Source organism: Mytilus edulis, chromosome 8 (genome assembly GCF_963676685.1).
Source record: "Mytilus edulis chromosome 8, xbMytEdul2.2, whole genome shotgun sequence".
Classification (NCBI taxonomy): domain Eukaryota; kingdom Metazoa; phylum Mollusca; class Bivalvia; order Mytilida; family Mytilidae; genus Mytilus; species Mytilus edulis.
Genome location: NC_092351.1, coordinates 23,936,087 through 24,080,265, shown reverse-complemented (window position 1 = coordinate 24,080,265; position 144,179 = coordinate 23,936,087). Strand labels below are relative to the sequence as shown.

At 31.1% G+C, this 144,179-nt stretch overlaps 5 protein-coding genes and 1 long non-coding RNA gene across 14 annotated transcripts in view; 3 read left to right on the top strand and 3 right to left on the bottom strand.

Annotated features, from left to right (window-relative positions):
• LOC139485141 (UDP-N-acetylglucosamine transferase subunit ALG13-like) overlaps positions 1-14,118 on the top strand; it is a 40,418-nt gene extending 26,300 nt beyond the window's left edge. For 2 of the 4 annotated variants that reach the window (XM_071269356.1, XM_071269355.1), the window contains exons 9-16: positions 48-94; positions 4,751-4,848; positions 5,817-5,866; positions 6,809-6,840; positions 9,378-9,474; positions 10,567-10,938; positions 11,281-11,321; positions 12,361-14,118. In XM_071269356.1, the coding sequence (XP_071125457.1) occupies positions 48-94; positions 4,751-4,848; positions 5,817-5,866; positions 6,809-6,840; positions 9,378-9,474; positions 10,567-10,938; positions 11,281-11,321; positions 12,361-13,248 (1,625 nt within the window). In that variant the 3' untranslated portion in view covers positions 13,249-14,118. The remainder of the gene's footprint in view (positions 1-47; positions 95-4,750; positions 4,849-5,816; positions 5,867-6,808; positions 6,841-9,377; positions 9,475-10,566; positions 10,939-11,280; positions 11,322-12,360) is intronic. The other 2 variants (XM_071269358.1, XM_071269357.1) reach the window with 2 other exon arrangements.
• Positions 14,119-15,396: 1,278 nt separating this feature from the next.
• LOC139485140 (uncharacterized) lies at positions 15,397-17,155 on the top strand. The gene is made up of 2 exons (XR_011655260.1): positions 15,397-16,300; positions 16,347-17,155. It is a non-coding gene; the product is annotated as an uncharacterized lncRNA (long non-coding RNA).
• Positions 17,156-22,494: 5,339 nt separating this feature from the next.
• LOC139485138 (phospholipid-transporting ATPase VD-like) lies at positions 22,495-60,907 on the bottom strand. 4 transcript variants are annotated; one of them, XM_071269350.1, is made up of 23 exons: positions 59,984-60,892; positions 56,658-56,865; positions 51,029-51,111; positions 49,278-49,390; positions 48,083-48,214; positions 46,611-46,741; positions 44,913-45,162; positions 44,311-44,387; positions 42,761-42,982; positions 40,951-40,971; positions 38,450-38,849; positions 37,797-37,961; positions 37,189-37,283; positions 35,296-35,422; positions 34,698-34,801; positions 34,125-34,205; positions 33,254-33,566; positions 31,882-32,084; positions 31,455-31,655; positions 30,722-30,802; positions 30,270-30,374; positions 29,375-29,562; positions 22,495-29,016 (listed from the first exon to the last, which is right to left on the bottom strand). In XM_071269350.1, exons 1-23 carry the CDS (start codon positions 60,382-60,384, stop codon positions 28,644-28,646), a joined length of 4,074 nt encoding a protein of 1,357 aa, XP_071125451.1. In that variant the 5' UTR covers positions 60,385-60,892; the 3' UTR covers positions 22,495-28,643. The 4 variants fall into 4 exon arrangements, with proteins under 4 accessions (XP_071125451.1, XP_071125450.1, XP_071125452.1 ...); XM_071269349.1 differs by lacking the exon at positions 37,189-37,283 and adding an exon at positions 37,045-37,139; XM_071269351.1 differs by lacking the exons at positions 37,189-37,283; positions 40,951-40,971 and adding an exon at positions 37,045-37,139 and having other exon boundaries at positions 59,984-60,907.
• Positions 60,908-60,918: 11 nt separating this feature from the next.
• Positions 60,919-67,068, top strand: LOC139485139 (COMM domain-containing protein 8-like). Its single transcript, XM_071269354.1, has 5 exons — positions 60,919-61,050; positions 63,551-63,706; positions 64,566-64,718; positions 65,471-65,626; positions 66,816-67,068. Exons 1-5 carry the CDS (start codon positions 60,982-60,984, stop codon positions 66,837-66,839), a joined length of 558 nt encoding a protein of 185 aa, XP_071125455.1. The 5' UTR covers positions 60,919-60,981; the 3' UTR covers positions 66,840-67,068.
• Positions 67,069-86,684: 19,616 nt separating this feature from the next.
• On the bottom strand, positions 86,685-97,856 carry LOC139485118 (ecdysone oxidase-like). 2 transcript variants are annotated; one of them, XM_071269262.1, is made up of 4 exons: positions 97,748-97,856; positions 91,122-91,199; positions 90,540-90,605; positions 86,685-89,925 (listed from the first exon to the last, which is right to left on the bottom strand). In XM_071269262.1, the coding sequence occupies exons 2-4, from the start codon at positions 91,163-91,165 to the stop codon at positions 86,733-86,735; spliced, it is 3,303 nt and encodes a 1,100-aa protein (XP_071125363.1). In that variant the 5' UTR covers positions 91,166-91,199; positions 97,748-97,856; the 3' UTR covers positions 86,685-86,732. The 2 variants fall into 2 exon arrangements, with proteins under 2 accessions (XP_071125363.1, XP_071125364.1); XM_071269263.1 differs by lacking the exon at positions 97,748-97,856 and having other exon boundaries at positions 91,086-91,186.
• Positions 97,857-116,687: 18,831 nt separating this feature from the next.
• Positions 116,688-143,027, bottom strand: LOC139485137 (uncharacterized). 2 transcript variants are annotated; one of them, XM_071269347.1, is made up of 13 exons: positions 142,811-143,027; positions 131,218-131,317; positions 129,274-129,420; positions 126,830-126,895; positions 125,603-125,785; positions 124,361-124,549; positions 123,864-123,944; positions 122,940-122,996; positions 122,147-122,323; positions 121,570-121,746; positions 120,631-120,672; positions 120,156-120,212; positions 116,688-118,569 (listed from the first exon to the last, which is right to left on the bottom strand). In XM_071269347.1, the coding sequence occupies exons 1-13, from the start codon at positions 142,823-142,825 to the stop codon at positions 117,365-117,367; spliced, it is 2,496 nt and encodes an 831-aa protein (XP_071125448.1). In that variant the 5' UTR covers positions 142,826-143,027; the 3' UTR covers positions 116,688-117,364. The 2 variants fall into 2 exon arrangements, with proteins under 2 accessions (XP_071125448.1, XP_071125449.1); XM_071269348.1 differs by lacking the exon at positions 142,811-143,027 and adding an exon at positions 140,082-140,149.
• Positions 143,028-144,179: the final 1,152 nt, after the last annotated feature.

Here is a 144,179-nt window from a genome sequence, read left to right as displayed (position 1 = left end):
TTGAAGCTTCGTTGATGAGCTCTTTATTCTATGGTCTTACATTTCAGAAGCAAGACACAAAGCCATTGTATACTGTCCTGGTGATAGGTGTATGGTAAGTACTTAAAAACATCAGAGGCGGATTAAAGGGCCCCACCTTTTGTGGAAAAAAATAGTTGTTTATAGAAGGAATCACTGAAGCATTACTGGTCCAGGTCCACTCTTAGGCAGTTAGTGGGCCCCCTCTTCTAAAAATTTCTAGATCCTCTACTAACACCGTTGGATGTAAGGTTTAAATCGTTTTTTATGATCATGTCTGTGATTAAGGCTATGTGTTATTTATTTACACCATATGGAATATAGCCATTGCACTGGGTTTCATTGTCAACTAAAAACTCTTTGCATTTTAATCCTATCAGAAATTACTTATAAAGACTACAAAAAAAAAAAAAGAATCTTAACGTCCAAAAATGATACTTTTAAATATCTAGGAATAGGTGCTGCTAGGCCTTTAAACTTTACAGCAGCTTTAAGGGTTGTCTGTACTGAGTTATCTCGGAGGGTTTAACAACCAATTTGTTCAATATTGTATGATGATCCTTAACTCATATTGTTCAAAATTGATAATAGATTTGTCACGGCAAATTTCTAACTTTGATTGAAGTATGTAAAAGTGATGTTATGAATGGATCGTTCATTGATGTTTTACTTAAGAATTGTTTTGAAGAGTGGATAAATATAGATATAGATTAGAGACACTCCCAATGCTACAGATGTTACTGATTTACACCATACTTGTCATGTACTAAGTTTAATCAAGTCGTATTGGAAACTTAAGTACATGACAAGTTGGAGAGTTCAAGAAGTCAAAGAATGACCTAATGTTCTTCATGTCACATTCAGTTTATTCCATCTTATTCAGGCCAATAGTCGGGTCAGGTCTCCCGAGAGAAGTTTTTAAACAGAACCTTGAATATAAGGAGTGGCAATCTTCTTACATAGAACAGCTAATTGTATCTTTTGGAGAAAAAAATTGTTTTGTAATTTTATTCACTGAACAGAATATGCTGTATTTTCATTGTACTTTTTGATTTCACATTTCAAACAATGTCAGTGCAAGCAATTTATACTGTGTCCACTATTCTTCCACCTCTTATAAAGAAATATGGTTAACACGAGATCAGCTTAATTCTTCCCTTAGTAATTGTGTAATCTGATTATACTGAGTATTCAGGATCCTTCTAGAGATTGCTATGAAATTGTAAAAGAGTTTTATAATTAGGTCAACCAAAACAAAAAATTGTTAAAATGTCTGAATAAGCATCTTTTATTTAAATAAAAAATAATAAAGAATCAAATGTATGAAAGTACACAAAATAAAATGTCGAGCAGAATAAGAAATATTTTTCAACTTGACACTATAAAGTAGATTTATTTTCATTTTATGCATTTTACAGTTACAGTTTTAATGAAAAAGATATGTTTGTCACTGCTCATGAATGACTGCACATTTAAATTTCAATGAAATGTGTATCAAATTTTTAATGCTTAATGTAATTTAATGAGAATTTGCTAACTATGGTCATCATTAATGCACCAAAAGATGACAAACATATTTAAAAACAACAAGTTTTGAGTATTTTTCTCAATTTGAAAAGAAATTCATTTCCTTGGAAACCCTGTTTGGACTTGATGCACTAGATTTGTAAAATGAGTTAGAGCAAATATGTATGAACTTATTGGTTCAACAGACAGAAAATGTATGCTACATTTAAATTGACACCCCACGCTATGATTCTAATAGATGATATCTATACTTAAATCCACCCAGTTTATATTAACCTAGCTAATGATTTCTTATCCTCGGATGCTGACCTCTGGCAAAATGAGACATTAAGATTGGTGATGTTCAGAATATTTGCTAATTACAGAATTAAAAAACAACTGTTTGAACGATAGTTTCCACTTAAATTGATGTTGGGAAGTAAAATGTAAACATTTTAATTGGCATAAACCAAACAATATATCCACTAAAAAGAGTGTTCAAATTGTATTCATTTTCAATCGGCCATAAAAAAAAAAATTCTTTTAAAATACAATGTATATACTAATCAGCATTTGAAATGTGCTGTACAGCTGGGTCCAAATCAAGGGACTCTATTTTTCATCACAAAGGACAAACATTTTAAGGTGACATGATATAAAATCTGACCAATCAGTTTTGACATATTTCTGCAGACAATAATTTTACATTGCTGGGATAGGATATCTTCCAATGTTGAGTCTGTTTCTCAGATACTGTAATAGGTCAACTATATATAGTATGTATGCCTGCGGCATAATAGTAAGATGAACATGTTTGTCTGGCAGGGTTCATCTGACCTTGACCTCGGTTCATTAGAATACATTAATGTTTGTGGTTTGTTTCCCCGAGTTATTCAATCAGGCAAGACACTTTAGCATGTGCACTCTTGTTTTATAATATAGACAGTATAATTACTAATTATAAAACATATATTGTTTAAGTTTTTTTGAAAATTATTATTCAGCAAATAAATAATAATTGAACATAAATTTTTATTTACTAGTAACCATTCATTTAAAACAAAATTATGTAACCCTTCAAAAAATCCATTTTGTAATTCCCTCTACTGAAATACGGCATAATACATTTTATGTAAATGTGAATCATATAATCAACGGAACAAATTTGTTATGTTTCTAAATTATTAAAAAAAAAATTTGCTATCAAAGTATTTAAAAAGTGAGTAATATATTTGACTTGTAACAACGATAAACTGGAAATGTTTTCTTTTATTTTACATTCAAGGCTATAAATTATAGAATTTTAAAAATATATGAGAGGCCTGATTAGGGGTGGGGGGTCTCATCAAGATTCACGAGTTGATTTTTTTGTCAATCAAGATTCACAGAAAATAAATTTCCATGATCATGGATCACAAAAATATAAAAAAAAAATGCCCCGATCACGAAGAACGAAAATAACCCATCATGCCCGTCATTTATTGAAAAATTATTTATTGAATTCAGCAGATGTTCCAAGATCGGGACAAATTTACATCCATTTAAAAAATTAATGGATTTATAAAACAAAGAAATTGCTGTCAAAAGTAAAAGTTATTATATTACACTTGAAACATCAACAAAAAGGTTTTCTTTACATTCAAGGCTTTTGAAAATTACATAATTTTTAAATATTTATAAAATTCAGCAGACATCCCAAGGTCAGGACAATTTTACATTAATGGATTAATTATTTATTAAAGTTTATGAGACCTATCATACTGGGGTAAATAGTAGTGTGAGAAATCTTTCATCTGATAGTTGTGAATATTTAAATGCCGAAGTGAAATAGAGGGAGTTTGCCAGTCTGAAGACACGGATGGGTGAATCTTTTTGCAGAAATGCTGTGATATTGTCCGGTTGAAGGGAGTTAATGTGAACGCCCAACAACATAATTGATATTTATTTTATATCTTATACACTCCAATGTGTGAGATATTTTTGTTTATTTATTTATGTTTGCAAGTCACGACTAGAAAAAGTATAAGTTGTTTAAAATTTCATAATCTAATCATTTATACATATAGTGGAACCCTCTGCCCTTTTTAAATGTCATCGTGGACAGGAATTGTTGTTATAATGGATTTTAACTCTTAGTACATGTAGTAGGTAAATAGAAATTTAGTCTTGCATAGCAATGTCTTAGCTAATTTATATATGTTAAAGATGACCATGCAGTGTTTTCGAAATACTTTCATATATTCAAAATGTGTTTTATGTCTGGTTTTAATTTTTTTATATTCTTATTTTACGATCATCCTATATTCTGATGTGCATTATTACAACAAGCAAAAGCATAGATGAGGTACTTGCACTGCAAAACGGGAATATGAAATCGACAAATAAGTCTTTTAGAGTGCTATATATTATGAGGGGGTTAGGAGGGGTCTTGTTCCCGAAATCCCGGGCTTAAAAACACGATATCCCGAGGTCCCGAATAAATAAATTAAAATCCTGACATCGAGTAATTTGAAAAAAGAATTCCAGGATCCCGAAATGGTCAATCCTGAAATTCAGAGCTTAAAATCACGATCCCGGAGTCCGGATAAAGGTCCTATCTCCCCCTCTATTATGTATTAGAAAATTAGCTGACATTAGTTTTCATATATGTTTCAATTGTTTAAATATCAGTGAGAGCTATAGACTTTAAAAAAATTTGGATATCTCCTGATGACTTGTCTTTTCAACAGCAATTAAAATTCCTCTCCAAATATTACGCTTAACCATTGATTTCAATATAACAAGATGTTTGCACTGTAGAAACTAATTTATTGTTTCCCATCATATAATCAGGAAGTTGTGTATTAAGTTTCATCAGAATTAATCGAGCATATAAATTCAGCAATTTTGAAAACAAAAAATGATCTTGGATTTAAAAGCTAACAAATGCTTTTCCTGAAATTTAAGAAGTTGGAATTTAAAAACATACTGAGTAATGAGTGTCCAATTTCAAATAGATGACAACAATTTAAAAGACCTATAAAAAATCTTTTGCTTAAATCATTGTTATATTCAATTGCTATATATTTCATACAAATCCATACATTTCTTCTACTTAAGATGTATATGGTCAGATGGTGATCATGAACAGATACTTTCTGAATTGAAATTTAAATGATTAAGGTTAATCGTTTACTCTTGTGAGCCTAAGCATGAAAATAATAACATTGATTATTTATGTTTGTAGATAGTATCTGAAGAAGGAAAACAATTATATCATGGACACATACAAGAAGTGTTTGACAACAAAGCTGTGGTAGCATTTATTGAAGAATTAGGTGAAAGGTAGGCATCCCACATGTCTCAAGTCCTCTGTTGTAAAATGGAAACCTGTATCTTGCTGATCTCAGCAATATTTAGTATTAAGATAAAGTATTGTTTTTTTTCTTGTAATAATTAAATACTTTAATATGTACATTTAATATCTTATGAGGAACTCTGCATTCAAATGGTAGTCAACTTTCATCTTAGTTATTCTAATAATATTTATGAGTTGTCTCCCATTTGGTCTTGAATATACAAGTACAAAGCTACTGTAGTATTCTGTTGACAGTTGATAGGCTTCATGGAGAGTGAACCTTCAATGGCATTTATATTAAGGACATGTTTGAAACCTTTGTTTTGATATGCATCTTTATCTTTCTTCTCTCTTAGATATTTAATCTACCCTTGCAAAGCAGTGTTAAGCAATATTTGTTAGGTTTGGAATAGTTGCATGTTCAAAATAAAATGTAGAAATAAACCTTTTTAAGAAAGCTGTTAAATTTTTTCTCTATAAAACTTGGAACTGACACCTCCCCCAGAAATTAAAAAAAATAAATAATAAATAACACCAATAAGCAGTTAAAATTAAGTGAATGCAACCCTACATCAGATAAGATTAAAAATTTATAAAAACACACTTTTGCATTGCTCGTGTACACTTGCAGCTATAATTTTGCTTTTAATAAGTTGAGGAGGAATGCATTTTATTTAGACAATTAAAATGATTATTGACCCTTTCAGTCTTTATTCTTATTATTATACTGGAAGTGTTTATTGACCTTTTAAGTTTAAGGAGATAATCTTGTGATTTCGACTACATTTTGTTGTTGTTTTGAAATTGTAATGGACCTTTCTAAGTGGAGATAATCCTGTGATGTCAAATGCATCTTGTTATTGTTTTGTAATTGTAATGGCCCTTTGTAAGTAGATAATCTTATATCTGTATTATGGAGATTTTATTAATACCAGGACTTCCTTCTTAATTTCAGGAGAGAAGTAGATGTAGATAGACTACGTCCAGACAAATCGGCTAAAGCTAGTAAGTCACAAAACTTTAGTAGTGATTTGGTGAAATAAGACATTTGAATATTATTTAGGAGTATTTGATATTTTTGTGATTTTTGCCATCGAGAGGACAACTTATAGGTAAACTATTATTTTTAATTGTCATTATAATACATAATTTCATGCAACTTTTGCCCTAATTTTTTTTTTAAAAATCAGTTGGATAAATAAAATGCATATTGCAATTTTCAGGAACATATTATATTTCTGATTTTTATCATTGAGAGTTAATTATGTTGTATGTAAAACTATCATTTTATCATTGTAATTATATAAAATTATTACATTGGTTGCAATGAATTACATTGATTTCCCAGTCAAATAAAAACCGATAATTTCACATGTGAAATAAACGTGGTTATTTCACTCTCTGACGTCATACAACAATAGGCGTTGTCAAGACGTCGATAACGTCGGATCAAAACATGCGTAGGAAAAATATATAGTTCCTTACATTTTCTATATTAATTTCACAAAAAAAGAGCCATTTGCCAATGTAATAAAACTTGTGACCGAACAACACTGATAATTAACTCATGCGCTACACACATTCGTGAATTAATGTGTTGTTCGGTCACTCGTTGAATATTTTTCTCTATTTGAATTCTTCGATTAGTTATTCTGTAATTAATTTTATCAATTTTTTTCCCCAATTAAATTGCAGTTTGATAGAAAAATTGCACATTCTGATTTCAATCTGTAATGTTTTGTCCTTTTGAATGATTATATTTCATTATTGTTTTTTTTGTTTTTGTTTTAAAAGCTTTTCAATTCTAACTTATTACAGTTTGTATTTTAATATTTAGAAAAATTTCTATTGTGATGACTTCCCTTGAAACTACAATACCTCTTGTGAATTTGAATGATAAATAAAAATGAAAAACAAAACAATTAATTTTATCTCATCTTTTTTTAGGATCTATTATTAAACATTGGCAAAAAAGGCGGGTAAGTGTACATTACTTAAGTTTTCTTTTAACTTTTTATACGACCGCAAAAATTAAAATTTTTTGGTCGTATATTGGTATGATGTTGGCATTGTCGTCTGCGTCGTCTGCGTCGTCGTCGTCGTCCGAATACTTTTAGTTTTTGCACTCTAACTTTAGTAAAAGTGAATAGAAATCTATGAAATTTTAACACAAGGTTTATGACCACAAAAGGAAGGTTGGGATTGATTTTGGGAGTTTTGGTCCCAACATTTTAGGTATTAGGGGCCAAAAAGGGCCCAAATAAGAATTTTCTTGGTTTTCGCACTATAACTTTAGTTTAAGTAAATAGAAATCTATGAAATTTTGACACAAGGTTTATGACCACAAAAGGAAGGTTGGGATTGATTTTGGGAATTTTGGTTCCAACAGTTTAGGAATTAGGGGCCAAAAAAGGGCCCAAATAAGCATTATTTTTGGTTTTCGCACAATAACTTTAGTATAAGTAAATAGAAATCAATGAAATTTAAACACAAGGTTTATGACCACAAAAGGAAGGTTGGGATTGATTTTGGAGTTGAGGTCCCAACAGTGTAGGAATTGGGGGCCAAAAAGGGGCCCAAATAAGCATTATTCTTGGTTTTCGCACCATAACTTTAGTATAAGTAAATACAAATCTATGAAATTTAAACACAAGGTTTATTACCAATAAAAGGAAGGTTTGGTTTGATTTTGGGAGTTTTGGTCCCAACAGTTCAGGAATAAGGGGTCCAAAGGGTCCAAAATTGAACTTTGTTTGATTTCATCAAAAATTGAATAATTGGGGTTCTTTGATATGCCAAATCTAACCGTGTATGTAGATTCTTAATTTTTGGTCCCGTTTTCAAATTGGTCTACATTAAGGTCCAAAGGGTCCAAAATTAAACTTAGTTTGATTTTAACAAAAATTGAATACTTGGGGTTCTTTGATATGCTGAATCTAAAAATGTACTTAGATTTTTTATTATTGGCCCAGTTTTCAAGTTGGTCTAAATCGGGGTCCAAAATTAAACTTTGTTTGATTTCATCAAAAATTGAATAATTGGGGTTCTTTGATATGCCAAATCTAACTGTGTATGTAGATTCTTAATTTTTGGTCCCGTTTTCAAATTGGTCTACATTAAAGTCCAAATGGTCCAAAATGAAACTAAGTTTGATTTTAACAAAAATTGAATTCTTGGGCTGTTTTGATATGCTGAATCCAAACATGTACTTAGATTTTTGATTATGGGCCCAGTTTTCAAGTTGGTTCAAGTCAGGATCCAAAATTATTATATTAAGTAGTGTGCAATAGCAAGAAATTTTCAATTGCACAGTATTCAGCAATAGCAAGAAATTTTCAATTGCACAGTATTCAGCAATAGCAAGAAATCTTCAATTGCACAGTATTGTACAATAGCAAAAAATTTTCAATTGCACAGTATTGTGCAATAGCAAGAAATCTTCAATTGCACAGTATTGTGCAATATCAAATATTTTCAATTGCACAGTATTGCGCAATAGCAAGAAATATCTAATTGCACAATAATTGGAGTTATCTTTCTTTGTCCAGAATAGTAGTTGAATCAACTTAAATCATTTTTTTATACAATATACAATGTATATTCACTTTTACTATCAACTGATAAATTAAAACAATTTCTACCATTCAGTGATAACAAGCGCTTTATTTTACATTTTAATATTTTATGATGTATTTAAATGAGTAGTTATTGTTGCAAACTCCAATTAGAAATTTGAATTGAGATAAGTTTTGGAAAAAGGGAAAAGGGGGGGGGGGGGGGGGGGGGGGGGTGTGGTGGTTAAATTTTTCTCATTTCAGATTTCATAAATAAAAAGAATTTCTTAAAACATTTTTTTTGTGAGGATTAATATTCAACAGCATAGTGAATTGCTCAAAGGCAAAAAAAATATTTTAAGTCTCATTAGACCACATTCATTCTGTGTCAGAAACCTATGCTGTGTCAACTATTTAATCACAATCCAAATTTAGAGCTGAATCCAGCTTGAATGTTGTGTCCATACTTGCCCCAACCGTTCAGGGTTCAACATCTGCGATCGTATAAAGCTGTGCCCTGCGGAGCATCTGGTTATTTATCACAATGAATATAAATGACTTTTAGGTTTTCCGGTATACACATGCATGCATTTGATATTATAATTTTGAAATGTATATATCAACATATTTAAAAAAGTGGATTTCAGAATTTCCTATACTTTTGCTCTAACCTTGTATAAAAGAGGACTGATTGATTGATGTAAATTTACAGAAAGAATTTGTTACAAACTTAATTTTTTCTTTTATTTCTAAATCCCATGTTATCGTAAGCAGAAGTGAACATATTTGTACTGTTGATTGTTTGTTTTCTCAAAGATACAAATTTTTGTATATTCATAATTAATTCATGTCTGTGTGTATTGATGTAGCTCCTTGATATAAGCCTATATTTTATTTCGTTGCATGCATGTTTTGATAGCCTTGGTGTTGTTGTTATGGATGGGTTTTATGTTTTATTACAGATGAAAGCAATGACTGTTGAACAGAACCTCCCCCCTCGCATGACTCAGCCTGCAGCTCTCCCTCCTCCTCTTCCTCTTTCTAATGTACAGAATGACAGTAAGTAAGAATGTGGTGTAGCTATTTATAAAAAGGATGTGTGGCTGTTTGTTGAAAATTAGACAGCATTTAATTAAAAGGGTGTGTGGCTGTTATTGGAAGACCTTGGAAGGTTTGACAGCAGTCGATAAAAAAGGGGGCATGATACTTATAGAAAGGGGTCGGTCAGTCATTGGAAGGTGGGATGGAAAGTTAGTTGATTAAAAAGGGGCATGACAGTTTAAAGAAAGTGGGTGGGGTTGTTATTGGAAGTTGGGATGGTAGTTAATACAAACAGGGCATGGGAGTTATTAGAAAGGGTGTGTATCTATTATTAGAAAGTTTGACAGCAGTTAATTTAAGTAGGCATGGCATTTTATAGAAAGGGGTGGGGAATGTGAAACAGATAGACTGTTAATAAGAAGGGGCATTCAGTTTATAGAACAAAGGGTTTTTCATTTTTTGGAAAGGGGATATAGAAGTGACTAAAAAGGGCATTGTTGTTAATAGAGATGGGGTGGTCTGTAATTGGAAGGTATGATAGTAGTTAAATGAAATAAGGGACTTTCTACTAGTAGCAAGTAGTATGTGGTTATTTGGAATGGTGCATTGGAATATGGTAGTAAATGAAGTTCTTTGAAAGTGAGAAATTGCAGTATTATAACTAACATGGATATGTTGGGAAACTGTTGGATCATATTGACAATTTATTTAAGAATTTACTTTGGTGTCTAGAACAAAAATGTTACAGCGAAAGTTAGTTAAAGCTATTAAGGCTGCTTTTGCTTGAATTCTATTCAAATTCTTTTGACAATTCTATTTGTATTTACTAGTTGGTGGTAAGATAGTATTGTAATTAAGTACTAGGTATACAGTAAAACTACCTTTCAGTACATAACTTAAGAAAGGTTTTAGGGTTTAATTGGTTTTTAGAATGAGTCCTCAATTTGTAGTTTATTATACCTTACACTCTATGGTAAATGTTTCCTGTGTTATATCATTTCGGTTATGGGTAATGTCCTTCAACAGTTGCATGTTGTTTACTCTACTATTTGAAGATTAAGTGAAAATTGGATAAACATTTCCAATATAATATGACATGATGCTTTTCAGAACAAGCAGTACCAGTATCTAATATGCCACCACCTCCACCAGTTACAATGGCTGTCCCAATGCAGCCACCACCAGTCTTCCATCAACCTCCACTTGTGGCATACGGTCCAATGATGGACCAACCACCACATCCACATACGAATGTGCCTGTAGCATGTCTTGGTATGGATGGCCAGCCACCACCGATGCCACCTCATATGATGAATGGTGGTGCTATGGTTGCCTATAATGGTGAGAACGGCATGATGGGACAAGAAAGTATGACAAATCCCGTTGTTTATGTTCCATTCATGGAAACGATTATGCCTACAGAAGTTAATGTGGATTATCCTCCTTCTGAAGATTCCAGGGGACTGGATCTCCCTCTTAATGGTAAGTATTTTATGAAGAGTGACAATACTAATTGATGATAAGAGAACATGGCCGCACAAGGCCTCTATGTTTGGATTAGAACAAATTAGGTACTATGGATTAATTTATTTTCATCGAATAATTAACACTTGCAAGTTCATGGAATTTCATTTTTATGGTTATGTTGATTGCACAACAGCCTTTAGAAATTTTGTTCACGAAAGCAATGAAAAATTGGTACTGTCCGTGACTTTATCATATTCAACGATTTTTTACTGCTTGAATAGAAAGTATAAAACTTGCCTCTTTTGTCACTTCCTAACTTTAATTTAATAATTTTTAAAATTCTGTTTTCTCTTTCAGATATCAACACACTGAGATTTTTCTTTAACCTTGGTGTCAGTGTAAGTATTCATTTTTCTCAAAAACGTAAGAAATTCTATTGACAAATAGATTGTAGTAGCGTTTACATGATATAAACGTGTTGTGATGGCATAAACTTTTCATTCATAGGATCATACCTGATTGATTATATGTCTAATAACAAAGATTAATAATAGCAATAGTTTATGAATATGTGCAAGCCGTGAGATATTTACACAATTTACAATGGGTAAATGTAAAAGTGAATCTAAAAGTGAAACTTTTCAGATTGTGATGTTTCAATGGAATAAATTACAAACTTTTCAGACAATGAAGAACATTTTGGGACAATTCAGTTGTAGCTGACTTAGTACTTCAATACAAATAAACTATTATATATTTGTTTAGGGGCCAGCTGAAGGACGCCTCCAGGTGTGGGAATTTCTCGCTACATTGAAGACCTGTTGGTGACCTTCTGCTGTTGTTTTTTCTATGGTCGAGTTGTTGTCTCTTTGACACATTCCCAATTTCCATTCTCAATTTTAAAGCAAGTTTAGAATTGAATACATGTGAATTGTTGCATTGGCAATCATGCCACATCTTGTAACTTTTATACCAAGGCTATTCTGAACGTTCAAAAATCACTAGTACAACTATTTTGTAGTACACAGTGAATACATTGTTTTCATTAAGTTAAAATGAGAATTCAAAACAAAAACAGAGTATTTTTGCTCTAAATCTTTAAATCCTTGACTTCCAAATGTATGTATGACATTTGAGAGTGTACATCAATGTGAAACAACCAACCAACAAAAACAAGTTTAACAATGGAGTGGTGTCTAAACAATGTCAAGCTCTAAATATGAAACTGTATTTGTATCTAATGCGTATACTGAATATGCATGAAATATTTGCTACTGGACGTTAAACAACTAACAATCAACCAATGTAGTGGGTATACCCCATATTAAAAATTATTTAAATCAATTGGGATGGATTGATTACCGAGGTGATAGATAAAGTGCAATGTTATTATAATCAAATATAAGTATCAATAATAGAAGATGTTTTTCATTTCAGCATTACAGAACTGTTAGTCTTCTGAGTCACTCCATGGCTGCTAGTCACAATGGAATCACACAGGGTCAGTCTCCGATAGTTTTATGTCAGTCTGCCCCGGTAACAAAATATAAAACTAGTCCTAGTAATGGAGTTGATTATGCTCCCGTCTTTTCAACTTTCATACAACCAACGACACATAGTCCTGACAATGGTAATGAAAATGATGATAGAAGTAGTAACATATCGAATGATAGTGGGTGTGAGGCAAACAAGAATGATAGCGAACAAGATAATGTCAAAAACAACGAGGGTAGCATGATCGAGAGAAATGGTAATAGTTCAGATATGTCAATATCCGATTCTGTCAGCACTCCTCCTCCAGAGATAGAAACATCGTCAGATCATGGTTATAAGACTGTCAAACGTAGAAAATATTTTATGTATAAAAATCTCAAACTTATCAAGCCTATCAAAGAAATACCAAACAAATATCTTGATTTGTTGAAATATTTAAGTCTTGAAAAATCAAGGTGTGAAGGTGAACCAATTATTTTGGCACCCCAGAATATACCTCAACCTGTTAATGTTGGGAATATGGCACACAATCAGATGCCTCTGTCACAGTGTAATTCATGTAATGTCAACTTGAATCCCTCGGCACAAAGTTTTGTTCCAGGGAAAGTTCCAAGTGGCATGGTAATATCAAATTTACCAAATAGTTGTAGTAGTCAAGGCAACAATAGTACAATTAATAGTAAGAATAGCATGCCACCACCATCTTCTCCTTCTGTGCACAATGCATGTTCTAGTCATACTTGCCTGCCTAATATGCCTAAACCATATGTATCGCCACATAACATTAGCTTTTCACATTTTCATACCATTCCCTTTCCAGCAGGTCAATGAAGATCACCAAGATTTAGCGTCATTCACAAAGGTGCAGGGTCTCCGCCTCATTTTCAGATGTTGGTGACGGAAGAATAAAAGAAATTGACATTTTGTATTTTGATGCTCAACAAATGTTCATGCATTAACAACCATTCATCAAAATCAGAAATCCAAATTACAAATGAACTTATTCTAGTCATATGAATGTTTACTTCACAGACAATTGTTGCCATGGTGATGGGTTTTTAGTTCTTTGGTTGTGGATGTAAAGTTTCTATATATATAAATATCTGCACATATGTTTCTTCTATAAATACTATATTATCATACAGCAGACTGTAATTTAAATGTTGATGGGTTCAATAATCAAATATCAGATATGAGGGGACCATTCTTTGGTAGAGGAACTTGTAAAAATGTTTCATGTCAATTCTTGTTCACATTAAAGTGCTTTAATTTTTATCATCTCGTCTTCGAAACGGCTGATGAGTTCAAGATAATAGAAAAATTTGAAATTGGGGGTCATTTTTTTAAAGAGGGATAAGTGAAGAAATAATCTAATTTAGAATTCAAATGCAATAACAAAAAAAAAACTCTTTTTGTTTCAGATGCTCTTCAATTTCTAGTGAAATTTCCAAGACAAAATCTGAGTTCTGAAAAGTTAGAAATGGGGCACTAATTAATGATTTATAATTGAACTGTCTGCTGTATACACATATTTTTCATATAATGTATATAACTTTCTTTCACCGTTTGTATCACTGGACTATGTTGCATATCATTTACAATTGGCAGCAATATTATAACTTTTTTTGTACTTTAAATACTTAGTTTTATAACAATCAACATTAGATATGCACATTTGAATGAAAAATTTAATTTTAAAAACCAAATTACTTTTCAACTACATATGTTTTCATCAATTAAAAGTCCTATAGTAAATGTTCATAGAGTCACAGTGCTTGTTTGTAATACACAGTACTCTCAAGTCATGTTTGCTTGTAAATTTTTGTGATTTCTAAGGATAACTGTAAAATTTATTACCAGTAGAAACATGGACCAGATTGATTTTTAAATTGATCATTTTTTTTTTTATCATTTAGAAAGTATACAGTTAAGAATATAACCTTTTTTGTCAACACAAAATGTTGACTCTTAAAAAGTTAGTTGTCATTGTTACATTGCTGTCATTTTATATTTATTGCTTCTTACACCCTACTCTAACCCTACCTTATATCATGCTTGCATTATTATTTTAAACATTATTTCATACTCGTAGATTTTCATACCAAAAACAGGTACATTTTTGCCTTTCTGCTTGGTTATAGGTAAAACTGGAGAAAATGCTATTTCTCAACTTTTTAAACACATTTGAATTTCAGATACTCAACTTTTTAAACACATTTGAATTTCAGATACTCAACTTTTTAAACACATTTGAATTTCAGATACATTTTTGCCTTTCTGCTTGTTTGCAGGTTAAACTTGAGAAAATGCTATTTCTTAATTTATTTTTAAAAAGACATGTTTCAGTTTTCATTTATAATCTTTTAAGAGGTTTAACCCTTTTAAGTTACATATATGCCATTTATAAATTTTACAGACATTTTACAAAACTTACGAATTTAATCAGCTATATTGTACCAGATTTTACTTTCATGATATAAATTGTATTTTATCAGCATTGAGCATAATAATATCATGAAAACCACAGTTTTAGTTTGTGTCGGAAGTTTTATATTAGTGCTACAGTGTTAATTTCATGTAAATATATGTATGAAGTGTGTATAGTTGTTATAGTGTCAAAGTTAAAGATATTAAGTTTGATTTATCATTCAAAATGTATACTGAGACATTCCAATATTAAATGTGTCAAGTTAGAAATGTTGTTAGTCATAGAATGTTTGGTTTTACAAAGTGTTCAAAATACCGTTGCTTTTTAATTTTTAAGCAAGGTGATATGAATAAGATTCCAATAGATTTTGTTTTTATTAAACAGGTTTTCTGAAAGCACAGGTTATATTGCAGGAGATACTTGTCTGAATCTTCTTCTATATTGTCTTGTGTGTTCTTGCATATGAAATAACTTTTTCTATTTGTGTTTGCATATTTTGTGTAAACCAGTTTAAAAATAGTAAAAAGTGGCGATTCAAAATTTTTTTCTTCCACAGAAGAAGCAATCAAATCTAAGCAAAAATCTTTTTTGAGATAAACTTACATTTTAGTTGTAGATAAGTCATTAAAATATTCAGTATTTTTACAGTCGTAAAAATATTCAGTATTTTCATGAAACAGTTAAGAGATACATTTTCATGTTGAAATCTTGTTTGACATCTGAATGTGATTTTTGTCTTTTTTTTATAATGACAGTTTTAGAAGCAAAATTGCAAGTTATCTTTAAAATACCAACAATAATTAAAGTTTGTGATTATGTTATATTTACAAAGTTAAAACTCTGTATGCATATTAAAACATTTTTTTTTATTAGATTGTTAGCTTCACTGAGAGATTTAACTGTAATGCAAAACATAAGTTTATTTTGATGAAATAGTAATTTAAAAAGTGTTCAGCACTGGATAAATGGCATCAAACACAAATCTTGTATTTCTTTAGTTCTTGATGTTTTCATTTGACAACACAGAAAATTTATTTTGTAAATCTTTTGTATACCAACTTCAAACATAATATACATTAGTGTTCTAAGAACACATATCTTCTCATATTTATAGTTTTCTGTTCTGAAAAGATTGAGATTTGATTCAGAATTAAAATATTTGACATATGTAAGTGTAATATATGTGTAAAAATATCTTTTTTGTAGTAGATTTAGAAAGTTTAGTTTGACCTCACTCTAAGGCATACAATTTTTGCTCATGTGGATTAAGTGAAACAAAACTATGTCTTGTATCTTGTGAATGGACTTTATTTTGAGGTGTAAGAAATGGTTTTGTTTATGTGAAAGAAATATTTATTTTGAGGTGTAATAAATGGTTCTGTGTAGGTAAAAGAAATAGTTCTGTTTGGGTGCAAGAAATATTTATATTGAAGTGTAAGAAATGGTTCTGTTGAAGTGAAAGAAATAGTTTTGTTCAGATGAAAGAAATAGTTTTGTTCAGATGAAAGAAATAGTTTTGTTCAGATGAAAGAATTATTTTTTGGTGAAAGAAATGAATGATTTTTTGAGAAATTGTATGATGAGATGCATTTGAGCAAAAATTGCATGTTATTGTTTTGTGATAATACAATTATTCTATTAGATAGTGAATCTAGGATTTAACTCTTTTAGACATTTTTAATTCAGAGCATTTACTGAATATTTCTAAAATGATTTGCTAGTAGACAATCAAGTTTTAAAGAAAAGAATTTCAATAAACAGAAGAGAGTGTATTTCAATGAGATTGCAAAACCAAAAAATGGCACCTAGTCTGGATACCCTTCATCAAAGATACCTTATAAGGACTTTCAAAAACTCCGCTTTGTAAAATAAGTTGTTGACAAATTAATTTTTCAATTAAGCAGTTGTGTACTTACTGATAAATTAATTGTTAAATTATGAATAAATTTTTGGTCTTGAATGTATATATCAAAATGGACAAAAAGAAATGAAACGTCTTTATTTTCAACACGATTAATCAAATTATAATCAAACTTATAAGACACTCCAAAAAATATGTGATAGCACCTTGGTCAAATGAAAACCATAGCAGTTTTGAGAGTTAAATCCTAGACAATTTATATACAAAGTGTATTATATATATATACAACTTTCACCATTCCTGCAATGAAGAAGATGATTGTTAATATTATGATTCCTAATGATCTGTTTGTTAGAGTTATTATTGTTATGTCGTCCTATACATGTTTTAATCATTTTGAATCATTTAATTTTTTATTCCATTTAACATCAATAAAACATTCATTATAATTGTGTTTTTATTATGCTTCTTCTAGACACATTATGTTTTCTCGTCTGTTTGTCTGTCTGTCCTGCTTCAGGTTAGAGTTGTTGGTCAAGGTAGTATTTGATCAAGTCCACTCAACTTGAAACTTGAAACTTAGTACCGGGACACATGTTCCCTATGATTTTTCTAATTTTATTGCCAAATTAAGAGTTTTGATCCGTTTACTATGGACACATTTTATTTTTTTTCTTTGTTTAGAAAAGAGGTATTTGGAGAATATTGGGACAGCAACCCAACAACAAAGATCACCCCCCAAAAAAACAAACCATCCAGCCTTCACTAATAGACAGTCACAGGTGTCTTTTATTGCATGCTGTAGTAGTATGGAAAAAAGTCTTGTAGATGGGGAGTTGATTGACATTTATATAAACATAATCAAACTGGTCAATTCTTATGATTTGAACAGTTTGATTATGTTTATATAAATGTCAATCAACTGTTCAAATTGTAAGAATTGGTCCGAGTACACAGTTATCGTCCCTTGATTTTCGTTGTCCACGAATATAGTCCCTACTGTGGACAGTGTGTTACTTGTCAATTTTTTTTATACCCCTTCCAAATTTATTTATTTATGTTTTATGCCTCAAGTAGCAAGAAGGGGGATAAAATTACACTGTAAAAAAAATTTGATTCATGAATTATAATGTAAAGTAGTGATTTGGTCCAGTTGAAAAAGGTCAAAAATTAGCATTTCGGAAACTGTCAAAAGATTTCAAGCCCCCCTTCACATAAAATTGTCCATATTTTGAGTTCGAGCTAATGAAGTTTTCTATAATTTTGATATAATTTGTCCCAAAAGTAGTACAACACACTGTAAAAATATTATGGAGAAAGCGCAGGTGGGATTTTTTTTATTTCCATTTATTGTCTAAAGGAAATGCACTACGAAATAACTGTGTACTCGGACCAATTGACCATGCAACCTTGCTCTACGTTATCCACAGTCAAATCATAAATGATAGTAGTGCTAGTTATAGAAGAAATCTGTCTTATAATTAAAGATAAGGTGATGTGGTTGTATTGCAAATGAGAGGACTAGTATCAATAAAGACCAAGGAACAAAGATGTGAATAAATACAGGTGACCATAAGTACTTCAACAAAATGCAAAATATGTAATATAAGTAGTGAACAGCCTCCTCCCTGGATGACAAAATGCGAAAAAAGAAAACCATTGACCTGATTTACCAGTATACAATAATAAACCAAAAAAACAACCTTGTGTAGCAAACACCAACCTATACAAGGATTCTTGTCTTGGGACATGCACATTAGGGATGTGTTAGGGTTTTAATAATTTGTATGCACTCTACCCTTTTCATATTAAACTGGCCCATATGCATAGCAGCACAATGAAAGACCTTAAAAGTGAAATAACAGACACAATGAACTTCTTGGAAAATTCAAAACAGAAAATCCTTGTAACAAATGACAAAATCAAAAGCTCAAACACATCAAACCAATGGTTAACAACAGTCATATTCCTGACTTGGTACAGGCATTGAAAATGGTGGATTAAACTTTGTTTAGTATCTATTTAAACCTCTCATTTGTATGACAGTCGCTTAAAATTCCATTATGTTGACAATACTGTTTGCAAATCAATTCAACATCAACATTTTTACTAAAATGTCAACTAGAGTGCACATGCTGAAATGTCTCGCCTTCTTTACTAACCATTGATATTATGTTGATAGTCCTACAAATAAAGCTTTACTACAACTATCACATAAAATGAACATGATCCAAGAAAATGAGGTCACAGTCATATAAACCAAACAAGAAATACATGTACACTTTACAATCAGTCAATACACTAAATATAGTTGACCTATAGTTTTCTAAGAAACCGACTTGACCAAGAAAATTAAACATGGACCAATCAACTATGAAAATGAGGTCAAGGTCTGAGGAACCATACTAGGCAGACATGTACAGGTTGCAATCCTTCCATACAACACCTATAGTTGATAGATTGCCTATAGTTTAAGAAAAAGACCAAAACCCCAAAAATTCCACTGAGCAATGAACTGTGAAAATCAGGTCAAGGTCAAATAAAACCTGGAAGACCGACATATACATCATAAAATATTTTCATACACCAAATATAGTTTACCTATTACATATAGTATTAGAAAAAAAGACCAAAACTTAACTTTGACCACTGAACCATGAAAATGAGATCAAGGTGAGATGACAGCTGTCAGTTGGACACCTCAAAATCATTCCATACACCAAATATAGTAAACCTGTTGCATACAGTATAAGAAAATCAGACCAAAACACAGAAACTTAACTATAACCAATGAATTAATGAACCATGAAAATGAGGTCAAGGTCAGATGACACCTGCCAGTTGGACATATACACCTTACAATCCTTCCATACACCCTATTACTTATAGTAACTGAGATATGGACTTAACCACCAAAACTTGACTTTGTTCACAGATCCATGAAATGAAGTCGAGGTCAAGTGAAAACTGTCTGACTGGCGTAGGGACCTTGCAAAGGTACACACATATCAAATATATTTATCCTATTACTCATCATAGGAGAGAAATAAACATTACAAAAATTCTTTACTTTTTTTTGCAAGTAGTTGCTGAACCATGAGAATGAGGTCAAGGACAATGAACATGTGACAGAAGGAAACATTGTAACATAAGGCATCTATATACAAAATATAAAGCATCCAGGTGTTCCACCTTTTAAAATGTTAATCTTTTAAGAAGTAAGCTAACGCTGCCATTGTGATCGCTAGATTAATACCCCTATGTTGAGCTTTTTGCGACAACATTTGCAGGCTCGACAAAAATTGGAGTACACCAGTCTCTAAACAAAATTGCACAACAAATTTTAAATTGAAACCTCAAGTCTTTGAAATAAAGTTTGTCTGAGAATTGAACAGTACCTCGAAAACTTATGTTGAACAATGAACCACTGGGGCGTAGCTGGGTCCTTTTGAAGTGCACGCCAACCAGGGGGGGGTTTGGGGGGGATTGCCCCCCCCCCCCCCCCCAAGATTTGTTTTTTGGCAAGACGCAAAATGGTGCGTTCTGAGGGCCTAAAATTGGTTTGAATAGCAAATTATGAAGACTGAATTTTATCATTTTTTATTGAGAAACATCCGTGAATAAATTTTAAAATCTGCCCTTCGTTTTTTAGCTGCAACAAAAACGTCCATGGCCTTGTCTAAAAAAGTAAAATCACAAAAAAAATGAATTCCGAGGAAAATTCAATCGGAAAGTCCCTAATCACATGGCAAAATCAAATGACAAAACACATAAAAAACGAATGGACAACAACTGTCATATTCCTGAATTGGTACAGACATTTTCAAATGTAGAAAATGGTGGATTGAACCTGGTTTTATAGCGCTAAATTGACCTCAAAATCACTGTGAATGAGCATTAAACCCAAAAGCGGACAATCTGTCATTTCTCAGTGTGGAACGGATGTACGTTTTCAATCTTTTCAGTACGCTGAACGACCTTTCAGCTGTAGCACTAGCAACGGGCATTGTTAAGAGAACACACAGTATGTATCAATAGACAGTTTTGATTTGGCTTGACCTTCAGTTAACAGTTTTTCGGACCAAATGCCATCAACAGACTTCCTTACTTTTATTTTCCACTTGTATTTCGTCTTTGATTTAAGTAAAACCTCTGAGGCACACAGTGAATCATATTGTTTCAAAATCTTGCCAGCCCTAATAAACCAGCTTTTTGAGTTTTTTCCTTTTGTAGACAGTTGACGTTAAGCAAGACCAGTTTCAACAGAGTCGCTTCTAGCTATGGTACGAAACGTTATCAGAATCTTTTTATATAGATGTAATTGACCTAAAAGTAGATAAGATCCAGTGTTGGTAGCTCTAGCGGGAAGATTTAGAATTTGTTTCAGAAAGTTATTACAGAAGATATCTAAACGGGAAATATCTTTAGCACTAAGATTTACTATTTGAAGTCCAAATTTCAAACGTAGAACCATATACGTTGACCAGAGATTACATGACACCTCTTGGTTAAGTCCATTTAAACCATGCAGTCCTGAGCCCATAAGTGTGTAAGACGTCTGTCTTGGGTTTTTTTGACGATTTCCAACACTTGTCCTTGTTGCCTCTGCTTCACAAGAGTCTCTGTCAATTCCTATATGTTTATAATTTTCTACAGTTTCTTATGCTTCTGAGCAAATGTGGATTAAAATAGTTATACTGTATATATCGCTTTCCAATTTGCTTGGTTAAGTTAAATTTTATATTTTTAACTCGTTTGTATTTTATTTTCCGGCGTAAATAATTTTTTTAGAATCCGCGATGTGCACGCCATGGCGTGACAGCGTATATGTAGCTACGCCCCAGAACCAAAAAAATGGGGTCATGATCAGGATTGCAAGACTGACAGTCTCCTTGCAATCATTCCACACACCAAATTTATAAACATATACTAAAATTCTATCCTACCCCTACCTACACTTTGAGCCATCCTCAAAATTCAATTATCACCCCTACCATGTGTTTTTATACTGGTAACATTCCCTTTTTGTGTCTATGAAATGAAACATATAAATGAAATTTGGGAACCAGTATGTAAACAAAACAAAATATCTATGAACATTATATATCTACCCAAAAGAAACGTAACTTGTGAGACAGCTGTGATTACAAAGTGCAACCTAAAGTATTGTGCAATCATCAGATTCCAAGTTTCTCTATTTTTGGAACACCTTTACATGTTTGATTGTGATTTGCTTAATGTCCAGTGGCGTGTACTTAATGCATATTCAGGAAAGTAATTTATTTGACAATCCTTTACAAATCAACCAATTGTATAGCAAAATGAACCTGATGTTTAGTAGTTGTTTGTTGATGTGATTCATAGGTGTTTTTTTTCGTTTCTTGTTTTTTTTATATAAATTAGACAGTTGGTTGTCTGGTTTGAATGGTTTAACACTAGTCATTTTTGGGGCCCTTTATAGCTTGCTGTTTAATGTGAGCAAAGGCTCCATGTTGAAGACTGTACTTTAAATTAGAGCTATAATTGTTTTTCTTTTACAAATTGTGACTTGGATGGAGAATTGTCTTAGTGGCACTCATACCACATCTTCTTTTATCTACTACATGTAACTAAGTTACTATACTAGATTTTTATACCCTTATATTGACAACATTTATACTAGATTTTTATACATTAAATTGACAACAACACTTTTACTAGGTTTTTTTAACCTATGATTTCAAGTATAAGCTGGAAACATTCTATCCCTGGAAAAAAACATTTATGTAGGAAGCAACAAACAACTATGTAATAAAAACATTTTATTTTAAAATACTAATATTTTTCTTTAATTCAAAAGTAAAATGGTCAGTATGTCCAGTGTTTATGGTGATAACATAAATAACATATCACATTTTGAAAATTTGCATAAACTTAAATGACAAATGTAAGTAGACACAATAGATATAATATAGTAACACTCCATCAACATGTCCCTGAAACTGGTACCCATTATCCAATAATTGTATACTGTTACAGCTGATTGCCTGATGCTTGTAGAGTAAAACTTTGGTTGGATTGCTTGCTTTGTTTGAACAAACATTAACCAAAGCTTTGTAATTAAGATTGACATCTTTAAACAATATATATAGGCATAGTTTGACCTGTATATATTATATTTGAATTTAATTGGGTGTTATCCTAATATGATTGTACAATATACAAACAAAGCAAGCAAGCTAACCAAAATTTGCTCTACATGCATTAGGAAATTAGCTGTAATAGAAATCTGATTTTTCTATCATTTAGGATATATGGGTAGGAACCTGTAGTTTGCAGATTATTACTAGAACTGATACAAGTCGAAATACATAATATTACAATAAATTGACAAACTATGTATAATGCACACCCTAATATTACATGTTATACTTTTTTTAAATAAAGTTGTTTTTACCCAATCTAACCCCTTTTTCTATCTGATCTGAATTAATGAAATTAATGGAAATAACTAATTCATGAAATATTAGAGAGTTAAACAAAATTATTTTGCTTCCTGAATTATGAAAACCTGAAAAGGTTTTGATTTTTGATTCACAAAAACGACATATCAATCAAACTAGACTTCCTTACTTTAAATAAACATATGATATATATATTAATTTTCAAGATGTTAATTCATATGAACAAGAACCAGCAATCCCTTCAAAATTTATATATTAATTTATCTAAATCAAAATCAAAATAGTTGTTTATAATATAAAGTTGTCTCCCCCTTTTTGATAAGATGCTATTGTAAGATTTGATTTATTTATACACAATTAACTAGAGAATTAACCAAAATTGTGTCATCAAACAAGTTTTCCCTGGTTTAAAAGTTGGAAAAGTGGTGATCCCCCCCAGGTTGAAGATGTCAACCGGAGTACAGTTCTACTTGAAAATTTCATAATAAAAGAACTCCATACAAATTACATGGTAAATGTTCATACTGACTAGTATCTAAACATGGCTGGATGAATAAAATTACATCTACAGTATAACATCTGTATTTATGAATAATTGTACAAAATTAAAAGCATGGAATTTATTGCATTAGTTGGTCCCACAGAAACAGATAATGTTATATTAAATGTAATATCAAATAAATTTAATGTGATAAAGTCATACTACATGTATGTTTCATGTTGGATGGAAAATTTGTAAAATTTGTTGAACAGTTCTGAGAAAAATTCAAATCTAAAAATATTTAGATAATCCATAAAAATCCTTATATGAGAAACACTAACTTTCAATTGTAAAATGATTTTGGTAAAGAACTGCAGATTGAATTGTTATGTGTCTGTTCAACATTAAATAAAATTTGTCTCAAATATCCATTATAGTGGTTACCAATACAGTGGATTCAATATTATTCGTTGGATACCAATTTTCGTAGATTTCGTGGGTACAGCTGAAACACGGAATTATATATTCAACAAATGTCAAATTTTCTATAGTTTTGTATGCAAACTTCGGCAAAACCATGAAATTAAATATTCACAAACATGTGATTTTTCTTTCATCCACGAAAATTGGTACCCACGAAAATAGATGAATCAACAGTAGTATGCAATTGAAGCCTAAACTCTCACACCACAAAGTTGAATAAAAATATCCAGCAGAAGCCACAATAAAACATGAACACATTAAACATTGTCAAAGATAGAAATGAGCAAACCTCAGTGGAATGTATACGATGGACACTCAAAATATTTGAAAGTAAAATTAGTTTTTATCAATCTTGCTTCCTATAATGGCAAATGTACAACATTTAACTGGTGATTGACAAGTTACTGTGTCTAAAATATCTAGGTAAGTGACATATTCAATTAGTGATGCCATTAGGCTTATACAGTGCTAACACCAATATCTAAACCATCTGGATTGATATGTAGTGACCTGTTATTCACACTATTGGAAAACAGTAATAAGCTTTTAAATTCACTAATGTTAAAAATCATACCTTTTGAGCTGCTGACCAAATATGAGGTCATTCTGTTTGGTTGTTTCTGACAAAAATGTGAAGAAAACATATTTCCTGGATGAATTGAGGGTCAAATGATATGATTGCAAGTTAATAATATGCCACAGACACATATTTGAAAGGCTTCAACGTTACTTGCTCTTTATTCATATAGAATAAGAATGATTTTTATCTAAAGCTAAACAAAGGAGATGTGGTATGACTGCCAATGAGACAACTATCTACTAAATGTATGTAAAGCTTTATAAAGGAGATGTGGTACAATTACCAATGAGACAACTATATTCTAGTACCAGAAACCAAATAAAATTAAAAATAGAAATAGGGATGGTGTCAAAGAGACAACAATCCATCCAAAGAGCAGAAAACAGCCCAAGGCCACCAATGAATCTTCAACACAACAAGAAAATCCCTCACACAGAGGTGGGCTTCAGATTCAAATGTATGTAACATCAAAGGTCACATGTAACTAAACGTAATCTGTTTTGACTGTTTATATCCATCCCACATGCAAATGCAGTGTTTTCATTTCATTTTACCAAAGCAATATTTTTATATTGTTGTGAAACTATCTATCAAATTTAGCTCAACAAAACAGCACTTTATCAGTTAAAATTTAAATTACTGTGGATTCATTTATTATTCGTTGGGTACCAATTTTCTTGGGTATTAATACAGGTAAAACATGAATTAAAATGTTAATCGAATTACAAATTTTCTAAAAGATTGTATGCACTTTTGAAAAAACATGAAATTAAGTATTCATGAAGATGCATTTTCCTAAATCTACGAAATTTGGTAGTCGTGAAAATATAAAAACAGATTCTTCCTCATTGAGGTAATAAAAAGAAAGAATAATTTTAGATTACAGGAACTATCTATATATACACAAAGGTTTATAGCATCATTGCTTTAAATTTAACAACTATAAAAATACAAGAAGAATCTTAATTGTTTGATTGTCAAACGAAAAGTCAGGTCATGGATTATCAACTTGAACACAAATTACGATTATTATGCGACACAATAGCCAAAATTTGTCAGTTTTGGTTCTACAAATTTCCCTTACTGGGCAGGAGTTCCATACGGCACCCCAGAAAAAACACAATTATACCTTACAGTTTACACACACAGGGGCGGATCCAGCCATTTAAAAGGGGGGGGGGGGGGGGGGGGTGTTCCAACCACATGTCCCCATTCAAATGCATTGATCGTCCAAACAAAAAGGGGGGTTCCAACCCCGGGACGCCACCCTCCCCCTCCCCTGGATCTGCCACTGACACATTATCACTCTTTAGTCCAGTCACTTAATAGGCAACTTTATTTTTATTTCAAGTGTTGCAAAAACAAAGTTCATGCACCGTTACAAGTTTTATGCACAATACATTGTTTAAACAAGGGCCCCAGATAGCTTCAAATGGTTTGTATCGTTAAAAAAAATTGTGCTATGTGAGAACTTATCTGGATGGGAATAAATAGCGATTAGGTGTATTCCAAGGGGTTAACATATGGAAGTCTTTTCAATAACTGTAAACAAAACTACATTCCCTAAATAATTTTCATTTCTGAAATCTAGAACAACAAAACTTCTTGAATTTTATATTCATTATTTAATTACTATTTCTTTTCAACTTTTAGTATCAATCATTCTTCAAAGAGATTAATTTTCAAGCAAATTTTGCATAATGAGCAAAAGATAGAAAACGTTAAATATATAAAAGGATCAGAGCTTTTATGGCTGCTCCTCATCTTAATATAAACCTATAATTATGTCAGTGGTAAATATTCTGCATATACTTATTATTCTATAATGGGACTTTTGATTTAGCATTTCACAACTGTTTCAATGCTGAATTGTAAATTAACGATCGGAACAAATGGATTTTTTGACTTGTAAAGTTTAATATTTGTAGAGACAGCATAAAATGGATAGCTATATATTTGTAATTGAAAAATTCATGATTTCTTTAAAAGATTATCATAGAATTATAAATACACATCTTTTCTTAAGAGGAAATCTTGAGTGAAGTTCTCATTTTTTTAACACATATAAATGACAAAAGAATGTATAATATTGTTTACAAATATAGGCGGGATTTTTTTTAAAACTAAATGGATAAGATGCATAATCACACTGCTATAGAATATATATAAAAAAACAATTGTGTGAATAATTCAATGAAACTAAAATATTACCTTTCACACTCTTACAATAAATACACAGTTTACATTATAACATATAAATATATCTTTCATTTAACAAATATATACAGCAAATCTTTAAGTTTATAACAACACACACACATACACACAACTATAGCACTAAATGAAATATGTAAGCTATGTTACTATTGGTTAAATATATGACAGTGATCACATGATACATGTACAAGAAACATTTGGTTAATCATATGACACATCACATGATACAAATAAATTAAATAAAATTATAAACTAATCACAAAAACCAAATCACTGGTTTGAAAATATTACAGAACATTAAATATGCACACTAACACAATTAATGGCTGGATTCCTGATATGATTTGCATAACAAAATATGTCTACAATTCTTCTTCTCATAGTACGGTCCTCCTCTCTCGGAGCACCAATGATACAGGGTCATGAAAAGTCAAAACCCTTTATTAATCTAAAGAAAAATGATCTCTCTGCCTATTTTTTTGGTTCTTTTCACTCTTTCACTGTTCATACTTGTAATTTAAAACTCACATTTATATTGTAAAAACTCAAAAACAGATTTTTTTCAATTTTCAAGTGAATCTGATGGTAATTTTTATTTTTAAAGCATATTATCCTTGGACAATACTCTTCACAATAGTTATAAAATGTTGTAGGTGAAAAAGAGTTCAACAGTTAAGAGCTACATTTTGTCTACATTAAAAATTATATAGAATTAATTAGAAGTAAAGGAAATTATTGCTTTCCCTAGTGAAAACAATTGTTGCTGAATACCCTATGTTAAATATTGAACTAATTTCAAGACATGACTATATAAAATGAGATGTTATATATATTCTGATTTATTCTAAACGCTAAAAATTTGTAAATACCTCCATTACGTATTGTCAAAATAATTATTAAATGTACGCATAAAATGAGTGATAAGTTGAGAATGAATAGAGATGATTCGTTTAATTTGTCTGTATCTTTGATGTTTTGATTTCAGATTCATATTTTATTATGCTGCTTATAATTATGACTATTGTAATTCCTATCACTTTTATCAAAACATGGAGTGTTGTAGGGATGAATTAATGCCCTAAAATATCAGAAAACTATTTTTTTTATCTTTCTAAAGCTCAAATACACATTACTGCACAGATGTTTTTTGACTGCAGACACAAGTACTTGTTTATTTCATTAAGCTTTTTTTATTGACTGCTATTATCCTCCCCCTTAAGTATATTCACATATTGCTTCAGCTTGAAATCAACCCTGGAAGGGTAGGACCATATTGATTTTGTCCACTTTTACTTAACAATAGTTAATATTTTCAAAATCTGATATACAGTTATAAAAATTCATAAACATGAAAACTTCATATCACAACTTTTGGTTGATTGTTTACAGCTAAAAAATTATCTTGCAAAATCCAACAATTGCAAAAGATAACTTTTTATATTTCTAATTCATAAAACTATTTTACAACTTAAAAATTTGAATCACAATTTAATTAAACTTTTAACAATATTCACAACAGCACACACAAGCTTAAAGCTTCTCTCCCATACATTTGTTTATCACTTTATATATGACATATGATGTATGTCCTAATAGTATACATCCTTCATGATTTAACACAATGAAACAGATTAAGAAATCATGAAATCATGGAAATGGTTCAAAATAAATGTACAAAATAAACAAAAAGAAACTGAAAGACATGGCATCAATGGATTTGTGTGAAGAAGTTATCACATTTCTGTATGTTCATAACCAGAATTAACGTGAGACTTTCCATTTCTGAATGTCACATCACCGTTCCTCTGTCTCGTATGATTAGAGTCTGGGATGTTATTGGTGAGACCATTAATATCGTGTGTATCTTTGTCCCTCTGTCTCGTATGATTAGAGTCTGGGATGTTATTGGTAAGACCATTAATATCGTTTGTATCTTTGTCAATGATATCTGGACTAGTACTACAACTTGCCACATTTCCATCCTTTTCGTTCAGAGATCTTTCTTCCATTTCTCTCAGGTGTATCATCTCCTGCTCTTTCTCCCACAATTGAGCACGCACAATTTCATCTGGATTTATCGTCCTATGTAACACTCGAACTACAAATCTGTTAAAGACAAATTAGTATTAATCAGCCATTAAAACATAAGCTTAAGATTAAGATGAAAAAATGTAGAAAGTCTTATGACACTTAAGAGACTCGACCAAACTACGGATTAACCAGACGTTGGTTTACCTTTGTTTAAAATCTTATATACAAAAGTAGTGATAACTTTGTTAATGCATGTTCTTGACACTGGAAAATATTGTGCTGCTTTATTTTCCATAATTTTCAAGATAAAAATAAAATTTTGAAAATATATCCTTGAGTTAATTTGATCTTTAAGGAAAAGAGGTTATACTATTTCTATCTTCACATTAGAGAGGTTTTACTATTTCTATCTTCACATAAAAGAGCTACATACCTTGGTAATAGACATGTCAACAATGTCAAGACAACAGTGATAAAATGGATGGGTTGTGTCATTGTGTTCTGCATTACCCAGTATGGATTAGACGGATGATCAAATGAAAACCAAATGGCATTGATGACAATAGCAAATAACCAATATACCAAGAAACTTAATATAGTGATTAACCATTGAGGCCAAATCTGAAATAAAAATATCGTTTTATAATATATCAAATTCTGAGAAACTACTGCTATTTATGTCATTCTCAAAGCATTTACTTTCAAAAAGTTACTTTTAAAATTATATTTTTTTATCTTTAGTGTATATAATGCACAAAAATAATGTTAAAAGTCGCACATTTACAACACCAATTATGCAGTAGGAAAATGAGTGCTTTTAAGTGACGCTAGTAGCAGAATTTTTCTAAATAGTAATGCTTGAGTTTTAATTAAATGGTCAAGTGTTTATTTCAAACAAAATCTAAAAATTATGGAAGCAAATAAGTTTGTGAATACCAAAGATATTCAGTTACAGCTTTAGGAAATATTTAATTACATTACTAAATATTTAAGAATTGAATGCTTCCTTTTGTAATTTTAATGGGGTATTAAAGCATTGACTGAAGCAGATCTTTACACTAAAAATGTGTGCACCTTCAATGCTTTTACAACTCTATCAAAATACAGAACGATGATCCAATTCTTATAACTACATCTGTATGCTATAAGCATTAGTATTCCTATGCATCATTGTGGTTTGTGCTGTCATAAATGTTGGATTTTATTAGAAAATAAAATCTAATTTTAACATGCTTCTCCAATATTTTCAGCCAACAGTATGGATTCTTATCAAACATAGTCATTTAATCTTGTCATATTTAATTCAAAATTAGACAATGTGTACTTACCCATGAGAAAGTTTCCACAGCATTATGGAATAATATGATTAATATAAGTCCTACAGTTTGTGTAGTACCAAACTCCCACACACCTGCTACAGAATCTGTGTACACCTGTAAATTAGTACAAATATCTTGTTAACATGTATTTCATATAGCATGTAAATTCTAAATTTCAATAATGAATACACATTGTAAATATTTAGATTTCAGTTACGGAGTAGTAAAACATTGAAGTTTGATAATCAATTGAATAATTGTCTTGAACATTTGGAATATTTTTAAATCTACTGAAATATCATCATCCTTCTAACACCTGTCTAATAAATGTCTGATTAACTTTGGCATTTCACAAAAATGAATGCCAAAAGTACTGCCACCATTATACACAATTTATGACAATACATAACCATTACAGCTGTGGAAAGATTAACAGATCTTTAAATACTATTAAAACTTACCAAATAATTCAAATAAAATAAAATTGCACTTTGGTACAGAGAATCAAAAGCTGCCACAAAGAAAGATTTTCTGGTATACATCTGTAAGACAGGAAATTATATTGTAAAACATGTTTATATTTTATTGATTTGGTATTAACATTGTATCATAGAACAAATTTATTTGTTCCGTGTATACTATGTTCACTTGTGTTAATATGTCTTTTGATTGAGTTAAACCATTTCAATTGATATTCTATTGTGTTTCTTTCTATTTTGTAATGTTACTATATTGTTTCAGATACGGGTGAAGGTTGGTACCTATTAAAACATTTTAACCTGCTGCATTTGTTTGCACCTGCCCTAAGTCAGTAATCATTTTATACACATTGTGACTTGGTGGAGAGTTGTTTCATTGACATTGGCAATCATATCACACCTTGTTATTTTTATTTATTACATTTTTAATTAATTGTTTAGTTCAACCATATAAAATGTATGGGTCAATACCAAATATAAGATCACTCATTCACTGCATCAAATAGTTTATTTTATACCAAATGAGTTTGGTCAATATAATAAATATATATCTACATTACATAAATCAATTTAGAAAAATTATCATACACAATAGACAAGCAGACAGAATGTTGTCTTTGAAACATGAAAAAGAAAGATGTAAACGATATTTTCATCAAAGGTTGGAGAAAGAGAATGTTTATAAGCATTTATAATTACTTCAACTATGACTTACTTGATCCTCTGGACCCATTCTATAAATAGAAGGAAATTGCAGCAGTGTTTCAGCAGATAAATCCCGATCTAATATTCCATTGATAATTGGAGGTAATGATGTATATAACACATGCTGGAACATTAGATGTATACTGTCAAACTGTACTGCTCCGGACCAACCAGCATATAACTGGTACCAAAAAATGCAGAACACAGTCACCTGAAAATGAAAGTAGAAAATGAAACTAAATGTGTATTGCACAAATCCAGCCCAAAGATAACTGGTTCTAAAATTTTGCAAAACACACTCATGAAAAAGCGGAAAATGAATCTACAAGTGAAATGTTCAAATATACAGGTGACGTTTAACTAAGAGATGACTGTAAGGTTGAAAACAAAACAATTATATTCAATGGGTTAAATCATAATAATTAAATTACACTCACCAAGCTTTTATAAAACATAAACGCAGAGAATCTTGAAAGTCTAGTGTAGCACCAATGACCATGTACCAATAATAACTTTTGAAGGAAACAAAATCTTGATATTGCAAAGTCAGATGCCATGACAGCCTGCATTCCTTCCTGTCCTGATATACCCACTCCTACGTCTGCTGTCTGTATCATACTGACATCATTAGCTCCGTCACCTGCAATGTACCAGTTAAAGTTATAAACAAGACAACATGACAAAAATCGTAGCTGAATTTTTTTTAGCACTTTTCCTCTCTAATATTTGAAATATTGTTCCTAAAATTTGAAAGAAGTAGAAGTTACACACATGTTGTAGGAAGTATATCCCAAATTGTTATGATATAAATGGAAATGCAATGCTTTCTGTTAAAATAATACAAATGAAAATGAAATGACTGCCTGATAAATCATTTTTTTACACAGTACAAAACAAGAATGTGTCCCCAGTACACGAATGCCCCACTCGCACTATAATTTTCTATGTTCAGTGGACCGTGAAATTGGGGTAAACCCTCTAATTTGGCATTAAAATTAAAAAGATCATATCATAGGAAACATGTGTACTAAGTTTGAAGTCGATTGGACTTCAACTCCATCAAAAACTGCCTTGACCAAAAACTTTAACCTGAAGCGGGACAGACGGACGAACGAACGGACAGACGGACGGACGGACGGACGGACAGATGAACGGACGCACAGACCAGAAAACATAATGCCCCTCTACTATCGTAGGTGGGGCATAAAAATGTATACTCTATATGAAAGAACAACATTAAGGATGTATTTAGGTGAGGTTTTGGAATTTGTGTCAAATGTTCGGACTCCTTGGTGATTTTCCCAATACACTGTAAAATATTTTGCCCCATACCACCCATTTATTTTTTCATAATAGACTTAATAGCTCATGAAAGGTCATTTACCAAAATTTTAGAAGATTCTTGATTTGCTTTCTTTTGTTTTGAGACCCAAATAATACCAATGCAAATATAAGGTAAAAGTCAGAGTCAGCCTTTTCCCGCCATATTTTAAATCTCAAATATCTCGAAAAGGAGGTCCATGACCTATCAATATTTTTAGCTTATATTTATCCTTAATTGATGCTCTACCAGTTTATAGTATCAATTTTAATTTCTTAATTTCTTAATTTTTACTTAACCTCACCCAAGTACATCCTTAAATGTATTTATACATATAAATTAACAGGCATAATACTAATTCAATCAAGAATTCTCCTTGAAATCCCTCCCACATTTAAACCTGTTCATTTAGGTAATATTTTTTTATATTCTAGTGGTTTAGTTTAACCCACGGCTTAAAGTGAAATTTTGAATATTTCTTATCTTACCAATTGCTAATGAGAGTTTCTTCAGATTGTCCATAACCAACTTGACAACCAATCCTTTCTGTATGGGCGTGGCCCTACAGCAGACGACAGATTTACACATCTGTGTTAACCTCAAAAACTTTTTCTCAAGTGATTTCTCCAAACAAAAAGCAAGTGTTTTTCCGTCTACTACCAAAGCATATTCCATTTTTTGAGTGACCCCTCTAAGAGATTTTGTAGACCCCATTCTCCTCCTTGCACTGGAGGGTCTTGGTTGCTTTTTGTCTTTTTCTATCTCTCCTAATTCATGGTCTAAAAATGCTTCTGTTTCCTCCTGTAAACAAATTAAATATTAAGCAAAGTACTTAGTAAAATCCTATAAAGTTCATGGTTTCCAAAGCGCTCATATTTGGTTCATACCTTGTCCGAATTGTGTATTGCTGAGACAGACAACAAATAAAGTTTGCCATTTTATCATAATTGAGAAAAATTATTCGAGATTTGGACATTCTTCTTACTGGACTTTATGCCTTGCACAGGCGCACTTTGTAAGTACTCGTTAGAACTGTATTGTGAATCGGCCAAACTTAAATAAAATCAAAGCATTTTTGAGTTATTGTCCAACAACTGGATAATTACCCCCTTTTTAATTAATAGAACCCTAACTAGTATATAACTCAGAAACTTAAAATCTAAAATTCATAAAAAATCGAAAGGAAGCTCGCAACAATAGATATGAACAATTCTCCAAAGTTTTATTCAAATTGGTTGAAGTGTTTTTGAGTTAATGTCCGACATGTTGACGATGGACTGACAAACAGACTGACAACAGTATACCATAATTTGTCCTGTAAATGGGCATATAAAAAGTAAGTAAATATCAAATAATTACCTTATCATTAGCGTTTAATTTGATCATAAGCTGATCCTCATCAAACAGTTGTGAAGAATGAGCTATTTCTATTGCTGTTTCCTGAAACAATATCAACAAATTACTTATCTTAAATATCATTATACAGATTGCAAGACATTACAATAAGGGGAGATAACAAATCGATTATCTAAAATCTGGTAATACAGATTCCAAGTCATCACAATAAGGGGAGATAACAAATTGATTATCTAAAATCTAGATTTAAAGACTTTTAGAAAGGGATTTTTTTTGTTATTCTCAGTGGCTTCATTGCTATAATTGGGATACTGATTTCTGGGTTATAGATGAACCAAAATTCTAAATATTTCAACCAAGAACACGTTTTCTATAGGCTTGTATGCAGTTTTATGCATTACCAAGGACTCAAATATCTACAAAAAAACAATTTTGCCAAATCATATCATAATTTTTGTGATTTTCAATAAAACACAGTAAAAACTTCTGAATTTACAGTGTACATGTTTAAATGGGATCAATGTCTGAATTTGTAAATGCTTATAAATAAATACCTTGTTAGTTTCTAATTCTCACCTGTTTATCTCCTGTCAGAACCCAGACATTAATGCCTGCTTCCCTGAGCTTTTTAATTGTCTCTGGTACCCCATCTTGTAGCTTGTCTTCTATACCAGTTGCACCTATAATGTAAGTTATTAATTTTTTACTAAATATGTTTCTTTATTTTACACATTGTCCCTATTTCAAACTGTTTTACTAATACTATTAGATTAGGAATGTCAAGGTCATATATATTGCTCTCACATTGCCACAACTATTGTCTCTATCTGAAGCCAGTTCATAAAAGACTTTGTATTCTTTCTTTTTTTCAGATGTTTTTCTTCTGTGTTGATTGATTGATATAAACTAACCTTCTATATATTAAAACTTTTCCATTGCAAGAAAAACTTCCAAAGATTAAAAACAAAATAAAGAACAGAAATGGGGAATATGACAATATGTCAAAGAGACAAATACCCGATCAAAAAGCTATCTCTATGTCACATGATAATTATATCATTTCTGCTCCCAATCTTGTATATGTAACTGCTTCTCAATGGAGAAGAACCATTTCTTTAAAAATAATTTCATCTTTATTTAATCAATATTAAACCTTACATAAAGACAAGCATACCTAATAATTCAAAATCTTTCTCTATATCACAGGCTACGTCCATAATTTTCTGTTCCCGATCTTGCATTGCTGCTTCTGCTTCTAAGAACTTTTTCTTCCAGCGTTTGTATTCTTTTTTATGCAATATCTATAAACATAAGAGTATTATAGAAAGTTTTCAAAGAATCAAGCACTAGAAAAATGCAAAAATGAAACCAAACAAACAGATTTGGCATTTGCAAATTGCCAAATCTAATTTCTGTGAAAATAAACCCCTTTACAGTATCAAAGTATCCACTTTCAAGAGAAAGAATTGAGATTTTGAAATGTCTTTGATATCAGCTATCAAAATATTTTTGTATGTTGTTTATTGTTTTTAAGAAATATTTTGGTTTGATGTAAACACTCTGGATGAATGATATCAAAGTTTTACAATTTCTTTCTATGGTCCATATATATCTAATTTACATGTAAATCTGCTAACAGAAAATGAGACCTTGCATTGAAATGAGTCATTTTGCAACTACATTCCAATATATGTAATATAACAGCTTTTGATCAAGTGGCCAAAGAAAGATAACTCTAATTCTAACGATTACTTAAACAATAATGATCATCATTGATGTATTTAGAAGATATAAGATTCCTGCACCTTGCAATAGTTATGCTATTTATGAAAAGTATAACATCATTTTGTAACATTTATATTTTATCATATATTTCATTGATAAATTTTTGGAAATGTTCATGGATAGGATGTATAGAATGTTATGTGCAATGCACTATATTTTTGCCTATTATATTAATATCAAGTCAGTACTAGAGTTTTGATTGCCTTTCATACAATCTTTGCCCAAAAAATAAAAAAAAACTCTGTAGGAAAGGTTAGGGCAACACTCTTCAATTTTAACAACACATATTCAGAATTTTTCAAATGCATCATTTTTAATAGTTTATTTTTTGCAATTATTCCACAAATATCTAAATGGGTTCTAAAAATAAAGGTCACATTTTAAAGTTTTATTAGTTTTGTGACTGTATGAATGATATCTTGAAATAGCAATAATTTCAATATCAATTTTGTCCATTATTCAACGATCTCAGTAAAATGCGTGTAAACATTTCTCCCAAGTAGTTATGAAAATTATGTTTAAAAGTTTAAAACCGGAAGTCTTGTCTATGACTTAAAAGTCGGTCTGATAATGGAAACAATACATGGATGCTTTTTTTTCTCGTTTTTCTCCCAAAATAACCCAAACTGAATAAGAATTGATGACAAATGGGACTATGCATTGTACCTATAGGACACAGAGGAATGATGATTTATTTATTGCAGAAGGAAAAGAAGCAACACACAAAATGAGGTCTTCTCGTTTAATAGTATAGGTGATCAGATTTCTAGTGTGTTTAACTAGCAAATACAATTATATAATGTTAGGATAAACACTCTCTATGGTAATAAATATAGCATTTCAAACATTCTAATCAAACAAAATCTAAATACTGTGGATTCAGTTTTTTTTTGTGGATATCGATTTTAGTGGATCACAAAAAAAATGTATTTTCATGGATATTTGATTTCATTGTTTTGACAAAGTAGCTTATAGAAAATTTGTACGTTATAGAACATTTAAAACTAGTGGTTTCACTTATCTCACCAAATTAACAAAAATTGGTATCCCCCAAATAATAATGGTATCCACCAAATAATAATGGTATCCCCCAAATAATACTGAATCCACAGTAAACTATAATACTAGTCTAACTCACTCTTTTAGCCATACATAATGTACGTAAGCCTTGTAAAGCATAGTTATATAAGTGATCTTCTGTGTCCTCTACAATCTTTTTATACTCCTCGTTTTCTACAAATGGAGGGAAAAAATAGAGCAAAAGCAAAAAAAAAAGACTTACTCTTTTTGCCAGGACTAAGGTACGTAGTCCTTGAACGGCATAGTTATATATGTGTTTTTCTGTCTCTTCCAGAACCTTCTTATATCGTTCTATTTCTATAAACATATAGAGGTGTTAAAAAAAAGATACTAAGAATATATATATATTAACAGAACTCGTCAAGTTCATAGCATCGTTTTTCAACCCTCTAGATGTTAAGTGTATACAGAGTAACAAAATGTCTTTTTGCTATGACAAAGAATTAATTAATACTTTTTGAAATTCAATGATTGAAATTACTTTAGCAACAATTTTGACTTATCATTATTTTGATGGTATAAAAGTCAATTAAATAGGCACAAACCATTTAAAAGGGTATGTGAAGCAGAATAATTTAACACAAATAGGCTGTGTGATAACTTATGAAAAATTTCTAGAAAATTTAGGAGAAAGGTTGTACAAAATGTATAAACTTTATAATCAAATTATTAGTTTTTTACTTTCACACTTATCCAAAATTAAATGAACAAAATTCACAGTTTACATATGGTTCATTTCCTCCAAAAAAAAAACCAACCAAAAACCAACTTCCTCTATCTGACAGTTAAATGGCGAAGGATGATGTATACCTTTATATTTTTTATCCAGAACACTGAGAACTTGTGAATCTGCTCCTTTGGTTAATAAAATGATTTCTTTGGTCATTGGATGTTTGACGATCACAGACATACGTTTTCTTGTAGAATCAAATGAAAGGATATGTAATAAATCAAACTCTACTTCCGCACCTTCTCCTGAAAACAAATATCATAAATTTTAGATATATCATAACAATAGTACTATTTCTCATATCAACTTGATTTCAAATTAATTATAAATATACAATTTTTTTTATCACATTGACAATAACAACAGAAAGACAGAAACATATACAGGAGAAAGAAATTGTCTCTCTCTGATAATGAAACACAACTTTTTTCAACTCCAGATTGTAAAATTTTAGATTTTAGACATCCTTGTAAAAGTTAGAAAATTGAAACTGTTTTGAGCAGAAAATATTAGAACCTGGTTGTTCTCAACATACGACACACGTAGATTCAAATTTATTAATATGGGTACAAATTCAAAAAGGTATTTCAAAGCAAAACATCATTACATTTATTCCATTTTATTTTTTTTATTTATGTTTAAGAAAGAATGCCACAGACCTCAATGCGACTGAGAAAGTTTCTTGTAATCAAGTGACTTTTCCATTAAATTGTTTTTTAAACAACATCCTTACCTGGAAGATGAACGGTAACTTTTCCATGAGATCGTTTTTTGAGACAACATCCATATGTAGCTGCAGCTCTGACCAGTGCCAATTCATCAGGACTTTCAGCTTCAAATCTTATTTTAGCCATATCTGAATAAACAGATCCAGCTAGACTGCCTTCTGATGGGGTACGAAGTGGGGAATCTCTGCCACCGCTACCACCATTGGCAAAAGACCAAGAATCTGTAAGTTTTGGTGGATGAATTGGTTTTTTCAAAGAGTCTACAGGTACCTTAGAACTTATATTATTTATAGGAGGTAGATGTGGGTTATTCCCATTGCCATTTCGTTTACCATTTAACTTCAATAAACGTTTTTCTTGTTTTTCTTCTTCAGGTGATAAATGTACAATTCCACTTTCATCCATCTAAAAAAAACCAATACCTCTGATATAGTTTAAATATCTCACTAAGATGACTTGGATTCATGATATTACAATTAGTATTTAATTGACACATTTTAACTCGTAAACAAAGACAAACATCAGATATTATTAATACAGGAGGTGGATTGATTTACTTTGCTAAATATAGTGCTTTAAAAAGTTTACACTTATTACGTAATATTCTTAAAAGTATAACTCCTCAAAATAAAAATCCTCCTTATACAATGCCCTACAAGAATAAGGTCCATAAATATCTTTGAATATTTTCTTTTAAAATAATAATATAAGGAGTTTGCACAAAACAGTTAAAGTTGAAAATAGACAATGATAGTTAACTTAATCACTGGCTGACCAGGCAAACAATTTACAAGTTTTTGTCTAAATGACTGAATTTTCTATGTGTGAGGACTTTTCAATGAATAAAAATCTGGCTGTTGGAACTCCACTCATCTTCATTAAATTTTGTAGAAGTAATTTTTATTATTTGCATTGTAAGGTTTACTGAAAAAAATTGGAAAACGTTTGTGAATGGACCCCATAGTCAGAATGGAGTCCCCGCTTGAACTTATCTACTGATGGAAGAACAGACAGAGTTGTACCCCTTACAGTGGCTTACTGGCTTCAAGAAAAAAAAGTATGGAAATAATTTTAATGTATCAATTAACTCAACATGGACTATAAATGTCCTACACTCTTTTACATTTCATTTTCTCAGAACTGTCTTGGTAAAGCTACTCAGAATTTATTTAACCAAGTTGTCCAACAATGATTGACAACTTATAAGATACTCTTCAAAGTGGCAAAGAAGTTTGAAATACATTGCTCTTATGCTCTTGAAATAGATTAACTTACTGATTTTTTGCTAAAATCTTGCCATTTAATGCAAATTTAACCTAGCCTAATATTGCAAATGTGCACTTATAAGTTTGGTACTGAGCAGTGCAATTGGGTAATTTATTGTGTGTTGACTATAAAGTCTGGACTGATAATGTAAATCAAATGTTTAAATTTCTGCAATAGTTATAAATAAAACAAGGATATACTATAGTTAACCTTTTACATTAAGAAATAGTGTCTTCAAAGCATAAGGATTTATTCTTGCTATAGCATTAAAACTATTTGGCATCTATCTATGAAGCTTATACCTTAAAATTTATCTAATGTTTATGAAATGAACATGTGTAAATTAATTTTTTTTTTTAAAGTTTCGCCTTGATACATTCAGTTTTAAATAAATATTATATATACCATGCACTAAGATAACAAAAACAATTGATTGTATGACAGAATTATTTAGTTTTTGTTGTATTCTTGTTAAAATAATATAAATTGTATTGAAAAAAATATGCAAATAAGAAATGAAAAGGTACAAGCTTAAACCAGATCCTTTGCAAATTTGAAAAGTTGGAAAAACAGCATGGCATTAAAAAAATAAAGATACATCAAAATATAGACTTAACCTTTCTTTATAAATACACATTAGGGGTCAAACCTTATACATGTAATGGGTCAAGTTTTAACCTTTTTAAAAACTACTAGTAGGCTTATGACCCTCTGCTGTTGTTTTTTATTTGGTCGGGTTGTTGTCTCTTTGACACATTCCCCATTTCCATTCTCAATTTTATTATAGAGTACCTTTACCAAGCATTTCTATCATCTAGCAAATCCTATTATGCAGGACCATTTCCTAGTTTATATTGCCCTATACAACTCTAAACTAAGATATATATGAAGTATTTATCATTTATATTTTCCTAGGTGTGTCGTTATTAAACTTATATCAATTTTCATAATTTTATAAGATCTTAAAAATTGAAGGCTTTAATTGAAGAATTCAATAAAGATTTAGCTTGGAATTGACATTTGGTATCACTTTGGAAAAAATATTCATGCATATATCCAATGACACTAACATCACAACAAAATATTCAGGGACACATTTTATACTCATAAGATAAACTTTTGTTTCCACATTTATAATTTTTTAAAACAACAAATTTGCATTCCTACAACTTGACTTCGACACACAATAAATTATAAGCGATGTTTAATTAGGTACATATGTTCTGACAATAAGTATTACCATCTCCAAATGGATGTCTTCCTGAAAACAATGTATAGATGATAATCACACTGCAGTCTAGTTACTACATATCAAGGCTGTCCTATTACAGCTAATTTCCTACTGTTTGGGGAGTAAGACTTTGGTTGGCTTGCTTGCTTTATTTGTATAAACGTTAGCTCAAGCATTGTAATTAAGATTGACATCTGCAAACAATATAGACAGGCACAGTTAAATCTATATATATTATATTTACATTTGATTTATTGTTAGCCCAATTATAATGGTACAATTTAAAGAAAACAAGCAAGCTAACCAAAGTCTTACTCTACATGCATTAGGAATTTAGCTCTAAAACATACAGGAACCAAGTTAATACCATTCTTTTTTTATTCCTTAGATATAAATGGATAAGTTTGTAAATTTTTGTTTTAAAAGGACAAAATAATCAAATTTCTTGAAAAATCTTAGACGGCTATCTCTGATATTGTTAGAATGACAATCTGATGTTCAATATATGTTTTAATAGAACAGCCCTTCTGTGTATGGTATGAAATAAATATGATATATATGAAAACAAATATTTGATTCTACTAAATAAAACTGCTAAGAACATGACATATTTACAACAGGTTGTAAATGAGGTTGTAAATGACTTTATTTCACAGAACAAATTCAATGAGGAATTATGAGGAATTTTAAGAGAATTAACCTTAAAAGTGAAGGTAAAGAAATGAAGTACAAAACATGGCAACAGTAAAAGTAAAATCCAAAAAATCAGCCATTCAAATAGAACAGAATTCAATATAACTGCATTATAATCAAACAAAATATTCCGATTTCACCAGGACAGATGTACGCTCGCTGAAGCTAGTTTGAAATATAACGTTCACTTTTTAGCGCATTGTAAATAATTTTAACATTTTAATATTTACATACTAAATAGTGTGATAAAATAACAATGTTAGGCAATTTATATTCAACCAAAATATGTATACTCCATTTTCTTCCTCTTTTGAATAGACAGATGAGAATATGTGAGATTGAAAATTTTGGCACAAAGAGGAAATAAAATCCTTTTCAATTTAATGATTTTTTTTTCCAACAATGAAACCAATGGCAAGGTCAAGCAATATAACCATTGTATTTTGGACTGAAATGTATGAATAGTGTTAAAATCTTCAAAATTATAGACCCTTAAGAATGAATGAACAACGAAAGCTAAGAATAGAGATTGTCCACTTATGTCAGAAAGTTTTAAACAGAAACTCAAGCCCAAACCTCCATAATCTAGCATCTAGTATCAAACACGGTACTGTAGCAGGACACATATTTTGACTACTTTTATCTAACTTTAGTATATTAACAACAGAATACTTTCATATGAAATTATATTTTGTCACTTTATTTCGAAGTTCAGAATGTTTAAGTATGGCTATGATGTATGTGACTATTACGATTTAAATGATTTTAAATAATATTTACTACATGAATGATCTAATTCTGATTATAGAAGACGTAGTATGAATCTAATGCAAATATAAATAAACACGATGGTTAGTATTACAAGTGAGAAAAGTGAAACACCTTTATCATTATAAAGATTCTAATAGGTAATTTTCTACATGAATGATTGCTCATTCATTCGTAAAATCCTATTACATACTAGCAAGATGTGAAGATGACACACTTTTTAACATAACAGTTCACTAAAAATTGAAGCTAGTAAGCCAATTACAAATAACACAGTTAAAACTATTAACAAAGAACTATCTATGGGAGAAAAAGATAAACAAACTGTATCCCTGTCAAATGATTAACTGGTACCTACCAAATCTTCATGAGCATGCGTTGTAACAACAACAGTATTACAAATGGCCATCAGCAGGAAGAAATCTTGTATTTTCTGACTTTTCTGATATTCCATCTCGTTATAATTGGTTGATCTTCCACCACTACTGTCAACAGTCACTTCAACATTAGTCAAACTCCTCAAACTCATTGTCATTACTTCTCGGAATAATCCTGGTTCTATTTTTAGATTTTCCATAGTCTATAAAAAAAATGAAATATTTGTTGTTATTTATACAGTTTTGACTAATTTTGTATTACAGTTTGCCTCAGTATTTTAAAGTGCATGTTTTATTATAAGAACTCCAAAATAAAATTTCTCAGAAATGTTTAAAATTGCACACAGCTTTTAAAATGCCTTAAAGATGAATCTGTAAAACATTTGGTTAAATTAACAAAGTGTGACACGATAATGCAAGACGACAAAAGTTATCACATTGTGCCAACTCAGCAAATCACTACGACAAACATTATCACGTTGTGTCAACTCAGCATATCACTGCAACTTGGATTTTAGGCAACACAAGTTACATTGTTCAAATAATCATAATTAAAAGCAAGAAAACTAATTAAATGATGAGTGACACTCAATCAATAAAGCAAAAAACAAATCAAGTCAGTCAGTCACAAAGCAGGTTAATTGTATTACTAGTACCACAAGCCACAGCCTTACTTGTTTCAACTGAACGTCCTCAAATTTCCATAATTTAAACCCTTTTGCAAACTGTTAAAGACATTAAATTACTTTCAAACAGACTTCTTTCCAATGAAAAACTTGTTAATTTTACATGAATTGAATTTCCATTCTTCCAGTGAAGTAAAATGATTCATTCCCCTAATTGCTCTTATGTTTTGCATACTAAAGGCTCTTTAATCTACACATCCATGTATTGATTACCAAAGTTTTCTGTCTGCTAATACACTTGGTACTATGTTAGCTGTTGTTTAAAAACATGGAGCACCTTTTGGTGAGTAAATGTATAAAGAGAGCTTAGCTTAAAAAGCTTTATATTATGTCCTACAGCTGATATTTAACAATATTGCTATTTTCTTAACATATTGTTAGATCTTGAGTGATAATTGTCCATCTCAAGCAATTCAACTCTAGATTAATGAGAAAATAATGGTGTTGTAGGACAATGTACATAATGTAATTGGTGTTGCCTAGGAAAATGGTTCTTAAAGAGATTATCAACTTTTATTTTGACGAGGACTTTTCTCAACTACATCAATCAAAACTGTCTCTAGTTTTTAAAACCAAAGGTTATCAATTAATACATATATATAATTTACTTTGATTAATAGGAGCCAGGGAAAAAGTAAAATCACAAAAATACTGAACTCCGAGGAAAATTTCAAAACAGAAAGTCCCTAATTAAATAGCAATATCAAACGCTCAAACAAATGGATTATGGATAACATATTCCTAAATTGGTACAGGCATTTTCTTATGAAGGCACTTTGAGACATTATTGTGTGTAGGTGTCAAATAACTTGTCTGTTTTAATCTCAAATAGAATATGTACTTACTGAGCTTGATTTACTAATGTTTGTTCCTATAGAATATCTACTGTCTGTTTCACTGTCATCTATATTCTCGTCAAATTCTGGAAATAAATAATATATTAAATTCAATTGTTTTTTTGATATAACCCATTTAATGTTAATGTTTTGAAAGCAGTTTTACAATGTAACACATTTTATGCAAATGTTCTGGAAACAACTACAAGACATGTGAAGCTTTTAAACCAAAATACTATCAATTAGAAACTAATACAATCCCCATGACAATGTTAGGAAATAGTCAGTATAATGTAATAAAAAAAATTCCAGATCAATGATTATAATATATTTTAAATTGCCGTATTAATCAATTCATTATAGTATCTCCAGTGCCTTTAACTAATCCGGTGAAATCAGTAATACACAGAATCATTGTAAGACTTTGTAGTTGTAATGTAATTATGACAGTTGAATACATCTTTTTGTAGTTTGAGAATGTAGGTTAAGTATGATTCAAAGAACATATATGATATAAGATGCTTTCTCAATAATATCCAATAAACAGTGTTCTAAAAAATATTGTTGTTGATTGTTTATATGCAAATTGCTTCTATATACAATATACAAACCTGGTGCATGAGGATAATCTGTTCCCCAAATTGTACAGGATTTAAATTCCATCTCGTTCTCTGTTAATGTCCCAGTTTTATCAGAGAATATATAATCAATCTGTCCGAGATCTTCTGTGATATTTAAAGCTCGGCACTCCATTCTTTTATCACATTTCTCATAATATAAATCCAGATCATAATTTATAAAGAAAACTTGTCCTAGTTTGACCAGTTCTATTGACACATATAAGGCTAATGGAATCACAGTCTGAAATGAAGAGAAAATCATTCTGAAAATTTTCTGAGAAAATATGTGGAAGGATAATTAATCTGATTTACCATCATTTTCTAGCAGCCTTTGGATTACAAAATATAAATTTATGATCTTGACGGTTGGTTACTAGTACTTTGCTTTCAGAACCTTAATTTATTCAGATTTCAATGTAGAAGCTGTGATTGCTATGTGCAAGGTGTTCATTTTCTAACTCAGAACACATAGTTTCAATCTCTTTCATCCAAATTTTTAGTTTGTTAAAGGGTGTTGCAGAGTGGTGTAAGAAGTTCATGTACTGTATTACTAGCTGGTCAATTCTGAAGATGCCAGTTTGAACCCTGCAATGTTTGAGTTTTCATGATGAGAGGTAAATGAAAAAAAAGCTTTGGACACAACAAATCCATAAAGTGTTGTTTTCATTTTTTTTTCAACTTCTAACTAGCTATTAATATTTACAATCATTTGTCTTCTTGAGTTGCGCAATATTTTTTTTTAATTTGTGTGAAAAAAACATTTTAAATATAAGCATTGGTTTATAAACTGTTACAACACATAATCGTAAGAAATATTACCAAAACATAATGCTCCCTTCGTTGCAAGGGAGACATTACAACACCAGTAAAAAAAAGTCAAATCTAATAACCATATAAGATAGTCCTATTGTAACAAGTGTCAATGAATATACTATAAAATGATAATAATATTTTCATAATTAGTCAATATGCTATCAAATCATCAAAAATCTTGCAGTCTTTGTACTTGTATATTCTTTTTAATTTTTTTTTAATCTTCTTGTTTTAAATGTTTCAACAAAGATTTCATTATCTGTAACATTCACAGAATCAAATTTCATTTCATCTTACAGCTAATACGCAACTGATATTGATTTTTCTGAAATTGGATATTATATGAAATATATGAAAGAAAGATAACCTTTTGTTTTATTTGGTTACACACCTTTTTCATACCTTTAATGAATAATGATTTTAAAATGACTTTTAAAAAAATGCATTGATTCAGATTACTTTCTAACAAATAAATGCAATATGATGTTATACAATTTCCAAGCATGGGCAACGGTATGTTTATAGATGAATTGTTTGTAAAAGCACATATATTACATCATTGCAGTTAGGTAGACGTCCATATTTTAATGAAAATTCAGAATTCCTTATATCTTTGATGCCTTTGGACACAATATTTTTTCAATAATTTATTTTTATTTGGAAATTTATTTGATGAACTAAGGATACTCCCAAACTTTTACTGCAATTATCTTAATATGTTGATTAGAAATTTTAATTTTAGAACCTTGTATAAAATACACTGAGAATTAAGAGTCAATCAGGAGAGAATGAAGGAAAAAGACTGAAAAAGAAAGACTTTGTTCCCTCATCAAATCCCTCCACTTTAAATAGTTGAGAGAAGTTGATAGTTTGTACCTGGAATAATATAATGTAGGTAAAAAATACAACAAATCCCTGGAAATATGGATTGTACCACTCCTCACTCTCAAATGGGATAAAAGGGACTATGGTACTGTCTTCAAAGGCTCCCAACCATACTGCACTCACTGAAAAGAAAAAGGAATACAACATTTTTATCATTCCTTGGATATCAATTTTCATGAATTTTGCGAGTACAGGTATAACCACAAATTTAAATGTTCAACGATGTGTAAATTTTAAATAGACTTGTATGCCGAGTTTTGTAATATCAGGAAATAAAGCATCCACATTAATTCAATTTTTCATTATTACAGAAAAATTGCAATTGATACCCACAAAAATAAATGAACTCACAGTAATTTCATTGAACCATGAAATTATGGGTGAAAATTATAAAGATGAAGCTAGTAATAATAACATTTTAAAAAAGTATTTAGTATATGAGTGTGACTTTTAACCAATATTCTTATTAAAAAACTATATGAATAAATTGTTTTGTATTGCAACATTTATGACATATATATATGGAAGAGTTCATGCTGATTCAATGTGACAATGCTAATGGTTATATTCAATTTTGTTACATCTCTTTTTTTAGATAAAAATAATGTACTTCAGGAAAAATTTATAAAAAACATGGAGATAAAAATCAAAAGTAAAGCAATGAAGCGAAGGTCATACAGTGACCTATATATTTGTTAACCTCTATGTCTTTTGGTATCTTATGTAGAGTTGTCTCATTGACAATCATACCACATCATTCTATTTTTATAAGCAAGGTAATAGCAGTATAAACTATCAAAGTAAGCTAATCTTATGTTAAAACCATCATGGTCATAGAGAACTATTTTTTTCCAATTATCTTCGGTTAACATGACTATATCAAATCTCATTTCTACCCTTTACCTTTGATCTAATAACAGTTTATATTTCTAATAAGGAACAAAATATACACTTTTTTTCCCAATATTTAGAATGTAGAAATATAAGCATCTTATTACTGATAAAATAAAAGAATTTTCAAAAAAAAATCATTACTACAAATAATGATCATACATAAAAGTTAGAATAAAATTATATTACTTCCTGAATTGACATGACAGAAGTATCCTATTTATATCATCTATAAATAACTGCATTTTTTTTTTGACAATATCTGTGTCATTGGTATAATCATAATATTTTATTACCAATAACTAATTTTTTTAATAGTTTAAAAAAAATATGTAATGCCTTTTTTTCCATTACCAAAGATTTCATGTATTGATAAACCTTCAAATAAATTAACACGAATACCAATATTGTAATAGACTCCATTCAACTGAAGATAGAATTTGATCGCAGTGACAGCACTACACCCATTCTCATAAGATATTTAAAATTCAGTTGCCTTTGTAAAAATTCAACAGTATTCATTTGAGCAGCCAAAATATTTTTAGACATAGCAAATATAAAAAGTAACTTACTGATTGCAGAAAGAAAACACATCAACAATAACAAAACAACACAGTAAATAACGTCACGGTTTATACGTCTCTCTAATTTGCTACGTTTATATCGTGGAGATCTGTTATTCAACATTGCTTTTGTTTCATGACCTGAAAAATACGTTGAAAATGAAATACTTCTGAAATCTAAAACAAATAATAATCAAAATCCAGATATATCTATCATGTAAGGCAAGTCGGAAATAAAAAATATGCTCATTGAGTAAACTTCATCAAATTGTATTGAATTTTTGCCTGTTTAAATGATTGCTTTGTGTAAATACCTTACTGAGGTTAGTTTAACTTAAACTAAGGTTAACTTTTAATTTAATTTCAGTCATAGATTACACAGTCTTTGATTGTATATAGATATAAGAAGATGAGGTATGAGTGCCTATGAGACAACTCTCCATCCAAGTCACACTTTGTAAAAGTAAACCATTATAGGTCAAAGTACGGTCTTAAACATAGAGACTTTGCCAACACCGAACAGTAAGCTATAAAAGCCCCAAAAATCACATGTGTAGAGTCATTCAAACAGGAAAAACCAACAGTCTAATCTGTATTCATTTATTATATACAGTCACTGACTGTAAACAGGTATGTTTGTAATGTTAGCAATATTACCTATAATGTTTTGAGGTGAAATACTTTATTTTTCATTTTATTGTTTTGACATTTTAAGACAAAATAACTAGTTTTTAAGCATTGGTGTCAGAAAGTGTATGCCAAATACAATAAAATACACAAAAAATAAAACGTTTGGAGTTTCATCAGTTCAATGAAATCTGATCTAATAACTAAAGGTAAAAAGAGAACATTATCTAACTTTGTAATTTAATTCTATTTAAAATGAGAAAAACATTTTATTTAATGACATTTTCAATAACAAATCTACTAAGGTCATAGTTTTCTCATTTATTTTTCATTTGTCATTTGGGACCCTTTATAGCTTTTTTTATTTGACAAAGAGTTTCCCTCATTGTTAAAGGTTGTACAGTCACCTTTAGTTGTTAACTGCTATGTCATTTGTTCTCATATAGAGAGTTGTCTTGCTGGAAATTAATACAAGAAGAAATGTTCAGTATGATAAAAGAAAAGATAATATTTCTACAGATTCTGTAAGAAGAGACTGTTAAAGCATAATAAACAAGTTTTAATGTTAAAACGTTACCTCCATATACAACCATTCCCTCTATAAAATCTGTGTTCCTGATAGTACATCCCCGCAGTAACAGATTGTCTTTATTCAATGGTACTTTTTTCTTTCTATCTGGACCATGTTTACTGAAAGATTATACAAAAAATTATGTCATAAAAAAACCTAGAAATAATACCGATATTTTGTAAATCTTGTGCTTTTTATGCATCTGAATGTTTATAATCGCCATAATTTTTACGAAACAATGGGGAAATAAATCTTGTCATACAAGTAGGAATCCTGTTAGATTCCAGTATTATTTTTATTGAAATAATATAGAGAGATGTCATTTCAGGATGAGATAGCAAAGTTTTTTTGGTCACTTTTACTTTATCAGCATAATTTGATTAAAGGGAAACTAATATGATTTGACAGAAAAACAAAGAACTTCAAATAAGGTTTCAAAATGTTCAATAACACACTCCTTTGTGTTTTTAAATATAGACTATTAAAGTCAAGACAATAGCATATCGCTAGACCATTTCTTTTTTCTATAAATATTTTTAAACATAAAACTAAATACTAATGAATAATTACATAATATAACGGTAGTAACTTTGCATTAGATATTCATCATGTTCTTATATTGTATTGTAGTAAGTATTATTCTATTAAAATTTAAATCCTATGTAATTTAAATGTGATAATAGTGTATTTATTTTCAATAAACAGTCTACTTAAATTTCATTGTTTATCGTTGTCTGTGTTAAATAATTACATATACCCAGTATCTGAAAATTGATCCAGCCCCACAGGCTAAACTGACAATAATTCAATACTGATCTTATCTATGGTACATGTAACAGATGGGGTATGGTGTGTAAAACTTCTCAACAGGAAGAAAAATAGGTTGTATTACAGTTTATATTAGTACAATTGTACCTTGTGTGTCTTTCTCAAAAAATCTTACGACTTACATTGACCTTAAGTACACTGAACTGTTAAAGTCTTATGATTGATTTATGTCGTTAAATTTGTGTGAAACAGGATCAGATTCTAAATCATATCAAAGTAATATTTACTGTTTTTTTTCTACGAAATACAGTAAATTTTATTTTCACAATTTTAGTGACTTATATCTATAAACATGATTAGGTGTAGTCCAAATAATTAAGACATCTTGCAAGGCTATTTTATTTTTTTTCTGGGATGCCCTCCGGAGGAATTATTTAGACTTGTTTTGGTGAAACAGTAATTGGAAGAATTTCAATTCTACCAACGAATAAGACATGACTTATGCAATCCACAAATTAAAATTAGGGCACAAACATTCAAGCAGAAAAGAATTTCATTATTTCTGGAGTGCTCCTTTTAGGAGAGTGAAGAACACACACGTTAATTCTTGTTTTAAGTTTTATGAATGCATTCATATTATGTGTACACACTTAATCGTATAAAACATGTACATTTAATACATAAATAGGTTCAAGGTTAATCTGATCATACAAATCTTATTGTTCATACCAGCATTACAACAATCCAGATATAACTACACTGTTGCATCACATACTTATAATTATGTATTTACATGTATGACATGGGGATTGAAAGTATGGATCTATGAATAATCAAAATTATATTACAAAAAAAACCAAGTATTTATAGATTGAAGATTATAACGGAAGTAGGAGAATGGTTGATATTCAATCAATTTATTTTCTCTTACATGTCTTATAGTACAATGTAAATTCTTTATTTCAAATTCTATATATATTTCTACTTACATATAACCTGTGAATTTGTATATTTCTGCATTAGGTAAATCACATTCTACTTCATAGCAAAACTTTTCTGGTTTAAATTTGTCCTGAAAAAGAAACAGCCAAATTAGTAAAATTATAAATACAAATATATAACTAGACAAAGTGATACCCTGGCACTCCATTTTGAAGTAACTGTTTTATAACAAAGTCAATGTAAGACTTTCTTTGAGATATAATTGTGTCTGAGAGACACAACTGATGTCCCCACAGAAGTAAAGTGTTATTTCAAACTACAAAAAGTTGAACAGGAGAGCACATAAGTCTATAAAATAATTTGACTGGACATTTAGTCCAATATGAAGTATCACTTATGACTAAACATGTGGTCTTCCAAGTGGCTTTAACATCACAGCATTGGGATACTTTATTATTTTTTGATTGCTATATGTAATTTTTTTCTAATAGTTTGTGTTATGAATATATGGACGTGATTCTATAATTTCTAGAATCAAGATTTCTATTCAAAACTTCTTGTTTAACAGGATGCTATGTGAGATTTTTGGTGAGACTACAGACTGAACCCGACCTACTTTAACTTATTTCCCTAATGTTTGACAGACCTTCAATATGATTCAAGTTTCATGTGACTTTGGATTTCAAATTATTATCATTCTTACATGCAAAGGTTTTCCTTTGTCAATGATTGTGATCATTATAAATATCTTCTTAAATTATCCAATCTAAAAGTGTGACTTTAAAAGAAAATCATTGAGACCTCAGGTAACTATCTCATTATTACAGATACTGATTTCAATGTAAATTCCCTGAAATATGATCTACTAATACCGGGACCAGGTTTAGATATTGATTAATTGAAATAAGCATAATCCCTGTCTTAAATCACACAAACTCAGAATATACCAAGAATTGTAATTTGAATTCAATTGTGAATCTTATGCAGATTTATGATTTTAAATAAGACTGATGATATAATATTAATAGGCATTAAAAATTTAATATTTAACTATTATAAGAAAAGACAAATTTCTCTGTTAGGTTGATAATAATTTTGTTAAATTTTGGAATCCCCTATTTAAATCTTCTTTCAGTATACAATAAACCATTAATCATGTTGTTGATTATATTTACTGTTCCATGTGTGGCCTATTTACCAAAAATATAATGTTTATTGAGCTTAAAATTTTACAATTGCAATGACAGATTATCAATGAGAAATCAGGCATGTTTACTTATTTAATATTTTTGGAACTCTGACAAACTTTAGGTTTGAATTGTAAACCAAACCGACTTTAAATTGTAAAGTTCATTTTCTAAAAACCTTGTATGGTGTTTTGTTGTTTATATTGTCATTGATTGTCTACAAATATCTTGACCTATAATTTTTTCCAATTTTGAAATGCATAAATCGTGACAGAATTAGTTGATCAAGATGATTTGTTAAAGTTGTATTCAATGCATAGGTTTAGAATTATTTGGGGGATTTCATTCAATTAAAATTAGGGAGAAATATATGAATGCGCATCACTTAGCATGTGCATTTCAAACCTACACTATTAAACACTAAAATAGTTAATATTTAATGCAGTAAATGCTGCTTTTCTATCTTAATTCTCAGAAAAATATTCTTGAAAATAAATATCTTCATTCAAGTTAATGTATATATGTACTAAGTCATTTTAAAACTAAATTCTGTTTAATTAATTAAGAACCATACTTTTCACTTTCACGCTTTTTATTTTTAATTCAGGATCATATGAGGATACAGCCATGAACAGAAAATATGGGAGCTGGTTCATGGGGTGAACATCAAAATTGGGATATTTCTTTGTATGTCAGACATTGTATAAACAACCTTTGCATTACAGTGTAGGAAGTGTAGATACAAATGGACTCTCCACCCTTTTGAGGAAGTGTAAATAATTCTACTTAAATAACACAATTTTAGTGGATAGCAACTAAAATTAAAACCAGGACATACTTTAAATGAGTTAATTTTCAGTAAAGGATAAAATATTATTTGAACTTCATAAAATTGTTAAGAAAACTTCAAAATATGCTTTAAATTCATTCTAAGACTTTTGTCCAAATAAATTGTTTATACATGTTATATACATTGTAATATGGTAGTCTGAATATATAGGGTGTTAGTTAAGGCTTACTGAACAAATATCAAATAGGAGTGGATTTTACAAGTATACATTAATATATATTACACATTTAAATGGAATCTTAACTTTACCTTTCAGGGTCAGAAATTGGAACTTTAATTTAGACATGTTATAAAAAGGAATCAATATACCAAAATGGACATGTCAAAGACATTTTCCTTTTTTTACCTATATCCCATTTGATTTGATTAGGACTTTTTGTCATAGTCACATGAATCACTCTTGCATGAAATATAGGTCAACCACACACAAACTGAACCTTGGTTATTTTTACGTAAGATGTCAGACAAATTGATTAAGTGTTTGAATTGACTTATGTAGTTATTTTAGAAACATGTACAAATAAAAATGTATGACCATACAAAAATGAATATCATTCCCTCATATAGTTGATTCAAAATTTACCAATCTCAACAAAAACCTTGTTGTATTAAAGATGTATATTTTGAAAGATATTTCTCTTTGTCAGACTTTAAGTGGTTGTTCACTTTTGTCATAAATACATTTAAGACAGTTACTCATGGAAAGTATAAAAGTGTTACCCAACAAAACTGATTGGTATATATCCCATACATACTTTTACTCTGACATTTTTTTTTTCAGTTTCATTTTTTCATAGAATGATTATTGATTCTCTTATGAGCAATTGCAAACTATCATGACTATAAATGTACATATAAACTATGGTAAAAGTTATATAAATATGTATATGTCAGCATTTGGATTTTACTTAATTGTATCAATAACATCAGATTTAATATATTTTAGGACAATTAACACAGAATTCTTTTTAAAAAATTTGAAATATACGATTTAAAAAAAATTATTCAATTGATGTCATATATGTTCCAATGCTTCATCATCACATGATACAATAAATTTTATACTAAATAAACAATCGACAAATAAACACCACTGTCACATGACCTGTCTTTGTACTACCTACTAGCAATATATTTCAATAATGTAAAATTAAGTCAATAAAACTGTTTTAAGGGCAGTCAATTTAATATCAATAAGAAAAGAAAAATATTTCTTGTCATGCTTGTATCTTAATAATCAATTTTGTCTTGTTGACAAAATGGCTACCTGTCTGTTTGTCTTTTTATTTTTTTGGCAATGACGTTGTCAGTTTATTTTCAATCTATGAGTTTGACTGTCCCTCTGGTATCTTTTGCTCCTTTGTTATAAAAGTGAAACTGTACATATGATTGCCCCAAAAGATTAATCACCAAAATAAATAAACAAATAAAAAACAACATTGTTGCTACATGTATATAATTATTACATCTCAGGTAATATTCTCAGACCCAAAAGACCAAAAAAAAAAAAAATTGAAATACTGTCATTTGAATTTACTATCTAAGGGAAACCACATCAGGAAAAGGTCAATAAGCAGCTGAAGAATTTCCTTATTTGTTTTTTGTACACTTGAAAAAACATTGACTCACATTGTATAAAACTTTTAATGTATAAGTATGGGAATTAAAATGTAAAACATGAAAACACATCTCTTGTATACTTCCTACATGCACTACATGTGTCAGTGGGGTTATTTTACTATAATAAATTCTAGCCTTTAATCATCAGAATATTTTTAGTTTCATAGAAGTTTCTGATGTTTGTGATTGAAAACAGTGGAAACAAATGCGTAAGAGAAAATCTAATTCTTAAACCTGTTAAAGTTTCTGATTTGGTTGTGAGAACTGATCTATATATAGAATTAGGTTCTAATTTACAAACATCTTAAGACTTTATTGTCATAGTTCTTTGTTATCAAAAATCATTCAAAAAGACCAACATGTTTTAAACTTATTTATCATGGTAACTTATTTGAAGAACATTTTTGATAAGTATTGTCCATTATTCACTTCAAGGGAAGAGGTATGATAACACTACTTCTAACACTTGAATTTGAAAATCACAATGTATTGTAAATCAATACAGTAAAACTCTTGAGGTATTTAGAAGCCATTTGTACGTCACACTTTAGTCATACATTTGTAATACATGTACATGCATTTTCCCTCACATCAGCTGCCTCACATATCAGCAATTAGCATTAAAACACCTTGTCAGAATCAAAATGGTCCCATTTTGATATATATATCCTAATCATCTAGCAATTATATTTTATTAGAACACAGTTTCACACTTAGTCAAAACAAGACCAATACTGGGTCTGGACCTGCATCAGTGCATGCAACTAATTGAGTTAACATGTATACCAAAGTATAACTGATCTTTCCAAGACCAAATATTTAATTTATTCACAGACAAAATATTAAAATCATTCAATTGCTAACTTGTTACAACAGAACATTATCAAGCTTCAGACCAAATATTAAATCATTCCCTTTTAGAAGCCAAGGAATCTTTAGCAAATTTTTTTCAAGTTGATGTGATCAAAATCCATGGTTACTTTAATGTTTTAACTCAAAACTTCAACTTATCAGAGGGATCGACAAGATAAACAGAGACACAGGCACATCAGAAAACCTGTGCCATCCAACTACAAAAATTAACTACATGTACATGTACAGTGTATTGTAGGACAGGAATACCAATTTTGAAAAAATCAGTGAATTTCCTGTGGTAGCAATTTCAAAGATGAAATACATGAATGTACTATAAACACTTATTTTCATGGTTCTATTTTTTTGTTAAAAGTAGAAGTGTATGATTTCTAGATTTACGGTTTCTGTGTCTTATATATATATGCTTTATTCTTATCTGATGAGTCAAGACACTTTAAATGATAGTTTTTCTTTCTCTTGCAGCCTTAACTTCATGATAAACTTTTCAGTCCACAAGCCTGAAGCTCAGTTTATTGAACATTTTTTGTTGGAATTTGTTGGCTTGTTGAGAAGATTTATACAAGCCTGAAAATAATTTGACAAGCAAATACTGTAGGATGTGTGGTTAAGCGTAAAGACTGTTCTTGTGTTGTGTATATTTGTTATTGTTTATTGTTTAGCATACATTTACATCAACCCATTTGCTTGCTTGTTTGTAATTTTTATCTTGTGTTGGTTGGTTGCATCAAAAATACATATTTAAAATTCTGATTGATATATATATATATAGTCTACATCTTAAAGTTGATTTTCTAGGTACTTTATATATGTATTTCAAATGCACTTCTTGATCCCTGTCAACTAAGGTCCTCCCTTCGTGTCTTTTTTTATAAGTTTACTTTTAATACTTCTTGTTTGTTAGCAACTTTGAATACATTTACAAACATCTATTAAAGATCCTGAAATATGTAGGACATTTATATAACTAAAATCAATACCAATCTATTAGATCATTCAACAATATTATTCGTTACTTTTTAAATGGTTCTTGTCTAAAAGTTACATTTCATGTTCTGATTAAACAAAGTTCTTATTAATTGTCTCGGATACCTGATATTTGTTCAGCTATGTCCTACTTATTGACCCCTGTTATTATACAATTACCTGATAATCAATGCCTTCTACTACTTGTCTTTGCTTCAGATTTGTCTCTCCGTCTAAATTACTGGTTTCTACATGACACAGACCAGCGCGATCACTGCTGTGTAATAATAATATATCAGCTGGTATGATTTCATCACATGATAAATGTACAATATCTCCGGCATATATATCTTTCCATTCTGTTTTTACATATCGTTCATCCCCATCACTAAAACAAGAAAATATATGATGAAAAACATTTAGATATCATATATAGTTCTATAGTTCTTATCAAATGTATGATTAAACAATTTACAAAATGATTATTGCATATACAATATATATATAATATATATCATGCTTCAAGTTGTGATGGTTTTGGTATCTTATTTCCAGAAAATCATTTTAAAAAGCTTGCAATGGGAATTTGAAATCATAATAAGATACATAGCTGTTCCTCTTCTTAGCAGTAGTACAGAAATGTACATGTTTACAGCTAGGAACAGCATTGATCATTGATGAGGAGAAGATGTACCAAAAAAAGTATATTACAATGTTGTGTACAATTGTTGATTTTCTTGAATTGATGTTCAACTAGATACAGGTACATGTTTATTCAGATTGTCAGAAAACTTTAAGGTCTAAACATGTGAATTCGAAGAGAACTTATCTTATATCTACATATCTTTAATTCACATAAAAGTTGTGAACTCATTATAAGATGAAAATTCACAGGAATTTCAGGAAAATATGCACTTCTCACCATTGTCTCTATTGCTAAAATCTCAGTGGCATTTCCCAGAAAGGAGAATCCTTAAGTTAGTATGAAATTTTAATTGAATTAACAGTTAGAATCAAGCTTTCTTAAATGACTTTCTAGAAACAAGTAAAAAGTGATACTTACACATATAACAGTTTGTTATAACACCTTTTACATGAACATATACTTAGACATATTAACCAACATAAGCAAAGAACATGCACAAATGTATAAAGGTTTTCTTTTACAAATTGTGACTTGGATGGATCCTGAGAGTTGTCTCATTGGAACTCATACATGTACCACTTCTTATACAATGTATCTATGTATTTGTTTGCCTTATTCAGCATGTTCAGGATTTAAATAATACTACTGTAATTATGTATTTTCTTTAGGAATGTTATGCAATAGGCACATTTTTTACTCTTAAAAATCTTAAACGTTTCATTCATGTTTTAGTTACTTGAACATGTATTTTAATCTTTCCTACGTGTAAATATTGATCAAACTAAACATCTATACATACAGACAACATGAACAATACTAAATAAAATTAAACATGCACTCATCATGCTCATAATCATGACAATATTCTTTATATTTTCATGCCAGCAGTGATCACAACAACAACAAAAACAAAGACTTTTTCTGTGAAACATGTTATTGTATGTGTATGAACACATGAAACGTGAAATTAAGAACTGTCACCATGTCACATCTGACATTGAATCACTCAGATTCACTCTGCAAATGATTTTTAGAACAGACAGTGTTAATACATATACCTAAATACATGTTCCCAAGCTGACCTTGATTTCAAAAATTAATAAATAATGTTATCATTAAATGTACTTTTATTCAGAAATTATTGCTAGGTTTTTATTTATATAAATGTGAGTTACATGTACATGCACATTGAAATAATAAGTCTGTACTCTCCAAAAAAATTTCAAATAGCACCATGGAAATTAACATAAATGTAGCACTGGTTTTCCAAAATTAATAGCACCATGTCCGCTATACATTCAATGATAAAATCCTCCGAGATACATGTAGCACCATCAGGGTTCTTGCTAAGGATTGTTGAAGGCGAGTCCAGGGACTCGTCATTTCTGGCCAAGGTGAGTCCAACAGCAAGAAGATATTTTATTGCAATATAATGTAATATTTAAGTCTCCATGGACTTACAGTTAGAGCAATGAAATGACATTAAATTCAGATTACTTTTAAACTTTTGCTATTAAATGATGATATTTGTGTTTAACTGTGATCTTGATGCATCTGTGGACTCGCCAGTTTTGAAAGTGATGAGTCCAAATAGACAGATTTGATGAGTCCAGGACTCATGGACTTGCCTTAGTCAGAACCCTGGGTCCATGGTAGAAAATATAATACCAGGGTACCATGGTGCTTTTAAACCCTGTACATGTAAGCATTGGATATATTTATCGTTTTTCTTGAAATCACAATAATTAACATGTAGGGGTACTACATGCATGTACATGTAATGACTATCACTGATTTTTGTCTATTCTTCAAAAATTGCAATAATAAATCGGAATAAACATGATAAATACATTATATGCACACAATAATTTCTGACATTAACATATGATATACATAATTGTATGTTTGTTTTTAATTAAAATTGTACATTACTGTTTGATTATAATTACAATTATAACAATAACAATGATTATAAATTTCTTTGTAACTATGTTACATGCTTCACTCATATTGCTTACATGAATGATGTCTTTACACTTACATTTGTAATCTGTTGGAGGTTTTAATATTATGATTGATATCTCTGTCTTGAAGAACAATATTGATTGATACATTTGTCAGTGGTTAGCACCACTTTTAGCACTTTGCCTTGGCTAAATGTACATTTACATTGTGGCAGTCAGTTTTTGTGGGTGGAGGAAGCCAGAGCGCCAGGAGAAAATTTTGTGCATGTTCAAAAATTGTTATGGATATATACAAGTACATGTACTATTACATGTATGTGTTACGACGGCTACAATACATGTACGTAAATCTACGGACAATACAAATTGCCACGAATGATGATGGATCCTACCCGTATCTTATCCAGCTACAAATCTGTGAATGTGTGACCTACATTGTACATGTACATGTACACAAATGTAGGTATAAGACTCAGCACTTATGAATGTACCCTTATTAAGCATTAAAACAGTTGAGGACCCTGGCCCTCATAATTATTGTAAAATACAGTGGCAGTTTAATTAGAGAAATTCATATCAATCTAAATCAAGTAATTGATAACCAACAAGAATCCACCAGTCTCAAGATGTTTTTTTATGAATGTGTTACACCTGTAGACCTACATGTGTATGGTTAATCAGCATAGAAAACATGGAAAATGTGTCATTGTTTGAACATTTGGTTCTCTCTGTGACTTTGTAATATAAGCATTGTGATGTGTGTTAATTACAAGAAAAAACATGAATTTGAAATGTCGAGTATTTGAGTCTGTACTTAAGTAACATGTAAATGTACATATATGTTTTGAAACTGTGAAATCTGGGACAAAAACAAAAAGTTATATATATGACCTCACCTAGAATGATGTTTGTAGACTCTACAAGTTTTATGATTTATACATTTATCAGACTTGTATCTTCTGAAATCTTCATATGCATCTTTAATAGCAGTCACTAGTAAAACAAATATCACTGGAATCATAGCTATTTCTTTTCCAAACGCTGCAACTTGAGGTACCCAGTTCAAACATACCACAAATATGAAATACAAATTAGCGAATCGATGAAACTGTTCAAACAAATTCTTTGGTATAAAAGTTATTATTGAGTACTTTGTAGTCCTAATTCTATTTGATTTGAATGTCCTATTTGGGTGACCCTTTGCATTAGGGGCCAAGTCAGGTGGTTGAGTATGATTTACTGTGACAGTGCGTGTCTTTGGTCCAGATTTGTTAGCCTTGTCGAAAAAGTTTCCCATTCTGAATCTTATAGTGCTGAATAAATCGTTTTGTTGTTTTTGTTATACTGTTATCAGTATATCACTAGTTTCCGGTTATACTTATACCTTGCCAACACGTGAAAATATTTTTTAAGCACATTTCCAGAATAATCACAATAAACTAAATCAAAATCATCCTTTCAAAATATAAATATTTCACCATCAAACTAATTTCCAATACAATTTACAATCTTTTCATATGTTAACGTGCAGTTTTGCAATCCTTTTCAACCATGACCTGGAATGAAGGTAAAACCAATTCCGTCGTTCTATGTCATGGTTTACAATACAGACATGGTTGACTTAATAATCAGTTGAAGACAACCATAACCTTAACGTTCGGGTGGACATCACCCAGGGTAACTTCCAAACACATGTCCCAAACTGGAATGCATTTTTTTTAATCGATTTTTACAAGTCTTTTGTGTACATACACAACTACGTCACCACAACATAGATACCATTCATAACGGCGAGTTCGATTGGTGAAAGGTTTACTAATGATCCAATTAAAACGAAGTTGACAACAGGTGCTTGTTCAATCACGTGATTTCATGTTGAGCACATGATCTCAAAATGACAGACCAAAATCAGAGGGAGTGTCTTTTGTTTTTAGGGAAACTTGACTCTAAGCAGACCAAACGTGTACGCTAAGCGAAAAAAGAAGTATACTCCACATATATGTCAACGAATATTTGTTCTGCCGAACCATAGTTCCCCTGAAAACTTTGCTGTTTCGTGTTGGAACACATTTCTATACTATTGGACATTTACTAGTCCAAAAAATAATGACTATAGATTGAAATAAACAATTAATTTTCCAATAGACGACAATGATAGCCTTTTTTTTTTAGATACAGACTTCAGAAAGTTGATTTTTTAAACGAAACCTTGCTAGAGTTACTGAAAAGTTATTCAGACAGTATTTTTTTGGTCCCAAAAATATAGGTTCGCGTTGTTTTTCTTAAGGTTCATCATAAGGAATTGAAAAATATGGCCGTGTTTACACCTCCAAAATTACTATGAGTACAGACAAACTGGTACATCCAGGAAAGTTTTAAGGCATGGCAGGAACTAGATATATAAAAGTTATATGAAAATTAAAAACTTACCTGGATTTTGATGTTCATTTTTTTCCAGTCTGAATAAGATAGCAAAATAAACAAACACCCGAGTTTCATTTGATACGGTCCACTCAGTTACACAGTTTAAACCTGTTAAATCACCTATTGTCCATTTAAATCAATACTACTCACAACATTGATTATATGAGGGGAGCTTCTCAATCGTTTTCACTACTTAGTTAATTTTTGCACCTTCTGCAGGAACGAAAAAAAATGGATAGCAAAATCTAGAAAAGTTTATAATTTTCTGAAACATAAAATGCATTTAAAATTTATATATCTAGTTCCTGCCATCCCTTAAAACTGTTGCAGGTGTATAGGTTAGTCTGTACTCAGAGTAAAATTTGGGGTGTAAATACGGCCATTTTAGCCAAAAGGTTATGATGAACCTTAACATATGTTGTACTTGTCTCCCATGCCTATCAATTTTGCACTTAAAAATATGTGTATCGTCTTAGCGTTGAAAAGACATCTCATTTCCATTAGGGCTAAGGAAAATAATTTGTTTGGCCTATGAATATGATATAATGCAGAATGCACAAAGTCTTTAATAATAAAAAATAACGGGCGCACATAACAACCAATCAAGATTATCCATACTTTTAATTCTGAATACCATGTTATGCTCATAAAATGGCTGCGCTCAAGTAAATAAACTCTTCAAATGAAATTGGTTTCGTTTTAAGTCATACTTTTATCAAAATGAACTAAATTCTGCTCTGCATCCTTGGCTGTCTCTTTCATCAAACTGAACTAATTTTGGTAATGTAAAATATTTCTTGCATTTTAAATCAGTTATTTATAAAATGCATGCTCAAAATCACAGAACATTTGAAAAACTGTAAAGACTGGGCTGACGTTTTCCTAATTTTGGACACACATTATTTAAAGTGTAAAGAATAACACCAACCATAAAGAAGATTTCATAAAATTAATTTAAAGTATGTCATGAATTTGCTCACACAATATGACATGTATGATCTGATTTTTGGTTTTATGTCAGAGATACCGAAAGTCTTAGGTGCACTGATACACCAGACTGCACAGTATATCTAAGAACATGAAGGAGAAGCTGGTCCCCAAATACAACTGATAAAGAATGCAGACTAAATTTTGAAAAGAAATTTTAAAATATAATCGGACACAAACATTATGTTTCATGAAAATCTAGCACTTGTCTGTCTTTAAGTCATAGCTTTCAACCCAAGACAGTGAAAATGGCTGCCATGGCCTGTGTTGACTAAAGAAATATTGTAGTAAGCCACAAATACAAATGTACATGTAGATACGTTTGCAGATTGATCTGTTCTAAAGTTGATAAGTCCTAAAGTTATACCATCTTCAGTTGATCTGTCCATGTAAATACTGCAGAAATTAAAAAAAAACTATTTTTAGATGATAGTTGATTTTCTTGTGCTGTAGATAATGAGAAGTCAGCAGCAGAATGCTTATTCTTATAGTTAGATTCTTTAAATCAGTGGGATGCCTAATTGGCATTCATTTTGAAAGCATCTTGGACTTAATCTATGTATTTTATCAGGAAAATAATATTGATGTCACCCCTTAAGAAAATGCACCTCTGTAAAAAAAAATATCTATATACCATCTGCCCAAGTTACATACAGGATATTTACATGTTTACAATAGAAAGTGGTCGCTTACATATCATCCCAATTATTATAAAAAATTGAAAAAAATGATAGACCTTGGAAAGTTTGATACCAAAATGGTCAAAGTACAAATTTTTAATTTATTTTCTGCTATGATAAATTTCCAATTGTTTATTATTAATCCCTTTAGAACAAGTTCAGTGAAAGACAATGGTTGACTGGTGAAGTTTCAAGTATGATATTAATTCAGATTGAATCCACAGTATTTCTTGATCTTTCAAAGAAAAAAGTATAAATGATCAGAATAAAAAAAAAAATCTGAACTTTTAACATGTTTAACTTCCATATACCAATTTACATGATTTAACTTCTTGATCAAAGTATTTTAAAGATTGTTTTATATATTTGTAGGTCCTTCACAGCATTGTTGATGGTATATGTAAACTTGGGCGACCAATCTATCAAGAGTATGGAGAAGTGTTTACACTTCCAGAGTGGTGGAATTTGTCCGATGCCTATACAGGACTTGTAAAACAGGTTGTTAAAGAAGATACTACAAAAGATCAGGTCAGGAACCCTACTGAACAATTGAATATTAATCATAAACTTATCGGTTTAAGTTTTAGATTCACCATATGAATTGTAATCAATAAGGTAAAGGAAGGTAGTCATTTTACTTGATTGAAAAAAAAATTGTTCTGAAACCAAAAAAAAACACAATTATTTATTTTGAAAAAAAACCAACAATGATCATTATCCTTTATTTCATTTGCTGTGAAAAGACCTGCACATTTTTTTGATAGGATTTACAGATGTTTTCAGTTAAAATTAATATGCAATATATATAAATTTATCCATTGAAGGTTAGCTAAATAAAATCTTCATCAGATTAAGATCATGTTAACCAAATATTCAAAAGGAAACCTGATTATTAATTGACCTACTTCTATTTTCAATATTTTAAAATCTTTGTATTTAACAAAACTAGATCTCTTTACTGGCAAGATATATTTTTTTTCTGAAAATGCATGGAATCTGTTCCACTTGACATTCAATAACCACCAAAAGAAATGCATTAAAGACATTAAAAGTACCATCCAGTCTTATATTATCTCCCTTTGAATGCTGATTTCCTTTTGTTACTATTACAATGAAGTGATATGGATCCATAAGATGGTTCAAAATAAAGACAGATTGTACAACAGTATTGTATTATCCTATATGGCAGATTATGTAGTAGATAAAAAGGAGATACCAAAGCTTTCAAATTTCAGAGTTTAAGTGAAACTGATGAAATAAATCCAGAAAAGTGCTTTGAAATCACCAAATTTATTGAGTGTTATATTCATTTTAAAACTTGAGATTTCTACATAATATATATATGTTTATGTAGCTTAAAAAATGTTTTCCTATTCATCTTTTGTAGATATTGGAGATACTTTCAGATTTACCTGATGGACATAAACAGATAGTGTTAGATGTGATAAGTGTACGGAGAGATGATGTACAACAATCATTAAAAACAGAAACCAGTTCTATATCAGATGCAGTCCTCACTGACTTTGATTGGCAAGTTAAGGTTAGCAAAAACTAGAACATATCGAAATAAAGGAAGTATATAAAATGAGAAAACATGTGATTTATTTGCCTAATCCTTTGAATTTCAAGGCACAGTCAGTTAAAAGCCATCTTATGTACTTTGTGTTCATAATCATATCCTTATGTGGTTTGATTGAATTCTATGTATCTGTAAAAATTAACTTTTATTAAAAGTTATATTTTTGAAACTCTGTTTATTTTGTAATGCATCTTTATCTACATACACCTATGAATTATATTTGAACTCAGCCAACTCTGTATTTTTGCAAAAATGAAATAAGATACCCATTATGTATAATGTGAAAAAAGGTAGGGTGTTGTAATCAGAAAGCCAACCTTCCATTCTACTCGTTTTGAACAGTTATTTTCCCAAAGGTAATTCTTTCTTAGGAGATTTTAAACATGGGTTTAAAATTGGCATGTAGAAAGGTGATGCATGTACAATTCAGGATATACCTGGTTTCTATGAAGTTAAAATTAAGGAAAAATATTTAGAAAGCTGTGAAAATTGAAAAATTTGGTTGAACAGATAGGGATTTTAAATTGGTCTGACACCTTTAACAATGTTTAAAAAATGTTACAATCATTAAAAAGAAATGTTAGAATTAAACCAAGTAAATTTGATCCAAAATTTCATATTTTGAAATATTTCTACATACTACAATAATCTTGACATTTTCATGTACATGCTTTTTGTTGGATTGCTGTCTTATAAAGCATTTATATTTGTAGTTGGCCTTATCAAGTGACAAGATAGCCTCTGTTCAAGAACCCATTACATCATTAGACTTAGATGTCCAAAGTCAACAAGGCCAGCAAGTACATTCCATAGAGTTAAACAGAGAAGATCTAAAAAAGTTAATCACAAGTTTAGAAGGTGCTAATAAGGTAAATACAAAAATGCCAGGATACTGTGAATTACTTCTCATTAGTTGGAAGCAAATTTTCATTAATTTCATAGCCAAAGGTGAACCACAAATAAAATGTTCAAAAAAATATAAATTTTCTATAGATTGTATATATATGCAGACTTATGTATAACTTAGAAATCAAATATTCTTAAAAATACCACAGAAATGGGTACTCATGAAAACAAATGACTGCAATGTAGTAATTTAAAAAAAAAATTACTAAAAAGAAACCCCTTACACAAATGTCCTTTTACACAGTATTTTTATTCCTCTTTCTGTAGATATTAACAATAGCTGTAAAATAGATATTCTCTATTTTTATTTCAAACTCCTATCAGTTAGATTTTTCATAAGATAATTTTTGTTTGTCTGTCTGTTTATAATCCTAATTATATAGAAGAACTTAGTATTATATGTAATAGGCCTTGCCGAAAGCTTCATGCTTTATTTTAGAAAAAGTGTCTTGGTTAGCTACAAAATAAATGTATGGTTTTAAGTCTTTTATAGACAGGACTTGTTATGGTATACTGTAATCCCTCCCGTTATATGTCCCACAACACACTTTGTATGATAACTCACATATTTTAAAAACAAATTCTCATCAACAAAAGGATTTATTTTAATTGAATGTTTATATACTATCAAACCTCGATAAACTGAGGTCATTGGGATCTGGTTTACTTTAAACTTATCCAATGTTTTAGTCATTTATTTTTCTAAATTGTTATTTGTATAGCCAACCTGTAATGCTCAGGAAATGATGTTTCCAATCTGTCTGCATTAATAATACAAAAAAGAAAAACGAATTGAGAAACTAATGATTCCAAAATAAAAATGAGATGTGGTACAATTGCCAATGAGACAAGTATCCACTAAAGTTCGAATGAAGTGGATGTAAGCAATTATAAGCAACCATACAGCTGTTAACAATGAGAAAAACAAACTGTATAGTCAGTTATAAATGAACCCAACATGCAAAATATGAAAGAATTCCATTGGGTCAACTGACTACCTTATTTATATCAAAACAGTTCATTTATTTCAAGGATTTAAAAATTTTAGTAACATAAAAGACCATTTAGATAAAATGCATCAAGCTTTTTCATTAGCTACTGAATCAAAATTTAAAATCTAGTTTTAATTATAACATTATTATTTTATTTTAGGTTGTTCAGCAGTTAAAGAGCTGATGCAAGCAAACAGTGATGATCCTTTATGATGATAGATGATTTCCTGCTATAAGTCACAGTGCAATATTATAACATAACAATAGGAACCATTGGGTTTTATATCCTAAATGACAGATGAATGATTAGTTTTATTTTTGATTTTTACATTAAAAAAGATGTAGTATACTCTTATAAGATGGATGATATTTATTACCTGAAGTAAATAAAGAGATCAACAACCTTTAAAGCAGCATATATATTGTTTGGAAAATATAGTTGATTCTTTAGCATTTAATGTAAACAGAACTTAATTTAACTGTATCTTGAAAATCCCTTGACTTTAGACCCAAGAATAATGGGGGAAAATGTGTCTAGTATGGGACATAAGGTGCTTGATTCAAATTGGTGACAACTGAAAGGTATTAAGACTTTTTGTATTTAAAAATTAGATGCTTCTTTTTGCTAAATTTATTTGGTGTAAATATGTTGGAAACAGGTTCATTATAAATTGAGTGCAGAAGCTTAATGAACAATTTAAATAAAGGAGGTAGCAAATGACAATAAAAAGAATGAGTAGATGACAAACACAAAACTAAAGAAGAAAATAAATGAACAATAGTCCCCAAAACATTACACAGAAAACTAAGGTTTAAGCAACACAATCGTCTAAACTAGGAGTTGAACTGAATAACTTTCTTATATGCTGCAACTCTCTTTCCAAATCATGGTAGTAAAATGACGAAATATTGTGTGGACTTCACAATATATGCCTACTAATCAGGCAATTCTGAAATGTTTCTTAACAGTAATTGAGATTTCACATTTGAACTCAACAATGGATCTCAACTTAACCTCATTGTCAAGCAAACTTAAATTTAACATAAAAAAGGTCAAATTGGACAGGATAGATGAGATCAACATAGTCACTAAACTTTGAATTATACAATGAAAGATGTCATCTGTATAGCAAAATGTGAACTTCGGTAACAAGTCCATCAATCAAAATTAAATATTGTCATTGAAATAATCATCATTAATGATTTTAATTTTAGAAAGCATTTTGTATCCATCAGAGGGATTATTCATAAAGCATAGTTTTTCCTTTATAATTATAATTATATTTACAATGAATATTGAATGTTCTCTTAAAGAAACAAAAGAAGGACTAATTTCTTGAAATTTACAATATGAAATTCTTGTGTTCAGAGTGTATTATACTATTTTGTTTTACTGCATCAGATGCACGTTTCAACAATTGATATTTTATTGTGTGTCTTTTTATGTTGTGTTGCTACAATTTTATCTCAGGTTAGGGTGAAGATTGGTGCCTGTTAAAACATTTAAACCCACTATATTTGTTTGCACCTGTCCTAAGTCAGGAACCTGTTTTTTAGTGGTTGTTGTTTGTTGATGTTGTTCATAATTGTTATACCTTTTGTTTTCCTGTTTGAATGATTTTACACTAGTTATGTTTATAGCCCTTTATAGCTTGCTGTTTGGTGTGAGCCAAAGCTCAATGTTGAAGGCTGTACTTTGACCTACAATTATAAACTTTTACAAATTATGACTTGGATGGAGACTTGCTCATCGACAGTCATGCCACATCTCCTTATATCTATGTACTTAATGTGTAACTAAACCACTTAAATAATGTTAAGATAAAGTAAACCCTGTATACATAACGTATACTCCAACTACACTTAATAAAGACGAAATCCTGATCAATCTGTTTTGTAGCAGATCCATCCTGTACACAAAATCAGTATGTTCATAGAAAAAAAACATGCTTTATTATTGTTATTCTCCATCTATCAAAGTCACAGTGAGCTCAAAGTCACAAGGAGGCCTTCAACACAGAGAAAATTCTCTCACCTCACTGCTAGTTGATGATAGCCCTTAACATCAGTTAGAGCGGAATTATTTGCCAACTGATGATCATGCCACAACTGTTCCTTTCGTCATAGTGTTATTTTGCTATGGTCGATTCTTGTCTTTAATTTATCTTTATGTGCTCTGTCTATATGCCATTTTGTTTTTGTTTGTTGACAGATTTGTTTGGTTTTATATTTATTAAGATTCAAACACAATGTTGTCTGCTGTACCTCTATTTTTGACATTTTTAACCGACATCTGGTTGTTTTGTTTACATGTTTGAGTATGATAATGGGATTTAATAAGGACAGTTCCGTATTGAATTTTCTTTGGAGTTTAGTATTGTTCTATGAAAAGCACTTCGTTGCAGGGATATTAAATGTTCCATGAAACCTCTATCATAATAATTAAAATTGATCTTATCAGAACAAAACTGCAGCTTCCCACTTTTTTGTCGAGCCTTCGACTTTAGTTGCAGAAAGCTCGACGTAGTGATAGTGATCTGGCTACGGCGGCGTTAACTAACTTCTTGAAAGCTTTATATTTTAGAAGGTTGAAGACCTTGATACTTCATACTTTGTATATATATGCCTTATGTGACGAAGTTTTAGTCTGTCACATGACCAATGTCCTTGAGCTCATTTTTATGGTTCAGTGACTAATTTCGGAAAAAAGTTAAGATTGTTTGTAATGTTAATTTCTCTCTTATTATGACTAATAGGATAACTATATTTGGTATGTGCCTTCCTTGCAAGGTTCTTATGCCCATCAGTTTTCACTTGACCTTGCCCTCATTTCATGGATCAGTGAAAAAGGTTACGTTGTGATGGTCAAGTCCATATCTCAGATACTATAATGAATAGGTCTAGTATATTTGGTGTATGGAAGGATTGTAGGGTGTAAATGTCCAACTGGTAGGTGTCCTCTTACCTTGACATCATTTTCATTGTTCAGTGGTTATAGTTCAGATTAAGTGTTGGTCTGTTTTCGTATTGTATTCAATAGGTCTACTGTATTTGGTGTATGGAATTATTTTAAGGTGTACATGTCCAATTGGCAGATGACATATAACCTTGACCTCATTTTCATGGTTAAGTGGTCAAGGTTAAGTTTTTGAGATTTTGTCTGTTTATTTAATACTATATGCAATAGGTCAACTATGTTTGGTGTTTGAAAATACTATATGATGTACATTTCAGTCTAACAGGTTTTTTTTTACCTTGACCTCATTTTCACAGTTCATTGCTCAGTGTTAAGTTTTTGTATTTAAGTCTGTTTTTCTTAAGCTATAAGCAATAGGCCATCTACATTTGTTGTTTAGAAGGATTGTAAGCTGTACATGTCTGCCTGACATGGTTCATCTGATCTTGACCTCATTTCATGGTTCAATTGTCAATGTTTGATATTCTTGATTAAGTCTGTTTCTCAGAAACTACAACCTTCTTCCCTCAGACATGCATCCATTGGTATATAAGGACCCTTCTCCTCTCAGACATGCATCCATTATTATACGAAGAGTTTTCTCAGACAGACATCCATCATTATATAAGGACCTTCTCTCCGACATGCCTCCATCATAATATAAGGACCTCTTTCAGATATGCATTTATCATAATATAAGTTCCTTCTCCTCTCCGACATGCATCCAATATTATATAAGGAGCTTCTATCAGACATGCATCCATCATTATATTAGGACCTTCTACCCTCCGACATGCATCCATCATTATATAAGGACCTTCTCTCCGACATGCATCCAATGTTATATAAGGACCTTCTCCTCTCAGACATGAATTCAATCATTATATTAGAACCTTTTCCTCTCCGACATGCATCTAATTTTATATAAGCACCTTCTCCTCTCCAACATACACCCGTCATTATATAAGCACCTTCTCCTCTCAGACATATATACATTCATCCTTATATAAGGACCTTCTCCTCTCAGACATTCATATTTCATTATATAAGGACCTTCTGCTCCCTGACATGCATTAATTACTATAAGAGGGACTTCTCTCTAACATGCATCCATCATATAAGAACCTTCTCCTCTCAGACATGCACCCATCATTATATAAGGACCTTCTTCTCTCAGACATACATATTTCATTATATAAGCACCTTCTTCTCTCAGATATGTACGCATCCATCGTTATATATAAGCACCTTCTCCTCTCAGATATGTACGCATCCATCATTATATAAGCACCTTCTTCTCTCAGATATGTACGCATCCATCGTTATATATAAGCACCTTCTCCTCTCAGATATGTACGCATCCATCATTATATAAGGACCTTCTCCTCTCGGACATGCATCACTCATATTACGAGGAACGTCTCTCTAACATCCATCCTTGTATAAGGACCTTCTCCTATCAGACATGCTCCATTCAAATACATATTGATATTGTTTGGATGTTCAGTGTTCTGAGTTGGCAAAGAAGTGTTTATTTAAGATAATCTGCTTTACAATTCCCATGGTGAATTCCTGTTCTCCAAAAGTGAATATATGTTTAGTATTTTGGAAACACAGTGCCTTTCCCTTTTATTTACACCACAAGGTCGATGCTACTGTGATGTAAGAGTTGTCCCCGAGTGTATCAGCAGCCCAGTAGTCAGCACTTTGTTTTTTTCATTAATATCAATTATATGGTCACTTCTCTAAATTTACTGTTACTAAGGATTTTCTTATCACAGACATAGATTACCGTAGCCATGTATGGCACAGTTTTTAGGAATTTTGGGTCCTCAATGCACTTCAACTTTGTAGTTATTTTGGCTTTTTCAATATTGTGATCTGAGCATCCCTGGTGAGTCTTACGTAGACAAAACGTACGTCTGACGTATCAAATTATATGCCTGGTACCTTTAATAACTATCATTATTTGGTAGTATTTTTGTGATACAAGAACATAATTTCTTCCTGCCTGTTATAGAAATATATTGATTGGCATTTGTTTCTATTTAACTCGCTCGATCAAACCAAAATATTTCAAAATGAGTACTGAATATCTTTCTTTCTTAAGGATTTTTATAACAAATAGACACACATGCCTATCTGTCATTTGGGCCTTTTCTTGTTTTGTCATAGCGTTGTCAGTTTGTTTTTCGACTTTTGAATGTATCTTTATACGGCATCATTTCCCTCTCATACACATTCTTGTTTTCTTCTCTTCGCTTAAAGCAAAAAGACAAACAACCTAAATCTACCTCTTTAATTTGATTAAACAATTTAGTGTTTTTACAAATTGAACTTGAATTAGTCAGTTTGGCCATGCTGACAATGCTGTGGCCTATGTGTTTTTGACAAGGAAAAAGAAAAAAAATCAAGTCAAGTTTATAAACTCCTATTGTATGAATTGGATAAACTGGCCTTCTAATTCTGAAGGCTAAATATCTATATTCTAGACTGATATACCAATTTAATAGGCAAAATTGAATTGTAAAATGACTGATAAGGTGGTTTAATTTTTAACGTAACCAGTGTTAACAGCACATTAACAATAATGTCAGATACAATATATATGACATCAAAACGGCTAGATTTTTTTTTTAATGAATACTTAATGATTTTTTCAGCAAGACATAAATTTCTACATAAAATTACAACCCCCGCCCTTGAACAACTTCACGCAATGGGATACTAATTTCCTAACTTTTAAAAGCTTGAAGCTGCTACTCAAACTTTATAAATCGTCACCCGTGTCTAAGCTTAAAGTTGAAGAACCAGGGTTCTGGCAAAAATATTCTCTTTTTTTTTTTTTAAAGTTCATTGGAAGATACCAAGACCTTGTTGATAAATATTTCGTATCGACTTCACATATACTACATCATGGCTCGGAAGATACCAAGGCCTTTTTGATAAATATTTCGTATCGACTTCACAAATACTACATCATGGCTCGGAAGTTTCGATTCTAGGTACTGACATCGTCTTACTTTCATGTTATAGTGTTCTTTTTCTTTTTATTTGTATATTTTTTACCCTCATTGTTTATTCATTTGTTTTGGTAATATGCATCTCGCCATTGAGATATTGTGCTTTTGTCATTTTTTGTATTTTTGTTTTAACGTTTTAGAACTTATGCACTTTGTCTAATCAAAAGTGTATAAAAGTCATTTTGTTTTTCTTTGTTCACATATCTGTTTGTTTTATAGTAATTAAGAATATTGTTGACAATATAATGAAAGTCTATGCGCCTGTCATACAAGTGAGAACTAATTATAAAACCAGGTTTAATCCCCATTTACTAAATAAGGAAATGCATGTACCAAGTCAGGAATATGATCGTTTTTTTTTCTATATTAGTTTGAAGTGTTTGAGCTTTTGATTTTGATATTTTATAAAGGCTTACCGGTTTGAATATTCCTTGCAGTATGTATGTATGATCCGTATCTCCCTCCTTTAGTAGGAGCACCACCATGGGATATGTTATAAAAAGGAAGACATTTAACACACTGTATCGGTACAGTTTTAATGTGAGCATTTGCCTATCCAGTCTCCCAGCCTGGCCGTGACGGGTCTTACAACCAGAAAGTTAACCTTCCCCAAAACAATAAGTACAATGTAATAAAGCATACGAACACACCCACTCACCTGACTCGCTCATCCTCAAAAATATAAAAAAATGCATAATATAAAAAAACATTATATACAAAATAAGGGATAAGGTCACCCCGGATGCCGCACAAATGCCTAGACAACGAACGGGAAACCGGAGAGGACATACTTGGAATCCAAACCGATACCGCTAAATGCCCAGCTGTATTCCTGGTAGAGGAAAGCCGAAAATCCTATGATAAAGGATCTCGGAAAGAAACTACCGATCCATTAGGGGAACAGCTAAAACCCTCAGACATCAAATAGATTGGTCTGATAGTTTCCCACATGGAAACTACTAATGGATCCCATCTGACTACATGTCTCAAACAAACCTGAAAAATCTGCAGAAACCTTTCTCAACAAAAAAATATAATCCAAATCATAAAATATACGATGTAAGGATAATAATATTTATCCATGAAATCAATTTGACAAAACAGTTTCAATGATGTTGATGGATTGTCTCTGCAAAAATTTCCACGTCCGCTCTCATCGGCATGCTCGACTCGACTTCAGTACAGTTCAGTACTTTTGTTATTTTACTTTTCATCCTTGTCAGAAGATATTCCGGTTTCTACAACTAATTAGCTATGATAAGACAAATAAACTCACCATAAATACCATGTTTAACATTTTTTACGTCAGACTAGTGTTTCGTCTACACACACATTTCGATGAAGAAGCTTCTTTAATATTTTAATGATTTTCAGATTTGTTCTATCAATGTAATGGCGTTTAGATAAAAGTGAAATGAAAGCAAATATCGATCTATAGACAAAACAAACAGTCCGTAATCAAAAGGTAGAATCTTCATGACAACTGTCATGTTCCAGACTAGGTACAGGCATTTTCTTATATAGAAAATGGTGAATTAAACCCGGTTTAAAGCTAGCTCAACCTCTCACTCGATGACAGTCGCATAACATTCAATTATATTGACAACGATGTGTGAACAAAACAAACAGACACAAAGGTACAAATTTTTAAAAATATGGATACAGCAGTCAACATAATCTTAATCCCTATGAAGACAAACACTTCTGTCAACAAAGAAAAATAAAAGTCATAATAACAAAGCATATTAGCAAAAACAAAAGTCAAAAGAACAAAACTTCAGCATAGTACAAAAACAAAATGACGTGATGTACCTAGCCACGTCAAATGGATATCACCAAACATAGATTTAACTTTTCAACAATTAAGTGTACATCTAATCATGATGTTAATATTTGACTTTTATACAAAATTGGTTATATAGGCAAAACTTACTATTGCTCCCTTTCATGATGTATACTTCCACAGTTATTATTTAAAGGGGCACTAGCTTCGAGATACATACAAAAATATGATTTTTTTTTGTTCAATCATTAATGAACCTAGAAAAATCCAAATGCACGAGACTGATATCTTTTTATATCTATTTTTATGTTTGTATCCCTGATATGGTAATTGGAGGTCAACTCGATAGCTAATAAGATTGCGTCTAGATTAAAGTACACACGAAACAAAGCTACAATTTATCAAGCTAATGCCCGGTATATTGTTTATTTTATACCTTTTATACTTTGGATAAATTTTTTACATTGTTATAAATCAAATATGAGAATTGGAGTCAAATCGGTGAACATGAATTTGATAGCTAGTGCCCCTTTAAGACTATAAAAAATATTTTTTCGTATCCGTCTATTACTTTAGTTTATAAATACAAAAACAATAAAATTGTCCGAATTTTTACTTTTCATTATCATCGTTTGGCATAACTGTCATTATAAAATTGACCTTTTTCCTAAAAATGATATAATCTAACTAAAAAAGCCAAAACGAAAATTTATGTTTATTTATTATCATCGTTTTCATATACAAAATGATAAGTTTAGTCTCCATCAGTTCTCATATTTACATGTAACTGTAAACTGATCAACATAACTCCAGGCTTAAGGGGGGAGGGTATATATATACTAAAAATGAGCTGCATGCATATTTATCTAGTAAGAATATACTCAAGGAAAACATCCTGTTCAGTTATTATGACAGTTTTGTTATTAAATTTACAACCGTAACGGCTCGTTTTCTGGTACAATTTAGAATTTATCTCAATGGAAGCTTATTGTAGGGTTTTTCTTCTCTTCAATTTGACAGTCTACTACAAATAAATGTAGCATACAATGAGTCACAGTTTTAGAAGAAGTTTAAAGATAATAATGACAACTCAAATATGAATCTAAAACAAAAATGCATTTATAGCAAGGATGCAAAATTTATAATTATAACTATGAAAACTCTATAGGGCAAACAATTTTGAATTTCAAACACATTGAAAACGTGTTTATCAATACATGCAGGATAAAGTAATTTTCTACTTTAAAAAAAAAAGTAAAACTTCTTTAGATTTATGTTCATGCCAACAAAAATGTAACAAAATAATTGTGTTTTCCCGCGTTTCGTTTAAGTATTGCGGGAAAATATTGTATTGACGGGTACGGGTCGTATGAATATATAATAGGGTCATACATAGTGACCAATGAGTATACTTTCTGGTAGTAAAGCATAGGGTCACTTTCTAGCTGTCGTGCAACGAGTGAACACTCAACTATCTATCTATCGAGCATGACGGTCTGTCGGCAAACTAAGACTATGTTTGCGTTGTTTATATTTGCCACGAGTATGTAGTTAATACTAAGCGTTATACCGTCTCAATAAATAAACGACTATTAAACATCAATCAGTTAAATCTAGATTGAATTTTAGGAAAGTATGAAATCAGTTTTGAATTTTATTTATCTTCAATTTATATATTATTTTCATCATTTTATGAAGAACGTAGCATTTTTAAACTGCCATGCTTGCATATCTTTCGACTTTTATTTGTGCCGTTCATGACAAATTTTGTTTCTGATCTTTCTGTTACTAATGGATGGATATCGGAGAATTTTAGGCATCTCGTTAAACAGCACACGAATTCACGTCTTAACAAATAGACAAAAACTATATAATTCATCTTGTTCTTGAAATGAATAGACAGATCCTTTTAAAGTCACTTGCATCATTATGGGAACAAAATCGGAATGCAGCATTTTAAACCTGGCACCTTTTATTAGCTATTATCCGTGTGTTTCTGTCCTATATGTTCTCCCATTTATTTGTATTGTAGTCATATCATGTAATGTTGTCATTTTAATTTTATATTTAACATTGCCATAAAAGCGGGAGGTTTGGCATGCCACAAAACCAGGTTCAAACCACCATTTGGTTATTTTTTTATTAAAACGTCCTGAACCAAGTCAGGAAAATGGCCATTGCTATATTAAAGTTCGTTTCTGTGTGTGTTACATTTTAACCGTCCCCAAACTTAGAACTTTTGGTGAAGCAGTACACCTTGAAAACAAACAATGCAAATCAGTTGAAAGGGCTTCACTCATCAGATCGATAGGTATCACACACAAAACACTAACACAAATGTCTCAAAGGAGTTATCTGAGAGTACTTGCAAATATAAGATATGAAAACAAAATAATGTAACTCAGACTAAAAAGATTTTTAATCTTATATCAAATCTTAATATTTGAATGCTAATAGAAATGATCTTGTTTGATTAGAAAATTTAACAAAACATTCCGAGTTTATTCTGTTTTCTCACAATGACGTTATACCTCCAGGAGTCTGGAAAAGTTATGGCGGGTCACATTTGAGATTTGATACCATGTTGGGACAATATGTCTTATTGTACGTTGAGTGTTTTGTTTGTCAATGATGTACACATATTTGCATTAAAGCAGTTTACAGATCGATTTAAATATGCAAAAGAAAAAAAGAAATAAAAAAATTACTGTCAACAAAACGGTTTTTACGTATATCTGTTTTGTTATAATGTATATTGTACCATAACCTTGCTGTATTTGGCATAACTTTTAGGAATTTTGGTCCTTAATGCTCTTCAACTTCGTACTTTATTTGGCCTTTTTAACTTTTTTGGATTCGAGCGTCACTGATGAATCTTTTGTAGACGAAACGCGCTTCTGGCGTATATACAAAATTTAGTTCGGGTATCTATGATGAGTTTATTTACAAAGCCAGACATACTTCCTGAAAGTTATACGTTTAATATGATCAGTTCCTAATAAATGTTAGACAAAGAATATAATTTACAATTGTTAATACTGGATGCTATAGTACACCTCACAGGTAATTCTAAATTCTGTTTAGAGGGCAAAGTAGTTATAACAAGTATTCATTTAGTTGGGCAGAAATATGTGTAAAATCTCGTTGCATAACTTGTGGAAAAATAGAGAATTAATAAGAAAGTTATTTGAATCTGCGCTAGAAAAATTAAAAAAAAAACCTAAACATGCCGACCTTTGGGGAAATTTAAAACGGAGAGTCCGTAATCAAATAGCAAATCAAAAAAAGTAAAAATCACAAAAATATTGAACTAAAAATCAAATGACAAAACACATCAAACGAATGGATAACTGTCATATTCCTGACTTAGTACAGGCATTTTCAAATGTAGAAAATGATGAATTGAACCTGGTTTTATAGCGCTAAACCTCTCACTTGTACAAGCGCAAACTCACCAAAAGAATTAATAGCAACTGTCATATTCCTGACTCGGTACATACATTTTCTTATTGAGAAAACGATGGTTTTATAGCTAGCTAAAACTCTAACTCATATGACAGTCGCATTAGAATCGACTGTATTGACAACGATGTGTAAACAAAACAAAGACATTATAAGTAAAAATGTGAAAATTGGGGTACACCAGTCAACATTGCGTTATAATCGCTATAAAAAAAAACAGATTTATAACAAAGATACACAAAAAGGCATATTTCTTTTTTAATCAAAGAGGAATTTTTTGGCTTAAGTTATATTGATATCGACATTATTAAAGTCTATACAAGTAATTTACAAGTGACAAATTATACAGGAGTGTCACTTGTTATGTAATATGCTTATGCTATGATATTGGCAAATTTTTGTATCATCTTTGATCCCTAAGCGCCATAGATTATTTTTATTTCGCCTTGTTCCTTTCGCCATTATCTTTGGGACAACTACGACACCCAACTCTTTTCTTCGGACCCTGGATGGCGCCTCTAGTATGTTAATTTAACATTTTCTGAAACCATAATATTCATTTTAATCAATGTTGTCAGTTTTTTTTACGAAACTCGACTACAACTACATCCCACATAACCGGAATTTGATTCATTTATATTTCATTAACTCTATTTAAGTTTATATCTATAAAATAAGGATATTGTTAATCTAAAAGTGGAGCAAAATAGTTCCTTGTCTACAAATTATCAGGTACTAGTCATAACTATTTAGATATTGGATAGAATTAATCATAATAAATTGTAATTTCACGTGTAAATAAACTCATCATAAATACCAGGATTAAAACTTTGTATTTGCAACAGACGCGCGTTTCGTCTACAAAAGACTCATCAGTGACGCTCAAATTAAAAAAAATATAAAACAAGCCAAATAGAGAACGAAGTAGAAGAGCTTTGAGGACCAAAAATTCCTAAAGTTTTGCCAAATACAGCCAAGGTAATATATTCCTGGGGTAGAAAAGCCTTAGTATTTGAAAATTTCAAAGTTTTGTAAACTGTTAATTTATTAACTATATCCATTTCAATGATAACTCATGTCAACACAAAAGTGCTGATTACTGAGCTGATGATAGCTTCGGGGACAATGTCATATTCAGTATTTACATAGAACATCCAAGTAAATTCACAAAACAGTAAAAGATAAAAATCCAGATTATGTCGACCAGACGTTCAGATTCAAAATATTTTCTTTCAATAGATGTAAAAGGAGCCGTTAATACCGATAATATCAATGTAATGAAAAAATCCTGGTTCAAAGAACAATTTTGAACTTAACTGCCTAGAAGAACTATGTTCAATTGTAGAATATATCAATAACCAAACTAAACTATCTTTAAAGGGGCACTAGCTACGAGAAATATAGAAAAATCTAGAGTATGATTTATTTTTTGTTCAATCATTAATGAAAGTGAAATAGTGAAATAATGAAATTCGCTTTAAGCAGCCAGAATGGTTAACCGTTATCAAATTAAACTGATTTGATAACATTGATAATGAATTATTCACTTGCAAGTAAATAATTCGACCTCATTGAATCTGTATTCGTGTTTTATTTATCACCTTAGCTAGCGATGGATAACGCATGCATTGTGCGTGCTCTGTTATTTGAAGAAAAATAATGTCAATATTTAAAGTGAAACAAAGGTAAATAATTTGATTGACTGATTCGATCCACAAAAAATCATTCTTATTAAAGTAAAAACGAACGACGATTAACATATAGTTTTAATCTATAAAATGAAATTAAACAGACCTAGAAAAATTCAATAGCACGAGTTCGTTTTCTATTTATATCTATATTTTATGTTTATATCGTTAATATGATCATCAGAGGTATTCGAATGTCAACTTGATAGGTAATTAGATGACGTCAAGACTAAAGTACACACAAAATGGAACTACATTTTATCGAGCCTATGCCCTGTAAATTTTTAATTTTATACTTTTTACAATTTGGATAAATGTTTTACATGGTTATAAATCAAATATGTGAATTTGAGTCAAATATGTGAACACCAATTTGACAGCTAGTGCCCTTTTAAACGAAGACGATTGTTTCACAAAACAGTTATAAACGAACTGGATCATTTGAAATAATCCTGGTATAGACTGGTGACCTTATCGAATACCTACTTGAATGTGTCTTCTCCTGTTTAAATTTATGATCGCGACAATACCCACCATTGAATAGTCTAAGTGGATGGTGGAATGAATACAACATATCGACTTTTATTATATGAATCCTAGAGTATATATCTAGCTACGTTTTCAATGCAAGAAAGAGAGGATAACGAACGTAGAAAACACAATTTATCAGTTGGGAGTATCAATGTATGATTTAGCTTCAACGAAAAATAACAAATACAAAAATCAAAAGATGGAATGTAGGAATATTACAGAAGTTCATTAAAATAATTAAGTTCAAGTACCCAAAGGTAGTAGCGGATGCACAGATTCAGACAAAATGTTTGCTAAAAATCTATTTCTCTTTAACATTATTATTTTCCTTTATTTTGATAATATTATCATGAATTCTAACATGCTTAGGGTGGTTTAATATGAACCAATAAAACATATATATGAAAAATAATCATATGTACTGACGGATATGACATGACCCAGTTTGATTTTCCTGTTAAATGGCCAATTGTGATATGGAAGTATGATCAATATTTTGCTTATATGCCTTATATTCATGGGTAGAAGATGATAGATAAATTCATTATACTGATAATTTGTTACATAGCTCTATGCTTTCGATCGTGTTTAAATATTCAGAGCCGTCAGTTTGTCTCTATTTTGTTATATTTTTCATGATTGTGACATTATTGAACGGGATTTCCCACCTTACTAGTCCTAACAATGAGTAACATGCCGTGTGCCATTAGGCACATACTCTGCTAACCCATCTTGAGTTATCATAGAAGATGGGGCGAAAGATACCAGAGTGGCGTTCAAACTCATAAGTCGAAAATAATTTGTCAACGTCATGGTTAAAAACGAAAAAGACAAACTATAGTGTACAAAACACAACATATATAGAAAACTAAAGACTAAGCAACAAGAGCTCCACCAAAATCGTTTTGAAGATTAAATTTATTTATTTAAGGTAAAATTCTATCATCTTGCGCAATGGATTTAGTTAAAAATATTGCACTGGCTTTGTTGATATTGGTTGAAGGAACATGTTCATTTTCAATTGGTGCCTTTAACATCAAAATATTTGGTAAAAAGAAGGCCGAAAATGTTTAGGTTATGGGAAATATCGTTAAAGTAAGTAGACAATATAGTTTCTGTTACTGCGTCTCTAATTCTAAGTTGATTTTTTTTTCTGACGCTTAGATTATTTGTTTAATTAACTTTGGTTCGTTTAATGGCTTACAGAGGAAAACACAAAACATATATTTTAATATCTTTTGAGACAAAATTATACAGTTAACTTAAATGTATAAGAACTATTATATCAAAATCATAAAACCCTTCGTTATTATTTCGGCAATCCAACAGCGCAAGACAGAGACGAAATAAAAAAAATAAACAACTTTAAAGAAAATAGAATGAAACGAATCTGAAAAAATCATTTAAAACCCCAAATCATTAAACAACTATTATGAAAAAGTTCATCATTGCTTAATGTTCTCACATTTTGTGTTTTACAGCATAGCGGCTTATTTATTAACAAGAAACTAAATTATAATTTACTATGCATTGCACAAAACTGAAATTTTTGATATCGTACAAATGAATAAGAATGTCATTCTTTAAAAAAAAATGTCGTGTACCAAGTCAGGAATATGGTCAATGTTATATTATAGTTCGTTTCTGTGTGTGTTACATTTTAACGTTGTGTTTCTTTTGTGTCGTTTGTTTCCTCTTCTATTTGAGTGTGAATTCACATTATTATAAGACGTGTCACGGTTATTTTCTATCCCAAATTCATGAATTTAGTTTTGATGTTATATTTGTTTTCTCTTCGGATTTTGTCTAATGCTTAGTTCGTTTCTGTGTTTGTTACATTTTAATGTTGTAAATATTTTGGATAACGGATGTTCTTCAATGCTACATTTAACATAAATGAAATAGACACACAACAAGTTTTACTTATTTACAACATATAAGTTGAACAATGAGATGTTTATGATTCTCAACTGACGACTTTGCGGTCTAACAACAGAGCATTTGTCTAATATAATTATTAAACGATTACGTCACATTCAATATTTTGACATATTTGCCTCGGCATTGATTATCATGGCCAGTTGTTGATGACTAGCAAGAGATGTGTTTCATGTATCGTGTCAATGCATCCGGTTTCGCTTTGTTTGGAGTTAAAGCGATTACCTCATTTTGTTCTCTTGGTTTATACATTCAACAAGGATTTTATTGTTTCAAACACCTTTCCAATAATGTTTTTTTTTTTTTTTTTTATCTAAATCAACATTGAAACTGCAATATTGTATAAAAATTGTTTCAGCGCTGAATTTTTTAAAGATTTTATGGATATATGAAAAATTATTTCAAAACCTTTTAAGTAGATTTAAGAAGGTGTGGTAAGAGTGTTAATGAGACAACTCTCCATCCAAGAAGCATATAACTTAGCACCCTTCAAAATCCTGTAGGTTTCTATGTTTTTTATTGTGACAATTGAGTGCGACTGGTATAGGAGGTGAAATAACCACTATTTTCTCACCTGTAGTCTACTTTGAGTATACGTCACAAACGACTTAACCTAACGAACATAAATGTTTCATTTGATTACAGATACTTCAACGTTATGAAACAGGTCCATTGAATTACTTCATAATCAATTAAACAAGTACGTGTACATAAATATATATTCCAATTGTTATGAAAAAAACAATTGTTATATATCCATTGTTTGAAAACATAATTTTAGCTAGACCTTATATCCGAAATCATAAACTGTAAATATTTTCATGCAATTCGATTTAAACAGGTCTTTGATTGATAAGCAACAAACAAGTTAATATGTATGCTGATTTTATTAGCTAAGGGAACAGTCTATGGAAGAAGCGTATCGATAAAAACTTTTCTTATATCACATAGCGATATTGTCTAATATCAATTGTAAATATGCAGACATTCCATGCGGAAAATGTTGTTTTCGGCAACGAAAAATTAAGAAAATACTAACTTTAAAACTTATTGTTCAAATATATACAACAATTGAGTCTAAATATACATTCAGAAGTTAGTTAGAAGCTAAAGTTTATGTCCGTGTTAAATTTGAAGTGCTGTGTTTTTCTTATATACATAAATAAATAATGCGATACTTTTAAAATATCAATGCGTTACTTTTAAAATATCAATGCGATACTTTTTAAATATCATAGCGGTGTTTTTGTAATATCGATATTAGTAATTATTAGTATTAATATTTGACTGCTGTATCCATATTTTGACAATTTCACCTATTATGTCTGTTTTGTTCATGCATCGTTGTAAATATGACAGAATTTGATAATACTGTCATACATGTGACAGGTTTAGCTCAATTAAACCAGGTTCAATCCACCATTTTCAAAATTTGAAAATGCCAGTACCGATGGGGTTTAATAAACAATGTCGTAATCAAAAAGCTAAGTATCAAAATCATTGTTCACATATACATAACATTTAGCAAATTTATAATGAACGCACCGAAATAATATATATCCGATATGCTCGCAACGCATGCATGGAAGACTTTGATGAAATCATAATCATATGATGAAATCATAATCATATGATGAAATCATAATCTTTCAGTCAGTTTAATTGAAGTCTGGAGCTGGCATGTCAGTTAACTGCTAGTAGTCTGTTGTTATTTATGTATTATTGTCATTTTGTTTATTTTCTTTGGTTACATCTTCTGACATCAGACTCGGACTTCTCTTGAACTGAATTTAAATGTGCGTATTGTTATGCGTTTACTTTTCTACATTGCCTAGAGGTATAGGGGGAGGGATGAGATCTCACAAACATGTTTAACCCCGCCGCATATTTGCGCTTGTCCCAAGTCAGGAGCCTCTTGCCTTTGTTAGTCTTGTATTATTTTATTTTTTGTTTCTTGTGTACAATTTGGAAATTAGTATGGCGTTCATTATCACTGAACTAGTATATATTTGTTTAGGGGCCAGCTGAAGGACGCCTCCGGGTGCAGGAATTTATCGCTACATTGAAGACCTGTTGGTGATCTTCGGATGATGTTTTTTTTCTATTGTCGGGTGGTTGTCTCTTTGACATATTCCCCATTTCCATTCTCAATTTTATTTCTTTATTGAAAACAATGAAACTAACTTTTGACAAAGATGAATCATACTGTCCTCGTTCAGATTGATTCGACAAAATTTGGCCTGAGCATTTTTGTATCTCCTTTTTATATGCAAATTAGGTTTTCCTGTTTGAGTGGTTTAACACTAGTAATTTTTTGGTTCCTATATAGCGTGGTGTTCGCTGTGAGTCAAGGCTCCGTGTTTTAAATAACTGCTTTCCTGTCCTTCAAAACGTCATTTTGGTGCTAATATTGGCCAAAATTAAGGGTTAACAACTTCGAAAATTGTTGAAAATCACAGTTATACTCACTCGTTTTCTATACGCCTCTAGATTTTGAGCTGATTTTTGACATGATAGACTACCAGCATGTTTGTGTCCACATTTGTAATTGAAATTGCAGATTTTTCAACATTTTAAGACGGGACAATTCGTGTTGCTTTGACATATCTAGTTTTTGTCTGTTTTGATATTACCCATGTGGATAGGCTATAGCAGTTTGACCTCAAGGGTAGATCCAGCCGTTTTCAAATGGGGGTTCCAAACCTAGGATAAGGGGGTGGGGTCCAACCATATGTCCCAATTCAAATGCATTGATCGGCCACTGGACCTATATTAGAATCTAATAGGTTGGTAGTCTATTTACAACCGCATTTAAATTCCACCATTGCATCATCACTTCAAACAGAATTATTCGGTTAAACCATGTGATTGAAAAAATAGACTGACCAGGTTGTTAACACTTTCAAATATCAATAGGGTCAAGCAACATTTTTAAAATGATCAGATCGTGTAAGCGTTAATTTTGTTACAAATACGAAATTTTAGTAATATTGATCCTCAAACATTAAGCCGATCGTGAACTAAGTTGTGAATTATGTTTGCGGTTCTAATGACATGCATTGTGACGTGTCATCGTATTAATTTTATATTAGAAAACTATAGCAGTTATATTAGAAAAGTATCGCATTCATAAATTTTGATATTAAAAAAATATCGCTATGGTATAAGACAAACATCGCATTGATATTTTAAAATATAGCAGTATCTTTGACTTATAGGCAATTTTGGCGGATCCAACAATTGAATTCATCTCAATTGCATTCCACATAATTTGCTACATGACATTTATTGAATTTGTACTTCTACAAATGATAAATCGTGCATTTATGTTTCATTTATTCAACAATTCAATTTTCTCGTTTAAATACACCTTGCTTGGTATAACTTAAAATAATTCATGGAAATTATACAGCAGACGTATGTCTTGTTAAATGTCTCCCTGTTTTAAGAAAAGATTCATTACTTTATACCGAGAAATCTGCCTTTCTTCGTACAAATGCTAACTTTCGTCTGAAATTTCCCACAATGCAACTCGTTGATATAAGACAATATCGCTCGTTGATATAAGAAAAGGTTTTATCGAATCGCTTCTTCCATAGACTGGGAGCATGAGTTGGAACCAAACGTAAAAAAGCATTTTTTTTAATACAAAGTATATTGCCATCTATGACAAGGTATTTGATAATGGTCATTAAATGTTTATTTTGCCGTTCTTATCAATAATTTTGACACTTGGTCTGGTAATGCAATTATAAGATATTAAGTAGGGCTGAATACAATGTTTGCTTTATTTGATTGTTTACACCGTTAAATATCCATTTCACACAAAAAGGCGATTAACTCTTAACATAACATAACATGTTTTGTTTACCGCACATACAACAATCCGGCATCAATGTTGATTGTCTTCTTTTTAAGAAATGTAGCAATTATTATTAGAAGGATATTTAGGGTAGACATAGACCTATACCATATAAGTTATAGCAACTCTCTAGAAAATTCAAAATTGAGTGAACAACCATTTAGTTTTACAGAGCCTCGAATGACATGTACGACAAAATTGTAAGTAAAAGACTTGGAACTGGGCAAGTTAAAGAACAGTATGCCTTCTTCTATAGGTGAGCAGTAATTTACTTTCCTACCTTTGTAGTAAGCCTATCAAATAAAATTGGTAGCTGTGAATTTTCTGTCATATCATAAAATTGAGAAAGGAAATGGTGAATATGTCAAAGCGACAACCACCCGACCATAGAGCAAACAACAGCCGAAGGCAACCAATGGGTCTTCAATGTAGCGAGAATTCCCGCACCCGCAGGTGTCCCTCAGCTGGCCCCCAAAATATGCATAATAGTACAGTGATAATGGACGTCATACTAAACTCCGAATTATACACAAGAAACTAAAATTTAAAATCATACAAGACTAACAAAGGCCAGAGGCTCCTGACTTGGGACAGGCGCAAAATTGCGGCGGGGTTAAACATGTTTATGAGATCTCAACCCTCCCCCTTTACCTCTAGCCAATGTAGAAAAGTAAAAGAATAACAATACGCACAGTCTTTGTTGTTTTTTTAATATAGAATAAGAAACAATTTATGTTCGAATTAGCGTTGCGAGTGAGACTATGCTATGTATAATACTTACAGTTCTATATATTTACTATATTATAATATTCCATAAACGATATCCTTAGAATATTAAAGGTCGTCATGGTATTTATTATATGAAGGAAGAAAGTATTCTTCTGGATTATTAAATTTGATGCCAACATTCTCAGCTAACATTTTGTCTGAATCTGGGCTTCCTTCTTGACCATTTGCGTCACCAACATATACTGCATCGGACTTGTCAAGTGAACTGAATTGGTTTAAGGAACATCTGTAATATTCCCACATTCCCACATTCGGTTTTCTGTATTTGTTATCTTTCGTAGCAGCTAAAGCATACATTGGTACTCCAATCTTAGAAATTATGTTCTCTATTTTTGTCATCCATTCTGTTTTGTTTTTCAAACCTAACCCAATTCCTTTCTGGTTACTCATAATAACATTGTTGATACCCTCGATTCGATTCTTGAACAGTCTTTCGGTTATTTCAGGAAACCTTAACCCCCAGTCGTTTTCATCTATAGGGAAGTCGTTTCCGGATTTCTTTGTAATCAGAGTTCCGTCTAAACCAAATGCTGCAAGATGCAAACTAGATTTAAGGCCTTTGGATTCGTAATATAAAAGTCCATCCGTTTTTTCTGTCCACCATCCACTCAGACGGTTCAGTGGAGGGTATTGTCGTGATCGTCTAGTTCCATCAGCAGAATACACATCTTCAAGTAAGTATCCGGCAAGCCCATCATACCAATCTATACCGGGATTACTTTTAAATGATCCAGTTCGTACATAAAAAGATGATTTTCGATAGTTTTTAGACACAATTTTCTGTGTTGAAACATAGTTTTTAAGAGGTAAATATAGTTCCGGTTCCGAAAAAATCAATTCTCTAGTATCGTTGTTCATATATTTTAAAATTGAACATATTTCCTCCTCGCAGTTAAGTTTAAAACATTTTTTTGAACCAGGATTATTTCCATTATCTCCGTTATAATAACCAATAGATTTCCACAAATCATTAGGATTCACATTTTCAAATGCCCTACACCATACTATAAAAACATAAGATGATTCTTTATGATTTGGTTCAGATTCTTTATCAATAAGGTGAGTTTTTACACGGTTAAACTTTGGGAAGCCTTCTGTAGTACAACTATTGTAGTCAACATTCAAGTTAAGTGTTGCTTCAATGACTTTATCTGCAATATCCCTTACATTCGAATTATCATTGCAAACAAGTGACCACCGGTAAATAATAGCAGAAGTTGATTTTCCCGTTGATATCCATTCGCTCAAGACTTTAGTGTCTGTACAGTTCGTGTATGATTGGACAGTACCAATATCCGGGTCATCCAGTTTAGTCGATTCAACTTGAATTGATAAGTCTTGACGTATGGCAACTTTAACGTATTTTAAATACTGAAATTTGAGCATATCAGCAAGTTTTTCTCCCATTGCATAGAGGGTTGCAGCAGGGTTTCCATCGGTTTGTGTGGCGAACGCTGAAGCATCACATACTCTCAACTTAGACACTCCCCTCACTTGTAAAAATTCATCTGCACATTCAGGCATTTTACATGTACCTACTGGATGCAATGCTGAAACAAACATTCCCCTCATCCACGCATCAAGTTCTTCATCCGTATCAATTTCTTTACCTGGTGCAACTTCATCAACAATTAAAGAACGTAGCTCTTCTCGAACATCATCACCAAAAAACATTTCTCGTAACATTCTAATTTGGTCTTTGAATAGTTTGGACACTTGTTCGAACTCTTTTGTAGGTATACCATCTTCAGTGTATGTCCATCCATAATCCAATTTTGGTTTGTCGAAAATGTTGGCTGTTATAGCATTAATAGAGCCTCGAAATTCTGGCCACTGATCGATAATACGAATTATTCCTTCTTTTAAATCTTCTGAATCTACGGTATCATCTTCAGAGAAACCATATTCCTTTAAATCGAGGTGACCAGCTGTTGGAGCGGTACATAATGATCCTGTTTCGTCAAACCGTTTGCAATTTCCTATCGCATATATCTGAATGTCAGACATATTTTGCAGCGGCCGAGTTAAATTTGATCTTAAATGCAAAATCCATGAAAAAGAACCATTAATACTGGATAATGTTCTTGTATCATAAATTTTACCATCAATATTAACTGTTGGTATTTTACTGTCTGGACCAGTGCAACATAAATCATCTGAATCAGGTGAGAGCTTGAGTATATATGGAACGGAGATATGATCCCATAAATGCTGTCCAACGTGTTGATTGTCAGCGACTATATCAACTTTAATCTTCTTCAAAAGTTTTTTGGGACCAATACCACTAACCTGAAGCAAATGAGGGGTATCAAAAGACCCTCCCCCAACAATAACCTCTTTCTGGGCGTAAAATGTTAAAATTTTCTCACTATCTTCATTCAAACATAGGACCCCTATTGCCTTTGAATTTTGAAACAAAATTTTCGTTACAGTTGTAGATGTAAAGACTTGAAGGTTATCTCGGTTCTGTTTTCGTTCATAATAACCTGAAAAACTGCTACCTCGAGCCGTCTGTGAAGCTCGGTTATTTCGCGCCTCCGGTGTAGGAACAAAATTGTCTTTTCCAACTTTTTCCGTCCTCATTTTGAATTGTTGAAAAACGCTACAGCTTCTTCTATCTTCCAAATGACCGTTGTAGTCATGAGCATAACCACCCCATGGCATGCTGGTCTTTTGGCAAAGATATTTCATTTCCCTTGCAAATTTCTGGAATGCCTCCTCAATCTGTGTATTTACTTGCATTGCACCTCCTTTACCATGCCATTTCTTGCAATCTTCTTCTGATATCCCAGTAACATGTTTTGAGTCATAATAACAATAATGATCCTCGATCTTCTTATAATAGTGGGTCAAATTGTCATGTTTCCATCCATCTGGCCACAAATCAAGAACAGCAGGACTAGCTCTTCTATTTATTGCACCATAAACGCGAGATGTTCCACCACGACCACGAAATCTTGGGATATATATATTTCGTCCGTCTCTTTTTGTATTTTCATTATTTTCTATTGTCTTTAGAACAGGAGAAGTTATCCACATCGGATCATGAGGAGTAGTAAACTTGTAACTGTTGGTATACCACCCAACCATTCCCGATTCCATAGGGCCACGTTCTAAAATGCAAACTTTCCAGTATGGGACATCTGCTAATAAACTGCCCAGAGTTAAGCTGGCTGTTCCGGCCCCTATTATAACAAAATCACAAGTAATGGTGTCTGATTGTGTCTGATATGTGTTTCTAAAATAGAATAATATGAATCCTAACAAATTGATATATAGATGAATTTCGATAAAAAATTTGATGTCAGTTGATGATTCATATAAATTATTTATTTAATTGTCGATCGAAATAATGTTAAGATATAGATACCTCTGTTTTCTTGCTCTGTAACGGATATCATTTTTGAGTTTATTTAAATTTGAACCTTTATTTATGTTTTCTTTTTTTGCACAGTACAAACTACTTAGTAAAAAGAATATCCACAAAACAATACGACTAATTTTAACCCGTACAAAACTAATTGAAACATACGAATACATACTAGTAACTGCTATATTTTAAACAAGTTTAACAACTACTATAAGGTACACATGTATAAATTTGAAGGGACAAAAAAAAAAACAATAAACCACGGGGTCTCCTCTTCATACAAAATATGTTCTTTTTTATTTAAATTTTCTAATTTTTTTACACCGCGGTATGATATTTTTTTCGAATTGTCCTCCACTTTAAAATACATCATGGTTTCGCCATTGCAAATATTTATATATGTGTGTGTGTTTGTGTGTTTGTGTGTGTGAGTTTGTGACATTTGTGGTAAATACAAAATATACATGTTTTAACAGAAATACCTGCAAAAAATAACTAGTACTAGTAGAATACATTCAGATATCAAGAACTTCAAACCAGCCATTTTCCTAAAAATAGAAAAAAACTTTCAACTAGGTCGACAGTGTTTTTTTTAAACCCATTATGTCTGTTTTGTTCACGCATTGTTGTAAATATAATGAATTATATGCGACTGTCATACATCTGAGAGGTTTATAGCTATTAAAAGACCTGGTTCATTCCATATTTTCTACATTTGAAAATGCCTGTACCAAGTCAGGAATATGATAGTTAGTGTCCATTCGTTCGATGTGTTTTATTATTTAATTTTGCCATTTGATTAGGGACTTTCCATTTTCCTCGGAGTTCAGTATTTTTGTGATTCTACTTTTTACCTGATGGAAATGTGAAAAAAAACAACTTTCATAAGAATATATAATCTCGTAATATAATTATCTTAAGCAATAACTAGACGAGAGTGATATCATCTTAACTTTGATCAAATCAAATGAAAAGCGTTGGAATACAAAGTAATAGTTATTCAATACTTAAATAATTATGACAAGTACCTGATAATTTGTAGACAAAAAAGAATTTGAACTCACCTCCAGATTTTCAGTCCTGTTTTTATAATTATGTACCTAAACATTGAATCACACTCCGGTTGTATGGGATGTACAAATCTGTTAAGACAAACAAATAACTTCAGTCGATGTACAATATTCACTATAGTTGTCAATATTATTTTCGGTGTTTATTCAAAAACAAATAATTTAAATTTTGAATTAAATTACTGAAAGTCTGTAAATGAAAATATCCCATAACTTTCAATAGAGAGTATACGTAAAACTATGTTTATAATTATACATATATAGTGTAACTGTTACGGGCTTTATCACACGGATAAATTTCCTGTGTCCGAAGGGCTTTTCTGAAGTAACTTTCATCTTGATTTAAATCTTAATATCTCAAACCAAGAATGTATAAGAAAAAACATATTTCCAAATGAAAGACAAAATCAATTATTGAAAACTACCCTTCCTCAGACAATACAACAAGTATCAACCTTTAGCCTGCGAATACATAATTTATTTACTCAAAATTTAAACTACGAAAAAAAGTAAAAGAACAAATATGTCCTGGTGTTTATTATTTTCTGATAGCCAGCTAAGGCCCACCTCCGGGTGCGGGATTATCTCACTGCGTTGAAGACTCATTTATAGTCATTTGCTATTTTCCGTTTTTTGGTCTGATTGTTGTCTCTTTGAAAAAAAAACCTTTTCCATGTTTTATTCTACATAAACCAAAACAATCCTCTGTGTCCATAGTATCGCTATGTTTATGATTTTTACATATAACTGTTGCTGATAGAAATGTTTGTGATCTCAAAGCATAAGTATTGAAACACTTCGAATCGCTATTACTGTCAAATTTTGATAAACAATCTTTATGAATATGCACTCATAATCTCTTATACGCGTTACTTCCTATTTAGATCTAAAACAACCGTAAGTAATAAATATATGACAGTTGCTAATGCTCGAAAAAAAGTAAATGCTCAAAATTTTTAAACAATCTGAAGAAAATAATTGTCAATTTAAATGTCATTATTTATGTAAAAAAGTAAAACTTTACTTATTTCAAAACAATATTGATAAACGCGAACACTCCAAAACACACACGAATAATTAATAACTTTTTTCTACCTTTGCTAACCTGTGCTTGTTGGCGCTCTCATTTACTATATTCTTCCGATTTTATTTAAAGATTATTTATACGTACTAGTCATCGATGATTATTCGTACTCCCTTTTTAAATTGCATAACGTCGTATCATCGCAACATATGTATAACACGACAACACTGAATAATGCTGTACGGGATAGTGCTGTGTTCTAAGGGCATACAATACAGTTACGGGGAGGTAATGACGTTGCTAACGTAAATTGTTATTTTCGCGACGTCAAACTATGACATATCGGGAAAACCTTCAGTTTTCGACTGATTTTTTTATTCAAACTTATCGAACTTGAAAACGAGTTCAAGGACCCCTCTTTTTTAAAATGCCATTCGGTTTGATTACGCGCGAAAAATTATGTGTGCCAATACTCATGAAAATGTAAATAGTGCAACTTTTTTTAAATTTGATAGATATACAGCAAAAAATTATGTTTTTTTCTACATTCATCAACATTTGATAAATATCAGTTATTTCTGAATAAAACATGTATAAATTTTAAGGATACATATAAAATACAGAAATTACAAATTATTTAACAAAAACCAATTTGTGTTTATCTTTTAAAACAAAAAAGTTATGTCTTTCTTTCGAAAGGGAAAATACGGCCACAAATCCGAATTTTGAGCAAATATACAAAATTTCGACCTTATTTTACTCAAAAAGAAGCACATGAAGGTCTATTTTTTATTACATATTTAATTTAATCAGGGAAAAAAATAGTCTATATGGATTTTTTTTATCAAAATGTAAATACGGGATCAAAACTGTATCGTATGCCCTTGAGACAGACTAACGCATGATTATTTAGAATTTGATCCATCGTATTTGTACGACCAGGTAAACTCAATTTGTGACAGTTGAAATGCCACGTTAAACGTAGATCTAGCTTCAAATAAATACTCGCTTTCGCTCTGGATCAAAATATCGAAAATAATTACCAAACCCATTGTACAAGAAAAAGATCAACGTCTGTCACTTCTTTATTAACCAAATGTTTTACATCATATAGGTACATGAATAATCAATATATACTAAATATATATTACAAAAATATACTATCATGACAAAACAGTCAGAAGTTTAAATACACAAAAAATAAATACATATAAATATAATTCCAAATAGCAAATATTTTGTAACAAATGAATTACAAATCATCTTACTGAAAACAGTCATTTCTGAGCTTCAGTGGTGTAAATATATATTTTCCTAAGTTGAACAAGTCTTTTACAGTAGTACTGCTTAATAATTGTAAAAGTTCATAAACAGATGGCTTACGCCAATATGGTTTTATCAAATATTCACGCAAATTTGAATAAAATGGACATGATAAAATAAAATGCATTTCATCCTCAATATCATCAATACACAATGTACAGGTTTTAAGGTTTCTATTCACATTAGAATACCTTCCCTTCTCTATAGCTAGATTATGTGATGACAATCTAAATTTAACAATACTCTTTTTATAAATTTCGGGTATGGGTTTACACAAATATGACTGCATAGAAAAATTGGATATCATATATCTATACAAAAAACATTTTGATAAAAGTAGCATCACAAAGTCTCTGTAAAATAACATAATATGATCTTTACATAAAGAATTTTGTGAATACCACAAATCATTTAAACCAAGATGGAACAATTCCTTTCGTATATTACAAACCCAGTTAGTTTTGTCATTTGGATTCTTTAAACACATATCATATAAATAATTGTAACAACAGTCCGAGGTCAATATACTTCTTTGGGTCGATATATGCTGTATTGACCTCATAAAAAGGCTATATTTGTTATATTATTAATTTCTGACCATATTTGTATAAAAATCGTCATTTGATCTTGTTGGATTTTATAGATATCATATTGTCTCCTAGACAATAATAACATATTAGTTGTTATTTCATTTACTTTAATTTTTTTAAATTTTTTTTATATCTCATGTATTTGAAGACTTTTTTCGTCAAATAATCGATCACAGATATCTCAAAACGTTTAACAATATCATGAAATTCATTATATGATGTCACAAAGTATATCGGTTTTTAGAAATTCTAAAAATAACCGTGCAATATGCATTTTGCTGTGCAATATGCTTTTTGCTATCCGCCGTTTTATCTCTACCTTTGAAAATATAGTTTAACATGTGACTATCCCTGAATGAATCAAATTTGTTAAATTATACGAATTAATAATATTATTCAATACTTTAATCCAATATATAGATATACGTAATTTCCTTGTTACTAACATTGGAAATCTTCCAAGTTCACAACTTCAATAAACCATGACATTCGGTGTACTTGTTTTAACATTAAAAATTCTTTTACAAAAATCAATATGTATCTTTTCTACGTCTTGCGCTTTATGAAAACCCCATATTTCAGAACCATAACATAGAATACTACTCACATGTATATACTCAAATAATAAAATTAAACAGTAAATACAAGATTTAAGGTATTGTTTTTACTCATTCTTTTATCATTTATTATATTTTTTCTTCTAGACATGTTTGTTTATGTAATATATACGTGTTTCTCGTTTCTCGTTTTGTTTATATAGATTAGACCGTTGGTTTTCCCGTTTGAATGGTTTTACACTAGTAATTTTGGGGCCCTTTATAGCTTGTTGTTCGGTGTGAGCCAAGGCTCCGTGTTGAAGGCCGTACTTTAACCTATAATGGTTTACTTTTTAAATTGTTATTTGTATGGAGAGTTGTCTCATTGGCACTCACACCACATCTTCCTATATCTATATAATAAACGTTGCCTCTGAAACTTACACCATAGCTTAGTACTAAACAGCATAGAGCGTTTTCTTCGTTTTTAATCATGTATCAACAACAGGTAAAATTTAAATGCAGAAATTAGCAATTACATCAATGTCTTATAGTGTAACCAACTTTAAAATACACTTTATATTTTCAAATGTTATTATGCCTTAATATTTTGGTTCTTTCTTTCAAAAGTTGTTTGAAAAATTAGAAATAATCAAATTGATCAGTAAACCGCATTGGAATATGATCGCCTGGTCGTCTGAAAAACGAAAGTAATATAGGTTGAAAAGATTTGTATATCGACAATGATAAAAACAGTCAAGATGTACACAATTTTCAATGCTAGACATGTATCCACTCAATATGTCAATCACTTTGTTGCTCTAGGTCCACACAGATTGTGGCTGGCACTGTAATAACCAAATAAATACAGTTCGTCTCGTCCTTTTCTAAACAAAAGTTCATTGTAAGGTACCATACCTTGTTGATAAATATTCCGTGTCAATTTCACAAATGAACACGATGGTCTTGAAGGATAGATTGTGGGTACTGACGTTGTTTATCATCTAAATATCGTGTTACAAAATTCTTTTATTTGTCTTTATGAATATTAATTTTACTGGTTAGACTGTTTTTGTTAGACATCCATTTGACGTGGCTCTGTATTTAATTTTTTTAAAATTTTAAACATATTCTATAAATACTCACCTTTTACATAAACACTAAGTTGCCCAGGGAAGCAACTGAGGTTGCCTCGATTTTTACAGTCTCATTTGTCGGGATAAAGCAAATGAGAAAAAAAACTCCCATTATAAATTATAAATTTATCTTTATAAATATCACCTGTACCTGTACAAATGTACATGTACATGTAATTATTATCGATCTTTATATTTATACCTCACACCATATATAGTTATTTGAATAAAGTATTCATTCTATCTGGGTTTTTTTCTCACAAGAGCTACCTGTATTTATTAATCAGTTTCAAATTGTACAACACACCTAGCCGTTCTTTTGTTATGTTAATTTCTATTACATGAAATTTCTGATCGAGTGATCTTTTACCATGACCCTGTGAAAAGTTGATTCAAGATTCAAGATTCTTTATTTCTCAAACACCATAAAGTTACAATAGTACAAAGAGGTTCATCAAAAGTTATATAGCATAACACAAACACACATGACAAGATGAGATAAAAATATGAAATAAAATAAAATAAACAGTATAGTAGCGAAGAGTGGTGATTAACCAGGACGACTCACTTGAAAAGTTATAACCCTGATAAATTTGCACAGCTTTTTCAACTTATTTTTAATTTTTAACTGAAATAGTTGATTGTTTAAATTCTTTCAGTTGTCTAGCTGTCACGTGATAAAGCAATGCACACTCACCTTCACATGCATGATTCAGTTGACATTTATAAGTTGACTTTCACTAATATGAAATAATATCAAACATATTCACATGATGTATTATGATTGTCCCGGTAGATATGCGTATTATGCGAAATATGAATTTCAATTATACCTTTCAAACATCAGGGTTTCACAGTCGAAAATGCACTTGATACAAAGCAGTTGCTCACATCAGAGTTGATAAATATTTGTTGTATCACCATGAAGTAGGGTACGTTTTTGGGGAACGTAAGTCTTGATCTTTTATAACCGGCAAACGCCAAATACTTGTAAGGCGTTCATAGACTTCACAATACCATTTTCGTTATAAAATGTAGAAATCTACGTTGTCCAAACCATCAAAAGTTGGACCATCTCAGTGGAACCTAAAAAATTCGCAGGAAAAATGGGACACAAATCTATATTCAATCTGGGTGAATATAAAGTCACAAAAAACCACAAAGACTTAAGGCTTGGTATTAATTGTGATCCTTTGTAACAGTATATAACTGGTTTGGGTGAGCTATGCATGCATTCTAAGCGCGGCAATACTAACCATATCTATATATACTAATAAGCACTTGTCGAGTTAGTCACTGGTCAATATAGATATCAGGAAGGGCGGACGACGAGAGTCGCCGCTACAGGTACTTGTGATTTTATTTATTCTTATAGTCATATTTAAATGTCTCAATTAAAGCAAAGATATTTTAGTATTCATATATAGAATTCAATTTGGCTTGAAGACCGCATTCTGGTATATTAGTAAATTTCAGAATATAGCTGTTGTTTCTGGTGACTTAATCTTCACCCAGTTTGGCGATAGATTGGTGTCCCATTCATCCTGAGACATATGCCTAATTGTGTTATTTTGTTACACATTTGGTTTTCGTTTATAGCGATTAAGATTATAACACAATGTTGACTGTTGTACCCCTGTTTTTGACATTTTTACTTATTATGTCTTTGACACATCGTTGTCAATACAATGGAATTTAATGCGACTGTCATACGAGTTAGAGATTTAGCTTGCTATAAAATCATCGTTTTCTACTTAAGAAAATGTCTGTACCGAGTCAGGAATATGACAGTTGTTATTCATCCGTTTGATGAGTTTGCGCTCTTGATTTTGACATTTGATAACGAACTGTCCGTTTTGAATTTCCTCAAAGTTTGATTTGTTTGTTATTTTACTTTTTCCAGCTCTATTTTTTTCACAAGTTATTATGCGGGATATTTACACGTATTTCTGCCCAACTTAATGCATACTTGTTATAACAGCTTTGCCCTCTAAACAGAACATAAAATTACCTTGGAGGTGTACTATAGCATCCAGAATTAACAAAAATAAATTGTATTCTTTGTCGAATATTTATCAAGAACTGATCAAACTAAATGTATAACTTTCAATATGTATATCCGTTTAAGTATAATGAAATGCAGTCAAGTATAGCGATTGATAGTTCATTGATTACATTCTGGCGTATCAATCTACACAGGTGACTGACTATGGAATGCACTGTTACTCATGTTACTATATGAACGTAAAAACAAGGATTTGTATATTTTACAAATCTTTGGTCAAAAGAATAAAATAAATGGTTTGTGAATTTCAAATAAATGTGTCGAAATATTATACTACAGCAACATAATTATCTTGTGCCGCATTATGAAAAATATAAGGATAAAATAAAATACATGTGCCGCTTTTATACGGATGATTAAGGAACCGCTTTTAATTTCTTTCAATGTCGTAGTTATTTATGATAAGGATCTCATAATACTGATCCATTACACTAATTACAATAATTTATGCTGGGTTGCACATTCCTCTTTTAGTGTTTTCATGCTATAAATCGAACACACAGAACGTTACACAGTAGCTAAGCGTTTGGTCATTCAGAAATTACGTATCATAAACGGAGCAAATTGTCCCTGAAATATAGAAACAAAAACAAAAACAATTAAAAACCAATTGTTCAGAGAACAATTGAAGGTCTTTCCACCAGTTAATATCTATTTTGATATTAGAATATTAAAAATCAGTCTAAAATGTCAGTTCATATGGCTTTATAATGTATAGATATGAATTTAAAGCAAAGGTCAAAATCTAGAACGTCAAATTAACCTATGACCTTGACCTCAATTTCAAGGTCACAAACTGAGGATCTCAAATCAAAAGACCCTAGGTATCTAATATGTATGGTTAATAAGTTATATCACTTTACATATAATTTTAGATCTGATAGGGGTAAAAACTCCCATTCATTGTCTACGCACCCTTTCAACTAAAATTATTAAGTTACGACATGTCGCAACTAACAATTTTGTGAAAATAATTTGTCGATATCTTATACGGTTTCTGGAAATGAGTGGAAATAAGCCTAATTCAAAAATTAGAATATGACCTTGACCTTTGACCTTGACCTAATTTTCATTTTTTTGGACCAAGGACCTCAAATCAAAAGATTCTAGGTCTCTATCACTTATGGTGTTCCAGTTTAAAATACATTTCAAAATTTCAAATACAAAAGGGGAAATAACTCTCATATGGAGCGTTCATATTGCTTTGGTCGAAATTGGACAAATCATGCGAAGGATATAACGAGCAATTTTATAAAATAAATTTGTCGTAATCTTTTACGGTTGCGAAGGAGTCATGGACACAAGGAAAACAGTGTTTGGGGAGATAACTCCTACAAAGAAAAGTATTCGGTTATGCAGGGTAAATTTCAAAAGCGCATAAACTGTTCGATATCATATACCAAATATCTAAGCGACATATTGCGAAACAAATATTTATAGCAAGAACAAAATTAGGCGGAAGAAAAAAAAATAATCAGAAGAAAAACAATAGGTCTTTGCACATAAAAGTGGAAAGACCTAATAATCGTATCATTTGTGCACGTGGATGAAGACGTAGTATGCAATGTACTATCATTATCAATACGAAATTCAATGAATTCATTGAAGGCATGTTGGTGTAAAACGGATTGAAAAGTTACATCGACGAAGATTCTTTTTCTTTTGCATGTGTGGAACTGAAAAAAAAAAAAATTCTTGTGAAAAATATCGTAGTTTATAAGGAACAATATAAATGTTCTGTTTTCGATTTTAATTGGATGAAAACTAATCTTTTAATTTCATACCGTAAGAATAGTGATTTGCATAACATTGTTGAACTATCCGTCAAAGTGACGTGTAGTTTACATGCGTATTCAAAATGAAATACAAAATCAAACATGTTAGATAACTAGTTATCAAAGGTATCAGGATTATAATTTTGTACGCCAGACGCGCGTTTCGTCTACATAAGACTCATCAGTGACGCTCATATCAAAATATTTATAAAGCCAAACAAGTACAAAGTTGAAGAGCATTGAGGATCCAAAATTCCAAAAGGTTGTGCCAAACTAATAAACGAAATATTAAGAACTTATTAATAAGGATGACTGAATGCATGTACAAGAAGGGACTCACATTTTTATCAATACATTTAAATGAATAAGCACGCTTTTAAAAACTGATTGTTTTCTATGTAACTATTTAAATATTTACGGTATATAATTTACGTTCGTTTTTCAACCACGAATAGCAAAACAGTTAATTATAAAATTCATGAAGTATATCGCTGGAGTTTGTAAAGTACATTTCTTTCCACTGTGCCATGGTTTGCCATCTCCATTTTTCTCTAAACAAAGTATGGTTGGTTCCATGTTATGAATTTACTTTGAATTTCGGGATTATTTTTTACAAAACCAATTTAACTGAGGAAAAAAAATCACGCTATCATTAGTCGAATACCTAAAATTTGCGAAATAAAAAAAAAGAAAGGATGAGCAACTTGTCAAAAAAAGGCAGGATGACGATTTATGTAAAAAATAAATAAATACGGACACACTAATAAAAAAGGCAGGGCCGAATAGACTGGAAAATAAAAAGACAGGACAGAGATTACAACTACCAGTCCCCCACCCCCCATCAAAATAAAATGATCTCTTAATTCAAATCCAACTGAGAAGAGACAGTTGAATTAAATATTTCAACGAGAAAACTGTTAAGATTTGAAATTTGAAATTATGAAATCAATGAATTTTACATGCACTTGTATTAAATCTAGAAATACTATGGGATAACCAAGAACACAATCCTGTACGTGAATAGGACGATGTGGGTTATAACAACCTTGACCGGCTACGTGAATACTGATGAGTCCATTCAAGTTCTATTTTCGCAGGTGTGAGGTCGAACGTTTGAATTGACCAATGAAAACGATCGTTCCTTTACGAGTTAATCTATTAAAGTTTGTTTGACTGATCACGTCGCACTACTGTTACGGCCAGAAATCGCCTTTAAATAGTAGCCAACAAAAGACACAAATCAATAATAAAATTTAACAATATTTATTATACAAAAGTTTACAAGAAGTATTACACAAATATTACTGTCAACTTAACTGTCAAAATGTGAATCCAATCTTTTATCTTTATCTGTATCCGGATATCTTTCGGAATCCAATCTGAATATTACGGTCACAATCCAGTATGATGATGTTTGCAGAATAAAAAATGTCAATCCAAATGCTATGAATATTAATGTCTATCGATGTCTAAGTCCAAATCCAAGAGTGAGTGTTTAACTTAAGTGTCTGTATATATATAATTGTCAAGGAAAATTCTAGAACAATCTATACTAGAACATCCTAGAAAGTTACAATGGAAGTTTCTAGTAAAATGTAGAAGTTTATATAACACATCTTTTATTAGGATCATTTTGGAAAGTTCCAATCATTCTGTAATTGTTCCAGTGATTTCTAAACTGCACAGTTCTAAGATTATTCTGTAAACAACTATCAGGCCATACAACGCAAATTAGGCCAACATAAATAAATACAATAATTACAATATCATAACACTACCTTTCGCTAAGCTGGCCGCATTTCAGTGTAACCAACTTTATGGTACAATAGACATTATAACAAAACAGATATACGTTAAAACTGTTTTGTCGACAGTATTTTTGTATATCTTTCTTTTTGCATATTAAAATCGATCTGTAAACTGCTTTGATGCAAATATTTGTACATCATTGACAAACAAAACACTTAACACACAATAAGACCAATTGTCCCAACATGGTAGTAACTCTCATATGTGACCAAACATGATCTTTTCAGACTCTTGGAGGTATAAAGTCATTGTGAGAAAAACAGAATAAACTGGGAATATTTTTTTTAAGAAAAAAGTTCATATTTATAAGCATTTAATTATTTAAATTTTATATATAATTACAAATCTTTTTAGTCTGAGATACATTATATTCTTTCATACCTTTTATTTGCTTTAAACTAGCTTTCAATTACTGCGAGTACTTTAGAAAACTCCTTTGAGTCTTTTGTGATAGTGTTTTTGTTAATACGTATCGATCTGATACGTGAAGCCCTTTCAACTGATTTGCATTGTTTGTTTTCAAGTTGTATTGCTACACCAATATTCTAAGTTTGGGGACGGTTTTGGGCGTTAGCAAACATTTTAACACCGCCACATTCTGTATATGTGCCTGTCCCAAGTGGGGATTATGAGGCTCAATGGTTATCATTTGTTGCCTTGCATCATATATCATATATGTTTTACATGTATTGTGCTGTACATAAATTAGGTCAACAGTTTTCGTGTTTGAATTGTCTATCATTTGTCAATTCATATATTATGCATATGTTTTGTTATAACTAAATGGCTAGTTTTTATTATAAATCTTATGTACATATACTTTTTTCTCCAGAAAATTCTTTAATTTGTCCAAATTTAGAAGAAGTTTACTTTTTTTTAATTGCTTGGCTCCAGCAAACAATTCGCCGATATGTTTTCCGTATGCAGCGTGACCTTTCTCGTAAAAATCCGGTGATAGCAATTCGCAAGTGCGAAAGGAAAACCAAATGTAAACATCGCTCCGTCATCAAGACAAACTATATTTTATTGTACCTGTTATACACGTGCTACCTGAATATCCATGCTTCTTTGTTCATTGTTTACGAACGGGTGACAATCGTTAAACTTCGGCTTAATAGCACGACCATTAATAAGCTGCCATATTTTTACAACAACACTGACCAATTGAAATATTTTTTGACGACTATACGAAATTTATGCGAAAAAAATTATAAAATGTTGCACAGAAGACTAAGTTTATGATATGTGCATGCATTGGTTCAACAATCGGATTAGTATTTGTTTTCTCCGGTCACTCGTTTCATATGAATTTAATATTTAGCAAAAAGTAAGGAACTAATCGTAAACAGTAACATGACGTAAACATTGTGTATATTAAATACGAAAATTTTAGTGAGGCACCTTTTTCTTATCTTTGCACTGGTGCATTGTACGTCACGGTTTGCAAATGAAATTTCACTAAATACCAATTAACAATGCTGTTCTACATTCTTTTTTCCCAACACAATGATAATGACACTTTACTGCTTGTTTGGTTTATTCACATATCTTTGTCAATATAATGGAATTGTATGCGACTGTCTTACAAATGAGTGGGTTTAGCTAGCTAAAAATCATTTCTACATAAGAAAATGCCTGTTGCAAGTCAGGAAGTCAAGTTAAAGACACCCTTGTAGATTTCAAAAAAGAGCAGGATTATGCCGCTACAAGGCAGCACTCGCACCCGCAAAGTGTACAGGGATTAATATAAGTTGCAAAACTTGTTTCCCAATCCACTACAAATAAATATGTTTAAACTAAACTAAACTAAGTCAGGAAGATTACAGCTATTATACATTCGTTTGAGGTGTTCGAGCTTTCGAATTTGCTATTCGATCACGGAATAACCATTGTTATTTTACTTTAACTCTCAATTATTCTCTATACAATGTATATTATGTTTAACATAGAAACAGCCAATGATAATATAAGGTTAAACAGTTAAACACATCAATGAATGTTGCATTTAGATTTTGTTCGGGGTTATTATATGTTTGATATGATACTATATCTTTACAAGTATCTTCTCATTCAACTCTTTTGTTAAATCATTCATCCATCCAATTTCACTTAGAAAAAAAATAACCTAACAAGAATACCAAGCTCCTAGAAAAATTCAAATCGAAAAGTCCCTTATATTATCAAATGGCAAAATCAAAAGCTGAAACACATCAAACGAATGGAAAGCAAGTGCTATATGGACTTAGTACCGCCATTTCTCAATGAAGAAAAATGAATTAAATCATATTTTATAGCTAGTTAAAGTTCTCACTTGTATGACAGTCGCATAACATTCCATTAAATTGGCAAAATTGTGTGAACAAAATTAAAATACACAATACGTAAAAATGTCAAAATAGGGGCACAGCTGTCAAAATTTTGTTATTATCTGAATCACTATAAAATAAAAATTGATATGTCAACAGAGAGACATATTTGAATATGGCAAGTAGAGTTTTAACGGTTTAGCTAAGTTATCAAATATCTCCCACCAAACATACTCCTCACCGCTTTTGCATTAATATCGAAAATCAAAATCTGGTGTTAAATATTATTTGTTTCCTTAATGATGCAAGTGACTTTAAAATTATCTGTTTATTCATTTCAAGAACAAGATGTATTATATGGTTTTGTCTATGTGTTAAGACGTGAATCCGTGTGGTGTTTAACGAGATGCCTAAAATCATTCGATATCCATACATTAGTAAACAGAAAGATCAGATTTTTTTTTTATCATGAACAGCAAAAATAAAAATCGTAAGATATGCAAGCATGCTATGTTTAAAATGTTACCTTCTGCATAAAATTGTAAAAATAATCTATATATTTAAGACAAATCAAATTCAAAACTGATTTCAGTGTTTCCTAAAATTCAATCTAGATAACTGGTTGATGTTTAATAGTCGTTTCGACATAGATATTGAAACGGTACAACACGTTTTATTTGGATACATATTTTTCTGGATAGAACAAAATTTGAAGTAGTTTTACGATGATTTTTTTTTAAATGGAAATTTCTTAAATTTGCATATATTGATAAACAACTTTTCAATGTGTTTAAAGTGGTACCCAACACTTTAACTAAAATTAAGTTGGCTCTTTTAATTTTCTTAAAATTTTGACAAAGTATTTCCTTTGACCCTTTGACAAAAATATAAAAAAATTTAAAAATTTGAACCAAACGTTTTATCAGAAAAATTACACTGGTTATATAGCAGTTTGACAAACTCTTATTTTGATCATTGAGAAGCTTAATATTCCCTTAACAACACAACGTAATTAAAACGTTTAGCTGATTTTACAGAGTTATCTCCCTGAAAGTGATAGGTACCTCCTTAAAATTCTACATAATTTATTCTATAGAGTTTTACATAGTTATGATTATTAAAATTGCATCCTTGTGATGAATGCACCGTATCAATTACATTATTGTATAAAATTCATATTGGGGATGTCATTATTTTTTGTAAACTTTTCTTAAACTGTTAGGCTTCGCATGCTACATTTATGTGTACTCGACAGTCAAATTAAAAAAAAATCTACATAAAGCTTCCATTGAGAGAAATTCTGAATGACAAAGAGTCATTACAGTCGGTTTTCCAATAAATCTGTCATAACAACTGAACAGGATGTTTTCCTTTAGTATGTTCTAGATAAATATGTCATTTTAGTAAAGCTACCACCCCCCCCCCCCCCTAAACTAAATTACATCAGAAAAAGACTTATTACATTTTATTTTCAACAATCGGTCGTTATAATTGAACAGGGTCTTTTCCTTCAGTTTGTAGAAGAAAAAATGCAATTACCCCACTTTACAATAGGTAACCACCGTAAACCCGGATTTATCTTGGCAAGCTACATATAGATATATTGTGGAATTTATGAGATCTGATGTAGAATTTAAACATTGTTGTCATATAAATAAATTTTCGATTTTACTTTTTAAGTTGGACAATTTAAATTTGAGGTAAAAGGTCAATTTGATAACGACGGTTATGACATACGATCATCATGACAAGTAATAATGAGGACCAAATTTGTTTTGTATTATCCAACTAAAGTGTACAAAACTTTTCATATTACAGTACTTATTGTATAGGGGAACAACAGTAAGTTTTACCAATTCTGTATAAAAGTGAAATACTTACGTCATAATTAGATGTGCACTTAATTGTTGGATGGTTACATCTATGTTTGGTAATATTAATTTGACGTGGCTTGGTATTTATATATAGTTATCAAAGTTACCAGGCTTATAATTTGATACGCCAGACGCGTTTCGTTTACATAAGGCTCATCGATGACGCCCAGATCAATATAATTAGAAAGCCAAACAAGTATCAAGTTGAAGAACAGTGAGATCCCAAAGTTCCAAAAAGTTGCGCCAAATTACGGTTAAGGTAATCTATGCCTGGTATACATCACGTCATTGTGTTATGTTAAAGTTTTGTATTATTGTTTTTCGTTTTTGCTAATGTGGTTTGTCTTAATGCCTTTTTTGTTTTTCTTAATTGACAGATGAGTTTGTCTTTATAGAGAGATTAAGATTATAACACAATGTTGACTGGTGTAACCGTATTTTCGAAATTTTTACTTCAATGTATGTTTGTTTTGTTCCCACATTGTTTTCTATATAATGAAATTTTATGCGACTGTCATACAAGTGAGAGATATAGCTAGCTATAAAACCAAGTTTAATCCACCATTTTCTACATAAGAAAATGTCTATACCAAGTTTAGAATATGACAGTTGTTACCTATTCGTTTGAGGTGTTTGTGAGTTTTTTTTATTTTACCATTTGACTGTTCAATTTGAATTTTCGGTGTATAATATTTTAAGCCTGGTATATATATATGACGAGTTCATTTATCTTATTATATATTAGTTGTAGAAACCAGAATATATTTTGACAATGAATAAAAAGTAATAATAACCAAAATACCGAACTTATGTAGTAAATGGTGGACTAATCCTTGTATTACAGCTAGCTAATCCTCTTAGGATGACCGTTGCATATAATTTCATTATATTTTCAACAAAAATATTTATCACTAAACAAACAAACAGCTTTGTTAACAAAGAAAAACAAAATGGCTATAATACACTTAGAAGACAAAGCACTTAAGTTTTAAAAGGAAAAACAAAATAATACAAAAAAATTACCATAGCATAATAACACAATGGCGGGCTGCATAAATACCAAGCCACACTAAAAAGGAAATGACAAATAAATTGACCAAACAGTGAAGGTAAAAAATATACAAAGACAAATAACACGAAATTAAGATGATAAACAATGATAGTACTTAGAATCTATACTTCAAGACCATGATGCATTATTTGTAACATCAATACGGAATATTTATCCAGAAGGTCTTGCTTTCTCCCGATGATTTTTTGTTTCAGAAAAAAGACAAGTTTATTGACATAACCCTGGTTCATCAACTTTCTGCTTACACACCGATGACGTTTTATAAAATTTGAGTAGCACATGCAAGCTCTTGAACATCGAATGAACTGGGAAATGTGTATCGCATGTATGAAGGTGAAGTTGGTATATAAGTGCTAAGGTGGGGGAAATGTATAATTTATAAAAATTAAAATCGTCTCTTTTGTGATAAAGTCTGGTACTGAGGCCACCATTGATATCACATTCAAAGTATAAGTCTAAAAATAAGGTGGAGGAAACCGTCTCTATTCTTTCGTTATTTTCTAGTTGTGGATGATATATTAATGAAACCCAAATAGAAAAGTGGGAATTATAAAAGAAAGAACATCATCAATATATCTGAATGTGAAATTGAATGGTTTGGTTTATTTGATCTTCTTGAAGAAGACAAGTGGCTGAAGTAAACAAAAATGAAACATTCAATTGAAGACAAGTAACAATGTATAGTAGTATGTGAAAAATATACCACAATTTTTTTTTTATTAAAACTTATTTTTACTGGAATTTCCAATCACAAACGGGTTCAAATATCGTGTGTCGATACTGTAAAAGTAGTTAATATTTAAAAGGAAAATCATGTCTTGCTTATAAAAAGCATAACTTGTTGATGGTATTTCTGCAATGTTGATGTCATATTGTTTGTACATTATAAGAAGTATCTGACATAGGTGATAATTGTACTGTTAATATTTGTTATGGTAAAAATAAAATCATCAGTACCATTCAAATAACAATTCTATTTTGGTATTTGAATTGAAATATTATTCTAGAATAAAGATATCTAGCTTTCAGATGTGAAAGGTTAGTTTATTCAATTCATACGATAGACGTTTATATCATTTTCCTTGTCAAAAACATAGGACACAGCATTATTAACATGACCAAACTGACTGAATTCAAGAGCAACTTTTTTTAGACTAAATTGTGTAATCCAATTTAAGAGGTTTATTTATACTGTATGACTTATTGCTTTAAGCGAAGAAAGGAATACAAAAAATTAAAAAAAAAAAAAAAGATTTGAAAAAATCCTAAATTTTATAAAAATCCGATATTGGATGGAAATTAATTTTTTTTAGGTCACATTTTATGAAAAAGGACGTGTTATCTAAATATCAAAGAAAAAGATATGAAAACCACTTAATTTTCGGAATCAATATAAAAAAAATCTGTTATTTGCCACCGGGAGTGACTTTGATTAAATTGGAAGTGGCTTATTATCTTATAAGTTGAGAGATATTCGTTGGGCAAAAATGACATTAATTGATTGGTTTTGTCGAGCCGTGGAAAATATATAAATTTTATTATCACATCAATGATAAAGTAACGAAACTAAAATGTACAACCATTACTGTGACTGAGCGAACTGCTTGAAGAAACATAATGAGCTAATGAGCCAGGATTGTGAAATATGTAAATTGTCTAAAACTACCATATATAAATGAGCTATAAGTTTCATAGATAAGATGAAGAATAACAAACATCTAAGATTTATCTAGTACCAATTGTATAGTTTTATTGTTGATATTCACCCCATATGTACCTAGTGTTAGATTAGTTTTGTTGATATACAAGAAATTTCTTGGTTTTCCTCCACGGAAGACTATACACTCAGAAGAACACGGCCGACACTCGGCTAACCGAGAGATTGGTCGGTTAATCTATATTGAGTATGCGGCTATATCGGCGGTTGGTCTGTTAATCGGGTTGGCTAAAGTCTGTTAATCAGGTGTTATCGAGAAAATCATTGAAAGTTCAGCATGTTTCATTGTATAACTTTCTAAATACATTTTCCTCATAAAAAGTATTCATGTCTAACAAAACAATTCAATGTACTGAATTAAGTGGTGTAATTATTATTTTTCTAGCTTCGATGTACGATCTATAAAATGAAAAGGCGGGTTACTCATCAATAAATTTTTACACATTTTACCCACATAAAATGTACACAAAATGACACATTGGTTAAATTTACTTGCATTCAATATTTTGAACATCGACAAAAGAAAAGCATTATGTTTGTTAACCATAGTTATATCATAGTGTGAAAAATCTACACGAAAATCTGTATTTTGGTGACATAAATCAATCTTTATTTAAAACCTGGTCTGTTAATGGGTCGGATGTATAAAACCCGGTCTGTGAATTGGTCTGTTAAGAGTTATTAATGGCAAAAGAAGTATAATTTTATTGCTATATGGGGTGTTATCGGATCAAATGAGTAGGCTCAAGACGAACGGCTAAAATATACGAAAACAACGCATGAGCAATGAAACATAACATATACGGAAACAACACATGAAATTGAAAATTGATAAAAATGGTTTCAAAAAGTAATATTAATTTCATCCAAGAATGATCGCATATATCATGTTGATTCTGTTTAATTGTCATGAATGACACAAATTTGTCATCTACATTGGTAACCAGTATATAAATCAGAGATAAACGTCGTAATGTAACCAAACATCAGTAAGTAAAATATATTGGGATGACAAAATATGAAAAATAAAAAAAGAATAATGAGTAAGATAAATAAAATGTAGAAAAAAATGACATAACAATTTAAAGAATACAGAAATAAACAATACCCCCAATCCGGACCCTCATGGTATATACGGGAATCTGGATGGGAAAAGAGGACAGTAGATAGTGATACATTGCTAAAAACGAGAGAAAAATAATACTTGTTTAAGAATACACACATGAAACACCGATGGCTGTTGAAACAGTAACGGATTGCGATGTACTTATATTGGTGACAAATTCTAGAAGTTTACATGCGGACAACTATGGTGGCAGGTTAATGCCAATTTGGGTTTTAGCGTTTTTGCCTTACATATTCTGTATGGCGGAAACGCGAAATTGCGAAGTCGAAAACGCGAAACCGATTTCTCGTTTTCGACTTCGCGTTTTCGTGTTTTCGATTTCGAGATTTCGCCTTTTCGCGATTTCGCGTTTTCGCCCTATGGAATATGAAAGGCGAAATCTCGAAAACCCGAAATGGACTTCACCAGCAACCATAGACAACTGTAGTTCTCCTCTGCACTTATGTAGAAAGGAACTAAACGGAATAAAATGAATTGAAACTTAAAATAACCAAATGTAGCCGCATTCGCTCTTTTCCGTTTACTTCTTTAGAGTGATTTGTAAACAAAATATGATTAAGTAATAGAAGAAAAGAACCAATTGGATGATTCTGATGAATTAGGGTTTAACGTCCAGTGACAAATATCAGGTTCATATGTGAACGAGAACACGTTATATGTATCAGAAAGACACTTTCAGTCGGAATTGAGAGCGTGCTACTTCGAACAGACACAAAAATTAAGGCTGATTGAAAACGACAATAAAAATTCATACATATTCCAGAGGCGAATCCATATCACGCTATATTGAAGTGACACACCCTTCAATAAAATGCGAAGAAAGTAAAAAAAAAAGCTCTTTCTACGATACTGTGGCACCGTATTGTCATTTTTGTTTACTCAGGAACATCTCATTCTTAAATTTTTCAAGAGGAAAATATAAAGGTAGCAAAATTATTGTCGTGGCTAAATAACTCTTAACTGACACAATTTCAATTGTCCGACCCATCAACAGACTTTATTCCCATAATTTTCACTAAAACGTGGTATTATTCACGTTATTTTACAATTTTTACAATTGAAATATTTACTAATGTTAATTTATTTTTTTAGAACCACAGTACTATTTTTTGTCCTGTAAATGATATCTAAATTTGTTTGTTTCGCCTTTTATTAAAAAAATTGCTATGCATATAAGCATAAATACTACATACTTGCGCGACGCCTTTTAGTTATGTTTTACTACAAAAATAGAATGTTTGGTTGTAAGTCTTTTAAAGACAGGGCTTGTTATGGTATACTGTAATCCCTCCCGTTGTATGTCCCACAACACACTTTGTACAATAACTCACATATTAAAATATTATTTTGAAAACGAATTCTTATGAAAGTTTAACACAACATAAGGATTAACAAAAGAAAGCTCTTGATTTTCTGTGTTTTTCATTCCAGAGTTATGAGACTTCTATTATTCTTGAAAAATTTGACATTTTTCACATTTCATATTCTAACTCTTATATGCTTTGATTGATTTTGTCAAAACTGTTATAGAGATTTATACTATGCTATTCCTTTTTGATTTTAAACAATTTGTGATACAAGAGTTATTGGACTTTTACTGTCAAACTTAATTTCAGACTTTAAGTTTTACATGTCGCACAAGAATGCTCGGATGGAATTATTACAAACTTAAGACCAGTTTTTTGATGAGTGATTTAAAAAATTTCTGGTATCGTCAGCACAGTACAGATTTTATTTTATAAAGTGATAATCCTATATAAAATAATCAAATTTTGAACCAAAAACTTTTGAAAAGTATGACTAGTTAATTATATTTATTTTTATTGAATTTTTATATACAGACAAACCTTGACAATCTGAAGTCATTGGGATCTGACTCTACCTGTACAAGGTTGGATTCCATTTCAAAATTGTTTTTTGTATTGTCAGTCATCAATGGTCAGAAAATGGTGTATATTCTTATCTGTCTGCATTAATGATATAAAAAGGGAAAACAATTGAGAAACTAATGTTTACTGAATAAAAAATGAGATGTTGTATAATTGCCAATGAGACAAGCATCCACTAAAGTTCAAACAAAGTGGATGTAAGCAGATTTATGCTAGCGTAGAGCCATTAACAATGAGAAAACACATACTGTATACAATGGTATAGTTGGTTATGAATAGACCCAACATGCACAATATAATATAATTCTATTGAGTAAATGTATGGCCCAATATATATCTAAACAAGTCAAGGATTGAAGAAGTTAGGAAAAGGAACAGGCCAATTGTTGTATGCATCAAGCTTTTTCATAAGCTACTGCATCAAAATGTAAAATCAAGTCTTAATCATGGCATAATTATTTTATTTTAGGTTGTTCAACAGATAAAGAACTGATGTAAACCAACAGCATTGATACTTGGATTTCCTGCTATGAGTCACAGTGCAATATTAGTATGACATAACAATAGAGACCATTAGATTTTCACATAAAAAAGATTGTAGAATACTCTTAAGAGATGGATAATGATGATTACCTTAAATAAATAAAGAGATCAACTAAGTTACGAGTGTATATTTTGTTTGTGAAATGAAGTTGAATATTTTTATATAAACAGAACTTTTCTTAATTGTATCTTGAAAATCCATTTAACTTAAACACAAGAATAATCGGGGGGGGGGGGGGGAGGGGGGGGGGGTCAAAACTGGCACATAAGTTGCTTAATTCAAATTATTGGTAAAAGAAAAGTATAAAGACTTTTTGTATTTTTAAAAAAATTGAATGCCTCTTTTTGCCAAATTTATTGGATGTAAATGTTTTGGAACGAGGGACATCGTGTATGGAGTGCAGAAGCCTAATGAACAATTTGAAAAAAGGAGAAGAAAATTGCCAATAACAATAAAAAACAATGAGTTAAAGACAAACACAAAACTAAAGAAGTAAATTTATGAACAATAGTCCACAAAACAGTACACAGAAAACTAAAGTTTGAACAACACAATCCCATCAACCAGGAGTTGATCTCAGTAAGTTTCGTATATGCTGCAAATCTCTTTCAAAGAAGTCATGATAGTAAAATGTAACCCCTGTAAATGACGAAGTACTGTATTGACTTTGAGATATATTTCTTCCTAATCAGGCACAGAAATTGAGAGTTTACAATGGAAGTTCTCAAATCATCTCAACTTAACCTCATTCCAAAGCAAATTAAAATTTAATAAAAAAAAAAAATCAAATTAAACAGGATAGATCAACATGTCCCCAAACTTGGATTTAACCAGTGAAAAGATACCATCTGTTTAGGCACCAAATAAAACAAATATGTTGGCATTGAAAACATCATCCTTAATGATGTTAAGGAAGCTGGCTTGTCATGTTTTTGATTTTTTGTCAGATTTTCGGAATACTCTGGTTCTATCCATTCAAATGCCTTGAAAAAAATTGCCCGGTGATCCCCATTTTTCTTTTTGAAATTCTTTAACATGTATAATGATACGCCATCTGTAAAAGTCTTATAAAATTTTAATTACTTTTTAACAGTTTTTGAGAACTTTAACTTGTCAATGATAAAGCTAAGAAAAGTCAAGAGAGGATATTTTACCGCCAAATTTTCAATGGCTCATATCTCGAAAACAAGCACGGTGACCTATATATTTTTTTTGCTTTTGGATTCCTTTATTAATTACTTATCAATTTAAGCTAGTGTTTTGAAAAGTTAATTACTTTGAAAATGAGAAGCGAGCTCCCTTAATTTTAGAGAGCATTTTGTATTCACCACTGTGATTATTTATAACGAATGATTAATCCCTTTCAAAAACAAGATATTTGTATCTATATTAGATTTTCTCCTTATGAACAAAAGTGGGACTAACTTCTTGTAATTTACAATACTAGGAACTTGTGTAAAGGGTGTTTTAATTTTTTGTACATCAGGGTATAGGATTGCATAAACTCTATCAGGTCTTTGGAATAACATAACCGATACAAATTTTATTGCACTTTATGCACATTTCAACACTTAATATTTCTTCAGGGATTCCAAAATATTTAAAAATCTTAAACCTTATACAAATTTTGAAAAGCTGACAACACATGTATATATTCTTCGAGCTGCATTGATAAAAATAGTTGTTGTTAATAAAATGACAAATCTGAAATTTTCTTCTTGAATCAAATTTTATGTATAAAATGCAAACTTTTACAAACTAGAGGCTCTTAAGAGCTTTTATCGCTCACCTGACTCTACTTGGGTTTTTGAAATCATATAAAAAAATGTATTTGGCTACAAAGTTAAAAAAAAAACTTGGTCAGCACCTCATAAGGAACATTCATGCTACATTTGGTTTCATTCTATTCAGTGGTTCTCTGAAAGAAGACTTTTGCTATATAAAGCACAAAGGTGTCAGTATTCACCTCATAAACTTACAAAACCTTTGAATAGACTTATTAAGAAGGGATATAATTACGATACTGTTGTCAAGTCATTAAAGATTGCATATTTTGGCGTTAATATTGAGTCACTGATAAGGTCTTTGCGTCGGAACTAAACACATTTATTCTAAAAACAGTTGTTGGCATGACACGGGTTATGTTCTTCTCATATATGTTATGATGGTATGATACTAAACCCCTTACGGGAAGGATTGTGCCTGATGTTCATATGATGAAATCATAATCTTTCAGTCAGTTTAATTGAAGTCTGGAGCTGGCATGTCAGTTAACTGCTAGTAGTCTGTTGTTATTTATGTATTATTGTCATTTTGTTTATTTTCTTTGGTTACATCTTCTGACATCAGACTCGGACTTCTCTTGAACTGAATTTTAATGTGCGTATTGTTATGCTTTTACTTTTCTACACTGGTTAGAGGTATAGGGGGAGGGTTGAGATCTCACAAACATGTTTAACCCCGCCGCATTTTTTGCGCCTGTCCCAAGTCAGGAGCCTCTGGCCTTTGTTAGTCTTGTATTATTTAAATTTTAGTTTCTTGTGTACAATTTGGAAATTAGTATGGCGTTCATTATCACTGAACTAGTATATATTTGTTTAGGGGCCAGCTGAAGGACGCCTCCGGGTGAGGGAATTTCTCGCTACATTGAAGACTTGTTGGTGACCTTCTGCTGTTATGTTTTTTTTATTTTGGTCGGGTTGTTGTCTCTTTGACACATTCCCCATTTCCATTCTCAATTTTATTTTGTATGTATTTCCCATAGGGTCTTATGTTAAATTAAACCCCCCACTGGCGGCCATCTTGGATGTTTGATCGGCAACAACGTAACAACACTCGGTCAGCATCTCATAAGAAACATTTATGCTATGTTTGATTTCATTCCATTCAGTGGTTCACTAAAAGAAGTCATTTGTATGTATTTCCCATAGGGTCCTATGTTAAACTAAGTCCCCTCGCTGGCGGCCATCTTGGATGATGGATCGGCTACAAAGTAACAACACTTGGTCAGCACCTCATAAGGAACATTCAAGCTATGTTTGGATTCATTCCATTCAGTGGTTCTGTAACAGGAGTCATTTGTATGCATTTCCCATAGAGTCCTATGTTAAACTAAGTTCCTCGCTGGCGGCCATCTTGGATGATGGGTCAACTACAAGTTACAACACTTGGTCAGTACCTCATAAGGAACATTCATGCCATGTTTGGTTTCATTCTATCGACGGTTCTCTCAAAAAAGTCATTTGTATTTATTTCCAATAGGGTCCAATGTTAAACTAAGCCCCCCGCTGGCGGCCATCTTGGATGATGGATCGGCTACAAAGTAACAACACTTGGTCAGCACCTCATAATGAACATTCATGCAATGTTTGGTTTCATTACATTGAGTGGTTCTCTAAGAGAAATCATTTGTATGCATTTCCCATAGGGTCCTATGTTAAAGTAAGTTCCTCGTTGGCGGCTATCTTGGGTGATGAATCGGCTACAAAGTAACAACACTTGGTCAGCACCTCATAATGAACATCAATGCCATGTTTGGTTTGATTCCATTCAGTGGTTCTCTAGAAGAAGTTCAAAATGTAAAATGTTCACGACGACGACGACGACGGACGACAGACGACGGACGGCAAGTGATGAGAAAAGCTCACTTGGCCCTTCGGGCTAGGTTAGCTAAAAAAGAAATCAAATGTTCACTGATCTAATAAATAATAACTGACCCATTTAGGATAATAGAAATGCTTCTGTTATGTAATCAGACATTATGTTCAATTTCTTAAAGATAAAACATGGCAAACTTCTGCTATACCTGATGGCCTCTCAATTATTGTTTCTTTTTCATTAATTAATGTCCCCAAAGTTAGCGAATTTATCAATGTTTGACACAACCAGTTAATATATTTTCAGGAAATGAACAAATTACAAGCGGTACAAACTCTTTTGAACTCACATGTTCATCTTTCAATGTCAAATTAAAAAACAAAATGAACACTATTAATGTATAACTAAACCATGAAAATGATGTAGAGGTACACATATTTATTTGGCCTTTTAAACTTTTTTGGATTCGAGCGTCACTGTTGAGTCTTTTGTAGACGAAACGCGCTTCTGGTGTATATACAAAATTTAGTCCTGGTATCTATGATGAGTTTATTTACTACCACTGGGTCGATGCCACTGCTGGTGGAGATTTTTTTCCCCGAGGGTATCACCAGCCCAGTAGTCAGAACTTTTTGTGCTGACATGAATTATCATTGATATGGTTATATTTATGAATAAACTGTTTACAAAATATAGAATTTTTGAAATACTTAGGCCTTTCTACCTCAGGCATAGATTACCTTTGCTGGATTTGGCAAAACTTTTAGAAATTTTGGTCCTCAATGCTCTTCAACTTCGTTCTTTATTTGGCCTTTTTAACTTTTTTGGATTCGAGCGTCACTGATGAGTCTTTTGTAGACGAAACGCGCGTCTGGCGTATATATTAAATTTAGTCCTGGTATCTATGATGAGTTTATTTACAACCACTGAGTCGATGCCACTGCTGGTGGAGATTTATTTCCCCGAGGGTATCACAAGCCCAGTAGTCAGCACTGTTTGTGCTGACATGAGTTATCATTGATATTGTTATATTTATAAATAAACTGTTTACAAAATTTTGAATTTTTTTGAAATACTAAGGCTTTTCTACCTCAGGCATAGATTACCTTAGCTATATTTGGCAACGCTTTTAGGAATTTTAGATTTCAGTGCTCTTCAACTTCGTACTTTATTTGGCTTTTCTTTTTTTTTTTTTAACTTTCTGGCGTCTGGCGTATATTTAAAAGTTAGTCCTGGTATCTATGATGAGTTTATTTACATTATATGTTTGAAGAGTAAAGACAACAGTCACTGTAATACACTGCTGTTTAATAGTCATAAATCGATTAAGCAAAATTAAGTCCGGGTCACAAACAATAGGGGAACACATCATCTATCAGAGGAAAACAATGGAACAACAGAGACACTGAACTGCTACAAAACAAACGCCAACACATAGAAACTGAATATTTGATAACAACTGCCATATTCCTGACTTGGTAATGGTGGAGAGAATATTAATCAATTGATTATTCATGTTATGATTTGAGGGTCATTTTGTGAAATGTAAAATCTGCATAAAATTAATATTAAAGGCCCAAGACTTCCGTTTTGTGTTTACCATCTGGTTTCAAAACAATAATAGCATAGCCTTAGTGCTAAATATCAGTATGTGAACATTTGTAATATATAAATAAGGGAGAACGAGGTGGAAAAATTGTAATGGTACTGCAATCCGAGGTGTCATAAATATTCAATTTGCACAATGAAAATATCTTACTGAAATGCTGAACCTAAATTACTAAAAAAATGTTTCACTTCTATTAAAATCACCACGATTGATTTGTTAATCAATATATTCCAGAACCTCGAAATCTACATAATCAAACAGCCGTTTTGTGGTGTATTCAGCTTTGTTTGCAAACTGTCAGACTCTTTTGAAAGATTCTGTCTTAGCTTCATTTGTTGTCGCTCGTGATTACATTTCTGTTTCGCAAGCTTTATCTTTCTTTTGTGTAGCTGCTTCAATTGTAAATCTCGTTCTTCAATACCGATTTTTGTTTTGTTCTCTATCTCGCCTTTTTGTTGTTCCAACATACGACACAGATTAAGCATACTGTTTAGATCTGCTTTGATATCTATGACCTCTTTCCTTTTCTTTGTTAGCTGGAAATCGATATTTTTAACATCTTTTTCATTTAGTTCTTGTAGATTGCTTTTAATTGCCTCATTGTTCCTTATTTCTCTATCAGTTTTATCAATTAGTTTGTTTAACTCAGTCTCCTTCATATCATATTCACCATATGCTTCATCATATATAGGTTGATTAGGCATAGACACTCCAGAATCATGGCTGTCTAATGAAATAGTATCTTGTTCCTCTTCGTCAAAATCTTTTTCCTCGTCGTTATCTTGTATGACAAATGATTTCTGTAGTTCCTGTAAGACAAGGGCTTCTCTGTTCGCTTCATCAATTATCTGATTGGTAAAATGGTCACCAGTGTTATCTTTTACTATTTCAGATATAGCCATTACTAATTTTGTCACCATTTCAGCTTTGCTTGATCCAGTTGCAGTGTTATTTATAGCAATATATCGGTCCTTACATTTCCTAATGAAATCGGTGAGAGGTGAGCCTGCTTCTTCAATAAAGGATTTGATAGATTTTCCTTCTCTCTCTAATTCCTCTGATCTTGTGAAAACTATCAAGGAATATTTCCCCATGGATGTACCAAATATGTCGAACAATTGTTCCAAAGCTACTGTTTCTTCGTTTGTAAACCGTGTAATCTGGAGGACAATCAAAAACACATGTGGTCCTGGTAATGACATATGAGCACAGCGAATTATTTCACCACTAATTGCGTCATGAGATAATGTTGTGTCGAACAAACCGGGCGTATCAATTACCACTAACCTTTTGCCATTACAAATGCCATCAAATTTTTCACATTTCTTTGTAACGGATTTTCCGCAAATGTGAGATTTGAAAATTCCTTCTCCTACGATAGAATTCCCAGTAGCGCTCTTTCCTGATCCGGTTTTCCCTAGCATAATGATTCGTATTTCATTTTTATTGTCTACAAATAAAAAAAAACACATACAAAAAATGTATGGTTTATTATAAAATGTCAATATCATTTCTAAAGATACGTTTTTATCAAAACTACCTCCATATATAAAGATTTTCTAAATGGTCATTTACGCCATGTCTTTTCTTCGTATTGTACATATAAACACATTTACACAATGTCATTGGCACTTCTTTTTGTATTTTAAATTACAAATGTACGGTGTTGAACTTACGACAGTTCTTAGTTAATATCTATTGATAAATGGCGACTCTCCGAATGAATTTCATAAAATTTAGCAGCTTTTGTTAGCTTCAAAAAGTTTAACTTTTTGGTTTTTAGTTCATATGACTTCTTGCACCAATAATGGTAGGAATTCTAAATAAAAGTCAGGGGATAATTTGCATTCTTTATCAAAAGAATACACCAGGGGCACATGTCTAGGAATCATCCAGAAAGTACGCATGAATAATAACTTAAACATTTTATAACAATCATGAAAAATTATGCACAATCAAACGACATTATGAAAAACTATAGCCCGTACTTCAAGTATTATTTTAACTTAAACAAAGTTTCAACGATTATAATTCAGAAACCAACAGATCTTGGTTTTTTCTTCGTGAAACATTTCTTTGAACCCATAACCACATTTTAGTTAGTATAATATTGTTTAATTTTCATATTTCCGAGATAGGACAATGGCAAATCTTAATTAATTTGGACATAAAATTGTTGCAGGCAAGCAGTAGGTCAACGTAATGATGAAAGACAATTTTTCGGAAAAAAATCCCTTACTAACATTAACGGTGCGGACAGACGGGATTTGTACATGAACAGTGCAACCAAGTATTAACTTTGTCATAACACAAAAATCAACGCCAAACATGTTTTAAATCTTGTGAACTGTCACATAACCCATTGCAGAAAACCATTTAAAGTTTACAGTTTAAATTGAATAATTGTGAAAACAGACTGTAATATGTAAAAATGTAAGACAGGGACCTTATCAGAATTGACAAAACGTAACTAAATAAATCCTCTACAGAATTGTTCGACGTCTTTGTTAATCATTTGTCCTTGGTTACAAAAGGTCACTGAATAAAAACAAGGTTTTTAGCGCATATCGTTTGATTTGAACATGAGATATGATGCAATTCAACTTTCAATATGCAAACTTTATTTTGGCGATGAATTAATGAATGAAATGTTTGTTGGTTTATGTATTTGACAAGTGTTGCAAACATGATGAAAACTAAAGCTAAAATTATCAAATTATAAAAACCAATCAGTATTGGGTTCTCAAAGTAGCTCATGATGATGATGAGGTGGAGGAGGAGGAGGGTGTATGGCTGCTTAACGTCCAGCGAGTATCAAAGATACGATCATCCCATTATTTGTTATTTTCATATCGAAAACAAAATATAGAAATATATAATTAATGAGATGTGGTATGATTGGCAATGAGAAAACGTTAAATTTAAGCGATATAGGCAACCGTACGGCCTTCAACAATAAGACAAAACAAATTTCACATTTCTGGGTAGTTCTATTAAACGAACCATGTAATTTTTAAACACTATTAAGGAACATACCAATATCATTGCCTCGTCCTTTTTTTGGTGGTTTGGGTGGAAGTGGCGGTCCAACATCTACGAATAAAAACATCTTAAATTAGATTGATATGCTTAAACTGACCACAACAGCTTAGTACATTATGTTGTTTATATTTTAGCCATAAAATAACCAAACAATGTTTTTGATCGATAGTACATTTGAATGTATAAAAGCTACTTTAATGCATTGTCCACCAGAAAATGTGTCTAAATAGATTTACAAAAGTCAATGCAAATGAGTTTTTGAAATAACCAAATCTCTCTTTATTTTGTAATCAAAGCATACTGATATCGTCAATAAAACTTATTGAGGTTTTATTTGTTTTGTTACTGTTTTACAATATCTTAAATGTTTTTAATATCGACTCAATGTATATTTCTATTCAATAACTGAAAGTAAAATCTAGGAGACAAATATAGACTTGTGTTTATCCTCAGTTTAATCACATATTACCTGTGTTGCTTTCTTTTCGAGGAGGCTTTGGTGGTGGGGAATCTGAAAGAAAAGTTTATAGATTATAATTGTGAAATATTTACAAAAAAAAATAAAGATGTTCCATAGCATTCATATGATCGTCCCCGAGTTCAACTTACTATCAAAAGACCCCATTCAACACTAAAATACATAAATGAAATAATAATAATCATCATGTATAAATCACCCACTGATGAGTTTCTTAATTTTGTCTACGCGTATACGCAAGGGGTTGTATTATTATAGAAAGTGGATATATGGTATAACTGTCAACGGGATTTTTTTTAAAAACAACAAAGGACAAGACAGGTATCAACAATGATTTCAACAAAAAACTGTATAGTCAGCTACAACTCTAATTGAACTATGTACATCATAATTATTATGCAAACACTTTCGTTTAAAACAAATAAAGGATTAACGTTACAATTAACGACTATTCTTATGTTAAAATAAATCCGATACACAAAAACTACAATTATGTATTGTCTTATTAAAGAATCATTTACTGAAACAAATTCAAAGTAATTGAATTGCAGAAATATCAGTGGATATACAACCTGGTTTATTTCAAACAGCAACAGTTTGATACATGAATTCACGATCCTGTACAATTCTTTAACCAAACATCAGTGTCAAAGCCAAAAATAATTAGCAGGTGGATTAGTTTTGTGTCCCTTTCTTCTTAAAACTACACCGATAATGTCAATATTACATATCTATATACAACTGTCACACAAGAGTGAGGTTTAGTTAGTTATACAATTAGGTTTAACCGAACACTTTCTTCGATAAATCTATGTACCAAGTTAGGAATACGATAGTTTTAACGTTTCATTTTGTTAATTTTATGGACATTCTTTTTTTGACAATACCTTGCAGTTCGTTTTATTCTTTCTTATAATGCTTTATACATACCTTCATCCATTGTTACAAAATCCACACACGTTACGTGAACCCATCCTTCATTTCCTTTAAATTCCACCCAGTAGTATTCTGAATATTTGTTTTTTAATGTAACTATATTTCCAGGCTGCACTTTTAATATGCCGTCATAATTACATTCAAGGGATGATACAACTTTCAATTGCCTTTCTAAAAGATAAGACATCATATTGTTTTACCTGTTAAATGATACCATGTCGTTTATTGACAGACTTGATTTTAACCATGACTTTCTTTATAATTTTGAAAGCCGTATTCGAAATTTATAAATTTATATGTTATTGTAACGTTTCTCCAATTTCTTTAGACGATATTCCTCGTCTGAAAAAGTACAGTATATTGTAATGTTGTCACATATTCTAGGCTTATCAGTGTGTAAGCCAGGCGTGTTTTTTTCGTCATTTACACATCTATAAACAACTTTAACTTTGAATTTTGTAATTAAAAATGGAATGATTAAATTGGTATCAGAACACACTTTTGTTCAAATACTCATTATTTATCTAAACACTCATTTGTTAAAATATTTTCATTCAAAAATTGATTTTACCTGGATTGTTTTCAAACGGCTTAACATAATCTACAGGAAATTTTCCTTCCATTGTACCAATTCGTCCATATATAAAACCATCACTTTTTCTATCCGTTACTGTAATAATATCTCCTTTCACAAATGTGAGAATATCAACTCCATCAATTTCATGATCGCATTGTGCTTCCACATACTCTAATAAAAAAAATATATTTTATAAAATGAAAAAACAATAAATAAAATTTTGTTTATCAATTTCATAACAAAACCATCTGCTCTTATTCTGTTAATGAAATTTCAAATTCCTTAGAAGGTAACAGATTAAAAAAAGGACGCCATACGAAAGAATGTAAAATTTTGTGAGACTTTTTTTAAATCAGTTTTCAACAGTCCATTATATAACATAATTTTGATTTGATCTTTCTTAAATGATGATGTTGTTTCGTGGTTGTTTATTTGTACATGTACAGACAGAATTATACGGCGTAAAAAATTGTCTCCCTATTTTGGTAAGTGAGAGCTTCTGAACATTTGAAAACAGACAACTAGGACCCGATTATGAAATTGTCGGCATAGTACTTATTTCTCTGCAGTATACTTCTTTTATATTATACTTTATCTCTTTATATTATTGACTATTTCCGTGTTTTTCAAGACAATTTGTCATCAACATAGTCATTTTAAATTCTGTACGTACGCCACAATTGATAATATATAGTCAATATTTATCATAAGAATGTTTATGTCATTCCAGGCTGTTAGTTTATTATATTGTATTTCACAGAATGAATAAAAATGACTATATATTTACCTTGAGTATGTTCTGTCAAAAAAGTCGGCATACTTACTGGACGCAAGGGCAATGTATCTAAAAACATGACACAATAAAATTGACCGAATGTCATCAACAAGCTTCGTTTGCATAAAGTATTCATTCTAAAACTTTGAAATAACATTTCTATTACTAGTATCAGCCTTTTGGTGACCTTCGGCTGGTTTCTGCTCTGTAGAGTCGGATTGTTGTCTCTTTGACGCATTCTCCATTTCCATTCTGAATTTTATTTTAAATTGGGAGTGATTCTTCTTAATCTTTTTTTTTTTTTTTTTATCTTTATTGATCTGTAGAATTTCAACGAAAAATACCATCGAGATGTAACCAATTTCTCATGTTAGTTATACTATGAATTCTCAAATCGAATCATTATTTATTTCAGATCATAGCTATATGTTTTTTAAGAAACGTACATGAACTGCAGAAATAAGTTTTGCATAACTGCACTAAAATTTTATAATTATTTTTCATTACTAAGCCTAAAGTTATAAGCTGTTAACAAGTGCGTGCTTTTTTAACGAATATTTTTAGCAAAACTGTTTAGTTTAATAGGCATAATTGAAGGGTAAAGATTGAAAAAATCGTAGAAAGGAAATGTCTTGATGAAATGCTTATATTATGAGATGAAAAACATCTGCTATACATAACAATATAAACTGTTGAGATTTTAGTGTGAATTAAGTAAACCTTTGCTTTTTGTACATATAACCCAACAAAAAATTGTCTTGATTTTACACCTAAATATAGAATTTGGTTTTTTTTCGCTGCGTTGAAGACCCATTGGTGGCCATACGCTGTTTTCTGCTCTTTGTTCGGTTATTGTCTCTATGACTCAAGCCCTGTTCTCATTCTTTATGCTATCATTAAAATAACTAAGTTGTTTGTTTTACATATTTGAAATACCTTGATTTGTCTTTGTTGACATATTGCTGGAGTTGCACCTTATTCGACGAGGAGGAAGTGCCGGTCCTATATCTGAACGTTCTGGATAAATGAATTAAAAAAGTGAGAGAAAAAAAAAGCATAAAAAATTTACTGTTCTTTCTTTTTCCTATTGAAATACCTATTTGATGTATCTTCGGAAAAGGAATAATCCATTGTATGTAAATATGGCCTAAATATGAAATCTATTCTGGGTACTGACATACCGGTCCACTGAATAGCATACCTATTTCACAATTAGTTACAATGACGCATCATGTTCATGTGAACACCTAAGTTGTTTTATAAAATGGCATAAACAAAGGAATAACTTTTAGTTTGAAGTTCGTTAATATGAAACCGTTAATGTAGATATAGTATCTTAGCATATTATAAAATCACTAGTATTGCATTATTTTCAACTTTATATTATTTCATGTACTACATATATTGACTTATACATCTGTAAAACAGTGTACCTTGCCTATGTATATTGGATACGAAATCAGCAGAATCAACCGGAATCCATCCTTCCTTTTCTCTATACTCAACCCAGTACCAGTAACCAGCTTTGTTGATTAAGCCAACTTCACAACCAACCTCCAAGACCAATGTATCGCTAACAGTAGTGTCAACAACCATTCTTTCAACTATGCGTAGTCTTTTGTCTAAAATATATCATTATATTTAAGAACGCGTACGTTAATTTTAAACAGATGAACGTGAGAAAACAAGTGGTCATTTATAATTTGATTAATCCAAATTAAACAATGAAAATATTTATGGAATTGTAGTACTTTTATTGTTGTTGAAAATAATATTCGATTTGTAATGAGTTAAAAAATAAGTTTAATCAAGTTCGAAGCTGAAGAGCATTGAGGACCCGAAATTCCGATTGTTTAGCCAAATACAGCTAAGGTAATCTATTCATTGGATAAATCATCTTGAATTCAATGTTTTATAAACATTTAATGTATACGTTTGACCATTACAATGATAACTCGTGTCAACATAGAAGTGTCGACTACCAGGCTGGTGATATCTTTATTGAGAAATCTCTTAAAGCAGTAGTATCGACCCAGTTGTTTTAAATAAACTATTCATAGATACCAGCATTAATTTTTTACCCGAGACGCGAGCTTCGTCTAAAATGATACTCAAATCAATAAAGTTTAAAAAGCCAAATAAATTACGAGGTAGAAGAGCATCTATGACCCAAAATTCCAAAAGGTTTAGCCGAATGTATTCTTTGTGTAGTAATAAGCTAGTATTTTGAACAAATCAAAGTAGTTCATAAAAAACATAGATTTTCATGCTGGTAAAAAAACCAAGGTGACCATATTTCCATATAACAGTCACTTTTTTTTAAATAGGAATCTCATATAAAATGAATGTAAAAAAACTCATCCTAGATACCAGGATTGAAATTTCAACTTCGTATTTATTTTGACTGATTGGAACGCCCTGTTGATTCGTATGTAGACGAAACGCGTGGCTGGTATTCCAAATACAACTTCATTTTATACGTATGTGTTTATAAACTTCTAGTGCTGTCCATGCTGCAATTAATGTTGCGTGAGGTAGAATAACATTAATGTTGCCCTAGTTCTATTTTTGTTTATATAGCCTCTTTATGTTTTGTTGCTCTCGCTTTTGTTTTTATTAATATCCCGATAGCTTATTTTGAATTTGAATTATAACATTTAACTTGATAATCTTACCTTTTTCTGTTTTCTCATATGATTTGACATGCAATGACGGAAATAACCCTTCACATTTACCAAGTCTTCCTCTCATGTTTCCGTCTTCTTGCTTGTTCAAAAGTGTGATTATATCTCCAGTCCGAATTGTAATTTCTCCCGGTCTCCGTTCCTCAAAATCGTGTATAGCTTCAACATAACTATCTATTTTAAAGCAGAAATAGTTGTTAATTAGTAACTTTCAAAGCCTGTCAAATTAGTGAACTGCTGCAATCTAAATATTGTTCAAAGCCGATGATCATGATCACCGGAGAGAAGAGTTAAAAAAGTTCATAAAATTCACCGAGCTACAGGAAGGACTAGATATAATACCTTTACCATCATCCATATATTATATGTACCATAAATGGGGCAAGTTTACAGGAGTCAATTTAATAGATTTTACCCTTTATATAAGTGGGACGAGTTGGGGAAAAGTTGGATGATTTCGTGTGGGACGACTTGTATACCTTGTGTTGAATTGACAGTTTTTCAAATCCCTTTTAAGTATTCATTGTAAGTGTATTGATCAATCACAAGTACTCAGTGCATGCATATAAAAAAAAAGCTTAAATATTGGACAACCATACTACAAGACTGCTACGTCGTGAATGGTTCAAGTCCAAGAGTTTAAAAAATTTAGAAATTTAAAAGACGAAAGAGGTTTTGGTTAAATGAATATGATGACTAATACATTTAAAAAGTATGAAGCTCTTGGGAAAATAGTAAGTGCGTTAAGTATGGATGACTATAAGCCAGAGGTGCATATCTGTCAAGTTTTTAAAATACGAATGATACAATTGGTACACACGGATTTCGAGTCGGAGAACACTACAATGGACTGCGACATTTCGAGGCATTTTTGCCTTCTTTTGTTTTCTTTTTCAAACATGTGTCATGCATTGCAAATCTTCATTTTTTATTGTACCATATAGTGCTGATGAACTTATAAGCTGTTATTTCTTTTTCCTAAAATGTATAATTTATTTTACTCTTAATGCATGTTATGAACTTTATTGATAAGAAATAGATACGCCTGCACCTAATGGTATAATCAAGTTGGAACGATCTTTTTCGATTGAGAACAACACTTCAATTGGTATTATCTGTTTTCTTTTTTATAGTGCATGCATGCGGGTATTTGCGTGTGTGTGTGTGTGTAAATGTGTGTAAGTGTGTGTAAGTGTGTTAGTGTTTGTTAATTCGTACCTTTCAATTCTACATTATAGTAATTGCTTGAATCGTCATTTGATTCTTGACCTCTGTCGAATTTATCTGAAATAAGTATGGTTATAGCCTTAGTTGATAATTCATTATTCAGCTTAAAAAATTAATGGATTATCAATGCAAACTGAATAAATTGTATAAACTTCTACAGCTGTCATTACTATTGCACATACTTGTTGTCCTAAAATTTACTTCTGAATGTTAGCTTGTAAGTACTCAATCTTTGTTAAGTCATGATCCCCTTCAGAAATGTTATCGTTAGTATGCACAATTGTTATTAATACTTTCGCATTGTGATTTGCAGTTTTACAAAGATTCGTTTTTATGGTATTGCCAAGGTCTACATGCAAGCATATAAAACGTGTACACATTGTTTCGCATTTACAATTGTTGACGTATCAAATTATAATTCTGGTATCTGTGATAAATATTTGAACATTAAATACAAATTCTAATATGACGTGCTTCTTTCGCTTTGTAAACAACACCGTGATAAAATTCTCAATATATCTATACTTAGCGCAGACTCCAAGATGTACACAAATGGCTGTTTAAATATGCCTCCCACGTAAATCCACATGTATCGTAACCTATGTGTAAACGGTTGTGGATTTCGCTGTGTTAACAATTACAATTGAATAAAACCCTTCAGAACATTTATTCTGATTCTGACGCATAACAAAAAGAATTTACACATTAGAGAACGGAAAATGGACAAAAACAAAATAAATTAAAATTCCGCGAAATTCCAGTAATGATTTTGGCGCATTAACGTCATTTCAAAACATGACGTCATACGAATGAAAACGACAAAGCTGAAGGTTTTTCTATTGCGTGTACCTTCTAAACTCGGATACAATTGCATTAAAATAAAGTATTGAGGTAGGTGTTGCTTGTTTTCTGTTCTATTGTATTATTCGCACATTTACTGATTTCAGCAAGTCAACATGGCGGCTCCTTGGTTAATACAACCAACTTCCAAGCAAGGACCGAAGCTCATAAACTCGGCAATCAAACGCAGGACTTCGGGAATGTCCGGAGAGCCGACAACCTTGCTTCGGAAGTTGGGTTACAACATGTCAACAGTGAATTTGACGGTAGCTTACGATAAAAAATGTAAATTTAAAATTGCAAATGTTGGGTTTACTGAGAAGTAAAAAAAGTAATCATATTTTTTTTCTAGCGGTTAGTTCAGAAATCATTCATGCAGGTTTATTAGATTTGTTTTACATTTATCGAACAGTGGGTAAAATAGAACAGCCTCTCACAAGGTATACCCATCATCGCTTCAGTTTTTTAATGATCGTATTTGTCCTATTAGAATCGAAATAATTCATGGAAGCCATAGATTTGTTGTAAATTTACACATGGCCTGGGCCGTGATATTCGTTAATTTTATCCCTCGCTAACGCTCAGGATAAAATTCGAATATCACGGCCCAGGCCATGTGTAAATTTCCAACAAATCTATGGCTTCCATGAATTATTTCTTAAATGAGTGATGAAGTAAACAGTTGTACACAAAATATATGTATATGCACTATATTGTGCTTTATTATACGAAAAGAAACTTCTTGGACTCTTTAATAAATTCATATGCAAATTCTTTCCTTTTTTTCATTAGTGTGTAACGAATCAACAGTGACAGATTTTCTTCAAAACGTTATAACATTTAACCGATATCCGCAGATAACATAACACTTTCGTTACTTGATAACCTTAGTCAATAAACTCATCATAGATACCAGGTTGAATTTTTTTTATTTACGCCAGACGCGTGTTTCGTCTTCAAAAGACTCATCGGTGACGCTCGATAAAAAAATGTAAAAAGAACAACAAATAAAGTATGAAGTTGAAGAGCATTGAGGATAAAAAAAATCCTAAAAGTTTTGCCAAATACAGCTCAGGTAATCTATTCCTGAGGTAGAAAAGCCTTAGTATTTCAAAAATTCAAAGTTTTGTTAACAGTTAATTTATAATAATGAACATAATCAATGATAACTCAAGTCAACACAGAAGTGCTGACTACTGAGCTGGTGATAGCCTCGGGGAGTTAAAACTCCACCTGCAATGGCATAACTGTAGATAAAGGTCCTATATTTTTGTAATTAAACAATTGCTTTACTATAAAGTTGTGCTACTTTTGTTGTTTGCATTGTGTTTTTACGAGTCTTTGTTTTTGATGAAAATGTGGCCGTCGCGAATTTTATCAGACGACTTCCACAATAAGCGAGCCAAATTCCTGTGAGAAATAAGGATTATTGTTATTGTATATTTGAATAATATAAGTTATTCAAATTGTGTGCTACAGGTTGTCTTGATAATGTACTATTCGCATGTATTTTTAAAGCAATACTTGAAAATATTTCAAATAACAATGCTAAACACTTAAAAGGAACTGATTGTTTTTGAATTAATAAATATTACCAGACTTGTTTTCTTCGTCACTATTCCTTCTCAACAAAGAGCCGTCAACTGATTTGGGTCTGTCTACTCCAAAATATCCAGCTTTAGGTTTTGTTATACCCGGTAACACCTTTTTCTGCTCAAGTTTACTCCATATTGAAGCTACAACTGTATAGAAAAGTAATGCAAAAGTTATCAAAGGTACCAGGATTATAATTTAACGTACACTTCTGTACAAATTGCACTTTTACAGACGTTTACCACGTTGTTCATATTAGTAAGGACTGAAAAGCGTACTCTGAATAAACATTTACTATAAAGCATTTACTGCTGCATGTAAGCTAGAAATTTTGATTAATTGTTTTGTTGCCAGTGTTTTGCTTTAATACTATTTTATGACAACTCTACGAAATTCCGACTTTTAAAAAAACAGGTATTTGAAACTTTAAAACATTTAAGGAGGTAGACCTAAGTTAAGGGAGATAACTCTTTAAATCAGTCAAGCGTTTGTAAAAGTCAATATATTTTAAGCATTTACCTGAAACAGATTGAAAATAATCTATGTAACCTAGAAGCTTAGAATATGTTTTTGAAAATGGTTGAAACAAACATACTGATGATTTTAAGAGTTATTTCCCTTAACCTAGGTCTACCACATTAAGCGCAGTTATTAAAGTTAAAACTTGCAGAGAAATGTACATTTCATCTTGTAGAGTGGTCTTTGTTGAAACAAGTTTTTATTTTTCAATCTGCCGAAATGTATGATAGTATTTTGAATAGATCTTTGATTCAAATAAAGGAATTCTTAGCACGGGTAAAGTTTTATCATGTCCAGTACTACAGACAAAATTTCAAATAACATTTCATTGCATATAAGAAAATGTCCATCGCTGGAAGTTAACCAATCAAACGTTCGCCTCTTTTTTGTCTGCACGCTTTTTAAAATAACCATGTAAGCTCAAGTTTCCAAAATAATCTATAAAAACATTAAATGGAAAAAACATTGGTACAGTAAAAACACCTAATATATATGTTATTACTCATTAATTTTTTGCTGTAATGAAATTTAGGATTGCGTTCTTACAAATGTCAAGTTCAAAGGAGTATTTTTTCAACCCTTTTTCTTATGCAACCGGATACGACGTACTGTGATTTGGTGATATTACATGTTTTATACGTTAATCATGCAGCATTTAGTGAATAATCAGACTGTTCGAACTGAGTCTGTTTGAAATGTATTCATGTATGCTGTTTCATGGCAAATTATCGCCATGTCATACATAAGGCTTGTGTTTGTTGATGTGTTCGATTTTTTTTTGGTTCATCTTTTTGTACCTAAATTAGGCCGTTAGTTTTCTCAGTTGAATTGTTTTACATTTGTCATTTCGGGGCCTTTTATAGCTGACTATTCGGTATGGGTTTGCTCGTTGTTGAAGGCGATACGGTGACATATAGTTGTTAATTTATATTTCATTCGGTCTCTTGTGGAGAGTTGTCTCATTGGCAATCTTACCACATCTTCTTTTTTATATTCCATAATTTTCTTCATAAGAAACTACCTGTACCAAGTCAGGAACATGGCAATAACTTTTCGTTTGGGAAATACTTATCATTAAAGGAAATTTGCTTTACACTTCAGAACGATTTTATGATGCCTTGAGTTTGGTAAGCATAAAAAATATTGTTCACGTTACATTTTTCTATTCCGGACCCAGATCTAAAACCATTATAGTTCCCTCAGAATCATTAACTAAAAAAAACTAAACACTGTGATTTAGGGAGTCGGTGGATGATTTCATTCAAACAAAAATAAGTAAACATTGTTATTCTAGACTCACAAGTATGAAGTTTATTCGAAAGTTTATCATTGTGAGACAAACAGGGGCAAATGAAGTTATAAATTAACAAACACGGTTGAGAGATATCATTACTTCCTATATGTTGACTTTTAAATGTTATACATACATTCATCATCATATTCTGACTGGCAGTGTGTGCATTTATTATCCTCAATTATTCTTAGTTCTCCACATACTTTACAAATCTTCTTTATTATTGTCGACATCTGATGAAATAAAAATGAACGATAATAATCAGTTTTAGTAATGAGTGTTACTTCGTATTTCATTTTTTCAATAATCGCAAACATGTTTACAAAATATATATGTAGGTTTCAGAGGTGCGAAGGGAATGCTGAAGTGCAGAAGTGCAATATTTACGCTGAATTGCGATGGTTCGCGCAAAATTACGATGGGCTCTCTGCTGAAGTGCATGGTTTAGAATGACATTTGAATATTGTGAAGTTTTCAACACAACGTTATATTAAATACAACAGGGATTCGCAGGCAGGAGAATATAATTTCGCATACAAACAGAGGAAACGAAAAAAAAAAGTAACGAACGATCGAAGTCCAGAACATTTTGAGCAGTGCAAGTGTATATTACAATAATGTATCTGGTGTGGAGGCAAACCATGTGGAACAAAGCCGCAAGATATAACATTGGTTTGCAGTTGAGTTTAACAGTGTTCGGAAGTATGCTACAAACCTTTCGTACGACAAATAAAATGTCTTGATCTAAATATTAATTTTGACTTCTCTTCAAGTATGCTTCACACGGTTTTCTTTTGACAATTTGATAATAAACTCATTTATTACTGTGACTTGACTGTTAGTGTTGCTCTCAACCTATTGCAACTTATTCAAAATTCTGACCAAATTGCAATTTGTTTTATAAAATCAAACTGTTCAACTGGTCATAATTTTTAACACACTGTTAAGTCAATTCGTGAAAGTGCAAGGTGATAAAATAGAAATATACTTACAATTCTAAAAGACTTTAACTCCACATTACTGTTGATGCGAAAATTTAGTCTATCAGTTTGTTTAGATATTTGGTAGTTATTTTCATGCTAAAGGTGAAATGTAATTTCGAATTGCTATAAAAATGTCCAAACTAAGTTTCCATATAGTTTTTCTTTCGAAAAGTTTCTATATTCACAAGAATCATACATTATGTGAATTAAAAGATTTCATATTCAGTAATGTGTGAAATTACAATATGTTTGTAGGAGGTTTCCATGGGGAGATAATCATTTTTACTTTCAAAAAGTTTTTATTCAAAAGAATAATGTTTTATGTTATCTCCCCATGGAAACTTATCAATAAAGTATTGTTATTTCACAGATATTTTAATGAATATATGATGTTTTAATTCAAATGATGTCTGTTTCTTATAAATATAGTAGACCTTTCAAAAGAAAAATTATATGAAAGCATAGTTTGGACATTTTTATAGCAATTCAAAATTACATTTCACCTTTTGCATGGTAATGACTATAATACATCTATACAAACTGTTAGACTGATTTTGTCACAACATTAAAGTGGAGTTAAAGTTTTATGGGATTGTAAGTATGTTTTACTTTATCACCTTTCACTTTCATATTTTGACTGAACAGTTTGTTCAAAATTTTGACCAGTTAAACAGGTTGATTTTATAAAACAAATTGCAATTTGGTCAGAATTTTGAATGAGTTGCAATAGTCGGATAGCAACACTAAAGTCAAGTCACTGTAGTATTTGCAATGCTTTGCTATATGAAGTTGATATAATGTTGTTTTAGTCCCGGGATAAATCCTTATTTGTAAGAACACAGTCACTTTAGCCTTATCTTCTTGTTTTTACAAACTGTTGTTGGGTCTCAATGCTCTTATACTTTGTACTTTATTTGGCTTTTTTTTTCTTTTTTCTTTTTTAACTTTTTTGGATTCGAGGGTCACTGATGAGTCTTTTATAGACGAAATGCGCGTCTGGCGTATATACAAAATTTAATCCTGGTATCTATGATGAGTTTATTTCTACAACTGTTAACCCGAAATTAACCTGAATGGGACCTATGTGTACTTCCGTAATTATTCTATTTCCATCAGCGGCAAATCAGATAGATTTCAACGTTTTTGTTGGAAAACGTGATCATTAAAATTAACTTAAAAACAATAATTGATTTTGCATATCATCCTGTCATACGAGAACACACGAGCAAAATTTCCTGTACTTTGACCAACGTTTCTTTCCTTTTATTTTGTTATCATGACGTGAAGTATATCTACTTTATATAAATCAAAACGATAGCAAACGTGTCTTTTTAATTGATGCTACAATACATAGATTATAAGAATTTAACATCATAACACGGAAGGTCAATGTGCCACTTAAATGTTATCAAATGCTCATTTACGGTATTGTCTGTTATCATGTGAAAGAAATTGTTAAATACAAAAATAAATTACTTTTTAAACTTGCCATTTAAATATGAAAGGAGTAGGTCCGGTAAGGACCGATTTTGGCCTCAAATTTCAGGTTCATCTGACGAAAGATTTTGACCACTTTTTAAACACTTAAGTGTCTATTTTATTTGAATTAATTAGTTTACGTAAAAGATTTTAACAGATTTAGTCATTAAAAACGATCCGATTCAAGCTCAAATATGAAAAATCTACCTAATATGCCGAAAAATGTCACTTTTTAGATGGTTTTTGGTAAAAATGAAAGTGGCCGCATCCGTGTTCATCCTCAACCTTTATATATGTTATGTATTATCATAAAATACAACTTACATTTCAATATTAAGGATGAACACGAATGCGGCCACTTTCGTTTTACACGAAAACCGTCTAAAATTTAACTAAAATGCTAGAATTATGAGGATTTCAGTATAATTTAGCATGACTTAATGGTGCTAGTACCGGATATATGTGCATTGTATTGTCAAAAACAGCCCATATTTATGTAGCAGAAGCATTCTACTGTCTAATAAATAACTAAAGGTTTACATTCCAACAATTTTGTAAAACTGCTATATTTTGGGGCCAAAAAGGGGTCTTACTGAACCTACTCCTTTCGTATTTTTAGTCATTTCGTTAAAAGAAAATGCTCGTCAACTGGATAGTCCTAAAATTAGACCCTATAAACGACTGACATAGTCAAGTCAATACAAAAAAAGACAGTGTAAGCAAGTTTATTTAGTCTGTCTGGTGTTTTTTATGCTTTTGTTTTATTATCAAAGCCAATGTAATAAATTACACGGATTCGTTATTTTCAATAGAAAATGTCAATGTCATTTCAGTTGTCAATACAAAGATCTTTACTTTACAAATATTTTTGGTTTAAGCTCACATTCAAAGATCCGAGTGAAGTAATGCTATTACTTATTTTTCGTCGTCGTCGTCCGTTTACGTTTACAAAAAATATTCTCCTTCTGAAACCACTATGTCAATTGGAACTTTACTTGAAAGAAATCATTATTGAAGTATTTAGTTTGCAAGCAAACTGTGTCTGATGATCCCGCATGTCAATCAACCAGACAGAAATTCATAATATCTGTTGTCTTGTAAAACAAATGTTGTAAATAGAGTTTGCTTTATCGGTCATATTTTGGGTCGAAAACTCTTTCGTTTTAGAATTGCTGGTACAGCATTAACATTAATTCAATCAAAGTATCCAATAATCCACACATGAATAAACTTGTCCTAGTTCAAAAAGTAAGATATACAATGATGCAATGATACAAATATAAAAAAGACAAAATTACCTTTAGAAGCAAAAACATTTGATGACTATAGAAATGATGTGATACTGCCTAACATAAAATCTTACACCGATAAGGATTTCTACGTGAAAATGACAACAAAACTGAATTGTTCAAGCTTCTTGCCGACAGAATTGATTCTTTAGAGACTGATAAAAGTGTTAATGTTACTAAAGGTGGAAATGTTCTTTGAAATATCAATACAGATACTTCTCAGCTATCCCCTTGTTACCATGAAGAAGCAGATACACGAATGTTTTCCCATGCTAAGCATGATGCTGAAAATGGTTGTAAAAAAGTCATTTTAAATTTCTTAAATTTGAAATTATTAAGAAACTAAGGTTTCAACTCCCTCAGCAAAGTTGACTTTAGATGAATTTGGCTATTCATTTTAGGTATTTTTATTCATATAGCTCTTCAACGGGTTCGGTACTTGTACATCTTCGGATTTCAAATGTTTGGCTTTGAGCGTTCCCGATGAAAGTAAATCCAGAAAAGCGCTTCGGACGCATGAAATTATTAAACGTGTTGTTTTCCATTCATTAAGTAGTACTGACATGGATGTAGTAGCCTATTGACTTGCAGTATTCGAAATAGGTGTGGACTAATAGTGGACAGCTTTTGGAAGGAATAAAGACTGGCTTTCAGTACATGACATCAAATGTGTTAGGTACTTGTGTAGATGCTCTTCCTTACTTTGATATAGGAAGATGTGGTTTAGGTGCCAATGAGACAACTCTCCATCCAAATAACAATTTATAACAGTAAACCATTATATGTCAAGATACGGCCTTCAAAACGAAGCCTAGGCTCACACCGAACAGCAAGCTATAAAGGGCCCCAAAAATTAGTAGTGTAAAACCATTCAAACGGTAAAACCAACAGCCTAATCTATATAAAAACGAGAAACGAGAAACACCTATGAACTGCATAAACAGACGACAACTACTGTACATCAGATTCCTGACTTAGACAGGTGCAAACATTTGCAGCGGGATTAAACATTTAATGGTACCAAACCTCCTCCCTATTCTGAAACAATAGTATAAATAAATAAATAAATAAGCTATAAAGGGCCCCAAAAATAAATAGTGTAAAACCATTCAAACAGGAAAAATAATAATAGCCTTATGCTGCTATTACGACTACCAGATATGCTCTTCTGGAACACATCAAAAGAGTAGCATACCAAAGCAGACATTCAACAGGTACCAAGTCCTGAACACTGGGTTTGGGTGAAAGCAAATGACAATGACAGTTCGAAACCAAAATGGACTTCTTTGACTGCCGTTGCATCTCTTTTCAGGAACTTTTGAAATGCGGATACAAGAAATCCGACGGTGTTGGTAACTGTAAATGCTACTGACCTGACCTTCCTTGTACGGGTTTGTGTACATGCAATTAGTTATCAAAGGTACCAGGATTATAATTTAGTACGCCAGACGCGCGTTTCGTCTACATTAGACTCATCAGTGACGCTCATATCAAAATATTTATAAAGCCAAACAAGTACAAAGTTGAAGAGCATTGAGGATCCAAAATTCCAAAAAGTTGTGCCAAATACGGCTAAGGTAATCTATGCCTGGGATAAGAAAATCCTTAGTTTTTTCGAAAAATTCAAAGTTTTGTAAACAGGAAATTTATAAAATGACCACATTATTGATATTCATGTCAACACTTAATCGCTTAAGTGTTGACTACTGGGTTGGTGATACCCTCGGGGACGAAACGTCCACCAGCAGTGGCATCGACCCAGTGGTGTAAATAGTTATCAAAGGTACCAGGATTATAATTTAGTACGCCAGACGCGCGTTTCGTCTACATTAGACTCATCAAAAATATCCATAAAGCCAAACAAGTACAAAGTTGAAGAGCATTGAGGATCCAAAATTCCAAAAAGTTGTGCCAAATACGGCTAAGGTAATCTATGCCTGGGATAAGAAAATCCTTAGTTTTTTCGAAAAATTCAAAGTTTTGTAAACAGGAACTGTCAGTTAGAAATTTATCAGAGAAAGCAACCTGTCTTTCTCACCAGATTATGCACTAGATCGGAACTAAATAAGTAATATCTCTTGTGAAGTTGATAGAAATGATAAAATTGAAAAAAGCTGGGTTTTTTTTAAATATAATTCAGCCATTATACCAAAATGTATTCTTGTATCACGATTTACGCAATAATTTGTATAATATCTCCCACTTCATAACAACAGATAGTACTTTAAATGAGCATTTGGTAACAACAGGAGAATATTTTTGTAGAAGTTAACGTACGCCAAACAACAGCAATATCTTACTATGATCATTTGAGCCAGTTGCGTTAAAAACTAGAGGGTCCAAGGACCCTGTGTCGCTCACCTGATATTTTTATTTACAATTGTTGCATGATAAACGCAACTGTTGTACTGTCGTTTAGATACTAAAAAGTGCATTTAAAACCTATGTTTTATTTCAGCCATGTGGGCAGGCAGGGTCATCATACACAGTGGTCCCTGGATATCCTTGTGGTGATTTAAACCAAGTTTGTTTAAATTCAACAGTTGTTTCAGAGGAGAATTTTTGTAAAATTTATCTAACAAGAAATGCAAAGTAATGAGAAAGTTGTGAAGTAGTTTTGTTGTTGCGCAACCCCCCCCCCCCCCCCCCCCACTTTGCCAAAAAAACCAAAAAGGTAATAAAAAATTATCATATAAGGGCAATCTATCCTATTAATGATTTCTGCAAAATTCAGTTGATTGTGCAAGGGTTGTATAGCCAGCTGAGGTCGTTAAAAACTCTCTTTCTTTTGTTGTTGCAGATAGATCTTGACCTGATAAGCAATTTTACCACATGTCAGATTTGCTCTAAATGTTTTAGTTTTTGAGTGATAAGCCAAAAACTGCATTTTACCCCTATGTTCTATTTTTAGCCATGGCGGCCATCTTGATTGGTTGGCCGGGTCACCGGACACAATTTTTAAACTAGATACCCCAATGATGATTGTGGCCAAGTTTGGTTTAATTCGGTCCAGTAGTTTCAGAGGAGAAGATTTTTGTAAAAGATAACTAAGATTTACAAAAATGGTTAAAAATTGACTATAAAGGGCAATAACTCCTAAAGGGGTCAACAGACCATTTTGGTCATGTTGACTTATTTGTAGATCTTACTTAGTTGAACATTTTTGCTGTTTACAGTTTATCTCTATCTATAATAATATTCAAGATAATAACCAAAAACAGCAAAATTTCCTTAAAATTACCAATCAGGGGCAGCAACCTATCAACGAGTTGTCCAATTCATCTCAAAATTTCAGGGCAGATAGATCTTGACCTGATAAACAATTTTACTACATGTCAGATTTGCTCTAAATGCTTCGATTTTTGAGTGATAAGCCAAAAACTGCGTTTTACCCCTATGTTCTATTTTATGCCATGGCGGCCATCTTGGTTGGTTGGCCGGATCACCAAACACAATTTTTAAACTAGATACCCCAATGATGATTGTGGCCAAGTCTTGTCCAATTCATCTCAAAATTTCAGGGCAGATAGATCTTGACCTGATAAACAATTTTACTACATGTCAGATTTGCTCTAAATGCTTCGATTTTTGAGTGATAAGCCAAAAACTGCGTTTTACCCCTATGTTCTATTTTCAGCCATGGCGGCCATCTTGGTTGGTTGGCCGGATCACCAAACACAATTTTTAAACTAGATACCCCAATGATGATTGTGGCCAAGTTTGGTTTAATTTGGTCCAGTAGTTTCAGAGGAGAAGATTTTTGTAAAAGATAATTAAGATTTACGAAAAATGGTTAAAAATTGACTATAAAGGGCAATAACTTCTAAAGGGGTCAACAGACCATTTTGGTCATGTTGACTTATTTGTAGATCTTACTTTGTTGAACATTTTTGCTGTTCACATTTATCCCTATCTATAATAATATTCAAGATAATAACCAAAAACAGCAAAATTTTCTCAAAATTACCAATTCAGGGGCAGCAACCTATCAACGGGTTGTCTGATTCACCTGAAAATTTCAGGGCAGATAGATCTTGACCTGATAAACAATTTTACCCCATGTCAGATTTGCTCTAAATGCTTTGGTTTTTGAGTTATAAGCCAAAAACTGCATTTTACCCCTATGTTCTATTTTTAGCCATGGCGGCCATCTTGGTTGGTTGGGCGGGTCACCGGACACAATTTTTAAACTAGATACCCCAATAATGATTGTGGCCAAGTTTGGTTTAATTTGGTCCAGTAGTTTCAGAGGAGAAGATTTTTGTAAAAGTTAACGACGGACGACGACGACGACGACGACGACGACGGACGACGGACGACGGACGACGGACGACGGACGACGGACGCCAAGTGATGAGAAAAGCTCACTTGGCCCTTCGGGCCAGGTGAGCTAAAAACAGTGGTAAAGATAGTAGCATCTAAAATTATTAGAACAAAGTTTTAAATAAAGGCAACAGTAGTATTCCGTTGTTCGAAATTCATAAATCGATAGAGAAAAAACTAATCCGGGTTACAAACTAAAACCGAGGGAAACACATCAAGTATAAGAGAACTACGACACAACTGAAATATAACACTAAAATGTAACACACAAGAAACGAACTATAATATAACAATGGCCATTTTCCTGACTTGGTATAGGGCATTTTGAGTAGTGAAGTACAAATAATTCCTTTGCTTGTCTGTCGTATTAAATTGTAAGCCTGATACCTTTGATAACTGTTTACACCACTGGGTCGATGCCACTACTGTATGACGTTTCGTCCTCGGAGAATTTTCGTCCCCGAGGGTATCACCAGCCCAGTAGTCAGCACTTTGAAAATCAATTATATGGTCATTTTTATAAGTTCACTTTTTACAAAAGTATGATTTTTCCCGAAATATCAAGGATTTTCTTATACAAGATTATTTAAGTCGTATTTGGCACAACTTTTTAGAATTTGAATCGTAAATGCTCTTCAACTTTGTACTTGTTTGGCTTTATAACTATTTTCATCTGAGCGTCACTGATGAGTCTTATGTAGACGAAACGCTCGTCTGGCATATTAAATAATAAGCCTGGTACCTTTGATAACTATCATTGACAACTTAAATAGAATTTTCATTTTTTTGTGTATAACGGATCCTTGTAATTTGTCATTATTTTGCCATAATAATAATAAATATCATTGCAAATAAAAAAAAAACCAGACACATATAACAAACTTGATTATTACTACAATGCAGTTATTTTGGAATGTACGTACCTTTGTCAGGCGTTCATTGTGTCAAATGTGTAGTACTTCCAAGTTGACGTGTATTTACTTTAAGCGATATGACTAACAGTATAACTTTTCATATTTAAATGGCCAGTGAAAAAAAGTATTTTATTTTTATATATGACATGTTTATACAGATAAATACAGAATGTACCATGAATGAGTTTTTGGTAACCTTTTTGATTAAGATTGACCTTCCGGGTGCATGAAGTTAGCTTTTTATAATGTTTGTATTGGATCATCATTTCAAAAGAAGTGTTTACTTTCGTGTTTAATTATTTAAGTTTCATGTTATATATCACGTTATTATAGTGAAATATTGGCACTTAATATGTTAGTTAAAGATAATTCAAGTCTTGAATGTAGATATTTGTCTTTTTTACCATGAAAATTTTAAAAAAAATTTGCTAAATATTTTTGGGTGTAAATAAAGCGGCAGTAAACACTGCAGTTTTAGCAGAAATATGTACGTTACCTATTGCTATTAATACTACAAAAGGCTTCTGTTGGCTATTGGTGCCATTTGATGAATGCAAAAAAAAAAATAGTTATGCTTCAAATGCCTATAAATAAACTCATCATATATACCAGGACTAAATTTTGTAATTACGCCAGACGCGCGTTTCGTCTACAAAAGACTCATCAGTGACGCTCGAATTCAAAAAAGTTAAAAAAAAAAAAAAAAAAAAAAAAAAAAAGCCAAATAAAGTACAAAGTTGAAGAGCATTGAGATCCAAAATTGTAGTTTAAATTTAAATAATGTTTTTGCGGTCAAATTAAAAAATGCTCTTTCAAAAATAGGATTCAATCATGTATGCGAAAATCAAACTACTTTCTCCAAATAACGCCTTACTAATGCTGTAGGTAAAAAATTAGCTGAACGGTATACAGATTTTATGAAAGACAGTCTTTTTAACGACCAAAATAACCCTAATGGAAACAAACTAAGAACATACTGAAAATTTTAAAAAGATTACAAATTAGAATGTTTTTTATTAATAGATTTGGATCGATACATTATATCAAATTTTATAAAAATAAGAATAAGTAATAGTTATCTAAATATTGAACAGGGTAGACACCGTAAATTACATTTGAAAGAAAAAGATTATGTCCTCTCTGTAAAAAGGAGGTAGAAGATGAATATCATTTTGCTTTAAAATGTCAAATTTTAGAAGAATGTAGGCAAACACTTTTTTCAGGAAGTACAGAGTATAATTCCAGATTTCACCAAAATATCTGATGAGGAAAAATTTGTATATATGTTTACATTTAATGAGTATGACATAACTAAAATTATTGTAAAGGGAGTTAATGATTTATATGTTTTAAGAAATAGCCTTACTGATAAGAAAAACTGGTCGATGTAACAAAGTTATGACTATTTTATACGTTTCTTATAGTATTTGTTATGATGTATTTTATAACAATTGCATTATAAATTTTTGTAATAGTACTTTCAAATTTGCAAAAGTATAACCTCCTTCAAAACATCTAAATAATATGTATGATGTTTAAATCTAAATATTGAATGTTTGTAATGATTGTCATGTTTGTCTTTGTAACAATCCAATATTTGGATTTTACACCAATAAAATGATTTGATTTGATTGATTGATTAATTGTCATATTTGTTAAAAGTGAAAAATGAAAGACTGACATGTATCAAATAATAGTCAAGAAATTTGTACGCGGGTTCTCGTATGAAAGGGGTAAAATCAGGATCAATTTTTGTGTTGATTTTGTTTTTGTGCTATAAAAATTCTTCTGCTCACTACTGTAGTTATCACCTAAATGAACCTAATTTAAATACGTTGATTCTAATTGGCTTTATCATTTTATTGAAACTGACCACATTTTATTCCACAAAAATACATTAAATATGTTGGTAACAACAGAAGATTTTTTTTGTAAAAGTAAGCGTACGCAAGCAACAACAATAGCTTACAATGAAGTAATTATTACCCTTAAATGGAGACACTAGAGCAATTATAAGTATATAACAAAAAATGTACTTAGATCCAGAAGAGAAACAAGATCTTGAAGCCTCTAGATTCAATATAAAACAGCTTAAACTTACTTACATAAAAAAATTATTTTTCTCTAATATAATCGAAAAAGAAAATAGAAATACATAACAATACGTTGTCAACAAAATACAAATAGAAATTGAAGCTACTAAATAATACCAAAAAAAAATCAAAATAGAAATCCACTTTATATTAAGGATTAGTATCCAACAATTTCACAGCAAGGCGTAGGGTGGTACATATATAATTATACAATAACGAAAATGAACCCTTGCATAAGAACAATTCCACAACTCATCAATTGTAATATTTGATTTGGAGCTAGAATACTACAAGTTGTCTGTATTTCCTCGATATATCTATGAAAGGGATATGTTATACCATAAAAATAACTTTGTTATGATTGCCAATGAGATGACTATCCATCACAGACATTTTGATTATATATAACTCACTTTTTTCAACAATCAATGGTTCATTTAAGGGTGATAATGAGATTCAATTTTCATGACTATGACTATCTGTTATTAAAGTAATGGTAAAAAACATTATCAGAACAATAAAAGAGGTACATTAACATTTTTGGATTGGGTATCAATACATATAGGCAACAGTTGTATACCGGTGTTCAAAAGTCATAAATGGAAGTAAGTATTCATAAAATATATAAAATTAATATTTACTCACAATAGAAGAGTTCATATGTCGATTTGTGCTGTAACTTGGTGTTCGAAAATTACTGCTTTTATCGAATTTGAACACGATCTAATAGTCTGCAAGTATTTGTCTTGTATTTATTAACTAGGTTATTCTATCGTGAATATACTATAAAACTTGATATTCTCAGTTCGACCCTGGAGAATGTATACAGTTACCAGAACTACCCAGATATTTAAAGAGAATATGCAACTTTCATTTCATTTAAAAAGAAATGTATATAACGTCATGGTTTTCTGTTTTTCTATTTATATAGAATATGTTTGATTGACACATATTAAACAAAATAATGAATGTATTTAAAAAAAACCACTTGCACAATATACCCTAGGATTTTCAATGGATTAAGACTCAATATTTTATTAAAGTTCACCATTTGTACACTAGTAACATAAATCATTCCGATGTTTATGCCCCACTTATGAACATTATGTGTTTCGGTCTGTGCGTCCGTTTGTTACTCCTTTCGTTCGTCCGTTCGTCACGTCCGTTCGTCCGTCCGGTCGTTCGTCCGCGCGACCGTCTGTCCCGCCTCATGTTAACTTCTTTGGTCAAAGTTGTTGGTCAAGGTAGTTTTTGACAAGGTATTAAAGTCCAATCAACTTGAAACGTAGTTCACATGTTCCCTATTATATGATCTATCTAACTGTAATGCCAACCTAGAGTTTTGATATAAAAAATGAAAGTGCGAGTATTTTATGTCTTTTTGATAAATTTTATAAATAAATTCAAGATATAAATAACATCATCACCTATATTTGAATAAGGGGGAAAAGGGAAAAATAAACTCATCACATAGATACCAGGACTAAATTTAGTATATAGGCCAGACGCGCGTTTCGTCTACAAAAGACTCAAACATATTTCTTCTATATCAAACTTTGAAATAAGTTATAGGAACTAACTTCCAAAGGTTCTTCAGTTCTGATGGAAAAAATATACAAACTTTTTTTTGTCAATAGGGAAGTTATCGAAAGTCTGTTATCTTCGATTTAAATATCTTTTTTTTCATACAAAACATGATATTTACTGGTTTATTCATATATCGTCCTATTAAAATTCTAAGAATCGCATCCCAATATCCACATTTTGCACTTTATTCCGGATAGTCTACAATAATTTGTCTTATCTTTATATTACCTAAGTAATTTGATCATGAGACTCTATAGGGAAAACGGTACTATTTATTCTGCCATTAGCGACAATGTTAACATTTTCGAAATTTACCACTTTTTAAGATAAAAACCTGGATAAAACAGTTATATTTTGTGTTAGTACTTTTTTACTCTGTTTTAAAAATTAAAGCCAAATAGTATCATGACCAACTTCCAACGGAGCT

Excerpts from the sequence above, each read along its gene's own strand:
- LOC139485138 (XM_071269350.1), bottom strand. The coding sequence starts at position 60,384 with ATGGGAAACTTTTTCGACAAGGCTAACAAATCTGGACCAAAGACACGC. Across the intron at positions 29,563-30,269 it reads CTGTGGAAACTTTCTCATGG|ATTTGGCCTCAATGGTTAAT; the intron begins GTAAGTACACAT and ends TTTTTATTTCAG. Across the intron at positions 29,017-29,374 it reads TTGACATGTCTATTACCAAG|ATTTGTAGTTCGAGTGTTAC; the intron begins GTATGTAGCTCT and ends TGTCTTTAACAG.
- LOC139485139 (XM_071269354.1), top strand. The coding sequence starts at position 60,982 with ATGACAGACCAAAATCAGAGGGAGTGTCTTTTGTTTTTAGGGAAACTT. Across the intron at positions 64,719-65,470 it reads ACTTTGATTGGCAAGTTAAG|TTGGCCTTATCAAGTGACAA; the intron begins GTTAGCAAAAAC and ends TTATATTTGTAG. Across the intron at positions 65,627-66,815 it reads GTTTAGAAGGTGCTAATAAG|GTTGTTCAGCAGTTAAAGAG; the intron begins GTAAATACAAAA and ends ATTTTATTTTAG.
- LOC139485118 (XM_071269262.1), bottom strand. The coding sequence starts at position 91,165 with ATGTTTAGGTACATAATTATAAAAACAGGACTGAAAATCTGGAG. Across the intron at positions 90,606-91,121 it reads ACAGGACTGAAAATCTGGAG|GAAAATGGCTGGTTTGAAGT; the intron begins GTGAGTTCAAAT and ends TTCTATTTTTAG. Across the intron at positions 89,926-90,539 it reads GTACTAGTTATTTTTTGCAG|AAACACATATCAGACACAAT; the intron begins GTATTTCTGTTA and ends ATTCTATTTTAG.
- LOC139485137 (XM_071269347.1), bottom strand. Across the intron at positions 123,945-124,360 it reads ATCCAATATACATAGGCAAG|AACGTTCAGATATAGGACCG; the intron begins GTACACTGTTTT and ends TCATTTATCCAG. Across the intron at positions 120,213-120,630 it reads TCGAAAAGAAAGCAACACAG|ATGTTGGACCGCCACTTCCA; the intron begins GTAATATGTGAT and ends TTTTATTCGTAG.